Genomic DNA, 121323 nt, shown 5'->3' with positions numbered 1-121323 from the left:
TCCTGGTAAAGAGACAAGGGGTTACAGGAAGACCAGAGGGGCACAGGGAGACACATCCATCTACTCCCTCACTCCCCCAGGCCCTGAAGAGCACCTGTACTCTGCAAGCACACCCACAACCCCATGCCAAGGTCCAAAGTGACACACACAGCAATGTAACCTCAGCCTTCAAGGGTCTCATTAAGTAAGACCATGGGACCTGGACACTCTGAGTATTTATGGTCTGCCATTTGGGGGCAATATTTATCTTTAAAATGCAACCTTCCAAACGACGGCTTTGCTTCTAAGATTATTTAAGGTTAATAATTTCTTGGCGACTCTGTACAAATCTGGTCAGAGCCTCATTGTGAAGATTGGAAGAGAGACAGATGGAACAGTCAGCCAGAACGTCAGTGACAGAGACATCTATTCCCTGGAAAGGGAAAAAAGGGCAGAAAGACATTTTTGTTTATTTTTACAAAATTTGGAGAACAAGAGTCTCCCCCAGCTGTCTCCACAAGATCAAACCAGCTGCAAATGGGAATCGCTAGGTATCTGCCAACACTTGACCTCAAACTCCAATAGGCCCCATGGCCCTGCTTCTGTTTTTCCCTCCCTTTACGTTTCAGGATGACAATTCCCTTTGTTTCTTGATGCCACCTGTCCCTTCAATAAGCTCTCTGATTCATTTGCCAACTTCAAACTCCACTTCTAATCCAAGTCAGAACACAAGAGTCCACGACCCCTTCCCTTCTTCCTGGGCCATCTGGGCTCATTCAGAACACACACACACGTGGTCTTGGGGTGACAGCTTAATCACAGGTCCTCAAGTTCCTCATGAGGACGTGGCCACAACAGTACCAGTCGGGGACCGCCAAACTGCATGTAGACACACTCCCGCTTCTCTGGGGGTCCCCAGTTCTCCCTCCCCCTGCAGCTCCTGGGGCACTGGAAGCCTCCCAGGGAGGTGGCACCTATGACTTCAGTGTCAGGTTTGGACAGACCTCAGTGCAGACCAAATGGGCTTTTCTTAGGACCTGTGAGAAACCAGCAAGGACCACTGCTGGGTGCTGTCCACAAGTCACACCCTGCGGACTTCCATTGAACTAAAGCCACCGAATGGAAAATCTGCTTCCTTCCTCATTCACTAAAGAAAGACATCAAACAGAAGCATCCTGTTATGGGTAGTTCTCTCATCTTGTCCCCGACTTTCATTAGCTTTTCTAAGAAATATGGGCATAAGCAGCAGGTGCGAAAATTCCACACTGCTGGTTTACGTGGCCAGAGAAGGAGAGCTAAGGGGAGATGCCCCCTCTGGCCCATTTCCTCGTTCCTTATCACCCCAGGGGTACCACCAGGAGGGACTGTGTTTCCTCAGGCAGGAAGAACAGTTAACTCTTTCAATCTTGTAGAAAAAGAAAAAAAACAAAACAAAACAAAAAACACCCACACAGTGGGGAAATTGTTCCCCACTGTGTGGGCGGTGGGGCCCCAAGAGTTGTTATCTGCAAAGGGCACTTCTGGGGGTTACCCAGCTGTCACCACTGTGTGGATTCCACCTGAAAACCTCAAGCCAAACAGTGGGGAATGAGCATCAAGAGTCAATTTTCCACTCCGCGAAAATGACTTGACTTCACAAAAATAAATTTAAAAGGCAGGATAATAAATGGCGCACAGTGGGATCTGGTATGAAATTCATTGTCAGTCACGGCTGACGCTCTTCTTGCTTCCTGTGTTTATGCTGTCTGAATATGACCATGGTGGCCTCACTTCCAGACCCCTCAGCACCCTACCTACACCAGGTCTCAGGGTCTCAATGACACTCACACGATATCACCCCCCCACACACACACACCTCTCTCTCTCTCTCTCTCTCTCTCTCTCTCTCTCTCTCTCTCTCTCTCTCTCACACACACACACACACACACACACACACACACACTGCTGAACCAGGCAGACAGAACTGGAATAGCTGGTCTAGCTGGAGTTGCCGGTTTCTGGGGCAGAAGTGGGAGGAGGTATGTGTGCAAATGTGTGCAGGGGTTCCTACCCTGAACACTGTTCACTTTAACAAGGAAGATCGCACCCCTGCACATGCACAGGCATGCACAAGGCAGCCCTGGGGCTGCCACGCAAGGGCCCCTCTTGCTCTGGGGTAGCTCTGCCCCCACTCCACCCTACGTCTGTAGCAGCATGAGGGTGCTGCCTGCTCATCAAGATCAAGATCAAGATTCTGGAGACTCTTTCCCCTCCTGTCACACTCAGCTCCTTTAAGACCCCCAAATCCACTCCTCTGCAAAAGTTAGTTCTGTCATTCTAGAACCACATTTGCCTCCTCCCTTTTCCCCACCTCCACCTCCATCTATTCTAGAGGTCAATTGGGGTTGTCTCCATCATTACTCTTGCCCTGGCCCTTCAGTTAGAACTTTAGAAACAGATCTGGCGATTCAAACCCCAAGTCCCAAACCTGTCTTCCAGAAGTAACCTTCCTCACATGAAGAAGACCTAGGAAGCTCTCAATCTCAGCATCTGGACTCTGGGTAAACATGACAAGGAAATGGGAACCATTTCTCAATAGCAAGCATGAACCTTTGAGTGACCTGGAACTGCGTAAGCATGAGGCAAACGCCATTTTAAGAAGTAATCAAAAGGAAAACAGCGTGGCTACTCCTCAAAAGACTAAACTTAGAATTACCCTAGGATCCCGAATCCCACTCTGGTATCAGTGAAAAGAGGGACTCAAACAGGTATTCCCACACCCATGTTCACAGTGGCCAAATGGCAGGAATAACCCAAGCACCCACTGATGGATGAATGAGAAAACCAACACGGTACATACGTACAATGGAATTCACTCACCTTCAAAAGGAAGGAGATTCTCACACATGCTACGACACGGTCAGGTCTTGAAGACACTATGCTAACTGAAACAAGCTAACGAACTTGGACAAATACTTATGATTCCATCCATGTGAGGTGCCTAGGGTAGGTGAATTCACAGAGATAGAAAGTAGAATATGGTGGCAGGGAATGAGAAGACAGAGAAAAGGGAAAGGGGACATTTAGTTTTAGTTTGGTACGACAAAAAAAAATTCTGGAAATGAATAATGGTGTTGATTACACAAAAATGTGAATGTACTTTTTGCCACTGAAGTATAATACTTAAAAATGGTTAAAATTATGCTATGGTTTCAATGTGCCCCTTTCAAGATTTGGATGTTGAAACTTAATGGCCAATGTTAGTATTAAGAGGCAGGGTCTTTAAGAGGTGATTAGCCCATGAGGGTTCCTCCATATGAATGGAATAAAGGACCTTATTAAAATAAACTTGCACTAGTGTTGGGCTATCTTGTTCTTCCTCCTTCTGTGAGGACATCATGTTGTGAGGACACCATGTTGCTCTCTCCAGAGAATGTGCCATCTTGGAAGTCTGCCATCTTGGAAGTCCGCCATCTTGGAAGTAAGGAGCAGCCCTCACTACACTCTGAATCTGCCTGAACCTTAACCTTGGCTTCCCCAGAACTGTGGGAAATACTTTTCTCTTTATAAATTACCCTACCTATAGCATTTTGCTATAGCAGCATAAACAGACTAAGACAAATGTTAAGCTTATTTTGCGAAAAACAAACAAAAGGAGAGAAGTTTCAGTTACTACAAAAAAGTGAAGGAGACTTGAAAAGAAGGGACTTAACTAGAAACTCTCATCCTTCATCTTCTTCTTCCTGAATGAGGGGAGAAGTAGGTGGCAGGCTCACATCAGAGGGCCAGAAGAGCCACTACCAGGCAACAGTGGCCTGCAGGCTTCTGAGAGAAAAGGCTAATTCCTCCTATACCCACAAAGATGGGACAAAGGACATGGAGAAGGAAGGGCAGATGGCACAGGCCTGACCCACAGATGGCTCTTCAGGGACACCTCCACAAGTGACATCAATTCCTGGCAATTGAGGCGTTCCCAAAGGTGGGTTTCCTCCCCACCACAAACTCACAGATGCCTCAGGACTTCCTGGAGTTTTAAAATAAGAATTCTTTCTACTTCAGAAACAATTTTCGGAGAACACATCCTTTGGTAATGAATGCCCTCCATGTCTCCATAGTATTGAGGATGTTAGTTCTCAGACAGGTCAAGGGCTCAGTAGCCCTCCGCATCGTGGCTTGTGTGCGTCAGACAGCTTTGCTTTGACAGAAGCCCAGTCAAGCTCCAAAGTCATCTCTTAACTACTATAATCACTTTCTACTCATTTTTTTCTGTTCCCAAAGCCCTCCGACTTATGCAGGTGACACAGCTGCTCTAGGGCATGTCAGACCTTGGGCCACAGAGCACATGAGCATGACACAAGCTTAGTGACCAGGCAGTCACAGCGACAGGAGCAGGCTCCATGACTTTAGCCACAAGAGGAGCAATTCCAAAGCCCTAAGCTCTCTGAAAAATGGCTTATCAGCTGTCACCAGCTCCTTCACTATAAGGCAGAGGCTTGACATGGTGGGCCTCGGGGCCACTGTCCTCCCATGCCTGGCACTAAGATGGCCAACACTTTCAGAGTCATACCACCTGCACTCAGGCCTTCCGGGAGCCTGACACAGCCTCAGAGCTTTTTCTATAATATACACTTTCCACCACAGCCCCCAGGATAGGTACATCCAGGTAAGAAGTAAGAGAGGATCAGAGAGGGTAGGGAATTTGCCCAAGACAAACTGGAGAGCAGATTGTAGAGCCTAAGACGAGACAGACAGGCAAATGTCCAAAAACACTCGGCTGGTGAGAGGCAGAGCGCACGGGGTGAACCCGGGTGCTACCGACCCCCTTGACAGCCAGTGGCTATTGGCCAACTGATTTCTTGACAGAGTGTCATGAAGGAAATGCCTCAAACCAGGGAGGTTGACGCACACACCAGGGACCAACCTGAGGACTCAGAATTGAAATTTCCCTCCATGTTCCCAAGTCTGAAGTCTGAAGCAACATCAGGACCCGAAGGTTGGGCAGGGAAGTGCCCACAGGGCCCTGAGGGCTGCACACCTTCCCCTGCTCACAAGAGCCGACTCTTGGCTCCTGCAGGCCACGGCTCACAATGTCCACTTCTCTGCGCAGCCTTCTGACCACTGTCTCCCCACCACATTGCTCAATGAGGTCATGCTGCTCTGGGGAAAGAGGAACCAAAGCAGAAGGTCCATGACAACTTGGCAACCCCCGGGCAGCATGCTCCTTCCAGTACTCAGCAGCACCTCCAGCCCCAGGAGGAGGCAGAGGCAGCCACGCCCAGTGGAGGGCAAGGAGGCAGTCTCCCTTCCGAGGGAAGACCAGGTTCAGCCCAGGCAGGCGTCTCCACCACGCACAGGGAGCTGGTGGCAACATGAATGACTTCAGGCCTCCCCTCTGGGTTCTGGAGGGGAGACAAATCTCTGCCATCGGCCTAGTCGTGACAAGAGCAGGGACAAAGGTCCCAGGCAGCCTGCCCCTCTCCAGCTTTGCCCTGCTCTGCCATCTTACCCAATCCTAAACCGCAGGGACCAAAGACCTTCAGCCTGGCAAAGTGCGAACGAGAAGGCTTTATTCCCAACCCACCTATAGACTGAGTTTCCACACAGCCACGACTCTCCACAGAGCCACAGGAAAGCAACCCTAGGCATCTCGGGAAGGAGCCAGGTCTCGAGTGCCATCTTGGCTTTCTTAGAGGAGGGGCACCTTTGGCTCCTGCCTTGAAATGGGCTGCTCCCTTCCTTGACCTGCAGGACACAGGTGACAGAGAAAAACGGAGCCCAAGAAAAATCAGCCTCTCCTGCCCTCTCCCTCTCCCCACCCCCTCACCTTTCTCATTCTGGAGCAGTCCACATTTAGAACACTCTAGAAAAAGAGCCTCTTGACAGTTGCTGAGAGAACACTTCCAACCCCTCGCCCCAGAATGACACACCAGGTATCCCATCAGCTTTGGGGTCCTGCGTCCACGCCACATTTGCTCAGGCACCTTCTCCCCACAGCAGCCTGGCTATGTGACAGGGAATGGCAGGCCTCTGCAGGACAATGTGCTCCCACAGGTGCAGGGATCGTGCACACAGCAGACCTAGAAACACAGGTAACTGAGGGCGCCGGACACACTACCCTAAGAGGTGGCACCTTGGAGAAGATAACAGAAGAGGAAGGTCGCTCTCACGTTCCCACCCTTCCCCTGAAGCAGGTGGTAAAGCATCTTGGATGGGGCCCTGCTAGGACCTGGCAGAGCATCTGGATGTCTGAAGACACAGGAACAGGGAAGAAACTGAGCAAACAGAAAGCCAAGGTGCCCTGTTATTACCATCAGATCACACCCACTTTCCAACGTTGTCCCCACTTCCTTATGAAGGCTCCTGTGTCATCCATGAAGTAACCTGGTAGGCCCCCTCCCATTACCTGTCTGCCATTGTGTGGCTCAGCCATGAGCCTAGTGATGGGTAGGGGAAGACATTTCTTTGCCCCTGCACAATCATGAGCTTCTCTGAGGCAGCTTCTTCCTCAGGCCCTGGAAATGTCTGACATGAACACTTTTCCTCCCACGCACTCATCCCAGGAGTCCAAGGCCAGGCCGGCCCTCTGCCTTCTCATATCTGCACAGAGCCAGGGTCTGTCTCTCTGGGTCTCAGTGATTATCTGATTCCACATTTAAATTGAAACCATGCATACAGTTTGTTACAGGCATTTTAGGAGGTGAACTTGTAACCCTCTGGATTGTTTGTGGAGAGTTTGTGACAATGTCCCTTGAGCCCTAAGCCTTTACCCAAAGGTGATTCTTGGGGAGGCCATGTGCACAGTTTGTCAGCACTGCCTGTCGCCCTTCACTGGGGTTGGCTCTTACTTTAATTCAGTGTATAATACATGCTGATGCTTGCAAACAGGAAAGAGTTTATTCTAGAATGCCCGTTTGTGGTAGGAGAGTGCATTAGATAGTACAAGCATTTTCATAAACTTGATGCAGTTGAGACCAAAGTAGAAATCCTGCAGCAAGATGAAAATGGAGGCTTTTTGCCACTGCCAGACATGGCAAGACAAGAGGAAGAGGCCCCGTGGGGATGGGGCAGGGGCTCGCCTGGCCTGGCCTGGCCTGGCCTCACACGCAGGGCACCTCTGATTTTGGTTATTACTCTTAGGCAGGTGACATTACTCAGAAACCACTTCTGTGTCCCTGCTGTGGAGCTTCCCATTTTTGTGTTTTAACAGAAATGTTCCACCTACCACCAGTTTTGCATAGAGTCCTTATTCTTCTGAATAGCAATTTGCTCTTACCAATTAAGCACCTAGGACAATTTCATCGGTGCCATTAACAACATGGAAGAGCAGCCACCAAAAATAAACTCATAAACTCTAGGACTGGAACAAATTAAAAGCTCCAAACTAGTAAGCACATTTCTTTAAAAATAAATAAATAAATAAATAAATAAAGCTTTATCTGTGGCTATAGCGAATGGCGATGGTCAACCCAAGCTGTAATGAAGAAGAGAAAGCAGCATAAATTAGTTAATATTAAGGACAGGTTGATTCACAAGAAAATTAACTCAATACAGTCAGATATTTCTTAAAAGATTCCTAAAATGCTCTGTTGCTAATACTTCATAAGTAGCACATTTAATGATAGATCTTTAGTTTCGACTTTGCTTTTAAGTGATCGTTGTGTTTTGAAAAGGTCTTAAAGAAGCCTAAAATATTTCCTTATGGGTTAAAGAGAAAGTGTCCTTCATCAGGAAAGACGTCCCGAACGGGGCTCTTTCAGCTCTGCGTCAGCAGTGGAAGGACTGGAGGCAGCCTGTGGCTAACTGCAAGGTTTACATTGGGACAGCAAAGCCACCAGGGGACCCCTCACTGCCTCCTAGCCCCAGGAACATCAGTGGGGTCCAGGCCACCAAGGAGATGGGCCCCCTGGGAAAGGTCCAACTCAAGACCCAGCCCTGGGTGCAACAAAAAAACTGAGCCTGAAATGCTCAGGTGACGTCAAGAGCCCGTGCAGGCCACTGAAGAACACAGCAGCAACTGCAGGCTGAGGTGAAGCTGTGAATTCCTCTTTTCTCTGTAGGGAGGGTCATGGAAACCTCCTAAGCAAATGTGGAGGGTCAAATGCTAAAGCCTGGGCCACAGCTAGTTCACAGTGGACGGTAGATTCTGAGACTTTGAGCCTCAATTTCCCCATCGGTACAATGACCAAATAATTAACTTCTCACAAGAAATGTAAGCATGAAGCAACTTTTCTGCATTGGTGTGTGTGTGTGTGTATGTGTGTGTGTGTGTGTGTGTGTGCGCGCGCGCCAATCCCCAACAGATAAGGAAAACTACAAATATTTATTTAGCTATTGCTAGTAGCACAATATATAGGCAAAACTTTAATTATGAAATGCCGCAGTCCGGCTGCAGCAAAATAACCAGGGGGTGACAAACAACTTGTGTACGTTGATACAGCAGGAGTGGGAGCTGTTTATTGTAGGACAGGAGGGATATATATACATTCCACACAGCTTATCTTAATTAACATAAACTAGATACAGCAGTCAACCAATAAGGAATCTCCACACTTAATGGCTCGCTGGAGTTGCTTCACAAGCCACTCCCTCTGGCAAAATGCCAGGCGCCATCCTGACTTGTTTACAGACTCTGACAATGAAAATGTTTCAAAATTTAATTATTCCACTTGTTTTTAGAATTTTGAAAGTATTTCACCATGGAACAAGCGATCATCACTGCCCAACAAGCTTTATTCACATAGGAGCCGCACAGACCTGTCCAACTGTCGCACTAGGAACTTAAAGCTCATAGCAATTAAGAGCCCAAGGTTGTCTATAATATCATTTCTTTGCAAAAGGTCTAAGTTGCACCTTGAAATCCCCAAATATCATTTGTGGTGTCCTTGATATCCCCCTGTGTGGGGGGGGCCATGTTTATGGCACTGAATGATGCAAGATGTCAGGCGGGACCCCAGGCAGGGGGTGGCTGGGACAGGCAGGGCAGAGAGAAGGGGAGGGAGAACAAAGTAAAAGTTGAGGTAAGAAAGTCCAATGTTATGGTCCAGTGGGACAAACGGCAGAGTCCCCGGATGTTGTTGGGCTGGCTCAGCTCCATAAAGACTCCCCAAGTGTTACCACTGCAGGCACCCAAACGCAAGCACCAACCAAGGTGAGTCACCGAGAACCAAGGAAATCACACTTAAATTTACAAAAATAATGTGCAAAAGTGAAAGCCTGGAAGAACACATCCAGTTGATTTCATAGCACACTCGCCTGAATGTATTCCATTATCTATCTCAATTATGCAAGGAATCGGTTTTCTTTGAGATTTCAGCAAATAGAAGAGAAAGATGCCTCAGGGACTGAAGAAGAGGAGGAAATTACTTTGGGAAAGAAAGAAAAGCTGAAACTGTAGCCAGAGAGGTCAGGATGAGCAATTTGCAGATTTTACATGCTGCGTCACTTTACATTTCCTGCGGTTAGAAAGTTCTGGCTTACAGTTGGGCTAATTATAAGATAATTTTACTGACTGAATATTTTGATAAGCTTTGGAGTACAGTTTAAAGGGTGGCTTTTCCACAGTTGAAAGATAAGCCCGTGCTGGAGCAGGGAGAGGAAATGAGGGTGGGAGGGGAAGAATTAGAAAAGCAAAGAAAGTGATCCTGGGGCAGCTGAGCTGCAGAAAGGGGCTGGGAGGTTAGTCTTTGGCAAAGGTGAATTTCAATGAAGCGTTTTTATTCATCTTTTCCTGGCTTCTGAATCAAACGTATCTGATTTTATTGTTGCTTTTAAAAGAACGCCTTTATACGGACAGCACTGTGAATCATGGAAACTCCAGTGGACAGGGTCAGTTCACACCCAAGGCCAGACCAATCGAAGGCCTCTGAAGCCCTCGGTGTGTGCAGGCCGTGCTAGGGATCAGGACCGTGGGGCACAGGCAAAAGGCCCTGGGGCTACACTGGAAACAACTGGACGTGGGCCAGAACAGGAGATTTTAAATGGTCATTCTGAACATGGCTGAAATTACACATAGAAAGCACTGATCCAAGCAGACAGCCCTGAAAAGGGTTGGAACAGTACAGGAAAGTTCTTGTGGGTCTTGCTTTGAAATCACAGACCCAACAGGCTGATGAGGCAGTGCTGTCCTCTGAATGGTGAGAGGAGGAGCCTGAGCCTGCTGTCTCATTTCCACAGAGGAAAAGGAGAGGGGAGGTCTCTGAGCTCTGGACCTTGGCAAACCCAGGGGAAGGCAACTGTGAGACCTGCTGAGAGAGGAATCAGAGACGATGTTCCCACGGCATTCAGAACAGCATTCACCTCTCTGAGGCCCTTCACCCTGCTAAGATGCACCAGCAGCTCAGAAATACCCTGAAGTCTAGCGCACAAACTCACAGGCACGTTCACACACGTGTGCAACATCTGCTTGTAGACACTCGTGCGCAGGTGCACACTTACACATACACACCTCCATACTTGAACATGTGCACACTGTTGTAGTGCACATGTGCAACATGCTTGTTCATATGCATACACGTGCATGCATGTTCTTGCTCACATGGGCAGGTACCATCACACGGGGCACACAGGTTCACACATACACACTCACAGGATGTGCATTTACTTGCTTATGCATATGCCTCAATACTGTGGCATTCAGAGCTGCCCTTGCAGCCCCTCAGACAAAGGGAGGCCTCAGACAATTGACCCCTTTGTTGCTGGTCTCAGCAGGGACCCCGGAGAGGGGAGAGAGGCCGCGGTTGACCCCTGACCCCAGCCCAGCCAGGCTGAGGCCCAGGGACAGGAGGTCAGCGGAGTTGCTGCCCTCCCTGGGGAAGCCCCCTCAGGACCTATGCAAGTGTTGCCAGAACACACGTAACCAACAGCAACGCCGAGTTCTTTTTCAGATTTACACAATTTGTTAGTCACAAAATTAAATCACAGTTTAATGGCAAAGAAAGAGTAATTTAGCATTTCTCAAAATCTCCACCAGCTACAAAACCCCTTTTCCTGCTGCTTCAGGCTGAAAATGCTCCTTTTCTGGAACAGCTGGCCGAGGTAGCTGTTTTGTATCAAGTCGGAGGGTTTCCGTAAGGCCCAGGGAGCTCAGACAACAGGCAGCCCTTCCTGCATTAAAGGGTAATCTGAGAATAATTTGCCATAAAACACCCAGAAGTGCTCCAGCTGGGGCCAGATACTGAGAAAGCACCATGCAGACGATGCAGATCTTGTAAAATAATAATAATAATTTTTAGAAACACATTTTTGAAACATTATAAATTTTTCTTAAAGAAAGGAATGATTTAAAGGATCACAGAAAGCAGCCAGGAAATTCCCTTTCATGTCCATGGATGGCCACTGAGCACCTCTTCCACAACAACCGCTGGTCCCTGTGCAGCTGGGCACTGGCTGCATGCTCGAGATTCTCTCTCTCTCTGTTATACACACACACACACACACACACACACACACACACACACACACACACAGGCTGACCAGCCATCAGGTGAGGGAAGAGACTCTAGGAAGTGCCGGCCCCACAGTCACCCAGCTGCTAAGTGCAGCTCTGAGTCCAGAACTCCCCAGACCAGGGTGGCACACCGGGGCCCCAGGACCCATGCTGCAAGGGCTTCAGGGCTGTGACCAGAGCCAGGTCCTTCCTCAGCCACCAACCAGCCACTCTCCTCTGGCACTCCCGGTTCTTCAAGAAATGCTAGCAACCAGGGGGATTATTACAAAAACTCCCACATTTTAAACTACTTTGAATATTTTTCAAATACCATTTGAGCCAAACAAAACATGTCTGTGGGATTCAGCCAAGGGGGCCACCCGTCGGCAACCTTGCCGGGAGTCTCTGTGCAGCCATGCACCCCCGCCTCACCCCCAGGGTGTTCAGAGCCTCAATCCTGAACTCACTCGCTGGTGACAAATCTGGAAAGAGCCACCATGTTCCTTGTAGGGCTTTTCCCTTTCCTCCTTATGGGAGTTGTTTTTTTTTATACTTTTATTTTTTTCTTTTCAAGGGTCTAAATATTACAATATCCCAAAATAAACACAATAAGGAATTTTGTTATTTATTTTTTTCTGCACTTCTTAAACTGCTTCTTCCCTGCCTTTTACAGAAAACAAACATGAAGGGGAGGAGATGCAGCACGCACCCCAAACAGAGCCCCAGTGTGAGGAGAACGCCATGCACACACAGCCACCGTGTGGAAAGACACACAGACAGAGCATGGCACGAAGAGAAGACGGCACTCACTGTGGCCATAGCGTGGACAGAGCCTCATGGGAGCAGAGCCACAGCGGGGACAGTCTCCCATGCAGATCCACGGAGGAGCAGAGTCCCCTGCTCAGAGCCACATGGCAGACAGAATCTGACATGGATAGAGACACCGCGCAGAGAAAGTCCACACAGCCAGCACCTGGACATGTCAACCTCCAGGTCAGGTGGACAGGGAGAAAGCCCCACAGAGCAGAGGTCTTGAGCCCCTTCCTACTGTCCTTGCTTCGCCCTCCTGCTGAGCCAGGGCACCCCATGCCACCGGCACGGCACCCTCCAGAGCATCTTCCCCTCGCACCACCCCAGGTCTCCCTGACCCTCTGTGCCTGACTCAGAAGCCCCCTTATGCCCTCCAGAGCTCCCTCACCCCCAGCCTGGGGTCTTCCTTATGCTCTCATGGTTTCCACTGATAAGCTAACTCGCTAAGAGATGCTGGTGGCCAGCGTCCGGGAGCTGTGTGGTCAGGGCCCCTGACCTCCTGTACCTCTGCCTCCTCACTGTGGAATGAGCACGCCTCCCTCTCATGGGCCGATTCAGGCAGATGAACTCAGACCTCACACACGTGGACCAGCAGCCTTGGTCTCTGGGGAAAATGGTGAGAAGTGCAAGTTCCCCAGGCCCCATCCCCCAGACCCACTGAATCAGAAACTCTGGGGTCAGGCTTTCCTCCAGGCATCAGGTTTGAGAATCACCAGTGACATTTGGAAAAAGCTTAGCAGCATGCTGGGCACCACCCAAGCTGGTGTTAGCTGTCAGAAGTGGTGGAGGGGACGGTGGCACTCTTGAGACAGCTCAGAGGGAAGCACCCTGCATTTTTCACCCTCCTAATGGCTTTTCAGCAACCTGCACTCAGCCTGGGGATCTCTCAGGGGCATCGATCCTCAACAGTGAGGGGCCTCCTCACTGTCCCATGGTAGAAGAGGACACCCAGCTTCACAGAGGCCAAGGGCAGGCCTGGTAGCCCCAGTGGACTGCAGCCCCTTCTGTCATTCCCACCAAAAGAGGAAAAAGTCAGCAAGATGGGTCGAACAAGTGAAGTACCACACATTCTTCACTTACTGAGTTTATTTCACAACGTTACTCTTCCCTGGAAAAAAGCACATTTAAGTTCTTAAGTTTAGGAAAAGAAGGGGACACATTGTGTGCATGTGAGTGTGTGGGCACGCGTGTGTGTGTGTGGAATAAATAGGCTCTTCCCAGACTCTTCAGAAACCTAGTACTCCAGATCTGAAAGTTTTGAAGGCTAATGTGAAAGACAAGCTGCTGGACTAGTGGAAACAAACGTGGAGCCAACACTGAAACCAACGTGGTGCTTGTCCAACCAGCCTCGGGAAGCAGGCCTCAGGTCCTCAGGCCCAGGTGTCTGGAGACACCAGTCGTACTCTGCCTCACGCCTGTCTCCTAGGAACCTGAATCAGGCAACACCTTCTCCTCCAAAGCTCCTGCAGAGCTTGGAGGCAGGAGGCCAGGGCACCTTGACTCCGCCAAGACCAGGACAGGACCCACCCCAGAAGCAGATGTCATCAACACTGGGATGCACTGGCGCCAAACCAGGGAGCAGTGGGGTGTGAAGAGTTCAGCAAATAAAACATTATGAAAGACATAAGAGGAAAAGTCACTAAAAAAAGAATTCCAAGTACCAAACACGTGGGCACACCCTCAACCTCGCCAAAATAAACAAACAAAATGGACGTGTAAACAGCAAGAGGCAAGCTGGGGACAGCCTCGGGCAGCAAGGGCTCCCAGGAGTCTACCTAACCCCAGCCCAGCCCACCATTTCTTAGCCCCATAACCTGGGCCATGACACATTCTGTGCTTCGGTTCCCCTTCCCTCCCTGGGGACCGCAGTGTTCCTCACTCACAGACTTGATGGAAAGGCTGAGCCACCTGCGTGCAAAGCCCTCCGCACAATGTGAACGCTTGGTTGCTCTCAGCCACTGACATCTGCAGGGACCGGATGTAGGAAGAACAGCCCAGGGACAGTAGCAGGAGCAAGCAGCTACTCACACACCACAGGCAGCTTCATGAGTCAGCCAGCTCTTCTGGAGAGCAATTTGACAAAATGTCTGGAGGAGTCACGAAGGTCTTGATACCTTAGATTGTCCCTAAGGAAACACTCTAAAGGAAGGGGAATCTAAAGACGCACACTACAGCCCCGGAGGAGAGGCAGACTGCTAATTAATGGGAGAAGAATTCCATCAGTTACACATCACTCGATAGTTTGTTGCCAACATAAATTACAGTGAAGAAGATGGTACAGCAACACGAGAACTCGCTAGGAGGTAGTCTGAAGAAGCAAGAACATGAGGGACAGGCATTTCCACACTGAGGGACGACCTCATAAAAAGGAAGACGCGTCCCTCCCCCACCCACTATGCACAGCTCACGCCCCCAGCCCCTGGCTGGGGTCAGTGCATCCCTCCAGCTGAGCAGCTCTGGAGTGTCCTCTTCCCTCACAGGAAGGACAGCAGGAACTTCTAAAGGGACTGCCTCCCTCTAGCAGGAAGCCAGAGCTGAAAAGGCTTCTGGTCCTCTCTGTGGCCAGGAGATGAAGGCAGGCTCTAGAGCCACCTCCCTGACCCCGGCTCTCTCTGACCACCTGGCCGCTGACTCCATCGGCACACCACGTCACCCCGACCTCAAAGTGCAGAGCACTGTTCCACCCTGCACATGCATCTTGGCAGCCCTCAGGGACCTCCTTCACCTTTCAAAGTTCAATCACATAGAGCCCTAGATGCCACAGCCCCTGGGGGTCTCGCGCCCCACCCTGGCTTTCGTGCATCCCTCTCTGGCCACTTCTGCAGGGAACATGTCGGGGCTGCTGGCTACACACAGACCTCCTCCCACCGCCCTGAACACTCTTGGAGGATGGGAGTTCAACCCCGCATCTAGTCCAGGGCCAGACCCACAGTGGAGCTCTGTGAGTGTGTGTTGAAATCATGGAATTTGTATCACCTCCACTTCCATGTGGCACCCTAAGTCCCACGAAGTTTGCATCTGCCTCCTAGATGCTGAGAGCTGACAGGACAGCCATCTCTGGGGACTCCATGTTCTTGTGCTGCCCATGCAGCTTCCTCACCATGAATAGGAGCCCCATCTGCACAGAGCACCGGACTGCGCAGAAAGGTTTTCCAGTAGCTGGAGAAGAGATTACTGGTGCACTGCACAGCAAAGAGCCTAACTGCTTTTTAAAAGAGTCAAAACAGAAAAGAGCAAAATAAATTCCCCAAATCTCAGGCAAAAGCCTGGTATCTTCAAACTTGAACGTGACATGTCTCTAACATCAATATGGCCATCCCATGGCTACACTCCAGTGTTACCACCAACAAAATGGGAAGAGCGGTGTGTCTCTCTGTGGGAAAACACACCTTTCAATGCATCTGAAATATAAGGTTCAGGTTAGAATCTGAGCCAGGTGGGAAGTTGGAGTGAAATGTGCCCATGGGTGGTATGAAGGAGCATCTTCTGCCTGTCAAATATGATGCCATGTGCTGCAGAAATAGCACTTCATCTAATCCTGTCAACAACTTGGATCATGAACCATGCTATTCCCATTTTATGGATTGGGAGATAGAAGTTCAGCAAGTGTTCCCTGCCTGAGCTCACAAGCTAGAAGATGATTGAACATGCAGGGATGGCTGGGGTCAGACTATGGGGTTTTGTGGGAGCTTGACCCTGAGACAACAGAGAGGTGCTGAAGCTGTCTGAACAAGGAAGTGCTTCTGAAAGGTTCACCTTGGCCCTTGCCTAAGACACACAGGAGGGGAGAGAGGCAAAAAGAGAACTTCCTGTCCAAAAATGTCTGTCATCCCTTGCTGATAAATAACCAATTTGGAAACAGACAATTAAATAAAGTCACCCCGCTTTGTGGGAATTGCTGGGGCTATCACCGTCCTTTGGCATCAGCCTGGCCTAAGCCCTCTAAACCCAAGCTGAGTGTTCTGAAGAGATGCCAAGTCTGCTCATTGTCCAGTGTCGCTCCGTGCCTTCATGCTGCTGGGCACACCCAGGACCAGGGCCCCAGGAAGAGTGGAACAAGTGGACGGTCGGCACTGGAAAAACCACCTGGGGCTGAGAATGCTCCTGGGTTTTACTGTTCTTGCTGTCTTATGGTTTTCCCAGTTTTTCTCTTGAAAGCAGGCCATGGTTAAGGACCAGCACAGCATGGGTGGGTAAAACTCTGAGATTAAAACGGTTGTCTTTCTTGGAGGAACCCAGGGAATCAGCCAAGGCAACCACAGTCCCTGGAGCAAAAAGAGGAATCTTAAGAGAAGAAAGAGCAAGAGAGGGATATCCCAAGTCTGCGCCTGAACCCTGCCTGGGTCTCTGGCTGACCCCCAGACCATGTGCAAATTCAAAGCCATGCAGAAAAGCTCAAGGACTTGGACTGAGACTTGAACACAGAGAAGAAGGGATGAGGTTCAAGGTCAGGCCTTGAGTCTGGGTTAACTGCCTGCTGAAACAAACATTGACTTTCTTCAGAAAAATATAACATCACTCAAGAGTCCTCAAAACAAAATAATCACGATGTCCAGAACACAATCCAAAGTTACTCATTTACAAAGAACTGGGAAAATGTGACCCATTCCCAAGAGAAAAGACAGCTAGTAAATGCCTATTCTAAGATGATCCAGATGCTGGAATTACCAGATAAGATCTTTAAAGTACATATTGTTGCCATACTCCATGAGGCCAAAGAATGTATGATCTATTTAATATATATATATAAAAAAAAAACGCTCCACAGAGAAGTTGAAGATAAAAACAAGAAACATGGAAGAAAAACAGTATCTCTGAAAATAAAAGTTCCCTAGACAGGTTGCACAGTAGAACAGAGAGAATAAAGGAAAAAGTCAGTGAGCTTGAAGATAGATGAGTATGAACCATCTAAACGGGGGAGACAGATTTTTAAAAATGGAACAGAAGATGGTCTATAAAAGAAGAGGAAGCCTATTTATTAATTAGAAGATGCAGTGCCACTAAGGTTATCAATTCTTGTGATCACAATACAATCAAGCTATTTTATAGGTATAGATAAGCTGATTCTAAAATTTATAGGAAAAAGCAAAAGATCTAGAATAACCAAAACAATATTGAAGAACAATGAAGCTTAAAAAAAAACTCACACTATTTTATTCCAAAATTATAGCATGAAGACAACTTAGTCTTAAAGACAGTGTGGATACCCAGGTCAAGGCACACAACACAGGACCCAGAAATAGCCCCACACAGACCGAATCCACTGAGTTCTGACAGGGCAGAAAAGCAATTCAATCAGATGGGACAGTCTCCCTGGTAAAGGATGCCCCAGCACCTGGACATTCATATTCCCCCCCTCAAAAAAAAAGGAGGAGGAAGAGGAGGGGAAGGAGGAGGAAGAGGAGATGGAGGTCGAGGTCTTGGACTGTGGCTCAGTGGCAGAGCACTTCCCTTGCATGTGTGAGGCACTGGGTTCGATGCTCAGCATCACATAAAAATAAGTAAATAAAATAAAGGCACTGTGTCCAAATATATCTAAAAATTAATAAATATTTTTAAAAATAGGTTAAAAGAGCTGGGCACGGTGGCACATACCTGTAATCCTAGTGGCTTGGGAGGCTGAGGCAGGAGGATATCAAGTTCAAAGCCAGCCTCAGCAACAGTGAGGCACTAAGCAACTCAGTGAGACCCTGTCTCTAAATAAAATACCAAAAAAGGGGGCTAGGGATGTGGCTCAGTAGTGAAGTGCAATTCCCAGTACCAAAAAAAGAAAGAAAGAAAGAAAGAAAGAAAGAAAGAAAGAAAGAAAGAAAGAAAGAAAGAAAGAAAGAAAGAAAGAGGCTAAAAGATCTGAACAGTCACCAAAGAAAATACAAAGGGCAAAGGACCCTATGAAAAGATGCTGAGCATCATTTGCCATCAGAGAAATGCAAATTAAAATAACAATAAGATACTGCTACACACCTATCAGAAGGGGTACATCTATCTGACACCCAGAACAAAATCTTGCTCATTAATCATTGGTGAAAATACAAAAATGATAGAGTTGCTTTGAAAGACAGTTTGTTTCTTAGAAAGCTACTGATAGTTTACAGTATCACCCAACAATGGTGTTCTCACATCATGAAGAATCACATCCACACAAAAACCTGCACACAAATCTATGGCAGCTCTATTCATAATCACCCCAAACTAGAAACAACCAAGATATTCCTCAAAGGGTACCTGGTAAACAGCCTGGAGTACATCCACACCAAGAAAACCATTCAGCAACAGTAGAGAACCAGGAGGGATCATGAACACAGAGTGCCAGGTACAGGAAGACACTCGGAAAGGCCACTGGCTATATGATTCTACTTATGGGACATTCTGGAAGAGACAAAACCAGACAGATGGTAAATAGGTCAGGGGCTGGCAAGGTTTAGGGAAGCAGGAGGGCCCAACAGGTGAAGCACAGGGGATTGCTGGGGGTGGCAAAAGTGCATGGCACTGAAGTAGCAGATGCATCAAACTCTGCATCTGTCAAAACCCATAGAATTTAAGCATGAAGAGTGGAACGTAATGCAAGCCACTAAAACACATCACACGGCAGAATCCAGACTGAGATAAAAGAGCCTGACTGCAGAGCTGGGAGATCAAGGTGCTCAATGAAGTGATCTTGGAGCTGAACGTGGACTGAAGTGAGTGAGCTGCACATGAGCACTGGCCTGCACACGATTGTGTCACTTCTTGAGGGGTGAGTCCAGAGCCCTGGGGCCAGCAAGTGCATGTACTGCAGCTGACCAGCCAAGCACATGGACAGCAGGTGCCTGAGCCAGGCTTCTCACTGTAGGAGCAGCTACAATGACAGAAGGCTGGAGTGACCCGTGTGGTGGGTTAGTGTTTCACTGAACATAGATGCACACTAGTGCAAATGTACAGATACGGGTACCTTCCCTGCTCTGTGAACTGGGAAGGCCCAGAGGTAACAACATTCCAGTGGCCAAGAAAACTCACAGCACCCATATCTTGTCTTCCCAAAGCTTTCTTCAATAGAAGATACCAGGGCTCCTAGGACTGGGGCAGGAAAAGCACAAGATGAGCTGGAGCCCATTGGCAAGCCAGAAAGAAAGAAAGGGCTTCCTGCAAATTAGCTTTCTGCAAATTAACAGATAGGGAACTGCAAACAATTTAAACCACAAAATAAATGAAGTAATATTCGATTATAACCCAAAGTACAAATTACAAGTCCAAAAGTACATTTATTCTACATATAGAAAAGTAATTGAATAAATGAATAAAGGAGGGGGGAAGAATTCCAAATATATAATGTAGGTTTTTTACCCCTAAGGAGGGGCAGAGTAACTGCCCACATTCAAAGCCGGGGTGCTCATATGAAGGTGGGGGAGTAACTTGAGAAAGTTGGTAACAGTGAGGTTCCATCTCACTCTAGTCTGATGGCAGGCATCAAGAATACTCATAATAAATGCTAGAGAGAATGGGGAGAAACACTGTTGGTGGGACTGTAAATTAGCACAACACTATGGAAATCAGTATGGAGGCTCCTCAAAAGACTAGGTATGGAATCATCATGTGACCCAGCTACACCACTCATTGGTATTTATCCTGAAGAATTAAAGTCACCTTACTACAGTGACACGCGCATACCATGTTGATAGCAGCACGGTTCACAATAGCCAAAGTATAGAGCCTGCCTAAGTGCCATCAACAGATGAATGGATAAAGAAAATGTGGTATACATCCACAATGGAGCTTTATTCAGCCATAAGGAAAAATGAAATTATGTCATTTGTTGGAAAATGGATGAAACTAGAGGCCATTGTGTTAAGTGAAATAAGGTCAAACCCCGAAGGACAAGGGATGTATGTTTTCTCTCATGTGGAAGCTAGAGAGGAAAAAGGGAAAGAAAGGAGAGGGACAGTGATCGCATGAGAATCAAAGGGAGATCAGTAGAGGAACAGGACTAGGGGATGGGAGGTTGGCAGGGAGGGGAGAAGTGTTGGGGAGCCAATGATATTGTTCTATTTTGTGCATGTATGCATATGTCACAACAAATCCCACATGTACAACTGTAGTGCACAATAAAAATGTGGGGAAAATAATAAAAATAGATAACTAAATATAAAGAAAAGAAAGTCTACACACACACACACACACACACACACACACACACACACACACTAGCATGTCACGGGGAAATAAGAGCCAAATAAAAGAGCTCTCAATAGCTGAAGCTGAAACTATTTAAACAACAAAATAAATGAAGTAGTATTCGATTATAACCCAAAGTGCAAATTAAAAGTCCAAAAGTACATTTATACTACATATAAAGAAGTAATTGAATAAATGAATAAATGGGAGAAAGAATTCCAAATAGATAACGTAGGTTCTTCACCCTTAAGGAGGGGCAGGGTAATTGCTCACATTCAAAGCCGGGGTGCTCATACGAAGGTGAGGGAGTAACTTGAGAAAGTTGGTAACACAACCTTGGCCGTGTTAAGTCGGCAGCCACCTGACCTGGGGCAGTAAAGAGACGGACAGCGCCTGCCTGGCCCCAGAGGTCTTGGCAAAGGTCCCACTTAGCTCCAAGGGCATCAGAGTCTGAGCCACATCCAGGGGAGAGGTTCCTCTCCACCCAGGTGGGAGGTGGCATCTCGGGACCTGCAGCGTTGGGCAACCCATTCTCTGGTCGGAGCCCAGGCAACCTGGGTGAAGTCTTCATGCTCAAAGCTTCGAGATCCTCTGATCGCTGGCAACTTCATGATGAATAGAAACTCACACAAACAGGCAAGAAAGAGAAGGGGCAAAGATCTTAAATGTTCCTCCAGAGGGATTTCACCCCTGGGAATCCCCCACTTACACTCCCTCCACACTCAGGACAGAATGAAGAACTGAGGAAAGGCAGGACCGTCCCTGCACCTGACCAGGAGGCCAGGTGAAAGTCCACCTTTAATGGATTGCACTTCAAGTCACAGTTGGGTGAAATCCAGGTACGGCAGCCAGTCTTGCCATCCAGTTTTCCATACAGATGCCTCATATTTGTTGGGCACTGAGACACAGAGATGGACTGCCAATGTCACTCACTGGCAGTTGGTGTCCAATAGTGGTGGAAGGGGGAAAGTTTCCCTTGACCACAGTCTCCCTTCCTTTCACCCCCTCCCACCCTCATCTCCTGGGCTTACCCGAGTCATACCTTCCCCAGGAGATGTCACCTCACAGTGACACCCTGTCATTCTGTCGCCTAATTGGTGAATTTCCTAACCGGGGCTAACCCAACCATTCTATTTCCCTACCTCTGTGTTCAAACTACACCTCCACGTTGCAGGACCAAGCACCCCAGCTCCACTGGAGCCCACAGCCCTCTTCATGCCCACCTGCCCCCCCCACTCTGTTGCACTGAATGACTGTGGAGACTGGGCCCTGCTATTCCAAATGTCCCTCAAAGGCCATGTGTTGAGGCTTGGTTGCCAGCCTGTGATGCCACGGAGGTGGTGGTGGGGGTGTGTGGAACCTTCAGGAGGTAGAGTTAGTGGAAAGAAGTTAGGTCATTGGGGTGTGCCCTCAAGGAGGACATGGGGACTCTGGCCCCTTCTCCCTCTCTTTGCTTTCCTGCCACTATGAGGTGAGCAGTATACTTCCTCCATGATGTTCTGCCTTTCCACAGGCCCAGGCAAGACCACCAACTGACCATGGCCTGAAACCATGAGCCAAAATAAACCTTTCCTCCTTCAACTTGACCTTTGCAGGAAGCTTGTCACAGTGTGGTGATCCGGCTAACACGAGCCTCTTCTTCCTAAGCTTCCACACACACCCGGCTCCTGCTCCCCAGGCCTTGACTTGTCCCTCACTCCTGAGAGGACAGAACTCATCTCCTGGCCTGTCCTCACTTCTCTGAAGCTTTTTCTCTCTTCAGACTCTGCCTCTCGTGTCTCTGGTTCCAAGGCCAACCTTCCACCTGTGTTTCATATCATGTCCTGTGTCTCCCTGCGACACTCCTTTCTGGCAATCTCCCTCTCTCTGGCAGCATTGACCTCTCCCTGTTTCCTCATTTCCCTCTGGAATAAAACATGTCAGATCCTCCTCCTTCTAAAACACCCTGCCTCAGCCCCACAAGCATTCACACCCCTATCCCAGCGGTCTCCTTGGCTTGAAGATATGGACACAGGTAAGGGTTCAAATCTCAGGTCCACCTCTTACCAACTAGGTGACATCTGGAAATAACCAAGACCACACTAAAGTCTATGAGGGGGCTCTGTGGTAGGAACAAAGGACCCTACGACCATAATACAGAGGTTCAGAGAATCCCATCCACAGCCTCAGGAGATGGGGACACCACTTTTAGGTTTGAAGAAGAGGCACCTGGCACTTACAGTACCGTTTCACCTTTGGCCAGGCTGCAAAGAATCAACTTCAGGATTCACAAGGTCATGAAGGTGGGTCATGCAGAGGAAGGCCATACTTGAATCCTTCCCCCTGTTCTATGCTGCCTACTTTGAAAGTGGAACATAGGCACAGAGTAGGCTTTGTGTACTAAGCAGCCCTAGTGACGGGATGCTCAGATTCCTGCCACGGCTCTGACAAAGGTGTCCTCTGAGCTGAGGAGGTATGTCACACATTTGGCTGACAAGATCAGTTCTTTTTAAAGACAAGTTGGGAGCGTGGACTGCAGCAGAGCTTAGCTGAGATGGAAAACATAAGGAAGAGAGCACTGCGGTGAGCCAGCCCCTGAGCGCCTTCCACCATGACAGCTATTTATTCAAGCATGAAAACTGGGACACTGTTCTCACCACACTAATTAGACAAAGAAATGAGATATGCAAATATTTTTTAAAAAGTCTACCAGCTCCGATATTATCACCAGATGAATGTTAATAAAGAAAACATGACCCAGCAGGGTCACCCCAGAGCTCACATCCATCACCCTGACCACCCGACCTAGAAGATCCCTGGAAAGAACCACATTCCAGTCCCGACCATTCTTACAATCTTGGAGGTATGCAGGATGAAATCCTTGGAATGTCACATCGGGTGGGTCAACCTCAAGGTCAAAGGAAGCACCACTACCTAAGTAAAGAGCATGGAAGTTTCCAGAAACAAACCCAAAGCACTCTACTTGAGCCCCAGTATATCCTTTCTTCCTTTTCTAATGTAGCCTCAAAACAAAGGGTCATTGACAAGAGGAATTTTGTGGGGACCTGCCAGTCATTCGGGACAGGGATGGGCACAAATGCCCTACGTGAGGGGGTTGCCCCTGCCAAGCTGCCTCACTTCCAGGAGCCTCCATCTTCCCTCTGTGCAACAGGAAGCGTGGTGGGGCTGCAGTGGACACTGAGTGAGCGCCCAGAGCCTGGCCCATTGCAGACAGGATTAGCACAGGGCAGCTCCTGTGCTTCTCATGGACCTTTGCTCAAATTACAACAAAGATGCTTGGGATGGGCTGGGCACATGTTGACTTCAGTTCACAGATACCCACTGAGGGCCTCCCAGGTACTCGGTGCCAAGTGAGGTCCCTACATCCTGGAGCTGTTGGAGAAGCAGGCGGTTAACAGTTGGGAGGAGCCGGAAGCGACGAGAGCTCTTGCAGACAGGTAGAGCCGGGTGGGAGACTCCTGGGGATCAGTGTACAGACTTAGGACTGGGGGGACGACAGCGAGAAGCAGGCAGAGTCGCCGGCCAAAGGGCCAAGCTGTGCAGAGCCCAGAGGTGAGGACACGTGGCCCTGAGGAACTGCAACAGGGTCTGTGTTGCTGGAGTTTGAGATCAGTTTCCCTCGCCAGGAAGAATCCCCCTAGCCCAGCTCCTCCAAAGTTTGGGGCCAGGGCTGCTCTCTGAAGCTTTAAACCTATTACACAGCTGTCATTAGAGAACAGAGACCATTCCGGGACCTGTTCATCATTCGCCCAGAATAGCACTCCAGTCACACTGACAATGTCGTCAGACCCAGGAGGCTCAGCCATGAGCAATCTGCAAGGGCGGCCAAGGAGAAAGCAAGCACTGAGGAAATAAAAACAGAGTAGTTCCTGCCCATGCGCACGCCTGCCCAGACCGAAATCCCCTGATGTGCACGAGTCCCAAAGCTCTAAAACAAAGGTCTGGATGTACGTGTGAGAAATGGAAAATGTTTTCTTTTGTTCCTTTAAGAGATTCAGCTCAGGCTTCTAGGGCTCTTCATATATTTAAAATGCCACCAAATAAGAGCTGGGGATGTAGCCCAGTGGTAGAGCTCTTGCCCAGCAGGCACAGCCCCTGGATCCAGTCTTCAGCACTACAGAATGAATAAATGAATTAAAAGTCACCAAATGACCCACTCCCAATCCCCATAGCATTGTGATCTGGGCTGATTTATTCTCCACCAAGGAAATCTTCCCTTCGTCAGTATATATCCATCCACTCATCCATCTGTCCATCCATTTTTCCTTCCACTCATCCATCCGTTTGTTCACTATTTGCTCCCTGAGTGCTTACTGGGTGCCAGGACCTATTCTAGACCAGAGAGTCGACGGTGACCAAGAAGAGATATGAGGGGAAAATCAAGAGAGGCACTCTTATCATCTTGAAGTTCACATTCCCAATGACCAGCTTTGGAGGTGAGGTACCCCAAGCAAGACCTCCTTCCCCCTGAATCTGCTGAGCAGCAAATAAATGTGGCTCCTCAGAAGTTCTTGGAGCCCCCAGTCAGGGCCAACCTTGCAGGCAAGGAGTTCCTGTTCCTCAATTGACCTCCTTTTTCCCCAGCCACAACCCCTCCAAAGTGAGTCAAGCGTGATCCAGAGGGAATTCCCTACAGTGCAGTCAGGATTTCCACATGCTCAACTTACAGTGTATTCTCCAAGAGCAGCTAGAGGTGGGAGAGCTGTGCTCTTTATTTGGGACATGGTAATACATACATTTTGAATATGGGCAACACCCCCCCACCACCACCACATGACCTTTGGACAAATTGAGAAATAAAGTAAGGAATTGCAGACAGAGATTAAAACGTCACCTTTTTTAATTGACTCAAGTCAGACTGGAGGAAGTGGTGGAGGGTTTCTTAGAAGGGCTTGCTGACACTGCAGCCAGCCTTAGACACATGCCCACACATCCCTGGAGGTGACAGACAGAGAGGGAGGCATCCTCCTGGAAGGACCTTCACTGGTGCCCAAACCACTGGTGCATTCAGTACTTGCTCCCAGAGGGAGGAGGAAGAAGGGGAACTGAAAGAGGAAGAGGGACAGAACAGGTCTACAGAAGCCCAAATGAGTTGGGTATTTAAGGAAACACTGTCTCTAATGATGGGAGAGGAGGAGGTGTGACCCTTCCCAACTCCCTAGATCTGTTCAAGTCACACAGCCATCAGGCCAGACCTGCTATCACCCTTGACCCCTCACATCCAGTCACCCCACCTGCTCTCTCTGTTCTGGCCCCGCCCATGCATCATATCCTGTCCCCCTGCCCCTTCCACACTTTCTGCATATCCTCTCTTGCTTAGACTATCATCATAGTCCCAACTGTCCATCCTTCACCCCCTCCATCTTGTGAGTTCCTGTTAGGATAGTCAGTAGACCTCTGGTCCTTCCCCTGCAGGTGAGTCTTCCTCTCCGGGCCCTCCACAGATCATGAGTGCTTGTGCATTATGGCCCTGGCTCACCTGTCCCCTTAGTCTATCCCCACCACAGCCTCTTGAGCAGGCCATGCAAACTTGGGTCATGTTAAGCCCTCTGTTCACCCACAACTGGACCACACTGCTTCACCCTTCAGTGTCTTCATACATTTCCCTTTTCCTGGATTGTCTTTCCCTTTCTTTATTTCTGAAATAATTTATTTTTGTCCTTAAAAATGAAGAACATACTGTCTTTGGGGAACTCTTCTCTGAATGGCTTGAGTTAACCTTGGTGATTTTCTCAGGTCCTGCCCATAACTCCTTGAAAGCACTTACTTCATATTGATTGTATGTGCTATTTTCTAGTCCTTCGGCTTCCTAACCCTCTGCATGCCTCTAATTGACCCCAACTGACTCTAGAGGGACAGAAAGATAACTCAGGAAACAGAACTATGAAAAGCAATATCCAGTTGGTATCAGCAAAGAGATTACAGCACAATTGCACTTACAGAAGATAACATACTAATATAGAAAAAATAAATAAGAGGAAAAGCTCTTCAAGGTTAAACATAACTGTGCAAACAAACTATGCAATCAGAAAAATGTTCAGAATATAGAGTAACTCCTGTAGGAAAATATGAGGGGAAAATCAAGAGAGGCACTCAAGCTAAAAGTTCAACCTCCCAACAATTAGAGTTCTGAGAAAACAGAAAAATGGGATAAAAAAGAATTACTGAAGAACTACTAGAAGAAAAGTTTCCAGAAAAACAAGAGACAAACTTCCACACTGAGGCATCCTATTGAGAGTCAAGCAGGTAGGAAGAAAAGAAAACTTGTACATTGTTGGTGGGGCTGCAATACAACTACTCTGGAAAGCAGTGTGGAGATTCCTCAAAAAACTAGGGATGGAATCACCAGATCACTCAGTTATCCCACTCCTGGGTATTTTTCCAAAATATTTAAAATTGGCATACTAAAGTGCCATAGCCACATCAATGTTTATAGCAACACAATTCAAAATAAGTGAATTATGAAATCAACCCAGGTGCCTGTCAATAGATGAATGGATTAAGAAATTATGATATATACATTATATAATATAGATATGTAATATACACATATATTATGGCATTCACTGGTAAATGCATTGAAATAGAGAATCTCATGCTTAGTGAAATTAGCTGAACTCAAACTCAAAGGTTGAATGTTTTCTCTCATATGTGGAAGTTAGAGTAAAATAAAGAGGGAGGGAAGGATTAGATAACATACAGAACCAATCAAATACAAATTAGTAGATGACTGAAAGGACGTCTAGGTAGAGAAAGAGAATGGGAGACAGGAGGGAGAACAGGAGGGAAAAGGAGGAGGGAAAGGGGGGGATCATGAACAGAAATCCATTTCCATGCAAGTATGAGTTTGTTGGGATGAACCCCACTACTATGTGTAACCATAAAGCTATAATAATAATAATAATAACAATAATAATAATAAATTGTGATAAGCAAAAAGTGAGACGTGGGAACATCATTGAAAAAATTCAAACAGTCAAAAGACATAGGCTAGTAGAATGGATTAAAAAAAAGATCCAACAATATGCTGCCTACAGGAGAAACATCTGATAGGAAAAGACATACACAGACTGAAGGTGAAAGGTTGCAAAAAATTATATCACTCATACGGACCCCAGAAGCAAGCAGGGGTGTCCATACTCATATCAAATAAAATAGACTTCAAGCCAAAGTTAATCAAAAGGGATAAACAAGGACACTACATACTGCTCAAGGGAACCATACACCAACAAGACTTGACGATCATTAATATATATGCCCCAAACAATGGTGCAGCTACGTTCATCAAACAAACTCTTCTCAAGTTCAAGAGTCAAGTAGACCACAACACAATAATCATGGGAGATTTTTTTTTATTGTTGGTTGTTCAAAACATTACATAGTTCTTGATATATCATATTTCACACTTTGATTCAAGTGGGTTATGAACTCCCATTTTTACCCCGTATACAGACTGCAGAATCACATCAGTTATACTTCCATTGATTTACATATTGCCATACTAGTGTCTGTTGTGTTCTGCTGCCTTTGTTATCCTCTACTATCCTCCCTCCCCTGCCCCCCTCCCCTCTTCTCTCTCTATCCCCTCTACTGTAATTCATTTCTCCCCCTTGTATTATTTTTCCCTTTCCCATCACTTCCTCTTGTATGTAATTTTGTATAACCCTGAGGGTCTCCTTCAATTTCTATGCAATTTCCCTTCTCTCTCCCTGTCCCTCCCACCTCTCATCCCTGTTTAATGTTAATCTTCTTCTCATGCTCTTTGTCCCTACTCTGTTCTTAGTTACTCTCCTTATATCAAAGAAGACATTTGGCATTTGTTTTTTAGGGATTGGCTGGCTTCACTTAGCATAATCTGCTCTAATGCCATCCATTTCCCTCCAAATTCTATGGTTTTGTCATTTTTTAATGCAGAGTAATACTCCATTGTGTAAAAATGCCACATTTTTTTTTTACCCATTGTCTATTGAAGGGCATCTAGGTTGGTTCCACAGTCTTGCTATTGTGAATTGTGCTGCTATGAACATCGATGTAGCAGTGTCCCTGTAGCATGCTCTTTTAAGGTCTTTAGGGAATAGACTGAGAAGGGGAATAGCTGGGTCAAATTGTGGTTCCATTCCCAGCTTTCCAAGAAATCTCCATACTGCTTTCCAAATTGGCCTCACCAATTTGCAGTCCCACCAACAATGAACAAGTGTACCCTTTTCCCCACATCCTCGCCAGCACTTGTTGTTGTTTGACTTCAGAATGGCTGCCAATCTTACTGGAGTGAGATGGTATCTTAGGGTGGTTTTGATTTGCAATTCTCTGACTGCTAGAGATGGTGAGCATTTTTTCATGTACTTGTTGATTGATTGTATGTCCTCCTCTGAGAAGTGTCTGTTCAGGTCCTTGGCCCATTTGTTGATTGGGTTATTTGTTATCTTATTGTCTAATTTTTTGAGTTCTTTGTATACTCTGGATATTAGGGCTCTATCTGAAGTGTGAGGAGTAAAGATTTGTTCCCAGGATGTAGGCTCCCTATTTATCTCTCTTATTGTTTCTTTTGCTGAGAAAAAACTTTTTAGTTTGAATAAGTCTCATTTGTTGATTCTAGTTATTAACTCTTGTGCTATGGGTGTCCTATTGAGGAATTTGGAGCCCGACCCCACAGTATATAGATCGTAGCCAACTTTTTCTTCTATCAGACACAGTGTCTCTGATTTGATATCAAGCTCCTCGATCCAATTTGAGTTAACTTTTGTGCATGGCGAGAAAAAGGGATTCAGTTTCATTTTGATGCATATGGATTTCCAGTTTTCCCAGCACCATTTGTTGAAGATGCTATCCTTCCTCCATTGCATGCTTTTAGCCCCTTTATCAAATATAAGATAGTTGTAGTTTTGTGGATTGGTTTCTGTGTCCTCTATTCTGTACCATTGGTCCACCCACCTGTTTTGGTACCAGTACCATGCTGTTTTTGTTACTATTTCTCTGTAGTATAGTTTGAAGTCTGGTATTGCTATACCACCTGATTCACATTTCCTGCTTAGCATTGTTTTTGCTATTCTGGGTCTTTTATTTTTCCATATGAATTTCATGATTGCTTTCTCTATTTCTACAAGAAATGCCATTGGGATTTTGATTGGCATTGCATTAAACCTATAGAGAACTTTTGGTAATATCGCCATTTTGATGATGTTAGTTCTGTCTATCCAATCATGGGAGATTTTAACACACCTCTCTCACCACTGGACAGATCTTCCAAACAAAAGTTGAATAAAGAAATTATAGAGCTCTATAATACAATTAATAATTTAGACTTAATTGATATATACAGAGTATACCACCCAACATCAAGTGGATACACTTTCTTTTCAGCAGCACATGGATCCTTCTCAAAAATAGACCATATATTATGTTACAGGGCAAATCTTAGCAATTACAAAGGAGTTGAGATACTACCATGCATTTTATCTGATCATAATAAAATGAAATTGGAAATCAATAATAAAATGAGAAAGGAAAAATCCTACATCACATGGAGATTAAACAATATGCTACTGAATGAACAAAGGGTTACAGAAGACATCAAAAAGGAAATTAAAAAATTCTTAGAGGTAAATGAAAACTCAGACACAACATATCGAAATCTCTAGGACACTATGAAAGCAGTACTAAGAGGAAAATTCATTTCATGGAGTTCATTCCTTAAAAGAAGGAAAAGCCAACAAATAAATGACCTCACACTACACCTCTAAGCCTTAGAAAAAGAAGAACAAATCAGCAGCAAATACAGTAGAAGGCAAAAAATAATTAAAATTAGAGCTGAAATAAATGAAATCAAAACAAAAGAAACAATAAAAAAAATAATAAAACTAAAAGTTGGTTCTTTGAAAAAATAAATAAGATTGATAGACCACTAGCCACGCTAACAAAGAGAAGAAGAGAGAGAACCCAAATTACTAGCTTACGGGATGAAAAAGGCAACATCACAACAGACAATTCAGAAATACAGAAGATAATTAGAAATTATTTTGAAACCCTATACTCTAATAAAATAGAAGATAGTGAAGGCATTGATAATTTTCTTAAGACATGTGAACTACCCAGATTGAGTCAGGAAGATATAAACAACCTAAACAGACCAATACCAAGTGAGGAAATAGAAGAAGCCATCAAAAAACTAGCAACCAAGAAAAGTCCAGGACCGGATGGGATATACAGCAGAGTTTTACAAGAACTTTAACAAAGAACTAATACCAATACTCCACAATCTATTTCAGGAGATAGAAAAAGAGGGAGAACTTCCAAATTCATTCTATGAGGCCAATATCACCCTGATCCCCAAACCAGATAAAGACACCTCAAAGAAAGAAAACTACAGACCAATATCCCTAATGAATTTAGATGCAAAAATCCTCAATAAAATTCTGGCAAATCGTATACAAAAACATATCAAAAAGATCGTGCATGGGCTGGGGATGTGGCTCAAGCGGTAGCGCGCTCGTCTGGCATGCGTGCGGCCCGGGTTCGATCCTCAGCACCACATACCAACAAAGATGTTGTGTCCGCCGAGAACTAAAAAATAAATATTAAAAATTTTCTCTCTCTCTCTCTCTCTCTCTCTCTCTCTCTCTCTCTCTCTCTCTCTCTCGTCTCTCACTCTCTCTTTAAAAAAAAAAAAAAAAAAGATCGTGCATCATGATCAAGTAGGATTCATCCCTGGGATGCAAGGCTGGTTCAATATACAGAAATCAATAAATGTTTTTCACCACATCAATAGACTTAAAGATAAGAACCATATGATCATCTCGATAGATGCAGAAAAAGCATTCAACAAAGTACAGCATTCCTTTATGTTCAAAACATTAGAAAAACTAGGGATAACAGGAACTTACCTCAACATTATAAAAGCTATATATGCTAAGGCTCAGGCTAGCATCATTCTAAATGGAGAAAAACTGAAGGTATTCCCTCTAAAATCTGGAACAAGACAGGGATGCCCTCTATCACCACTTCTATTCAACATAGTTCTCGAAATACTGGCCAGAGCAATTAGACAGACAAAAGAAATTAAAGCATTAAGATAGGAAAAGAAGAACTTAAATTATCACTATTTGCGGATGATATGATCCTATACCTAGAAGACACAAAAGGGTCTACAAAGAAACTACTAGAGTTAATAAATTAATTCAGCAAAGTGGCAGGATATAAAATCAACATGCATAAATCAAAGGCATTCCTGTATATCAGCGACAAATCTTCTGAACTGGAAATGAGGAAAACCACCCCATTCACAATATCCTCAAAAAAAAAAAACTTGGGAATCAACCTAACAAAAGAGGTGAAAGATTTATACAATGAAAACTACATAACCCTAAAGAGAGAAATAGAAGATCTTAGAAGATGGAAAAATATACCCTGTTCATGGATAGGCAGAACTAACATCATCAAAATGGCGATATTACCAAAAGTTCTCTATAGGTTTAATGCAATGCCAATTAAAATCCCAATGGCATATGGTATAGAAATAGATAAAGCAATTATGAAATTCATATGGAAAAATAAAAGACCCAGAATAGCAAAAGCAATTCTAAGCAGGAAGTGTGAATCAGGAGGTGTAGCAACACCAGATTTCAAACTATACTACAGAGCAATAGTAACAAAAACAGCATGGTACTGGTACCAAAACAGGCAGGTGGACCAATGGTATAGAATAGAGGACACAGAAACCAATCCACAAAATTACAACTATCTTATATTCGATAAAGGGGCTAAAAGCATGCAATGAAGGAAGGATAGCATCTTCAACAAATGGTGCTGGGAAAACTGGAAATCCATATGCATCAAAATGAAACTGAATCCCTTTTTCTCGCCATGCACAAAAGTTAACTCAAATTGGATCGAGGAGCTTGATATCAAATCAGAGACACTGTGTCTGATAGAAGAAAAAGTTGGCTACGATCTATATACTGTGGGGTCGGGCTCCAAATTCCTCAATAGGACACCCATAGCACAAGAGTTAATAACTAGAATCAACAAATGAGACTTATTCAAACTAAAAAGTTTTTTCTCAGCAAAAGAAACAATAAGAGAGATAAATAGGGAGCCTACATCCTGGGAACAAATCTTTACTCCTCACACTTCAGATAGAGCCCTAATATCCAGAGTATACAAAGAACTCAAAAAATTAGACAATAAGATAACAAATAACCCAATCAACAAATGGGCCAAGGACCTGAACAGACACTTCTCAGAGGAGGACATACAATCAATCAACAAGTACATGAAAAAATGCTCACCATCTCTAGCAGTCAGAGAAATGCAAATCAAAACCACCCTAAGATACCATCTCACTCCAGTAAGATTGGCAGCCATTCTGAAGTCAAACAACAACAAGTGCTGGCGAGGATGTGGGGAAAAGGGTACACTTGTTCATTGTTGGTGGGACTGCAAATTGGTGAGGCCAATTTGGAAAGCAGTATGGAGATTCCTGGGAAAGCTGGGAATGGAACCACCATTTGACACAGCTATTGCCCTTCTCCGACTATTCCCTGAAGAACTTAAAAGAGCGTACTACAGGGATACTGCCACATCCATGTTCATAGCAGCACAATTCACAATAGCTAAACTGTGGAACCAACCCAGATGCCCTTCAATAGATGAATGGATAAAAAAAAAAAATGTGGCATTTATACAGAATGGAGTACTACGCAGCACTAAAAAATGACAAAATCATGGAATTTGCAGGGAAATGGATGGCACTAGAGCAGATTATGTTAAGTGAAGCTAGCCAGTCCCTAAAAAACAAATGCCAAATGTCTTCTTTGATATAATGAGAGCAACTAAGAACAGAGCAGGGAGGAAGAGCAGGAGGAAAAGATTAACATTAAACAGAGACATGAGATAGGAGGGAAAGGGAGAGAAAAGGGAAATTGCATGGAAATGGAAGGAGACCCTCAATGTTATATAAAATTACATATAAGAGGTTGTGAGGGGAATGGGGAAAAATAATACAAGGAGAGAAATGAATTACAGTAGATGGGGTAGAGAGAGAAGATGTGAGGGAAGGGGAGGGGGGATAGTAGAGGATAGGAAAGGTAGCAGAATACAACAGTTACTAAAATGGCATTATGTAAAAATGTGGATGTATAACCAATGTGATTCTGCAATCTTTGTAATGTTTTGAACAACCAATAAAATAAAATAAAGAAAGAAAGAAAAAAAAAGAAAAATTCATACAAATAGTTTGCAGAGATAACTTTCAGGTAACAACAGAGGAAAACAGGATTTTCCGTGAGTGGATCTAATGCAAGAAGATAATGGAGCAACACCCTGAAAGAAAATTATTTTCAAGTTAAAAGTCTCAGCTAAAATGTCAATCAAATGTGAAGGCAAAATGCAGAACATTTCAGACATACAAGGAATCAAAACATTATCATCCACACACCCTTCCATAAGATATTACTTCTATACATATCACAATAAAACCAGAGAAAACCCAACCAAAAAGATAATAGAGGATTTGGAAAAGTTTTTTTACTTCAAAAAATCTTGCAAAAAAAATACTTAGATGATGATTGCTATAGATCACATCAGATATAATTAGTCAAGATTAAAATTAAAAAATCAGTGGGCATCATTAGATCTTCAATGAGAATAATGGATGGATTCTATGTAACAGGCAAAAAGAATCAGAAGCTAGAAGACACTATTGTTATGGTGTTGAAGACATATATTTTTTTCTCCTAACAAGAAAAAAGAAAGGCAATTTAAAATTCCAGGAGAAATCAAAAACAAAAATACAATTACAAAATACAATTATCTAAATATCAAGCAAACAAAAACATGACAGGATTTTCAGTAATTCGCAGAGTATGAGAAAAGTGATTCCATTTGACCTAGAAGCTAGGAATAGTGTTGTTCTTCAAAACTGTAACAGTGTTTTGACACTTGGTATATAGAGTAGAAATATGAGCCTCACAGACTACATGGAACCGTGAACAAGACTGGCCTTAATAATATAATCAAAGGTCCAAAAGCTAGATGATGGTCCTAGAAAATATTTTTAAATGCTTCAGTCTTGACAGCATACAAATGAATGGTTCAGCAGACAGAAGTGGAGAGGGAAGGAGTCAAGATATGAAGTGGTTAGGATGGGAAATGGAGGTCCAGGATATTTATAACTAACCCATTAGTTCTTGGGAGAATTAAAATTAATAATGTAAACATCAAAAATTGTGAAGGGGAAAAAAGTGAAACAAGAGGTAAAGGCAGGATGTTGTGTGACTAGATTCTCATCTGTCACAGCAGAGAGGCAGAAATGTCTAAAGTTAATAAATCAAGAAATGTAGAACACATACTTAACAACCAACCATTTGCTTCTCAGAGAATATAAGGGCTTTGTGGACGTAAATTTAAATGGACCACTTTACTTCTTAAAATTTATCTAAGCAAGTACAGACTTTGTTTGCCTTATTAAATTTCATTGTAGTAGGCAGAGATGTTCAAAATCATTCCATTGACTTGAGCCAAAAAATAAAATAAAATAAAATTCCCCTGGCTACAATAAACGTCCATCATAATGGTCTTTTTCCCATAAAGAACATCAATATGAAGGCTGGAACAACCCGCCTCCCCCCATCCTGCTGCCAGCCCAGAGATGCTCAGGGCCACAGGGACCGAGAGCTGCCAGGCAAAGTTGGCAGTGCCACTAAAAACTAAATCAGGTCCCAGGTCCCAGTGGGGAAGGAGGCCTGGATTCCAGCCCGGCCACTCACCATTTGGCTTCTGCCAAATCCCAGTTTGGGTGGAATCTCCATGTTTTCCAGTGTGGACACCACGTTTTTTAAATTTTGGGTTTGATTCGGTTAACCAAAGCAAATACTAGGCGGTCTAGGAGCACCAGGGATCAGGACTGGCACAGGACCCTCAAAGACCTCCTGCTTGAGGACCACAGAAGCCATCCTGGTGTTGGGCATGGGCCGGGCCCCAGAGCCAGACTGCTGGAGTGTGAGCCCTGCAGATCTGCGCCAACTGTTATATCTTCCTATGTCTCTGCTTCCTCATCTACAAAGTGGGAGTCAAGAAAGCACCCATCTCACAGGACCACTGAGGCCATCAAATGGGTAATTATGTGTGAAATGCTCAGACCATGGTCCCTGAATAGGAAGCACTCAATACAAATGAGTGGATCCCTTTATGTGATCTACTAAAGGAAGGGACAAAGGAATGGAGTGAAGGAGAGGGACGGTGATCTTCACCAGGACACATCCTCTGTGGAAAATCAAATTTCAGGCAGGAAAGCTGCTGAGGATGACGATGGGCCAGCCATCAACCATCCAAGCTGACCTTGCAGACCATGATCCCCAGAGGCAGCTCTTGGGCCTCCAAAGGGCAGTGAAGCTCCTCTGAGCTGCAGCCCGGGCCCCTTTCTACCCGTTCCAGGCGAGCCAGCTGCTAGAGCCCAGGAAGGCCGGCCCCCTACTAAGAAGGACACACGGGGCACTCAGAGGCAGCTGCACAACCTCCCTCCCAGCTGCCCTGCCTACAACCCGGGCCTCAGGACGCTGGGGTCCCAATGCCTCTGCTGACTCAGTCAAAGGGAGCGGCGTTCCTTGAAACGTTGCCACAGTCACAAGCATCTAACGTTCTCAGGCCACATCAAACAAGGAGGAATGCCCAAGGACTTTCCTTTCCTTCAGCACAGAAAACCCTACCCACCCTGTGCTCCCAGGCTGTCCCTCTGTGAATGTGACCCAGATACCCTACTCAGTAGGAACAGGGTGGATGCCAACTCTAGGCTGCCCTGCAGAGCCCCACCGACCTCACTTAGAACTCTTTCTGTAAGACACACAGTGGGGCTGCGGTGAGCTTAGTGGTAGAGCATGCGCCTTGCAAGTGTGAGGCCCTGGGTTCCATCCCCTAGCCTCCCCCACAAAAAAAAGACATGCTCTGGACCCTGATCTCTGAAGTCCCTTCCAACCAAGAAATATTGCCCGCTATCTCTCTATGACGTCTCTCCGTGTGGGGTGTCCTCCCTACCCCCCACCCTGTCTCCTCCTGCAGGTGTGATCCTGGAGCCCTCCCCACTTAGCTGTGGCTTCCTCTTACCTGGATCCACCTAGCTGTGGTTTCCTGTTACCTGGATCCGTCCCTGTCTCTGGAGGACACACCCCTGTTCCAGGTCACCCACTTCCACAGTGCTAAGAGGAAGACAGTCAACATGCACTCAGAATTGAAACAAATCCAAAATGGAAGCCTTCCAAGCATCTATTTCAAATCCTCATGCCATGTGCTGCTTATCTCTGGTTGTACTCATCTCTGCTCCTTGGTCTTTGGGGGACAGGGCAGTAGATAAATCTTTTAAAGAGACAAATGTTTAAATTTCAGTTGTTACAAACGTAAACAGCTTCCATAGAAACACCACAAAAATATTTAACCATTTTCATATCCACCCAAAATGCTGCAAGCTTATGTTTTTTTAAGAGACATTTATGAGTCAAATTCTGTCCTGAAGAGTCATCAAAATAACTCCACATCTTATTTACCATCTTGGTCTTGAGCCTAACAATTACTCAGCTGGTGAGCCTCGTTCTTTCATTGTCCACTTTTTAAAAAGCAGCACTTGTAACTGATAAGGAGCTAAATAAACTGGCAACAGCAAAATCCCAGCAGCTTCTGTCACACGGAAAGTAAATACAAAAATGTCAAAAGACGTGGGCAGCAGGTTGGTATTTGCCGCCCCCTGGTGGTCAGTTCTGGGAAGTTTCCACAACAGAGAAGGAAACTCCATACTCCCAGCGGCCAAGGAGGGAGCCTCATTCCATCCAGCTTTCCAACAGCTGAGCAAGTCTGGATCTTCTGCTCCCCACATTTGTTTGTGTGAGGACGCTGAAGGGGCAGCAGCGGCCTGAGCAGAAGGAGATGAACAGAGCGGCCCTGCCTCAAAGCATACTCAGCGTGACGGAGACAGGCCTGAGCTCCACTCTCCAACATAGCTCTGTGAAGACACATGCCAGGGACCCGCCAGGCCAACAGTGCCAAGCAAATGAGTGCCACTGAACTCTGCCCTGGCAACTTCAGCCAAACTCACACCGGGTGTAGGAGCATGCCTTTTCTGAACTGTGCACTAGGAACCCATGGCCTCCCCACTCTGTGCTCCATCATGCCAAGCCACACACGCTCATGGTTGGAAAGTTTCCACTCCTGCTGGCCCGCTGGAGGCCGTCCCTGCACTGAGCCCTCCTGTGTGCAAGACCTCAGAGATGCTGCTTAATCTGCCCTTTACTACTGGAAGAGACCAGGCTCTGGTGGATGGGGCTTGTCTCTGGCCTGTCCCACATACAGGCCTGATGGGTGGAGGTGTCTAAACTGTGGTGTCTGTAGGTAACTACTCTTTTCTAATATGTTCCACAGCTTCCTCCATTAACTACTAACTCATATGTTAATTGATCTTTGTGTTCAGAGTCTTTGTAGTGGAATGGGTGGGTAGATGGAGGCATGGATGAGTGGATGGCTGTGTGGATGGATGGGTAAGTGGATGAAAAGGTAGATGGATGAATGGGTGAGTGGATGAATGGATGGATGGATGCATGGATGGGTGCATGGATGGATGAATGCATGGATGGGCGGGTGGGTGGGTGGATGGATGGATGGATGAAGGCATGGATGGGTGGGTGGGTAGAAGAGGGAGTAAAAAGACTTCCACAGCATGCTCTAAGAGACCCTGCCCTGAGGCTGAATAAAAAGATACAATCCTTGCCCCACTGAATATCCTGTTAGTAATGGTAAGAATGAGATCAATTTAAGTTACAAGAAGAAATGAACACAAAGTGATTCCAGGAAAAATAGAAGTAGATGGCCTCACAGCAAGAAGAAAACATACAAAACCCTGAAAGTTTTGTAATGGTGGTCATAAAAACTGTAAGTACTAATTTGAGGGAGCTGAGTGCTCCTTGGCTCAGGGGAACATATCACAGCACCTGATTCACAGCCATCAGGACAGATGGGATGCCACACTCTGATACCAGCTGACCAGCTTCATCCCTGGCTGGTGACTGCAGCACACAGCACTGTGGCCAGCAGTCAGACACTACAGTGAGAACATCGGCACTGGGACATCCTGGAATGGCATCAGCGCCTGCTGTGCCTGCCAGTGCGACACAAACCGAGTGATTGCTCCAGTGCTCTCCTGGGGGTTGCAAGGCCCTCCCTGGCCTGAGACTAACCACCTCAGGCTCAGGAGCCCTGCACACCTGACCACCTTTCGGTTCTGATCCACTATGAACTAGCATCCAGTCAAACAGTCTTGGCAAAGTCATTCCAGAGTACTGTCAAATCCCTACCCAGAGAGGCCAGAGACCCCCTGAAAGAGTGGACTTTGCACTTTCCCCGGACCCTGCACTCATGCCCAGCAGTGCTCAGGACAGGCTGTACACCTGTGGCACATTCCAAGAGGTCCCAAGAGTCCCTCCTGAAACCAGTCTTCCCTCTGCGCTCCCGTCAGCTCCAGGAGGCTGCAGAAACACCGCCATCTTGCATACGGCAACCTTGTATGACTTGAAGATTGCCATCAGTCTCTCCACCCTTCTCTAAGACACATGCCCTTCACAGAACCCCAGGAGGATGGCCAAGTGGTGTGGGCCCTGCGGTCCCCAGCCCCCACTCAGGGCCAACACTGCTCACCCACGGCTGCTGCCCCACATCCTGCTCAGCCTCATAACTCACCTCAGCTCTAGGCAGCTTCTGCCAAGGGGTGAGCCTGAGTTACAAATCCTATTTGTCACCCTCAGAACCTCGGAGGTGATTTTAGCCAGCGGTCTGCCTGAGCTTGAGTAGGTAGGCTTCTGCAGGCCTTGTGATCCCAGCAGGGCAGGCGTCAAGGGCTTGGTGCCCGCAGACCCTCCTGCAAACCCTTCACATGACGTCCCTGCAGTCTAACAGCAGCTCTATTTCCAGAGAAGTGGAGATGCTCTTGGAGGTCGCACAGAGGCAGGTGCAAGCCCAGGGAGGCTGGCGCTCTGTGGCCTCCCAATGGCGTCTGGAGGGGGTAGGACTTGCCAGCTATTTCCATGCAGGCCAACTCCACTCCACTGGACTCAGCTGACAGCTTTACTGGGCACTCCTCTGCCTGGCTCAGCCCTGGGCTCTGGAATGAGGTGAGAAAGAGGACCCCAGCTCCACTGGCTGCTGTCTTGAACGCCCCCTGGGAGTCTTTCCTAACCTGGTTTATACTGGCGGTTCGGGACTTTTTGCAGTATGTCATTCTGTCCAGCGGCCATCCAGACCAAGTGTTCAAAACGCAGAAATTCATTTTCTCACAGTTCTGGAGGTTAGAGACCCAAGGTCAAGGTGCCAGCAGGTTAGTTTCTGACGAGGTCTCTCTTCCAGGCGTTTAGAGGACCACCTTCTCACTTTGTCCTCGTGTGGCCTTTCCTCTGGGTGCATGGGGACTGAGATCTCTGGTGTCTCCTCTTCACAGACACCATGCAAGTCTTATCAAATCAGGACCCTACCCCTATTCATTGCATCTTAGTTACCTCTCTATATACACAGTCTCCAAATACAGTCACATGAGGGTGGCCAAGTGTTATGGACTGCACTGTGACATGCCCCGCCCCAATTCATGGGGACGCCCTAATCCTCAAGGTGACTTTAACAAACACCAGCTGGTTGTAACTGAAGTAAAGGTTGCAAGAGGTTTGTGACGCCTTGGGCACAGGTGACACAGGGACCACATGCAGGCTGTGGCCTTTAAGAAGAGACAGCAGGAGCTCTGAAATGTATTTGAAAATGAGCAGCTCGTGCCATGCCCACCTGTGGAGGAAGCAGGGAACAGCAGGAGGGAAGGTCAGTGGGGAGAGGGGGCTGGTGGGGGAGAGCTTGGACTTGATCCTAGGGACGAGGTGGCTGGGATGGTGCCGGACACTTACGACTGCACCCATTTGTTGTGTGCAGAGTTCTCGGTGAACACGAGTCCAAGGAAACGGGGATGATTGCTGGGGAGGGGAGGGGCTCGGGAGGACTCCGCAGTCGCAGTCGAGGGGGAGTCTGGAGGCCTTTCCCAGGGACGGGTGGGCAGGACCCCTCCACAGCTTCAATGGCACCTGGGAACCTGCTAGAAACGCAGATTCTCTAGCCCCACCCCGGAGCTGCCAAGTCAGACACTCCCAGGATGGGACCCAGCTCCTAAGGGCATCCCTTAGAGAAACTCCTTTACAAGTGGGGACCAGCTCAAGATGAGCCAAAGTGCTGTCTCCGTGCAGAACCAATCCAAAGGGACAGACCTGGGTTCCACTTCCCACTCCCCCTTCTTCCCACCCCGCCCACTCACCCAGCACCAGCTCCCTCCCCCCCCAGCCCCTCCCTCCCGGCAATCATCTCCATTTCCCTGGCCTCCTGTCCTCACTAATCATTTAATCTGGCCTGGCATTTTGGACACATATTAGAGGACGGGGATTACAGTGAGCCTTTGAGGGAAAATCCAAGAGGACGGAGGCCTGCCGTGGCGGTGAGAGACAATCGTGGAAAAGAAGACATCTGGGCAAGGCCTGAAAGGCAGGGCATGCTTGACCTTGAGCGAATGTCACTGTGGAGAGCCACGGTGACAGTTTTCTAATACATCAAGAATGAATGTAGGACAGAGGGATCTGTTTTTCCACTCATTAGCAAGAGCAGACCCAGCAGGACCATCTTAGGTTTCAGCTGGGAAAACATCTGGGACCTGTTTGAGCCACAGGAGGAGGAGTTGCCGCCAAGGAGGCCTCTGAGCCCTTCCTCAATGGAGACTTGCATGGTGACATCACAGCCGCCAGGGCTGCTGTCCAGCCAGACGACATGGCAGGGCCTGGAACACACGGGGTCTGATCCCTGCCAGTCTCTGGGCAGGTTCCCCCTTACCCCAATGCTGTGGTCTGGATCTTATACAGCCTACAAAGGCCCACATATCAAAGGCTTGGTCACCAGCCTGTGACACTTCTGGTGGGTGGGGCCTAGTAGAAGGAAGTTAAGCCATTGTGGGCATGTCCTTGACAGGGATATTGGGACCCCTTCCCCTTCCTGTCTCTCTCTTTACACCCTGGCTGACAAAAGTTGATCAGTCTCCTCTGACTCTTCTCCACCCACAATGTGCTGTCTTTCCACAAGTCCAAAAGCAATAGGCCAACTGACCATGAACTGAAAGCTCTGAAACTGTGAGCCAGAATAAACCTTTTTTCTTCATAAGTTGATTATCTTGGGTATTTTGTTACTGTAACAGAAAGTTGACTAACACACTAAGCAATTCCTTTGAGTGGAAAGGTTGATATGGGCAGAGAAGGTGCCAATTCTGAGTTACCGTGTTCTGCTTTAGATACCCAGGAATCAAAGGGATTCTTCTCTCCTTCCCTCCTTCTGGGCATCTTTGCAAAACATTTCAGAATGCCTTACCAAGGCCAGGATTGAAGGTATGTGTTTCATGGGAAAGCCATTTATTCCTTTCCCACTGCCAATGCCTACCTTCCCAACAGCAGCAGCAGGAGCAACAACAACCAACGTGTCTCCATCAGCTCCAAGCTGTGGAGCATGCGTATGCATCCCTTTGTCCTGCCTCACCATCTTCCCAAGGCCCGCCTGAAGACAAGGACAGTGAGACTCAGAGAGGACCACTGACCTGCCCACAGCCCTGCTGCTGGTCACACGCGGGACGAGGCTGGAGCCCAGGGATCTCTGACTTCAGAGACTACGATTGTGATCATGACCATCCATTGCCAGGAAAAAAGCACGCACGTCAAATACCCAACGAGGAATCAGTCTGCACATGGCTCTTGGGGTGGACAGGTGCTGACCCCTGATTATGTCCAGAGGAACAGAGAACAAGAACCTCACCTGCCTGTGATCTCAATGACTTAAGGCTGAGGCAGAAGGATGGCAAGTTCCAGGCCAGCGTGGGCAACTTAGTGAGACTTTGTCTTAAAATAAAAAATAAAAAAAGGGGCTGGGGCTGAGGCTCAGAGGTAGAGCGCTCGCCTAGCATGTGTGAGGTACTGGGTTTGGTCCTCAGCAACACATAAGAATAAAATAAAGATACTGTGTCCACCTATAACTAAAAAACAAATATTTAAAAAAATTAAAAAGGACTGGGGATGTAACTCAGCAATAGAGCACCTCTGGGTTTAATCCCCAGGACCACAAAAATAAAACACAGAATCACCCCTTGGTCTCCTCTCCCGGAGCTATCCCCGTCGCACTGCGCCAGATCTGATGACATAGAGAACCAAGACTCTCCTGGAAGGTCGCCCCCTGCCTTGCCCTCACTGCCCACACCATAGGCCACGTGACCCCACACGGAGCTCAGGGAACCACCAGGCTTCTGGCAGCAGGAGCACCCTCACACCGTCACCCACTCCACACCTGTGGGGCACAGGGTCTCCCAGCAGCCTCTGCGGCCACCACCAGCATGCATCTGTCCTGTGTCCGTACTCTCCTCAGGATGCTCAGGGTGTGCTCTGAGGGCTGCAGGGGTGCTGGGGACAACTTCAGAAAGCCCGGGTCAGGCTCTTCCTCCGTCTCCTCTTTGATGCCACCCTGGACTCCTCTGCCTTCTCTCCTTCCCTCTTTCCTGAGCATGGCTGAAAGCATTTCTATTACTTTCTATTACAGACCTGAAGAACCAGTTTCCCTTGGCTCTTGGACGCCTCCTCATGAGGCTTTCCCAGGGCCTCGTTTGTCCGATGGTTCCTGACAGGGGACTTTAGAACACCCAACTGAGCCCACTGCAAGAGCCACTGCAAAACAAGCACAGGAATGGGCGCCACGGGAGGGGGCCACAGGAGGGCGCCGGGCTGCGGGCCGTCCTAGCATGTGCGCTTCCACCATTCAATGGCAGGAGGAGCACTGCTTGGGAAGCTGGGGCGGGGCAGGCGAAGGAGAAGTGAATTAAGAGAGATTGTCTGCTGTTCAGACATGTGTGACTGAAGTCAGGCCTGGAATTACAGGAATGTCACTCCTCTGGAGGGAAAGCTGGATTTAAGACACAAAGGCATATTCCTGCAGAATCTGTCTTCCTTGCAGCTTCACTAGGCTCAGGGGAGGTCATAGCGGGCTTTCCCTCACGCGAAGACGGAAGGGCCTGGAGAACACAGAAGTGTAGGCCCATGCGGAGGAGAGAAAGAACCTTCCAGAACTTTTCTCTCCTGCTGCTCTCTCCAAACCAAGACATAGGAAGAGACGGGAGGAGAGGCAGAGATGGCTTCTGGAGATCTGGCCTTATGGACTCCAACACATGACAGGGAATGTCCCCAAGAGCCCCTGAGATCCACACGCCCCATGAACTCAGCTAAGACACCCTGACCTTCACCTGCAGGAAACTGAAACAGGTGAGTTCGTCCTGAACAACCCAGTCTCCTTGGGTCAGCTTCTGTGGCTCTGTGGCCACACTGCCCAGGCTCCATCCACCATGATTAGCAGCTCAGGATGGATGGGACACTGTCTTGAGAAGGACACAAAAACGTGACCTGTGTGGCCAACTGACTCCCTCTAGAGTGTGACCAGTCATCCCGGCTACATGACACCACTGGGGCTCAGGAAGCTCCGCTCCTGACACTGTTACGCATCCCCCAGAATAAGCAGAGAATGAACAGTGAGGTCCATTAAAAAGAATCAACTACCTTCATGGTGCTCAGAGCTTGGAAAGTCACTGCCAATCTCGAAGGGGTCAGCGCGGCCAACATGGCATTGAATCTCGCACTCTTGTTCTTAATAGGTGAGTGGTACTGCCCATCTGGGGCCACGGAACCAAACCTGTGGGAAGGAGGAGAGCAGAATGGACAAGAAAGGTGGGTTAACAAAAGAAGAAGGCTTGGCAGCTCTAGAGGTGCAGTTGGGTGGCTCCCTTATGCCCAGGAAGTGCACCGATTTGCATGAGAACTTCCCTCATGAGAACAAGAGCAGAGTAAGCTTCGGGTGGGGGGGGCGGGCCTTCTCAGGAGGTTCGTGAAAGGCTGGACTCATGGGACAATCATGCATAATAGCCCCAAAGTGGAAACAACCCAAGTGTCCATCAGCTGCTGAAAGGACAAGCAAAATATGATGTAGACATACCACTAAATATTTGGGGTCATAAAAAGAAATTGAGCACTGACACGCGCTACAATATAGGTGAAGCTTGAAAAAATCCAGACACAAAGACCCCACATTATATGAGTCCATCTGTGTGAATCCCCACCGCTGAGGGACTCTCAGGAGAGTCTGAGAAAGGCTGACCATGGAGACAAGGGCAGGTTTTCAGCCACCACCAACCTGCAGCCCAGCAATGGCCCCTGAGAAAAAGAGGCATGATACCACCATTATTTAACGATACCAGAGACTGCGTGTACAACCTGGCCCACTTTTTTAAGAGATATAATTCACACCCCATAAAATTCATTCCTTTAAAGTGTTCAACAGAGTATTCACAAAGCTGTACAACCGGCACTACTATCCAGTTCCAAAACATTTTATCCCCAGAAAAGAAACATCATACCAATAGCAGTCAGTCTCCAAACTCTCCACCTTTCAGTCCCTGGTATCCCTTAATCGACTTTATATCTCTCTGGAGTTGCTTATTCTCAAGATTTCACATAAACAGACTCATATAACATGCGGTTTCTGTGTCTGGCTTCTTAGCATGTTTCCAAGGTTCATCTATGTTGTAGCATGTATCAGCCCTTCATTGTTTTTTATGGCTGCACAATATTTCATTGTGAGCATTTATCAGATTTGGTTTATCCATTCAGAAATTGATGGATATTTGGGTTATTTCCACTTTGGGGCTATTATGAATAATGATGTTATGAATGTTTGTGTACACATCTATTTTTTTAGTATCATGCTAACAATGTTTTTATACATATGTAAGGATAGAACTGCTGGGTCATCTGATAACTGTGAAACTACTGAGGAGCTGCCAAATGATTTTTCCAAACCTATGACAACACATTACATCACTGCCAGTCAGGCATGATGGTTTTGCTTCCCCGAATCCTCACCAACACTTAGTGTCATCTCTCTTTTACCATAGCCATCCCAGTGCTGTGGATGGTATTTCATCATGATTTTGATTCACATTCTTCTGATGACAATGATGTTGAGCATTTTTCCATTATTAGTACTTTACATGCATTTTTTGGAGAAATGTCTTTTCAGATGTTTGCATGCTTTTTAATTGGGTTATTTGTCATTCTATTATTTAATTATAATAGTTATTTTTATATTCTGTATACTATGTCCTAATGAAATATTTTACAAATATTCTCCCCTATTCTCTAGATTGTTTTCTGCTTTCTTCATAGTGCACTTTGATATACAAGAGTCTTTTTTTAAATTTTAATGAAGTCTAATTTATTTTTTAATTTTTAATAAATTTATTTACTTATTGTTTGGTGAGCTATCCTTCCAGTGTCATTCCCCTGAACCAAGGTCACAAAAATTCACACCTGTGATCTCTTTTAAGAGTTGTGTAGTTTTAACTCTTACATTTAGGTATGTGACCATTTTGAGTCAACTTCTGGATATGGTGTGAGGTAGGGCTTCAACTCATGCATTTGCATCTGGTATCCAGTTGTACCAGTACCAGTTGCTGAAGACTTTTCTCTCCTCATTAAATGGTTTTGGTACCCTACGTGAATATTAATTGGCCATAAATGTGAGGACATATTTTAAGACTCTTTCTTCCATTGTTCAAAATACCAGTCTTGATGACAATGGCACTGTACTGTTTTCCCATCATAAGTGAGTCCTCCTATTTTTGACTGATCAAGATTGTTTTGACTATTCTGGACTTCTTATATTTTCTTACAAATTTTAGAATCAATTTTTCAATTCCTGCAAAACAAATCTGGGATTTTGATAGGGATTGTACTGATTCCATACATCTATTTACTGGCCCACTTTTTATCAAGTGATAAACCAAGAACCCAAATGTGGGTCTCCTCCTCAAAACTCAAACTCTTGCCACACGCTGTCCTACAGCATTTAGGGGCATTTTAAATACCTATAAAATTATGTTAAATTCAAATATTGCTTATCAAAGAAAGACTATAAATCCTCATATCTTCTACAAATACTGTAGCTCATGATCATTTTTCTTTCTTATGAAGTTAGCCTTTCTGATTTCTAAGGCACTGCCTGGCCTTTGGAGGATGGGCCAAGCCACCAAGATCTCATCAGAGTGGTGGGACACAGGGATCTTCCCTCCTCCCCATCCTCCAATGTGGGGTGGTGCTGACAGGGGCCTGGAGATGTACAGACACCTCCTGGGGATGCTGGTGGTCCTTAGACCTGCTGTCATGGGCACTGGTGGCCCCTGAGAGGATCTGGGGTCTTAGGTATCCACCAGTATAACTGCAATGATTCTTTAGTTGTCTCCATTCTATTTCCTCCCAGTTCATGGCAGAGAACAAACAAAATTTGCTTCTTCTAAGTTTGTTTCCCACACAATTTTCTTAAACTTTTGCCATCTATACCATATTTATCTGCTGACAAGAACTAGCAGGCAGCAAAAAGGAGTAAAGTGTTCAAGGAAAATCCACAGGCAGCCAGGGAGACAGCTGCTTATCCACACACCGACTGTTGGCTTTGTCAGAGACCCAAATATGAGGGTGGCTCAGGACTTTCATAGGATAAGGAAAATTCTGCTGAGAAAGTTAAAAGTAATTGGTGCTTCCAGCCTCTGGGGGTGGGGGAAGCATCATTAACCAACCCCTGAACCTTCATCCCTAGAATGCACCTGAAAAAGCAGCCTTCAGCTCACTGTTGAATTCACCTTGACCTCACTGTGAGGTACTGGGAAGTGAGCACCTTGAACTCATCCCTCCAGGAAGCAGTGGACTTAACAGCCTCCCAAGCGGAAGGACCGTGCCTGAACGCTCACAACCCACAAAGGATGGGACAGCAACAATCAGTGCACGAAGGGGGGAATGGAACAATCTAAGTGCCCAACAATAAGGGATTCGATGACAAAACTTACAGACCATTTATTTAACAGACTGCATAGTGTTGTTAAAAATGATAATGCCTAAGTGTGTTTATTGTTACATTAAAATATTTGTAAAATAATGTTAAATGGAAACTATAAGTCTTAAAAAAAGACAGCATCCTCATTTGGTAAAAATTTCATTTGGTAAAATCTGACATATCTCTCTAGATTTGTTGACGTGTTAGAAAGTCCAGAGAGACACATTGGAGTGGGACAATCATTGTATCTGGGCAACGGCAAGTTGGATCATTTTCATTTATTTCTATTTGTTTCTTTGCCTTTTCCAGTGAGTGATCGATAGCTTGTCAGGGAGGCTGGGGGAAGACGGGCCTCGCTTGGGAGAAAAGCAAGCATCTGCAGAGTTGCTGAGAAGAAAACCACTCACTTATCCAGCAGGTTCTCCCTGGGTACCCGGACCTTGTTGAAGATTAAGATCCCGTTATCCACACCGTGCAGACCTGGAGAACAGAAATGAACGCAGCTGCAGGGAATCCAGGCATCAGCCATGTTGGCCCTGCCCTTTCCCAAGCCTTTGCTCTAGAACTGTTGATGCTCTGGGTTGGGGCTGAGGGGTGAGGATGTGGTCTGTCTGTCTGTCTCCTGAGCCCACTCAGCCCACTCCCCCACAAGTACAGAGGACAGTGAGTGTGCTTTTCCTTCTGCACAGCCTTCCAGCTCCAAGGCTTAGGCTGCGGGCAGGTCCCCACCAGAACCTTCCAGAAGTAACAGTGGTTCTCAAAGGGAGAGTTCTAGGCAAGGAAAGGACAGTAAGGCACGATGGCGGGCCAGCTTGCTCTCCCAGGAGAGCAGAACCACAGGGCTCCTGCCTCCAGGGCCTCATCTTCAGCATGCAGGGGGAACTGATGAAAGCAAATGCCACAAGACAAGGAAAATGGCCACAAGGACACGGGAGGGGGGCAGTGTCCTACAGTCTGCCAGACCTACTTCCCAATGGCACCTGTGGTCAGACGCTAGGGTCTATGTGTTGCTCAAAAAAATCTTAGGGAGATTTAATCCAGAGGCAAAAATGCCTTCTTTCATAAAAGATCTTATTCGAACCTCACCCCTTGACAAGGACATTTTGGAGCTTACAAGGAAACCAGGCCGACCTTCCGCAGTTGCCAGTGTTTTCAATGTCTGGAGAGACCTTTTAAGAGCTCGGCCCACTCTCTGTTCTCAGCAACACATGATGCACAAGGTCCTTTCCAGGGGCCAGGGCCAGCCAGGGCCCGGTCACCCAGCAAACCCAACCTAGCAAACCCACCTGCAGCCCAGCCCTGCCTCTGTGGGAATGGTTAGTTTTGCTCCCTTGAAGATGAAACTCTGTCCTTCCCCCAGGGATGACCTTCTCCCTCTTCTCTCCCCACTCTCTTCTCTTGTTTTTTTTTTTTTCACTCTCATACTCCTTTCTTTTTTTAAATTTTTTAGTTGTAGGTGAACACAATACTTTTACTTTATTAGTTCATTTTTACATGGTGCCGATATTGAACCAGTGTCTCACACGTGCTAGGCAAGCACTCTACCACTGAGCCACAACCAAGCCCCTCACACTTCTTTCTTTGGCTTTGGCTGGTCCTTGGCCAAAGATGGCCACGGTCGCAGTGTGGTCTCACTGAGTGTTAAGGTTGAACTGTGCTCCCCCATCCATATTATGAAGCCCTAAGCCCTATAAACGTGACCTTAGTGGAGAGAGTTCATACAGAGGCAACCAGGTTAAAAAGAGGTCAACAGGGTGGTCCTAATGTAAACAGTGGTGTCCTTATAAGAAGGGGAAATTCGGAGACAGGCACATGCACAGGGATGTTAGCATGAAGATGATCATTTCCCAGCCAAGGAGAATCCTGGGTCAGACCCTTCCCTCACTGCCCTTGATCTTAGGCCTCCGGTCTCTAGGACCGTGAGATGCTAAATTGCTGGCGCTGAAGCCCCTGCTTAGCCTTAGCAGACTAATGCTCTGTGCCAGTCTCAGACGTCATCAAGGGCCTGTGGGCATGAACACCACAGTGGGCTAAGGGGGAGAGAGAGAGAGCACAGAGCCTGCCCTCCGAGTGCCCAAGTCTAAAAGGGACAGAGAAGATGGACAGTGTCCAGTAGCTGCCTTGCTACTAGGAAATTCAAGAAGCTGGGAGGGATGAGGCTGGTTTGGTCTGCCTTCTCTGGGACTCACCTTCCTTGTGCATCATATCAATAGCTGTCACTCCTGGGTACAAGCCTCCATTCTCATCCCGGATGGGAACGATGAAACAGTGGGGCCCTGAGGGAGGCAACAGAGACCCTTAGGAAACTCCCAAAAGACGTGAGTAAAGTTTGACACACTTCCTGGGATGGAGTGAAATTCTTTTGATCCCAGAATTCCTTCAGTTCTGCACTGTGCACTGCATGCAGAAGGGAATAACATCAGAACCTAAGGATAAATTCATCATCATTTCCACTCAGGAGATGATGTTGGTCCTGAAGATAGAAACAGCCCTGCAAAGTGGTGTTCCATGTAAAGTACTCACTGGGAAAGAGAGACAGTACAGCAAATCCTCTGGCTCCCATGTCAGTGACAAACCTTGTGAACTTCCCTTGATGATGAGCTGGGCAAAGATGGCTGCGTAGTTCCCACCCATGGCGTTCCCAATGTACATCTTCTGGGCGTTTTCACACGGTGTGTGGATTACGAACTCCTGCAGAGAGAGAGGAGGAAGCCACAGAGTGTTCCCTCCTTAGCTCCTGGGCTCAACACAGAGAACACTATGACAACAGACCCACTCGGACACTTCCACCTGGTGAAGCCAAGGCCATCAGCTGTGCCAGCGCTCAGACTCAGCAAGGTGAGTTTTCAGGGCATGACCCCACCAGCACAGCAAGTGCCCAGGTTTTATCCCTCACCCTTCCTGATCTCTCTTTCTGATACCATCAAGCCGAGCCTGCCTAGTTTTAAAGTATGGTTCATCCTTCCTCAGTGATCAGCGTCTCTCTCTCTCTAGACTACTTCCTACTGAGGTTTTAACTTTTGAATAAAATAATCCAACACCCCACCTGGGAGGTCCCCCGATCATCCAAAGATCGGGGCCCTGGATGGGTTGTTCCAAGCCCTACATCCGCGTGTTTCATCTTGTCCTATCCCTTTTGGGCAAGGCTCTTGGTTCTCTGCCCTCTACTGTTCACAGGCCTGGGCTGTCTCTGCATCCCTGGCATGGGCCTTTGTTTGAACAGCACCAAACCAGCTAACCGGAGGCCAACACTGTGCCTGGGTGCAGACCAGATACACTGGCAACCTTGACCTGGTCCCTCCATTGCTTAGAATAGCAGCCTGAACAATTTTATTTTTATGAAAAAGAAATCATTAAAACCTTTGGATAGATGGGTCCAGAACCTGCTCAGCCATTTTTCTGGCCTATGAATAACATAAGCAAATGTTGCCCAAAAGCTTCTCACACCCAAGACCTTAAACCAGAAGCACCCATCAACGGGTCTCTCTCCACATCATGAGGAAAAGGATCTTAGAACGTGCCACGCAGTCTGCCACCATGACCTGGCCACGATTCCAGCACCAGTGTCACTGGGACGAGGCAGGGAGGAAACGCAGGCATTTTGTTTTCAACTTCTGCACAGAACTCAGTCTTCTGTTTCCAACTCTGGAAGCCTGAACAGGGATCCCCGTGGAAATGCCGCCCTTCGCCCCTGGCCTTCCCCAGCCTTGCTCGCCACATGGGTCACCTTCCAATCTCTCTCCAAGGAGAGGGCCACACTGTCAGCTTTGGGCACAGAGCTCCTGCGATGGGTCAGGGAGCCCAGGGGAAGTGACAGAGGGGGAAACTGCACATATAATTGGAGCTGACAATACTGAAGAGGACTGAACTAAACTGACAAGCTATTGATCACGCAAAGATGATCTCAGATTTCAGATTATTAAGTATATAGACTGCACTTTGCCTCAGGCCAAGAAACACAGTCTTGAGGCCTAAGAAAACACTCTCTGACATCGGTTTGTACGGGGAAACTTCTAACATGTGCAAGAGCTTTTCAGAAACATAAATGGACAAGCTGAGTCTTTTCAAGAAAAGTCTCTGGAGACTGCCCTTGTCTTATCTGGCCAGCCAGGAGTCCTCACAAAGAAGAGGTGCAAGGCCGGGTGCAGTGGGAAGATCGGCAAAGCAACCTGTGTGGTGGGGGTACCTGCCCGTGGGGGAGTAAGGGAAGGAGCAGAGGAAACCCTGGCCTGGCAGAGAAGGTCTGGTGGGACGGGGAAGAGGGCAGGAGGCCACCATCCCCATAAACATCTGGCACACCCCGGGAAAGAGGTTTGTCACTTCTGGCAAGATGCTTGATGTGGAAAATTTACATCAGCCAAAATGCTGGCATTAAAACTGGGTCTAAATAACACACACCATGTGTGCCGGTTGCTAGTGTAACTATTTGTTGAAGGCCATCAAAATGGCCAAGCACTAAAAATATTAAAAATAAAAAATAAATAACTGCTTTGGGCAAAGAGCTCATAACCTCATTTATTTTTGCCAGTGAACACAGAGTAATATAAAAATAAAATTCTCTCTTACCTCTTAACTGTCCATACCACTAGCCCATCCACACACACCCCCAAAAACTAAATAAATAAATAAACAAACAGAAGAACAAACTCATAGGAGTGAGTCACCAGAACCTGAGAGCTTCCCCGGTCCTGGAGGGAGGGTGGCTCCTGGCGTGGCCTGGCATTTCAGAAGGGAAACAAAGGAGGAACGAGACCCAACGAAGGGCGAAAGCCACCCTCTGCCACACCAGCTGCCAGTGGGGTGCGTCTGAGATGGGCTGTTCTCATCTCATGGAGATGAGCGCACACCAGAATCTCCACGTCATAACTGCGACTCCAAAATTCCCCTGTCACAAAGTGGCAGCTGCTGAAGTCACCAGGTAGCAAGGTCATTTATGCTGCGTTGGGAAAATGGGACCAATGCAGGAAATTTTTTTTTGGGGGGGGAATAATTGTAAAGAGAAACAAATAAATAACAATTGTGGGTGGTTTTCCTCCCCCATTAATGACAGCAAGGTGACCTGGATACTGCTGCTTGGGGAAGGAAGAAATTGGCCAAAACCAAAAAGATGTAGGTCAGTGAGCCCTCACCAGCAGAAGCCACACTGTGAAGCGCAGTCCAGCCAGCATCTGAGACTCTCTTGTTAACTGCATGACCCTAGTCAGTTCCTGAAGCCCCCTGAGCCTCAGTTTCCCCATCTGTGAGACAGGGACAACACTACCTTTCTATATGATTGTAGGACATTCGACACAATGAGACACAGAGTGCTTAGAGTCACCTTAGCACATGCATGCTCCATGGACAGGAGCCTCTGAACGTCATGACTGAGGGACGGGTGCTGGACAGAACACAGAGCACCCTGCAGAGGTAGCTGGACACAGCACTGCAAAGCCAGGTGCTCTCTGAATAGCAGCACTCGCTCCTGCTCTTCCCATGACCTTGGACATCACTGGCTACTGCAAAGAATGAACATCAGGGGGAGGGAAAGCAGAGCACCCTCCATACAGCTATCGCCTGGATGTCATCCTACATGGTGGCCACTTCCAAGCAGCACTTGTGGGCCAGGCACTGTGGTGCACACCTGTCATCTCAGGGGCTTGGGAGGCTGAGGCAGGAGGATCACAAGTTCATGGCCAGCCTCAGCAACTTAGCAAGGCCCTAAGCAACTTAGTGAGACCCTGTCCCTAAATAAGAAATAAAACAGGCTGTGGATGTTCAATCCCCAGCACCAAACCAAAACAAAAGAGAAGAACCAAGCAGCATTTGTGGTCAAGAAAACTCTGTAGACAAAAGTCCAGGTTCAGAAAGACATGCTTAGGGAAAAAAGGAACAGGCTGAGAGATGGACACCTGTGCCAAGCCCACACTGTGCTCACACACAGGCCTACACACGCAGGTTTACAAAGGCTCACTTGTAGAAAGAACTTCAAGATGTAATGCTCCCTTCAAGTAGTCCTTCAGGATACCCCATATCAAATAAGAAACTATAAAAATGGGTGAAATAAGTAAATAGTTGTTTTCTTTATTCAGGGGGAGCAGTTGCTAAAGAGGGGGCCTCTACAAAGTTGGGACTCACACTGCAGGCTGTGACCCAGGATGGAGAGACAGATTGATATAGAGAGTCTTCACCAAAATATTCATTTCACTATTAAGAAGAAAAGGGAAAGACAGAATAACAACAAAAAAAAAAACAAGAAAGGGAGAGGAGAAACAAGCAGAAGGGAAAATATCAGAGTTCTTCACGTTCAGTAAAAGTAGAGAAAGACTGTTTTGTGCAGCCTCCTGTGGCCACAGGTGACCGTGAGAACATTGCTTGATACAGTTGGCCCTCCAAATCCTTGGGTTCTACCGACTCTGGCTTGAAAATATTTTTAATTGTGTCTATTCTGAACATCCATGGACATTTTTCTTACTACTGTTCCCTAAGCAATGCATTTTAGCAACTCTGCACAACATTTGCATGGTATTAGGTATCATGAGTACCCTAGGGATGACTCAAACTACACAGGAACATGTGCATGGGTTCTCTGCAATACCATTTCTCTAAGGGACTCGAGCATCCATGGATTTGGGCATCCACTGGGGTTCCTGGACCCCTCACAGGCACTGAGAACCACTGTGCCATCCTGGAGGACTTGACTCCTGGTAAGGAAGCCCGGCACTGAGGATGCTCCAGCATTAGAGAGTAGCAAACACACACGGCTCTGAGCGTCCTCCACCTGAAGCTGCTGGGAAGGGCAGAGCAGCTGTACGGCTGTCCCTGTGGAGCTGTTCCACCGGGTAGCCGGTGAGTGCGAGCGAGGTGCGTGGTGTCGCATGGCATCAGGCTCAGGGAGGCTGAGCTTGTGTCTACCTCCACCTAAACACATAGATGCTTGTTCTGAATCCGAGTTCCTCAGCCACAGAGCAGGGTCCCAAGTGTGACGAGTCTCCATGCCCTTCCCTTAGCTACCTGGCAAGCTCTCTGTGCAAGGTCTGTCTCCTGCAGAGGCCCCCCAACTCCACAGACTCAGTCCTGTGTCCTCAGGCCTGCCCAGTTCACCCATCCGACGACTCTGCAGAACTAGTCTCTTCACACCATAAAGTTGGGCTCAGGAAGAAGGACAGTCTGGTCTGTACAGGTCACCTGCTGCCCTGAACCATGGAATATGGTACAGACTCCTCACCTGAGCCGCAAGGTCAAAGGTGGCCTCCGTCTGGATCTCTCTCACGTTGCTCCCGTGGCCCCTCTCGGTCATTGCAAACATCCCGGTGTATTGTTGCTCCTGCAGTTCAGCAGATGTGAGAAGGTGACTAGCTGGTCAGAGCCTCAGCTGCAGACCTCAGACCATCAGAATGTTGGTGACAAAGGGAGAGGTAATAACACCTAACGTGAGCTTACCAAGATGGCAGAATCAGCACAGTATTTAAGAGTGCAGGGGTGGTAACACAGAGGCAAAGCACTTGCCTAACGTGTAAGGCACTGGGTTCAATCCTCAGCATTGCATATAAATAAATAAAATAAAGGTCTATTGACAACTAAAAATTTATTTTTTAAAAAAGAAGATACTCTTGAAATTCCCATTTGGAACAAGAATTTTGCTGACCCAAATGTTCTTTTATTTTCTTTTTCTTAAGACACTCACACATATCTAACTACTATAGATATTGGAGGCTCTTCATAGAAGAAGCTCCCTGCTCAGGTGCACGCCATACCTTGAGTGGCTGCAGCCATTGAGTGACATGTCTGGGGCTTCCAAGATTCCTCACACCACCACCAAATAGCCAATAAATGATTCCACACTAGAAACAAGGAAAATTCAAAGCATTGTTAGCAAGGGTAGGCAGTTTAATGACAATCAAACCCACTAGGCAAACTCCATCCCAGGAACCTTGAACTTGACCTAGATCCCACAGGTCAGTAGTCTCCGTGCCCTTCCCCTTCACTGCCTGGCAAGCTCCAGTGGCTCTCTGCCTGTGGGTCCCTCTCTCAGAAAGGCTGCCTGCTGCAGTCTGGCTGGGCACAAAATCATGAGCCACTCAAGCAGGAACAAACTTTATTTTTTGAAACTGCCACTAATGCCCCATATGCGCCCGGGAAGATTGCCGATCCACTTGCTCTGTGTTCTCCCAGAACCCCAGAGGAAGTTCCTCCCCCGGAATTCCCTCCTACTGCACTTCCCCAACCAATGGGAACTCTCCAGGAGTCTCGTAGCAGGCCCAGGTGAACAGCAGGAGTCCAATATCCATATGAATGCAAATCTTAACATAATCATATCATCTCAATGGCTAGCTGGGTCACCTTTTAACCAAAAATGCCATGCATCATATCACTTGGCTGTGGCTCTTAGCAGCTTCCCCCCAACTCTACAGAGACTCAATTCTCCTTCTCAGGGCAGCCTGGTTCACCCCATCAGAAGGTGGTCACCCTTCTGAAGGTGTTTCCTGGGAAAGCAGCATCTGGTATGTAGAAAAGTATCTGGAGCAATGACGCCAGATGTTGACCACCATCTGCAGAGGTGAGCCCTGCCACAAGATGTCAGCAAACAGGCTGATGGGAGAGCGAGTCAGAGCAAGTCAACAGCTTGGGACAAGTCAGCCTGGGCTCTGCTCCAGTTTAGTACTCAGTGCTGTGAAATCTAGATGAGTGATGTGGAGCCTGATGTGACAAATGGAGCTCACACACGCAAGCTCCCTGAGGCTCACAACACTGTGACAGACACATCCCCATGCCCACCTCACAGAGGAGGATGCAGAGGGTCAGAGCGGGAAGCTGCAGTTCAAATGGAAGCCGCCTAATGCCTAGTAGGGCTTCATAATGTCGCCATGACCTGGCCTCAGCACTGTCATAAGGAGTGCCTTCAGTGACAGCCAATGCCAGGCACCTGGCCCAGTCTTCATGAGCCCTGGAAAAGTGCCGCTGATGAGGAAGAGGAGGGGGAGAAAGGAGGGGGAAGAAGAGGCTTGTGCAGCAGGACCACTTGGAGGGAGCTGGCCGCTGACTGCAAGGACAGAGGACTCATGGGCACAGATGCTGGCTGGCCCGCGGGCCAGCATTCTGGCCCCTCCTAGGCACATGCCCCAGTGATTCTCTAGGGGGCCCTTCTCCCCTGGAATAAATCCAAATGGTTTGTGGGTGATGCTGACCCCGTCCCCAGCTTTAGGAAGAGTCTGTAGCTCAGGACTGGCTGATGGTGGATCATGCCCCTGGCAATAAGGATGGCCTCAGGGATGGCCCTATGACCTGGATGGGTCCATCCAAGGTTCCTCCGGGGGAAAGGAGCTGTTACCTGGAGGGACAGAGTCCTGGTGCTGCTGGTGGCCAGGTTGCCGTGAGCTGGCCAACACACAGGGGATGAGGAGAGGGAGGAGGTGGCCCAGAGGTCCTGCGCACCCCGCCTGAAGCCAGCTGCCCCCAGGGCCCAGCAAGGCCCTCTTTGTTCAGGCAAGTCTAGAGTGGGTGTTAGTCTGGGATTCTTGGCACCTGGATGAGCTGCCTGCAGCCCACACACATGGGCAGCCTGGATGAACACCATCAGCTCTATGACAATGACACTAATCTCAGCTCTATGGGATGTGACTTCATCAACTCTAAGCCAACACCAGCTAAAACACTCTTGACACTGGGACAGCAAACTTCACAAATCCCATTCGATGTAGAAAGTGCCCTTCATCTGGAGAACCCCAGTGTCCTGGGAAGAGGCTTACTGCCCTGGCCGCTCAACACACTTCCCTACAGGATCACGGAGGGCACTCGGCATGACCCTGCTGTTGCCAGCTTAGGGAAATGACATCAAGGGTTGCATGTATTTTTCCCTAAGCCATCTTAGAAGTAAAGTTTTACAAAATATATTTTACTCAAACAACAAGAAGTTTAATCTTCCACCCCTAAATCTGGATGGTAGCTGACACAGTTTTCACAGTGTTATTCCTCTTCTAGGTTTAATCCTTCCTCGTCTTGAGGAAGGAGAATCACAGTGTTGCCGCTGCATGTTGAAAGCTTCCATTCTCTAGCTATAGGAGGAGCCCCGGCTGTCAGTTTTCAGAGAACAACACCAGTAAACAGAGGAGGCATCTGAGAGACCCCATCCACACTATGGATCCGAGTGTGGGGTTCTCCTTCACAAAAGGTACATTCTGTGAATGGCGGGCAACCAGACCAAGCTTGGATCCCCTGGTGGGGTCTAAAAGGTGATTCCTGCCTCCCAGCCTCCCGCAGGAGCTGTGGGGGAGGGGAGGGGCATGGCCAGCCAGCTGAGCCAGTAAGAAGGTGGCAGGGGGTCCCTAGGGAGAGAACCAGAGGGATCAGGACAGACACAGGAGACAAAGCTGAGGGCAGTGTTTGGTGGGAATAGGAAAGACAGGACTCTGGGAGATCTCTGGTCTTAAGCCAGAGTCACCAGGGGGTGGAGGCCCACCAACTGCAGTGGGCGGCTTAGAGGAGGAGCCTGGAGGAGCTGGGAGGAGATTTTGAGGCCAGCATCCATCCAAAGTGCCCCTAAGTGGAAGTGTGTTCGCGCTGCCATCACCGCCTGGTGTCCTGCCCCAGCAGACCTCAAGGGACAGGATGCTGAGAGGTGCATCTCCTCTGAGAGAGACTGGGGCAAGCAATAGCAAGGAGATTAAGAGGTGCCTAACGAAGGCCCTAGTCCCCACATGTGCCCAGAGGGCCTGTTCAGAATGCTCCCACTCGGTCCTCTCAAACCTGGAGAAGGAAAGGACTCTGCATCTGGTGCCGGGGGTTGGGTGATGACCACAGAGTGTCCAGCAAGGGTTGGCAGGAGCCTCTGAAGGACACAGTGGAGCCACCTAAGCACTGAGAGCTGCAGGAGGACACGACCAAGAGGCCAAGGGGTGGGCCTAGCAGGCCTCTGACCCCCAGGTGGGGACCAGAAGGAAACTGGGACCAGTCAGAGCAGAGACACGTGTGGGTTCCTCCTCAGTCCAATCACAGAGTTCCTCCCAGGACCACTGCTGGGGAGGCTGCCAGCCACATCTCAGGGGTCACAGTCCCCACCACTCATCAAGCTCCTGTGACAGGCCAGCCTGGTAGCATTATTGATTTAGATTTGTACAAAGCCTGTGGATGGGCCACAGTGGCACCATCTTTACAGAAGGACAGCTAAGGTACATGCACAGTAGGAAGGCCTGGACCATGACCAGCAAGTCCTAGACACAGGGCGTGCACCCTTGTTGTCTGGCTGCTCTCTTGCCACAGGGAGCCCTGGAGGTCCATCATATGCTCAGGAAGCTTGCCGTGCCAGGGCTGTGACAGGCCAGGCCCCTTCTACCCAGCATCATGACAGTGGGTCTCCTGGAGGGCCTCTGGAGCCTTCGGGGACTTTTCGTCTCATGTGGGATGCACTGAAGCACAGAAAATAGCTTTTGAGACAACAGTGACCCCAGAAAGGATAGTGTTTGGACCAAATTATGTGCCCCCAAATTCCTATTTTGGATCGTTGCCCCCAGTGCTATGGTACTTGGGGCCTTAGTGATAGACAAAGTCTAACCCTCTCGGGGGCTAGTGCCCATGTGAGAAGAGGAAGAGAGACCAGAGCCTGTCTCCTCATCATGCACACACAGAAGGAGGAGGGCACCCTGCGCACCACAAGAGCCCTCACCAGGACACGCCATGCAGCAGCCTGGTCTTGGGCTTTCCAAAAATGTGGAAAAACATGTCTTGTGGCTTAAGCCCTGGTTCATGGCACCTTGTTAGGGCAGCCCAGCAGACTGATAGAGAGCTCGGCGATGGAGAGTAGAGAGCAGAGGAGAGCTGACGTGCAGCCAGGGAGGAAGCATTAGGCTCCTTCGGGCCTCGGAGGCCCCGGGTACATCCACGTGTTTGGTGGAGGGCCATGGAGTGGCTCCTGAGCTGGCACGGGGAATGCAGAGCCCCCCGTGAAGACAGCCATTGGCCCTGGCACCTCTCTGGCCTTCCTAGCCCTTTGCTCTGGGTGGCTCTGAGCCAGCCCCAGCCCTGCCAGCACTGGGATGCGTGAGCAGAACTGTGTTTGTCCAGAGCGCTCAGGGCAACACAGAGCCTCTGCAGGAACACAGACTGGGCGAGGCCCAGCTCCAGGAGTGCAGATGACTTTTGTGAGTTGATGGTGACACCAGGTTGACAGCCAGCTCGTATGAAAAGCAAGGGCTGCCAGCTGCTCTTGGGCTGGTGGGAACCCCTGATCCACCCAGAGCTCACGAAAGCTGTTCCCAGCCCAGTACAGGCCCTCCTGGGCAAGCTCTCTGCCACCTGCAGGAACAGAACAGAGCCTCTGCTTCCAGGCCAGACTCAGGGCAGGGTGCACAGGTTTCTCCCACTATCTAGGACTCCAAGTTCAGGAAGCGATCTCCCACAGTGACTGATGTGTGGGGAATCAGTGGAGTTGATAGTAACTATTGCTAACTAAGTCATCTTTATGGTGATAAAATACTGTAAAGCTTTTAGCCACTTTTAGTGTACAGTTCAGTGACATTGAGTCCCTTCGCAATGCTGTGCAACCATTACATTTCCAGAACTTCTCATCATCCCAGGAGGAAACTCTGGACCCAAACAGCAGTAACTCCCCAGCTTCGAGGTCCATGTCACTTCATCTCCCTCCACCATGGCCTTCCCTTCCCACACCCAGGATTATGGGGAAGTTTATCCTATCATTTCATCACTAAATGTTTTTATGCATCTGTAAAAGATAAACACTTTTTAAAAACAGCTCTAAAACCATTATCCCTCCTAAAAATATCACACAGGTCCTCTGACATCACCTGAAGTGCACTCCTCAAACTTTCCCAGCTGACGTGTGCTATTCCTTTGCAGTTTGCCGCTTGAGCCAGGATCTAAGCAGTGGCCACAGGCAGCCCTTTGTTGCAAGGTCTCAGGTCTGACCCCTGCTCATTCCAATAATCCCTGTACAACTCTGTCCCTGAGCTCACTGCAAGACCATAAAGGGGTCGGGAGGGGTAGTGGGGTTGGTAGCACAGGAACCCCCAGGATGGGACAATGAGCCTGGACTGGGATCCTCAGCATTTTTGAGAGGAGGAGCTGTTTGTTGTCTCTTGGTCGACTGCCCTTCTCTCTGAAAGCCACAGCCTTTCCATCCAGGAGGGAAGAATCACAGGGAGGCCAGCCTCTCCCCAAAAGGGCTGATGGTGGACCCCTCCCCACAGATCAGCATGCACAGATTTCTTTGTTTTCCATTCTCACCCCTAGAAAATGCCCATGTGGAACTGAAATAACCGCCATCTTGGACTCACCACCAAGCAACCTGGCTTCCTGCCCCATCATCTATCTTCAGGTTCTTTGTCAGGAGACAAATCTTTCCCCTGGAGACAAAAGGACCAGGTGTCTGGACAAGGGAATTTGTTTTCAGACCCAACAGTGGCCATAGGGGAAAGGTGGGGCCATGGGATTAAGCCTGGAATTAAGCCTCTGTTGGGATTCAGGGAGCCACGCAGGGCTACGGAGGTCCCTCTACCTGAGCTAGTCCATTCACCACCCTTGGTGAGCTCCTCACAAAGCAGTGAGATGTCATTTTTTGGCCATGGGATTGGCAAAAAAGGAGAAGCCTGAGGATTCCAGGTGTGGAGAGGATGTGGACCCTGGGATTGGAGTGTATGCTCTTGACAGGCCTGAGTTGATGCAATAATACTGACATGGCCTCTAGTGTCAGGCATTCCTCTAACTAGCAAGTCCAAGCCTAGTTAAATAGCTAAAGGAAGCCTGTGCCAATGTTCAACGCCAGACATGCACAAGAGTATTCACAGTGGCATTTTTCACATTAGCAAATTCCTGCAAGCAACATGAGAAAGTGAATGGATAAGTGCTATGATATATTCATGCAAAGGAATATTATGTAGCAGTAAAAATGAACAAACTACCCTCTCTATGTCATTCACCCAGTGATTAAACTAAAAGATGGAGAACAGATTTGTTGTGGCTAAAGGTCAGCGGGGAGGTAGGGGATGGATACAGCTACGAAGGGGTAGCACCACCAAGATTCTTTGTAATGATGAGAAAGCTCTATAGATTGATTGCAGAGTGGTTACAGAATCTATTTATGGTGTCAAGTTGCATAGAACTACACACAAGGTTGAGTTGATGCAATAATACTGACATGGCCTCTAGTGTCAGGCATTCCTGACACTAGTGGTTACTGAATCTATTTATGGTGTCAAGTTGCATAGAACTACACACACACACACACACACACACACACAGACTTACACACACACAAATGTGTATGTGAAAACTAAGGTCTGTATCCTCATTAAACAGAATTGTACCAATGTCAATTTACCAGTTTTATGTTTGTATTATGGCTAACCAGATGTCACCATTGGGGGAGACGGGTTTCACATGATCTACTAATTTTATGACTTTCTATAAATATTATAATTTCAAAATACAGTTTTAATTTTCAAAATAAAATATTTAAATTTTTTTTTTTACTTAAGAAGAACAGTGAGTTGCAACATTGGGATGGACCTTAGCGATGATACCCAAGTGAAGAGAGAAAATCACAAAAGGTGATGAGACTGTTTTCATAAAATTAAGATCCATGAAAATAACTCATTGCTACAACCAGGATAAAGCGATAGGAAAAGAAAAGCAGAGGAAACCAGATTGGGTGCGCTGGCTAAAGGGGAAGGCAGGCTGCTGGGCCTGAGAGCTCACCTTCACACTGGTGGCCAGGTCGGCTGTGGAGAGCACCTCCCCGATGACGAGGTCCCGACTGACAAAATTCTTCGTCTTCTCTGCCTGCAAACATGATAGAACCAATGTCAAGGTTTCCTTGTAGTTTGACCTTGAAATCCCCATTATTATAATATGTGCATGTTACATTGGGGGAGGGGGTGCGTTCTGGGGATTGAACTCGGGGGCCCTCCATCACTGAGACACATCCCCAGCCCAATTCTGTGTTTTGTTTAGAGGCAGAGTCTCACTGAGTTGCTTAGCATCTTGCTGTTGCTGAGGCTGGCTTTGAACTCAGGCTCTTCCTGCCTCCACCTCCCAAGGCTCTGGGACTACTGGCCTGTGCCACCGCACCTGGCCTGCATGTTACTTTTGCAATAAAACACAATAAAAGTCATTGTTTAAGAAGCAACCCCACACTCCACTGCAGCAAACGTTTTCCTCTTGTTTCCATGGAGCCATTAGTTTCTGAGAACAAGTATGTAGGGCTCACACACTCTTTTCTTTCATAGAAGCAAGTCCACCACGCCTGCACTGGTAACAGACACTCCTTACTTGGGCTTTGCTTGGGCTTTGCTTGGCCTTAGCCAGGCTCAGCCCTGGCCTGGCCTGCCAGAGTTCCCTCAGCAGAGCAGGCACCCCAGGATGCACACCCAGGTGACTATGTCCATATGGAAACAGAGGACTGAAAAGGCTGGGGAACATTCTGGACTTAGGTAAAGCAATATTCTTTGCTTTCCTAACCAGAGGCCATTTCTGGGCTTTGAGGCATTAAAACCATGAGGTCCTGGTCCCGCTTCACTGCCCTCTTCTCTTGCACAGTGGGTGAGCTTGCTCCTCTGCCAGCAGGAAATGAGAGGGGCCAAGCCCCCATTGCTGGTACATTTTAACAATTCAGAGGCAACCAGCACTTCCTGAGAAGGGGGAGACGCCATGAATGGACAAACTCTAACTGCCCATTGTTGGAATGAATGCCCTTTGTCCTCATTGACTAGTCCCTCTGAGACCCAGCCACAACACCATACCTGTGTGTATGTACGTCTACTATAGTCATGCACATGTGTGCATACACATATGTTGTGCATCCACATTTACATAAGCATGCATGCCTACCTGTGCGTGCGTTGTAAACATGTACACCTATGTATGTGTGTGCCTGTGGAGACAACTGTGAATGTGTGTGTCTGTTCCTGGGTGTGCACACGTGCCTGTGTGCACAGTGACTCTCTACTATCAGGATAACAGCCAGCCTCCCTGGATGGCTTTGTCTCCACATTGGCATAAGCTCTCTCCCTAAATGCACTCTATATTTCCCCTCCCGTTGGTTTTTATGTTTCTCTCAAGCGTTATTAATTTTATCAAACAGCAACTGTCAAGATTTATGACTCTTATCATGGCTCTGACCCAATGCATCTTGTATTGATTATTTCCTAAAATAACTCCAGGCTGCAGCATATACCACTGCACGATTCCAGCTCGGGCTCACACTGGAGATTCGGTTACTAGTAAATAATACAAAATAACCATTGCAGATATCTGCAGATTTCTCAGAGGGCCCAAGTATCCTTTGTTGCACAGATCCTTATGGAAGTCCTAACCCCAGGTAGGAGATGGAAAAGGTCAGGCTCAAGGAAGCAAGTGACTTGTCTAACCAGTGGCACCTGGCAGGTGACAGAGCCAGGATCAGAAACCAGACTGACCAGGTTTCTCATCCAGATTCCTCCCCACCCCTCACTGTCCTCATCATTAAGTACTCCAGGTGGCTGGGCCTCCTCACAAATCAACTCCAATTTTGCACCACCAACCCTGTACCCAGAGAGCACCTAAGGTCAACCTGCTGGGTGTCCTAAATAACTTCCTGAGAGTCGTCCTCTGCAGCGGACTTTCCTTTGCCTTAAGCCACCTACTCTGCTCAAACTTAAACCCTCAGGAGTGTCTAAGTCTCTCAGAATTGACTGTCTAAGTCTCTCAGAATCGCCAACAGTTCACAGTTTTCTTTATATTTCATTCTCCTAATGTATACTGTCAATTGTCGAAGTATAATTTTGTCATCAGTGGTATTCAAAACTGTGGTCATTTTTACTCACCAGTATGAAATAAATTGCAAACACATTTGCTGAAGAATCAGCCCAAACTTGGCCATCTTTGAGCATCATAAATTGTTTATGCTGATTACTTCCCTTCCCCGGTCTCCACACGAGATGGCCACCTGTGCTATTAGACCTGATGGGAAATGCCAACAGGAGTTGACTGTTAATTCTGTGATGTTGACCTAAGCGTGCATTTGGACTGGTCCATTTTCAAGAAGTCAAACCAGAGTTCCAAACCCGAGACTAGGCTTCATTTGACAGACTGCCTGACTGGTATAGATTTTTTAAATCTTCTCCATACATAATTTCTCTCTTTTCTTCTTTCATTTCTGATTGGCTAGTTGTTCATAATTAAAGAATGTTCAATATTGACAAGTTTCTCTCTCATTGAACTGGCACCACTAACTGAATTACTTATACTTGTCATAATCAATCAATAATCAACGTGTTTTTGTCTGCATCCATTCTTGCAGCATTTCTTTTGTATCAATGCTGCCTTCATTTACACTTGCTACATTCAGTCCAAACCAATCTCCATGTCATCGTGTAAATTGGTAGCAATTTTAAATGATAATAATTCTATAAATATATGGGTAGACTACTCAAGCTTATATTTCATCCAAAATTACAGCCCATGCTATTTATACTTTTGCTTAATAAATTCAGACTCGAACAGAAGGAAGATCAAGTTTTTCCTTAAGTACTGCTCTTCAGAGCACTCAATGTAGCAGAACTCTGTGATTTAGTATTCTGTTACAAAATCTGCAAAAATTTTGGTTTTCTAAACCCCCAGAGTCCCTAAAAGACATATATACTTCCTCAGTGAAAACCAATGTGATTCGGAACTGGTTGGGTGTGGTGATCTGAGCTGCCTTCCTCTGATGTCAGAAGTCCCCGTGGATCCCTTTGCACTGGGTGGGCAGCCTGGGTTAAGTGCCCAGCCAAGAGTCCTGAGCAGAGTTTTCTTATCTTCATTTTCTAATATGAGTCTCCAAACTGGCGTACTTGCTTCTCCTAATTTCTGTTTCAATTTTTAGTTATAGCTTTAGTCTTACTGAATCTATGTCCTTTGTGAGAATGATCCTCAAATGATTTTATAAAGAGGAAAAAGAGTAAAATGCACAGATTAGTGGGTTTCAGGATTCAGGGGAGGCTCTTGCTTTCTGAACTCATCATCTCTAACCCTCCACAAGATTCTAAGCCTCCTCTCCCCATGGCCATCTTGTGCCTGGACTATTATAACAGCCTCCCAGCTGGACTCTACCCCCACCCTGCCCCAAATATCAGGCACTAGGATCTTTCATTATTGTTGTTGTTGTTGTTATTGTAAAATTTTCATCTAGATACAAGCCTTGCTAAATAAATAAACTGCTGATATTTTTCCTATATTGCAGTTGTCTTTTTATTTCTTTAATGATTTCTTTTGATGGGTATCAGCTTTTAATTCTTAATGAAAGTCAATTTGTTACTTTTTGGCTTGTGCATATTTGATGTTTTTCACAGAAGGATTCTTCTCTAATGGACCTAGCCTGTCCTAAAGTCACAATGACATTTTCCTTTGTTCTTCTACAAATATTGTAATTTTGGAATTTGTGCTTAGGCAGATAATACACCCCAAGTACTATTGTGTATAGTGTGAGGAAGGGATAAAGGGTATCTTTCTGCTACATTTTTTCTATATGCTTAACTAGTTGTTCCAATACCATTTATTACAAAGACATTTCTTACCCCATAGAGACATTAGTTACCCCATAAACTAATCATAAATATTTGAGTTACTTTCAAGGACTCTCCATGTCTGTTCCCTTGATCTCTTTGTCTATCCAAATCAATACCATATACTTTTGAGTCTCTTTGTATTAGGTTTTGAAATCATGTAATGAGAGTCTTCCAACTTTGTCCTGTGTCAGAATTAGTTCAAAGATCCTAGGTCCTTTGCATTTCCACAGGTTGTTGGAAAAATTTGTAAATTCTGATGATGGCATTATAGTCATTTTAAAATCAGCATCATGGTGTGTCTCTTTCCTCCCTCCATCCTCCATGATGAAAATCTCCACTGACCTCATTTGCCATTGCAAGAAATCTAAGCCTGTCAGCATGGCCTCCACATCTGGCCCTTGTCCCCTGGTGGATTCTGGGCATCACAGGTAGAGTGTCTCCATGCACAGAGTTCTGGGAGCATTTGGAAGCAAAGGCAGTAGCCATGTTCTTCTCCTGAGGGGCTTGTGACTATTCCAGGAAAACCCAGTACAAGACTAGTAAGAGGTGGCGTTCCTGTGGCTCTGTCTAAGGGTCCTTTTCATTTTGTAACAACATTTGGAAAATGCTATATGTCAGCATTCTGACATATAGCATTTTCCAAATTCTCATCTCAAATTTAATATCTCTTTTCTTAGCAACATATGCTTCCTACCAAATACCTAACTACTTGGGAAACTTTTCTAATTATTAGTGTAATCACAGGATTGATTTGAAAAGCATATAAAGTCATTATTATATTGACAGCATCTAATAGTGAATATATCCTATTGACATGACCAGTTTGATGTGTGAGTTTAGTTTTCTGTTAGTGTGAAACCTACAGCATTTTCCATTAATTTTAATGCCATGAGAAAATGTTGTCCCAGTTATTATTTCCCTTTGTGAAATATGAATTATGGCTATTTAAGAACTGTTTGGTCAGGCGATGTCACCGGGAGTCACCCAGCACTCATATGTGCCCAAGCACAGTCTGAACATTCACTTGTGACATGCCTTCATGCCTCTCCTCAGCACTTCAAGGTAAATGCTGTCAGCCTCCACAATTCACAGAGGAAGAAACTGAGAACTGGAGAAGTGAGAAATGTGCCTCAGGCCACAGCCTCTCAGTGAAGGAGCCAGACATGAGCCCTTGTCCAACTGATTCCCAAATCAGAAACCTGAAACCATCACAAAATGGTGAGAAAATTATTCTGTGACCACTCCATTTGGGTGAGAAAACAGATTGCATATGCAATCCTGCTACCAGTTACATTTGGGGTGTGTGTGTGTGTGTGTGTGTGTGTGTGTGTGTGTGTGTGTGTGCCTATATGTAGTTTTGACTTTCCTATAGTGAACATGTATCACCTTGATAATGAGGAATTTTTCAGCATTTCTCCCAGTGAGGGTTTGCTAAACTTGGTATTGTGTCCATCTGTAACTGACACTTCTCCAAATCTCATGGCATCAGTGGGAGGCAGAGAAACAGACTTGGTAACAGGTAAGAACCAAGCTGGTTCCATTGCCAGGAACTGGGGGAAATAGCACTGAAGTGCTTCAGGGCCGGAGGCCCAGGACTCGTACCTGATTCTCTATGCCTGATTCTCCCTGCCTGTTCAGTGGCCCTGGTGGGAGGTTCTCAGGTCAGGAGCCCGTGCCCAAGCTTTATCCTTTGGCAGGGAGGGAGCCACTGGGAACCACCAATGGTATCCACATGCCATGTTTGGATGGCCATAAATGACAACACCTTGTCCTCACCCTTGAAGTCAGACTGGCCTCTCCCCAGGTACCATGATTAGGGCAACCTCCTCCATCACACACATGAGGTCGCCACTGAGCTCTGAGCAGCCTGCTGTGCTCAGTGTCCACCTGACTGGCCTCGCTAGGCTGTCTTTGTATCTTCCTTGGCCATCACCCTGTGGCTGATTTGTACCAGCCCTGGCATAGCAAATCCTAGACCCTTGGAAACAGGGATGGTCTCCTATTTACCTCAAGTTGGAGGCCTCTGCTCTTTCTGCACCTCAACAGAAGGCCAGGCAGGGTAGATCTTGGCCACCCAGGTCTGCGCAGATCTGGTTTGAATCCTGCCCTGCTCCCTTGCTCTTTAGCTCTTGCTCTTGAGCTACTTCTCTCTCTAGGCATTACCTGGGCCTGGAAACTGGAGGGTCACATTTACTTGTGGATTTACCAGGGGATTTAGTGGGATACTGGGTGCCAAATGCCTGCCAGCCCTGTTTTACTTCTCTGGCTCCTTCCCAGTCTCCTCTCTGGTCCTTCTCACCACCAGACAAGCTCAGTCCTTGAGCCTCCTCTCCTCCATTACCACACACGCCTTGGGGACCCACCCAGCCTCACAGCTCTAACTCACCTCTATGCCCTTGACCTCCCACGCTCCTCAAGCTGTTTGTTGGTCACATCCCAGGGCTAACTCCTGACTTAACCTCAGATCTGCTTGGATGGCTGCCGTAGTCTGGCTGGGCACAAATAACCGGGAGGTCACGAGCCACTTGTAGGTTCAAACAGGAACTAACTTTATTCGAGAGCTCAACGGGAACTCAACGGGGATTCCATGAGAACTCAATGGGAACTCTGCGAGAACTCAAAAGTAGCGGGCACCCCAGGTAGCAGGAGCTGCCTTATTGCCGGACAGCAGAGGTTTATATACACAACTGAATACACAGCTTGTTTCAATTTAGCATCATCAGTTACAGCAATCAATCGTTATCTTAATAATTATACACAGCTTAACTTAATTATCATCATCTTAATGGTTCGCTGGCGCTACCCCTCAACCACTCCTTCTGGCAAAATGCCAGGCACCATCTTGACTTGGTTGTGGCTCTCAACAGATGGCCCCACTTTGGTGGACAATACCCTGTCCTTCTAGTTGCTCAGACAAAACACCATGGAACCAATGTGCCGTTCTTCTCTCCCACTCTCTCACATCCATCACTCAACAGATCCCGCTGCTTTTCCTTCAGCAGCCTCTAACTCAGCCACGTCCATCACCCTGACTGGCCAGTCTGGTCCCAGCCAGTACCACCTTGGTCCTAGGTGACTGAAAAACCCTCTCAACTCATCTTTGTGTGCAGACCTGCTCTCATAGAGTCAGCAGAAGCCAGGGGATCCTGGAGAAATGTCAAATCATATCCTGCTCCACCGGGTCCCTCCAAGCCTCCCATTTCAGCCACTTCAAAGAAACCTCTTATAAAGCACCTCAAGTTCCAGCTCCCCACCACCTCCCAGGTCCATCACCCCCTACTCTGCTCCCACCACAGTGCCCTGTTGCTCCATTAACAAGCCCAGGACCCTCCCGCCTGCCCTCAGGCCCTCGTATCTGTTGTTCCCTCCGCCTGGATGCTATTCCCATGACACCCACCTAGTTCACTCCCCATCCCCTTAGGCATCTTCACCTAACCATGGAGCACCTCCATCTCTCCAACTCTCCCAGCACCCCTAGATTCTTGATTTTTAAAAAATGTTTTCAACATATACATAACATAAAATTTATTATTTCCATCTATTGTTTTCAATTCCAGGAATTAAACCCAGAAGAGACAGAATTCTACCACTGAGCTACGACCCCAGCCCTTTTTTTTTTTTTTTAAAGACAGGGTCTTGCTAAGTTGTTGAGACTGGCCTTCAACATGCAATCCTCCTGCCTTAGCCTCCTGAGTAGTTGGGATTACAGGTGTGTACCACACTCCACTTATTTCAACCATTTTGAGCATACAGTTCTGTGGTGCTAAGTACACCATGAACTTTTTCATCTTCCCACACTGAAACTCTGCACCCATTAAACAATAACTCTCCATTCTCATTTCCCCTCAGAACCTGGAAATGGCCTCTCTGCTTTCTATCCCATGAATTTGACGACTGTAGATATTTCAAACAGATAGAATCCTACAGCATTCATCCTCTTGTGACTAGCTTATTGCCCTTAGTATAAGGTCTTCAAGATTCATCCATGTTGTAGCAGGCATCAAATTTTTCTTCTTCTTAAGGCCAAACAATGTCCACTGTAGGTCTGTATATACACCATATTCAGTTCATCCACTGTTGATAGACAATTCTGTTGTTTCCATCTTTGGGCCATTGTGAATAATGCTACTGTTAACATGGTAATACAAATATCTGTTTGAGTCCCTAATTTTATTCTTTGGGATATGTACCAATAAATGGAATGTCTAGGTCATCAGCAATTCTGCGTTCAATTGTTTAAGGAAATGCCACATTGTCTTGCCCAGAGGCTACACTGTTTATAGTTCCACCAAGGCACTGGCAATGTGCCAGGGTCCCAGTTAGCCACATCCTCTCCAACCCTTGCTGGCCGCTGCTGCTGCTGCTATTGCTTCCTTACACTGCCGTCATAATGGGTGTGGGTGGTATCTCCTCGTGGTCATAATTTCTATTTCCCTAATGATCTGTGATGTTGAGCACTGTTTCGTGTGTTTATTGGTCGTTTGTACATCTGCCCTGCAGGAATCTCTCTTCAAGTCCTTTGACTGTTTTTAAATCTGGTTATTTATTGTTGTTGCCCTTGTTGAGTTGTAGGGGTTCTTCAATATACTCCAGACATCAATCCTTTATGGGATGTCTGATTTGCAAACATTGTCTTTTCACTCTGTTAGACTGTTTTGTGTGGCTATCACACAATACCGGAGCCTGGGTAATTCATTAAGAACAGAGACTTATTACAGTTATTACAGTACTGGAGACTGGGAGGCCCAAAGTTCAAGGGTTCACATCAAGAAAACATCTTCTTGCTGTATCATCCCATGGTGGAAGGTGGAAGACAGAAGGACAAAAGAGCATGTGGGATGTGGAGGTAGCCAAACTCATTTTATCCGGAACCCACTGACTGCCTTAACCCACTTAAGCATTATGCTGGGGCTTAAGTTTCCAACACATGAACTTTGAGGATACATTCAAACCACGGCCCCTTTGACACACAAGTTTCTAACTATGATGTAGTCCAATTCATGTTTTAGACAAATTTTTATTAATTTTTTTTCTAAAATTGTTTAAAATAAGTTTATCTTTAAAAACATGTTTTTGTTTCTATCAAAGAAACCACTGCCACACCCAATGGGTTTTTTGTAATAGTTTATTAGCTTTAGTCTAACATTTAAGTCTTTAATATATTATTTTTTTGTTTTGGTTGTCAATGGACCTTTATTTTTATTTATTTATATGTGATGTTGAGAATCGAACCCAGTGCCTCACACATGCTAGGCAAGTGCGCTACCACTGAACCACAACCTTAGCCCACATAATCTATTTTTTAAATATTTACTTTTTAGTTATAGGTGAACACAATATCTTTATTTTTATTCTATGTGGTGCTGAAGATCAAACCCAGTGCCTCACGAATGCTAGGCAAGCATCTCTGAGCCCCAGCCCCAGCCCAAATCTTTAATCTATTTTAAGTTAATTTTTGTATATGGAGCATACACCATTACAATTGTCCCAGCACCATTTGTTGATAATATTTCCTTTCTTTATTGAATGGTCTTGGCACCCTTCTCAGAAGTGATCAACCACATATGTAAGGCTTTCTTTCTGGTGTTCTTTAACTATTCCATTGTTCTATATTTTTGTGTTTATGTCAGTACCTTATTGTTTCAATTACTATAGCTTTGTAGTAAGTTTTGGAGGTTCCACTATTTGAAGTGTGGAACCTCTAAATTGTTTTCTTTTTGAGGACTGTTTTGTTTCTTCAGGGTCCCTTAAGATTCCAGAAGAATTTTAGAATTTAGGATGGATTTTTCTATTTCTGGAAAAAAAAATATTGCACTTACTCTGTTGTTTACAGACATCTTAACAATAGTATCTTCTAATCTATGAACATGGGATGCCTCTCTATTTGTTTGTGTCTTGTTCAATTACTTCACCAATATTTTATAGTTCTCAATATATAAGGCTTTCTTCTCATTTGTTAAGTTTGTCCCTCGGTATTTTATTCTTTTTGAGCTACTATAAATATAATTGTTTTCAGTTTCCTTTCAATAGTTCATCATTATTACATAGAAATTCAAATTATTTCTGTATGTTGATTTTTATCCTGCGCATTTCATGAATTCATTTATTAGTTCTAGAAGGGTCTTTTTTTGAATTATTGGGCTCTTCTATATATAAGAACATATATCATCTGACAACAGAGAAAACTTACTTTATTCTTTCTAATTTATTATATTTGATTTTTATCCACAGTATCTAACACTGATATGCCATAAATGTATTGTTTATTAGTTTATTGTCTGTCTCTTCCCCCACAAAAATGTAAGTTCCACAAGGACAGGTATTTTTGCCTGCATTTTTCAATGTCCTTTGAACATTGCCTGACTCATGTAAGAGCTCAATAAATATTTGTAAAATTAATGAATCTCTTCACCTGGCACATAGAAAGGACATAGAGGATGATAAGCAAATGATATTATTGACATAATATTTCACTGCAAGAGTGATAATTAAGCCTTAAAAATAAAATATTTAATTGTGCAGAATAATTGCAGTGTCAAAGAATAAATAACACCACGATTCCAGCTGCACTGGAGTCCTTGGGAAGGTCCTAAATCACTCCTCACTCCTTGGTGTGCCCTTTTAAGTAATCTCTTTGGCCATCACAGATGACAACACAGTTTGGTTGCCAATCTACACAGAGGGACTTCTATAAACAGGCCACTCCATCCTGTCATCTCCACTCAAATCCTTCAAGTATCCCATGGGGACAGGGCTGGCCTGGCCAGAGTCATGGCCAAGTGGCCGATGTCCAAGTTTTTAGAGCTGGAGCTGGGACAGAGACTCCTGCCAAAGGCAGCAAATAGGACCAAGATCTAGGGAAGCCTGTCACAGCCCACTAGGAAAAGTCTGGGTTCCAGGACAAACAGAAGCCAGAGGGCCAAGGAGAAAGCCAAGGCCAGTGCGACAGAGCCAAGAGCTGAGTAAGCAGGTCAAGACCAGAACGGGGCTCGGGTTGGGAGGAGGTGTGCATGGCCAGGTCTGCAGGGTCAGCGGGGGCTAGCGCTGGTATCTGTGAGCAATAGGGTGGGGACTGGTGGGACAGGCTGCCATGAATGACCAGTGACAGACAGTGTCCTCAGACTCGTGGCATGTTTCCTGATCAGCTAAGTTTCTGCAATACAACGAAAGCTCAAATTTAAATGGTTCCTGGGAAAAGTTATTTCTTTTCTCAGAGATTAATCAGGAAAGCTTTTGGTGGTAAGCTGACCTTAGAATATTATTCCACCTTTGATCTGATCACCTACCTGATGCCTCTTTAAATATCTAAGTATTAAAAAAAATTCTGAGATTATCTAAAATTCTGTTCAAATATAGATAATTACAATAAGTATAATACACACACACACACACACACACACACACCAATCTTCTGCTAATTCCCCTCCAAGTTGTTGAGACTGAACTTCCTGAGGAAAATGCAGATGATTTAGATCAACAGTGCTCACATTTTATGGTCCTTGGATCCCTTTACACTTAAAAACTACTGAAAATTCCAATGGGACTTTTTTTTTGCAGATTATATTTAGCAATTTACCAAATTAGTAATTAAAACTGAGAATTTTTAACTTATTTATTAATTTTTAAACTAACAATAAATCAATCATATGTTAATATAAATGGCATAATTTTTATAAAAAATAACCATAATTTCAAAAAAGACTCAATGAAAGGATGGTAGCATTTTACATTTTTTGCTAATTTTTTAAAGATCCAACCCAAAAGAAGATAGCTAGACTCTCGTATCTGCTTTTGCACTCAGTTTCTTGTGATATGTTGCTTTGTTTGAAGTTTATGATAAAAATACAGTGTCACATACGTATACCGTATTTGGACATCTACTTTCCTTTCTTTCTTTCTTTCTTTTTTTTTTCTTTGGCACTGGGAATTTAACCCAGGAAAACTTTACCACTGAGCTATATCCACAGTCCTTTTTATTTTTTATTTTGTTCAAGTTGGCTTCAAACTTACTATCCTCCTCCCTCAGCCTCCAGAGTCTCTTGGATTACAGGCATGCACCATGCCCAGCTAGACATCTACTTTTCAAGAAAGGACACCCAGGGCCCTCAGACTATACTTTGAGAATCACTGGTTTAGGTAACGATATCATGCCCCCAGCCATGTGGCTCATGGGTGTGTGGAAGATCAGCACTCAGAAAAGGAGAGGAGATGGTTGTGGGGGTGGGGACTTCATTGCTCACATATCTCTTCCTAACTCTTTCTACACTTTGCCAAGAACAAGCTGACCTCAACTGGGTCCCTTGACTGGAAAGAAATGTTGACATGTCCTCCAAAAGCTCCTGTGTGAGACTATGCAGGAATGTTCAGAGGTGAAATGATTAGATCATGAGACTGGTGATCTAATCGATGGATTAATGGATTATTGGGTGGTGACTATAGGCAGACAGGTTGTGACTGGAGGAAGTAGGTCAATGGGGGCATGACCTTGGGGATTATATTATCCCTGGACCTTTGCACTAAAAGCTCTTTCTATGTCCTGCCTGTCTCAAACTGAGTGACTTTCCTCTACCACAACCTTCTGCCAACCTTCCCACCTCAACCCAAAGGTATGGAGTCAGCCTACCATGGACTGAATCTCTAAAACCATGAGCCAAAAGGATCTTTTCCTCCTCTCAATTTTTCATGTCAGGTATGTTAGTCTTAGCAGCACAAAGCTGACAAACAGAAACAAAGCACAGCAGTACTCAACCCCCAATACATACTGGATCATCTGGCAGATGAAAATGCTGATTTGATTGGCCTGAGCAAAAGCCTATATACAACAAGATATGCAAAAGCTCCCCACGGGGCTCCAACACACAGCCAGGGGTGAACTCCACCAGACAGAAGCTGGCTCAGAAAGCAGACTACCTGGGCTTGAACCTGGGCTCTATTAGTTACATATACAACCCACTAGTTATATAACCAAGCTTGGGCCAGCCGTTCAGCTCTGGTTACCTACCTGTAAAACAGGAATACTATGAGGGATGTGGTGTAGTCACAGAAATCATCCCTTTAAAGCTCTTAGCACTGCGACTGGCACAATGTAGGTGCTCAGTAAGCTTCAGGATGATGGTTACAGTGATGACTGAGGTAGATCTCAGCCTCTTTCAGCTTCCAGGGACAGGTATTCCTGGGAATACTGCCCACACAAGGCTCTCCAGGCAGGAGTCCCAGCTCCTGCCCCAGCACTGTCACACAAAGCGGACAACCAACCTAGTCTATCTCCTTATCTGGACACCGGGAATCACAACTCTGCCCCCTTCCCGCCCCCAAGACCCAATCCTGGAATCCTGAGGGGAACGAGAGAGCTCTTGGCTGATGTGCACAAAGGTGAGGTCACTACAAACAGGTGCAGGAGGAGCCGGATGGAGTGCACCGGCTGTTCACGCTGCGTGCGTGTCGTGCATACGTGTCTGAGTGCGCACGTGTTTTTCTCTTTATGTTTATTGGAACATCCCAAATCCATTACAGATGGTCAGAGGGGAGAACACAGAGTGGAAATATTTTAATGGCTTATTCTTGGCCTGTGAACTGTCCATAGAGACCTGGAACAAATGAAGCTCCCTCCTCATCTGTGCCTGAGAACGTCATCCTCCTACATCACACGGCGCCTCCGCCTCGGAGCGCATCGGCTCACCCACAAAAATTAATTTGAAACGGGGGCCAGGGAGAGAGGGGAGGGCCTGGCTCTCTCTCTGGACAGCTATGACTCCATGGTTTTATTAAGAGGCGGGATGAATCATGGAACACTTCTAGAATTACTGGACGTGGACAGCTCCTCCAGCTGTTAATGGGGTGGAATTTGAGAGCCTTCGAACACAGATGTGCTGCTGAGTCCTGTGACATCCTCAGGAGCCTGCCATGCTGACGGCCGGTGGAGTTCCTTCGGGTTCACTGGCTCTTGAGAATTCGCATGGAGAAAGGTGCCAAATCTGCGAGGTAACTAACAGAAGGGGACCGGAGGGCCACCTAGAGCCCATCCTGCGCCTGCTCAAGGAACTGTGCCCAATCGCTGAGGACAGAAATGATCCAGGCCGCTTAGACCACTAGGGGAGCCATGAAAACAGGAGGATAATTGGCTTCAGGGCTCAACACCACGCTTCAGGGGCAGGATTACAAAAGCTAATCTTCCATATTCGGCAGGTCAGGCTTGCAGCAATTAGCAAGCCTCATTAAGGGGTCCCGGCTCTGAGCGCTGACATGAACTTGAGCCACGGACATGTAGGGCTGGTTAAAGAAGCAGGAGCCTGGCCTTGTGCCAAGAGCTCACCCACCAGCCCGGCTCCCAACGCCTGGGCAGGCTGGACTCAGAGAACATGCTGGAAGCAGAGAGGGCCGGATTTTTCCTTCTAGTCTCGGTTTCATTCACAGCTACATGTGTACATTCCTGCAAGAGGTGATTAGGTGGCTTGAAAATCTTTGCCAATCTGCTTGGTGTGAAAGGATATTTTAGGCTCTGCAAGCTTGCCTTACTCTTGTCATGTGGGGGGCTCTTCTGCCAGGTGGACGTCCTTGTAGGCTCCTCTGGGGTGATGCCATAGTCCCCTGCCAGCCTCAAGGTGGCTAGGACATTTCAAGAGCAGGCTCATCAGGGGGTCTATTCTCAGGTGGATCCCAGACACCCCCCTCCCCCGCCCAACTCTGATCTACACTCCACAAAGAAGGGTCTCCTGGGATCACCAGAATGGGGAGGAGCCACCCTTGATCCTCTGACTCTCCCTCCACCTGGCATGAAGGGGCCTGGGTCACTGATGGATGGCGGTGGCTCCGGGACATCATCTATGCCACAGTCCACCCTCATTCTGGCCCCTCCCAATGAGACGCTGCCCCAGGAGCTTCAGTACTTTCTCCTTATGAAAAGGGGTATGTGGAGGAAGCCGCAAAACGGAATAAAATGGAAATGGACTTAAAACCTCACTAAAATAGATGGCTCCTACAGCCTCATAAAGGAAACCTTCAATCAGCATCTTCTTTCCTTCTTTCTTTATCCTGAGGCTAAAATTAGCTAAAATAATATCACTGAATTTAGAATGCAATTTTTAGACAAACTTTGGACACTTCCAATTAAAAGCCTCTAAAATGATTATTTCTATTTATCAGCTATTTAGACTTTATGCCTAAAATGACATGGATTTTGTGAACAAATATTTCATTACTTCTGCTGATTCTCCTGTTCCCCAGCCTGTGAGCTTAAAGAAGTGGACATGGGGACCTAGGGAAGGGGTAAGTGAGGTTCATAGGGAGCAGGGAAGAGAAGGGGTCTGAAGAAGTTGCCCCCTACCCAGTGGCCTGGTCTGTCAGCATGCCCCAGAACAAGGTAAATGAGCTTGCATACATCGCAAAAGCAAACCAAATGAAATCTCTCTCTTTCACACACACACACACACACACACACACACACACACAAGCGTGCACGCCACACCACCACATAAAATTAACAAGGACACTCACCTGTTCCTGAAATGCACGTTTTATCAGTGGATGACCCAGGATAAACTTCACTCTCTGAACTGTCAGAGCTCTCATCTCATCCAAACTCAAACCATACCTATGCAGAACAGAAACCACGTGGTTAGGACATGGCATTGCTGAGCAGAGCCTGCAGTATCCCCTGTTGGACGCTGTGTACACTGTGTGTGTGATGCAGACTGTAGAGTCAGCAAACGGCATCAACTGGAAAAGGAAAAGGGAGCATTTCCTGACACGACCATCTCAAAATAAGTCTGCAGCTCCTCCCCTCTGCAGGCCTTTAAAGATTTCAGACACATGATAAGTCTGTGATGGCCCAAGAGCAGCGTTTGTGGAGATGGGGATGTGGGTGACCTCCTGTGGTTGCCATAAGGAAAGTTGCTCAGGGCAGACTTAGAAAGACCCTCCTGGACCGCCACACCATGGAACTAACTCCATAGTACCCCTGAGGCTCCTCTTGTCTCCTGCTGCTCCCAGATGACCACGGGGCGATGCTCTCAGTCATCCACCTCTGCCCAGCAGGCAAGCCCTGCTCAGGACGCCCGCTGGTCCAGGGAGACCTCGTCATAACGGTGGTAAAGGCTTGGGCTGTGTTGTACTGAGGCTGTCCCAGCTCCACCTGGTCCCTGTCACTCCCTTCACAGCCACCACTCTGCTGTCTGCAACCTGGAGCCTCTCCCCACCCATCCAGTCCCTCCCCTTCACCCCTGACAAGTGTTTTCCCCCATAAGTCTCTCGCACACCTGGATGTCTACTTTTCAATGAACCTAAATTCACCAGGGAGGAGATGTCCCGTCTCTGCCATCTAAAATGTTTCCATCCAAAGCAGACTCCAAGCCTGGAAGAACCTCACTCCAGTGTGAGTACTGGCTCTGTCACTAATTGTGTGATACTCATACTGAGAATAATTAGACATTTGAATATTCTGACCAAGATTCTCAGACAACCATCTTTTTTTTTTATTGATTGTTCAAAACATTACAGAGCTCATGATATATCATCTTTCATACATTTGACTCAATTGGGTTTTGAACTCCCATTTTTACCTCAAATACAGATTGCAGAATCACCTCTGTTACATACTCACATTTTTACATAATGGCATATTAGTGACTGTTGTTTTCTGCTACCTTTCCTATCCCCTACTATCCCCCCTCCCCTCCCCTCTCCTCCCATCTTCCCTCTCTACCTCCTCTGCTGTTGTTCAATTCTCTCCCTTTTTTTCCCTCCCCCTTGCCCCTCATAACCTCTTATAATTTTGTGTATCATTGAAGGTCTCCTACCATTTCCATATGCTCCCTTTCTCTTCTCCCATTCGTCTTTGTTTACTGTTAGTCTTTTCCTCATGCTCTTCCTTCCTGTTCTGTTCTTAGTGGCTCTCTTTATATCAAAGAAGACATTTGGCATTTGTTTTTTTAGGGCTTGGCTAGCTTCACTTAGCATAATCTGCTCTAATGCCATCCATTTCCCTGCAAATTCCATGATTTTGTCATTTCTTAGTGCTGCATAATACTCCATTGTGTATAGATGCCACATTTTTTTTATCCATCATCTACTGAAGGGCATCTAGGTTGGTTCCACAGTCTAGCTATTGTGAATTGTGCCGCTATAATCATTGATGTGGCCGTATCCCTATAGTGCGCTCTTTTAAGGTCCTCAGGGAATAGTCCGAGAAGGGCGATAGCTAGGTCAAATGGTGGATCCATTCCCAGCTTTCCCAGGAATCTCCATACTGCTTTCCAAATTGGCCTCACCATTTTGCAGTCCCACCAGCAGTGTGCAAGTGTACCCTTTTCCCCACATCCTCGACAACACTTATTGTTGTTTGACTTCATAATGGCTGCCAATCTTACTGGAGTGAGATGGTATCTTAGGGTGGTTTTGATTTGCATTTCTCTGATTGCTAGAGATGGTGAGCATTTTTTCATGTATTTGTTGATTGATTGTATGTCCTCCTCTGAGAAGTGTCTGTTCAGGTCCTTGGCCCATTTGTTGATTGGGTTATTTGTTATCTTATTGTTTAATTTTTTGAGTTCTTTGTACATTCTGGATATTAGGGCTCTATCTGAGGTGTGGGGGGTAAAAATTTGTTCCCAGGATGTAGGCTCTCTATTTATCTCTTTTATTGTTTCTCTTGCTGAGAAAAAACTTTTTAGTTTAAGTAAGTCCCATTTGTTTATTCTTGTTATTAACTCTTAGGCTATGGGCATCCTATTAAGGAATTTGGAGCCCGACCCCACAATATGTAGATCATAGCCAACTTTTTCTTCTATCAGACACAGTGTCTCTGATTTGATATCTAGCTCCTTGATCCATTTTGAGTTAACTTTTGTGGATGGTGAGAGAAAGGGATTCAATTTCATTTTGTTGCATATGGATTTCCAGTTTTCCCAGCACCATTTGTTGAAGATGCTATCCTTCCTCCATTGCATGTTTTTAGCCCCTTTATCAAATATAAGATAGTTGTAACTTTGTGGATTAGTCTCTGTCAGACAACCATCTTAACAATGATTCAGTAAGCAATCACAAATCCCCTTGAAATAAATAGGAAAAAAAAATCACACCCTCCCCCAAAATATATATATATATATATATATATATATATGGCTGTCCCTCTGCTAGTAGTCCACATTCTCCCATAAATGTGTGTTCCCTGTTTTACCCCAGAAGCTTCACTCCCTTAAGTGTGCCCCTGCTCTCCTAAAAACAACAACAACAACAACAAAACTATATCTCTGGAAAAAAACACAGGTTATTTAAAAAGCACAAAATGGAAATTGTAACCCAAATTAAAAATTTCACTGATGAACTTAATAGTAGGGTGTAGGTAACAGAGAATAAACTATTAAACTTGTTAATAGGTTGTTCTGGTGTGAATATTTGTGTTCTCTCCAAATTCATTTGTTGAATCCTAATCACTAAGGTGATGATATTAGAAGGTAGGACTTTGGGGGAATGATTAGATCATAGGGTACAGCCTCCCTGAATGGCCCACATGCACTTTGGAAGGAAGCCCCAGAGAGCTGTCATGTAAGCACTTACTGAGAAGGGACTGTGAGGGACAGACCTCAGTAGGTATGAGGTCTGCCAGAACCTTGATCTTGGATTTCTAGCCTCCAGAACTATGAGAAAGAAATTTCTGTCTTTTACAAGCTTACCATTCTAAAACATTTTGTTACAGCAGTCTGAAGAGACTAAGATGCGGATCAGTAGAATTTATCTTATTTGAGCAACAAAGAGAATATGGACTAAAAAATAAGACAAATATTTCTCAAAAACAACAGAGCCAATATCTATCTGTATTTTCAAGATTTCAAAAAGAGAAAAAAAAAGTGAGTCTGGGGCTGTAGCTTAGTGCAGAGCTCTTGCCTAGCATGTGTGAGGCACTGGTTTCGATCCTTAGCACCAAATAAAAATAAACTAATTAAAATATGTAACTACAACTACAGAGAGAGAGAGAGAGAGAGAGAGAGAGAGAGAGAGAGAGAGAGAGAGAGAGAAGTGAGGGTAGGACTGGAAAAGTATTATAAAATATAATGCAAAAACACTTCCAAGTAGGGCTGGGGTTGTGGCTCAGTGGTAGAGCACTTGCCTAGCATGTGTGAGGTACTAGGTTCTATTCTCAGCATTGCATATAAATAAATAAGTAAAATAAAGGCTCATCAACAACTAAAAATATATTTTTAAAAAATACTTCCAAGTGCAGAAGAAAATATTATGAATCTACAGATTCTGGAAACTGGATAAATAAATAATTGCATACATTTGCAAGAAACCCATGCCAAGACATACCACAACCAAATTGTGAAAACTAACACAAAAAAAATAGATCTTGAAGGCAGCTGAAGAGAAATGATACATTACCTGCAGAAAATACCAACTGAAATGACAGTGGACTTCTCATTGGAAAACATGGAAGACTAAAGGAAGTGGCATGACCCTTTTCTAGTACTGGAGCAAAAAATCTGCCAAGAGCACTGGTTTATCCAGCAAGAATATCTTTCAGGAATGACAAAGCATAATAAAGACATTCTCAGACCAATGAAAATCATTTCACTAGCAATTTTTCTAGCAAAACTTACCCTTAAAAATTATGAAAGATAGTTCTCTAAACAAAAAGGAAATGTAACAGTGCCACAGTCTGGCTGGGCACAAAAATAACCCGGAGGTCACGAGCCACTTGTAGGTGCAAACAGGAACTCCTTTATTGCCCGAACCCCATGGGAACTCTCTAGAACTCCCCCAAAACTCTGTGAGAACCAACGGGAACTCTGCGAGAACTCAAAAGTAGCAGGCACCCGAGGTAGCAGGAGCCGCCTTATTGCCAGACAGCAGAGGTTTATATACACAACTGAATACACAGCTTGTTTCAATTTAGCATCATCCAGTTACAGCAATCAGTCATTATCTTAATAATTATACACAGCTTAACTTAATTATCATCATCCCAATGGCTTGCTGGTGTCACCTCCCAACCACTCCTTCTGGCAAAATGCCAGGCACCATCTTGACTTGGTTGTGGCTCTCAACAGAAGAAGGCTGGGACCTTCAGAAAGGAAAAAATACAAGAATTGGTAAAAATAAAGGCAAATATAGTAGATAAGAATTCTCATGGGGCTGGGGCTGTGGCTCAGCGGTAGAGCCTTCACCTTGCAAGTGAGAGGCCCTGGGTTCCATCCTCAGCACCACATAAATAAATAAAATAGAGATATTGTGTTCAATTACAACTAAAATAAATATTTAAAGAAAAAAGAATTCTCATGATGTTTTTAAAAATAGACTTTTTAGTCACAGCAAAGGTGAGCAGAAAAGACAGAGATATTTCCCACATATTCCCTACGCTCACATATACATACCCTCACCCATTACCACTCTCCTGCACCAGAGTGGTACATTTGTTACAAGGAGGAATACACATCGACACATCATTGTCAACCAAAATTCAGGATTTATATTAGAGTTTATTCTTATGCATTCTAGAGGTTTGGAAACATTTCTATTGACCTGCATCCCCATTATGATGTCATGAGAATTATTTTGAAAGGGTTGGAACCCCCCTAAAAAACAGAAGCCTTGAGGTTAAAGGAGTGAAACCTCTCAGGAGAAAATGAGAGAGCCTTGGTGTTATAGGGTTAACCAGAAAATCAAGAGTTAATAATAAATAAAAAAAATGAACCGGTCTTCAAAGCCATGTAATTAAGATAACACACCTGGAGGTGATAGGTTGGAATGCCTGCTCAGCCTGCAAAGACCACGTGGTCAGCAGAGATCCCAAGAGGCCAGAGCCATGGAAAACAAAGTCGTTAAACTTTAAATCCACTGATACAGGACAATAGTGTATATGCCTTCTGAAAAAGACACTAGGGACTCTCCTAGAGGATAAGAGGCAGGTTCTAGGTGGTATGAACAAACACACACAAACCGGAGTCACTGTTCTAGCCTGCAGTCACCTTTACAGTATTGGCACAGTACTAATCACACCCTCAGGTGGAGACTTAAGATGGTAACAAGACACCTGCAGCGTAAAGAGGAAGAGCGCAGATGCACTAAGAGCCCACCTGTACATGTGATGACATCAGGAGGCAACATCCTGCCCACCTTTGTCCTCTGTTTGAGGAAGCCTGGGATTTCCATCCGCCATGGGCTGCCGACCTTATGCTCAAGCATAAGAATAAAGAATCTTGTTCCCATCTGCTGCTCTTCTATCAGATTCTTCTAATGGAAACTATGAGAACCACAAAACCAGAAATTGTTTCACCCTAAAAATTGCCTGTGCTCAGCCTGTTCTACCCTCCCTTTCCCTCGTCCCCAGTGCTTTCCCTTGATCCTGCCCTTGGACACTGTAGTTCTTATACAATAGGCACAGTCTATGTCCCCAGCCCTTGAATCTGCACTTGGACTTGTAACTTTTTTGGGTGACAAAAATATGGGTAGACTTGAAAGAAGCAAAAGCTTGAAAAAGTGCTTGTATATTTCTGTTTCTCTCTAGCTCCTGCTCAATACTCAGGAAAATATGTTTAAGATGATCTAAGAACATGCCCAGGCTAGCCTGGGGGGACAGGGGTGGGGTCATAAGTACAAAACACATGAGAAGAGCTGACTTGTCCCAGTCAAGGTGATCTAGACCAGCCTGCCTATCATTAGGCAGCCCTAACCATGAGAAAGAGTCCAGCAAGGTCAACGAAGCTGCCCATGCAACCTGCAGTTGACTGCCACGCGTGAGTGAGCCCAGTAAAAACCAGCAGATCCTCCCAGTCACCCACACATGCGTAACTGATGTAAGAAAAAAACAAACAGCAGTTGTTTTGAGCCTCTAAATTTTGCATCTTGGCTTACTGATCTAATATGCTTGTATACCCAGAATCCCCCTAAACAACCAACTAAACCCCACTACAGACAAGAAGGGCTGGCAGGATACACAATCAACCAGAGAAACCAACAGCATTCATTTAGATATCTAAGCAAGCAGTTAGAAAAATACAGGAAAGAAAAGACCCCACTTCCCAAAGTAATAAAACAAAAGAATACATACCTAGGAATAAAAATAAAACTTACAGAACTTACATAAAGAAAACTTTCAAATCATGCTGAAGGACACAAGAGAAAACTAAAACAAATAGGAATGCGCACCACTTTTTTTTAAACAATAACATAAAAAAAATTCTCCCTAAGTCACTCTATACATTGAAGATGATCCAAATTAAGATGCCAATAAGGAATTTTAAATTATATTTAAAAAAGAAACAAAAATAATCAAGAAAACTCCAAAACCAAGGAGTTATGATTTCTATCAGATAATAAGACATGTGGTAAGTTCTCAGAAATTCATATGGTGAAGAAATAGGTAGATAGACCAATGGAATATGATTAAAAGGTTGAGAAACAGAAGTAAAAATATATGAAACTTAATATGTGCAAGACAAATCTGGTAAATCAAATCATGGACAAACAGAACATTATTGAGATGTTTCATTTGAGTAGCCAACTGGAAAAAGAAAGAAAGTCAGATTCCTATTTCACATCAAATGTCAGAATAAATTCCAAATAGATTAATGACTTACCTGGGAGAAAACAAAACCACTAAGTGTTAAAATACAACATGAAAAATTATTTTATAACTTAATCCAAAAGTCCTTTCTAAATGTGGCACAATATTTGTAAGCCACAAAGAAAAGATGGTTAAGTTTGACTAATAACAGAAATTTTATGAATGACAAACATACCAGAAGAACAGTTAAGACAAATGACAAACTGAGAAAAAAAAAAAAAAAGATACTGATGTCATCGTAAAGGGGCCCATTTTTCTAATCAAAGACTTCCTATGATTCATTAAAAACAGCACTAAGTGAACAAATGATTTGAACAGAGGATCCACAAAATAGAAAACACAACCTGTATGTGTGTGTGTGTGTATACACACACACACACACACACACACACACACACACACACACACACACATATATAAATCCCTGCTCTTTTATGCAATAAGAGAAGCACAATTTACAACTGTACCAAGCTGTTAATTTTCACGTGTCACATCAACAAAATGCAGACAGTCTGCTAACATACCGTGTCACCAGGATGTGAGGAGGGACTGCCCTCTTGTGCCAACCTGGGGAGGGAGGGGCGGGGTGAGAGTATAGAGCGGCACCGGTCCTGTGTGTATGGCAACTAGACAATACTGTCATCCAAGTTACAGAAGAACCTGCCTTTGACTCAGCAATTCCTCCTCCAGGAACTTACCCTCCAAAGTGGCCTCACACATGTGAGGAGCTTGTGTAAGCTGTAGAATTACAACTGAACCGAGCTATAGAATAACAGAAGCTGGAGCCTTTTCACATATGCAATCTGCACTCCTTGTTACCTGTGCATTCTGTAAGCAACAAGAGGAATGAGAATCAAGAGAAATGCCAGCCTGTGAGGACTAGAGAGAAGAGCCTCTAGGACCTGTGTCATAGGCAAGATTCTGAAATATAAATCCTTAGTTACATCCTCTGCATTTCCCAGTCAGTAGCTCTAATGTGGCATGGTGTTATTCACCTGTTTTAAAACACCAAATTCACATCTATTCTCACATTGTTAAGCTTCCTGCTCATAATAAAACCAAACTTTTCATACGGGTCAAATTCTAGTAATAATTCTGTTAAGCTATGAAGAAAAGTAAGACATAAGGTCTGACCATTAATGTGCAGATTTACACACACTGGCCAAGGGATCCAAAAATCATATTGAAAAGTATTAAAAACTACATTTGTATTATTTTAAAATTCAAACAAAATATTTTAAAACTGTAAGATAAACAGATCTCAAGAAAACTACATTGTTACTAAACATTTCTCCACCACTCACAGCCAAGTTCTGTACATTAAATGAGTTTCTCATCAGAGATATGTGAGGCACTTTAATTACAGACCTATCCTTCCCACCCCCACTCCCAAATGCTGTCCTAAAGATGAGCATAATGTTATTTGGATATAAATAGTTATTTGCAATAGCACAACACGTGAATGTTTAAAAGTCCATTAATATAGTAGTGAATTCATAAAATGTAAAAAATCCCTGCAATGATAAATATAAAAATCCCTGCAATGGTAAGTAAAAAGAAAAAAATCTCTTTACATACCAATATGAGAAAATTGCCAAGACGAGTGTTTATAAATGAAAACAAAGGTAAAAACAATTAAATATATTATTTTTTTACTGGTATACTATATGTCCAAAAAAGTAGATAAATATATTTACTTACTTACTTATGAATAATGGTATTTGCCTTTTGTGTACATGGAATGGAGGTGAGGAAATCGGGCAGATGGGGAAAAGTACTCTGCCTTTTTACACTTCTAACTTTGAACCCTGTTAAAATAATACCTATTCAATAAAATGATGCTTGAAATGTACTTAAAATTGTACGGTTCAAATCAACCACTAGAGGGGAATTGTTCTTCATTTGAACAGACACCGGGACCAAGAAAAGTCTCTCAGAAACTCTTCCTGAAAACTTGAACATTTCTAAATTTCTAAATATCTAAAGTTCTAATATTTTTCAAGGAATAAAGATATCAAAAAATCTCTGCAGTGGAAAAAATCAGAGTTTCAGCAAAACTCCCAAGAGCTCTGAATGACTAAGCAACAAGTATAGTTGATTATATAATTTCTGTCTTTAAATATGAACCTCCACACCCAGCAACCTTGGGTGATTATTTTAGATACTATTTGTATAATAATGACATACAAATAATACTTAATAATTTGGGTATTTCACATCTATAATCTCTCTTTCCTTGAGAGAGAAGATTGTAGAAGACGGAAATATGGTAAATACCATCCCCACGCCTCAGTTTACAGAGGACCCACAGAATCATGTGACAACTTGTGAAGTCCCAGGATTAATGATATTAGTTCCAGGATCAGGTGTCCAGGCTTCCATGCCAGAGGACATCTTTGGCACAACTATGGGGACATGGTGAAGCACAGGAGGGCCCAGGGCTACCCACAGCAGATCCACCACCACTGACTTAGCCACTGCTGTTCTGTTCAGGATTCTTCTTGACAAAAACAATCTCATTACTAAGAACAAGTTTGAGGGTCTCTGCACTAAAGCAAGACACCGGCAAGCACTGAAACCAAAGTACCAGTTTTGCCTTTCCTCAGAGAGGTGTGAGCAATGGGCATCTAGCATAAGAGACACCAGGTGACCTGACTCCCTGAACCAGGGCCATGCCACACGGCACCATGTTAAAAAGGAGTCCAATCATACATGCCACTTAAAGTGGCCAAGAGAAAAATGCCACGCCAAGCATTAATGAGGATGCAAGCAACAGGATCTCTCATTTGCTGATGGTGGGAACGTAATATGCTACAGTCACTCAGAAAAATTTGACAGTTTCCTATGAAGTTCACCTTACACTTTTCATACAAGCCAATGCCCTCACTCAAGAGAAATGAAACATTTTGTTTCCAACAGAAAATGAAAGAAAAGAAACCTAAACACAAATATTTACAGCAGCTTTATTTGCAGTCATCCCAGAACTGAAAACAATCCAGATATCCTGTAAGCCAGAATGAACCCACACACTGTGGTACCTCAGACAATGCAGCACAAAGAAATAAACTAGTGACTCATGGATGACCCTCAAGAGCATCATGCTGAGTGTAAAAAATCCTACCACAAAAGAATTACATACGATATGATTGCAACTTTATAACATTCTCACAATGACAAAATTATAGTAATGGAGAACATATCAGTGGCTGTCAGGGGGTGACTGTGGAGGGGTCTAACTCTGCAGGAGAAGCACAAGGAAGATTCTCCATGGTGCCATTGACCCTGATCATGGTGATTATGCAAAACTACACAGGGGATAAAATTCCACAGAACTACACACATACCCAGGGTGGGGTAGTGGGGCGTGCTCCAAAAGATTTGAAGAGATGCTTCACAAAAAAGAGCATACAAATGGCCGCCAAGCACACAAGAAAGTACTGAACACAACCAGGCATCATGGAAATGCAAGTTAAAGCCACCATGAGGTACCAGCACACACCCACCCTGAATGGAAAAACTTATTTTTAAAAAGTGACAACATCAAATTTTGGCACGGATGTGGAACACTGAGAACTCTCTTACCTTGTCAAGAAAATGTAAAATGGCGCAACCACTTTGAAAAGAAATCCAACAGATTTCATAACACTACTCTGTGATCCAACAATTACAATCCTAGGTATTTACCTAAGAGAGGGTTATAAAAAATCTTATAGAAGGATGCTTATATCCACTTTATCTTAAAAAGTTCCAGGGGCTGGGGTTGTGGCTCAGCAGTAGAGTGCTGGCCTCACACGTGCAAGGCCCTAGGTTCAATCCTCAGCACCACATAAAAATAAATAAAATGTATTTTTTTAAAAAACATACTTTAAAAAAAAAAAAAGTTCCAAACTGGAAACCGCTTAGGTGTCCACCAGCAGGAGAACAAGATCGCGATCATCAATAAACTGCAGTCTATTCACCAAACAGATTTAGCAACAATGTGCTCAGACACACGGGTACCCTATATTAAACTAGAAAACATTATTCAGAGCTTTCTTGGGTCACTTACTAGAAGAAGCCAGTTGCCATGATGTGAGGACACTCAAGCAGGCTCGTGAAGAAGGCCCATGGGGAGGAACCGAGGACTCCAGCCAACAGCCATGTTACCAGAGGATCTTCCAGTCCTAAATGCAACCTGTGCCAGAGCTACCCAGATGCTGGAATTCCTGACCCACACACTGTGTTAGGCAGTATGTGTTGCTTCTTGGGCTCCTAAATCCTGAAGTAATCTGTTATATGGCAATAGATAAATAATGCACGCTTCACTGTCATGCACACATACAAAATTGATGAGCAGGAGCTACTATCTTATTTTTAAAACTTCTTTAATAAAATATGATCCATCAAGAATGAAGGCATGAGTTATAAAGCTCCAGCCCAGGGAATTACCACAAAGCAGACCCACTGTGACCCCCAACCATGCCAATGAAGGGCCTTTCCAGCACCAACCAGCCCAGCTCTTAGATCTCGCAGCCTCTATGGTCTTCCCCAGTACTGACCACTGTCCTTGGTTTGCAACTCCATAAATTATTTTTTACTTCTTTCGAATATTAAAAATAGGATTACCCACTATGTGTTATTTTGTGGATGGCTTCTTTCACAACATATGACCCATGAGAGTCATCTCTATCATCTGTACTGCATTCATTTTCAATGCTGTTTAGGGTCAAATTGAATTAATATGTCACAAAAAACACATCAAGTGAACTAACTGTGTGTGATTCCAGTTACTGCAAAACTCAAAACAGACAAAACTAACCTATGGTGGTGGAACAAAAACACAACCAGGGTGGGTGCCCCAGGGGGCTAGAGGCGGGGATGCACTGGGAAGGGCATGAGGGAACTTTCTAGGTGATGGTAGTGGGCCTATTTTCATATGTATTTAGATTCCATACATCTGCACTTGTCAAAAATCTGAAAATGAGATTTTTTTCATTTCATTATATGAAATTTCACAACAAATAAAAAGACATGAATGCATATTGAAGTCTCATAAAAGATATACATGCTGAATTGTCTAGGAAGAAGTGTACATGTGTGACAGGTCTAGTAGAGTAGCATGTTGGTGGCAGAACCTCAGTCGGATATGTGGATGTTGAATGTCAGTCTTGCAATTTAACGGTATGTTTAAAATGTTTTAATATAAAGCACTGGGGAAAAGTAGATGACCAGAAGGGGAATTACGGCAGGGCCATTATTTTGTTATGTAAGGGACGCCTCTGCATCCAGATCTTGGTTTCTAAATGCAATTTCCAACTAAAAGGAACCAGGGGTTCCTTGGAGAAATGACCGATTCTTTGGCAGGGACAGGACAACGCAATCTAGGTCTGGAGTACCTGACATTTCCAGAAAGTGAGGAATGTTCAACTAATGACCAAACGTGGCACATCAAGGGACACAGAGCCAGTTGAGGGAGGGTGACGTCTCCCACCCATCCTCTTGTCATACTTAGTGACCTGCTTCCTGCTATGGTTTGCATGTATCCCCAGAATTCATGTGCTGTAAACTTAATCCCCAAAGTTATATGTTGATGGCATTTGGAAGTAATTAGGATTAGATGAGGTAAAAAGAGAGGGACCCTCATGATTGCATTAGGGACTTTATAAATATAATATACTTCCAAGCTAGCAAGTATATTAGTCAGGTTTTTTTTCACTATAATGAAACACCTGAGGCTACCTATTTATGAAGAAAAAAAAGTTTATTTGGCTCACAGTTTTGGGGGCTCAAATTCCAGCCAGCATAGCATAGACTCTGACACCTACCCACCTCCTGCTTTCCCCTCCATGGGTCATCTCATGGCAGACTGCAGGGGTGGCAGCAAGCAATCACATCTGGAACGAGATGTACTGGCTGGGTGGGGCCAGACTCAGGCCTTACAACAAACCTCTCTGGAGAACTAACAAGAGGTTGCATGAGGACCTTCTTAATCCCATTGTGAGGGCAGCAAGTGACCTAAGAACTTCCCACTAAGCCGCACACCTTCTGTGTTCTACAGCAGCTCCCAATATCACCAACCTGGGGACCTGGCCTCTAACACATGGACCCAGGAGTCACTCGGGCCATATCCAAACCACAGCAGCACAGCTACTCTGTGTCTCCCGTCAGTGTTCTGAGACTCCATAGAGTCCCCACCAAGAGATGCAGCCCCTCCATCCTGGACCTCCCAACCTCCAAACATGAGAAATGGATTTATTTTTTGTATAAATATCCCAGTCCACAGCACTAATAGCAACATAAAATAGACTAAGAGCCTCCTGAAGGGGGTTGTAATTTTACAATGGAGAAACCTGACAAGCACCACCATAGCCCAGTGGCCCAGGTTAACTTCACAGCTGACCAGCCAGGTGATAGACCATGGGGGACCAGAGGACACTTCCCCTCTTGGTCTTCTTCCCAAACTCATAATTCCAGTCTTAGACATGAGGAAAACACAAGCAACCCAAATGAGGGACAGCCAAGAAAATACTTGACCTTCAGAAGAATCAAGTCGTGAAGAGCATGAGAAGAGTGACGAGCTGTCACAAACCAGAGGACCAAAGGGGAGGTGACAACAGCACAGCTGATGTTCTGAGTGGGATCCTGGACAGGAAGAGGGAAACCCATAAAGTCTGGAGGTTGATTAGTAGTATCGGATCAGTTCTGCACTCTTACTTCTGACGAATGGTCTGGGGCTTATGTAAGATGTTAAGGAAAGGAGAGAGGTACATGGAAACTCCCAGAACTATCTTTGCAACTTTCCCATAAATTAAAAACTAAAAAAAGTCCATTTTAGAAGACACAACAGCAACAACAAAAAGAACTTTGTGCATTAAAATAAAATAAAAAAAAAACTAGAAACCCTTAAAAACCGTGTTCATTTGGTTTCTAAAAATCTAAGCAAAAAAAATCAATTTTGGACTAGTGGAAAACAAACCTTCAGGCACCAACTTTAAATGCTCTTGTGACAAGGAACACCCTTGGTGCCTAGCCCTTGGCCACCTGTGATTCCAGACATCAAGTCGCTCTAAAGTTCTGAAGTGAAACATTAGCAAAAACTCCCAGATTAACCTGATTCCTGGCACAACCTTGCTCTAAGAATCTGCCCCTTTTGCCTGGTACCTTTTGCAATTTTGCTTCAGGTGATTCCTCCAAATCAGCCCATGATAACTCCCACATCAATCTCTTCTTATTGACAACAGCAAGATGTTCCAGGGCTGGGAGTGTAGCTCAGTGGTGGAGCACATGCTGTGCAGAGGCCCTGGGTCCAAACCAGCACCAAACAGTGGGAAAAGTCTCCATCACAAAGTGAGGTGCAAATTAAAGGTGGCTATGAAGAACGATTCCCCAAAAGCAGAGAGCAAAGAAGTCATCTGCCTTCTAGTAACACCACAGCCACCACCAGAACTCAACCTCCTGTCCCAGAGCCTCCTACCCGGCCCCAGCCCACCCGGTGAGCCACAGGCACAGGCCCAGAGAACTGAGAACAGAAACAGAAACTGCTGAATCACCTTGTGGTGACTGTCAAAGACAACAAGGGTGGCTGAGAAAACGCGAAGGAGGGTTTCTAAGGCCTGTGGTTTAATTTCAGTTGTGAAAAGACTCAACCAGGGAGCTGTATACTTGTTAACTGCCAAAGTCTACAAGAGCAGCAGGAGAAGAGACCAGAGAGAGAGCAAGAAAGGAAAGAAAAGAGGACTACCGGGGAAGGATCCTGACAGGAGGCACTTCCAGCCCACAGCCCTGTGCCCAGAGCTCCTGGCCCTCGGGAGCACATGGAAAAAGGGAGGTCCCCTCCCAGCCTTCCTTGCTGGACCCGTCCTGTTCTCTTGTGCCATCCTTGAGCTCTCACTAAGCCCCTGCACCATGCTGAGCACTAGGAACTCAAGTTGGGCTATTTCTGTCCTCAGAGGGCTCGGACGTTGCATGGGAGTCAGAGGAGTGAGAGGTGGGTGCCCATTCAGTGTGACATAGAGAAAATTTTACACACTCTCAGTAAGTCATCAGTGACCAGGGCTGTGGCTGCCTCTGGGGGAGGGCAAGGTTGATTTCTGTGGTTTCTAAGCCTTTGGTCTAGCAACTACTTTTACCTGGTTCTGTCAGGATGAGCTGCAGGGGTAGACAGAGAGCAGAGTGAGAATCAAAGCACTCAGCCCAATGACATTCTAAGAAGTGAAGTTCTGGCCTGCTGCGGTGGCCCTGCCTGCAACACCTATGATCTCAGCTACTCAAGGCTGAGGCAGGGGGCTCACAAGGTCCAGGCAGCCAGTACAACTTCATGAGATGCTGCCCCAAACAAAATTTTAAAAGGGCTGGAAATGTAGCTCCGTGGTTCAAGACTCACCTAGCCCACAGGAGGCACTGGGTTCAATCCTCCATAATGAAAAAAAGAAAACACAAAAATGAGGTGTCATGGGCAGAAAGAGGAAGTCCCCTGGATGGAGGAATGGGGTGTGGGGAAATGATAGAAAAGATTGGAAGGGAGCAGGCAGGAAGCACAGGGAAAAATATGACCAAATCAGCAGAAACTACATACGACACAATCTTCTACAACAAAAATACAAACTGTCAACAGTGCAAAAAATATTTCTTCAGTGGGAAGAGATCTGTTACTGCCCATGCTGCTGGGGACACTTGCTCCCGTGACATGATGATATGGCTTTACTGCCAGCCGCAGGGGCAGCTCCTGATCAGTCCAGGGCATCACACAGGTCCTCACCTCCAGGGCAATGTTGGATTCAGAAAGGAGGCTGATCCTTGAAACAGGAGAGGGGTTTTTGTTTGGTTTTGCTTTGTTTTGTATTTTAATTTTTGCTTGGTTTTGTTTTAGGATGCCTTTAGGAAGCATTGAGGCTGGAATGGCAGTAAGGGGTTAGTTGTGAAAACAAGAGGAAGCCAGATGTGGGGTGCACACCTGCAATCCCAGCAACTCAAGAGGCTGCAGCAGGAGGTTCACAAGTTCAAGGCCAGTGTCCACAACTTAGTGAGACATTGCCTCAAAATAAAATAGAGAGGTCTGGGATGGAGATCAGTGGTGAAACACCCCTGGGTGCAATCCCCTGTACCAAAAAATAAACAAAAACAGCCAGAAGTGGATGTGTGGCACACCAGTTAATGTGTTGAAGGGACACCTGGTCCTAGGGTCCATGGCTAGAGCCAGGCCTCAGCTCCTATCTGAGGCTCTGCTCTGCTCATGGGGAGGCTAAGTCTGCTGGTGAGTGCGCTCCCTGTTGCCGGTTGTACTGTAAATGTGACAGTTACTCAAAGGACGTCTTGATGGAATAGGACTATACACAATTCTGCTGCTGTCCACGGCGCAAACTCATTGCTGTGGTTCAGACATATCCCCCAAAGTTTCTGTGTTGGAAACTTAATCCCCAAAAACATATGTCATAATTTTCCATAAAGGCATTTGGAGGGAAGAACTTTGGGATTAGAGAAGGTCAGGTGGGGGCCGGGTGGCATTCGTAGCTTTGTGAGGAGAGGAGAGAGACCGTAGCTTCACACTTGTCCCACCTCCCAGTGTTATAACACAGTGAAAAAGCCCCCGCTAGATGCTGGCTCCATGCCCTTGAAACTCCCAGGATCCAGACTGTGAGCCAAATAAAATTCTGTTCTTCATAAATTACCTCATCTCATGGATTCTGTTATGGCAACAGAAAATAGACAAAGAAACTCATCATCTTCAACAACCAATCCACTCACATGAGGTAGGCAACGTGCTCAGGAGCCAGGGCCCCCTGCTGGAACTTCAGAGTCACTTGTCCACTTACTTCTCCATTTACAGTTATGTGGGAGGTAGGAAGATGGACACAGCAATCACCTCAAGAGCCAGCTACAACCTGGACGTCATGGCCTGGGATCTCTGAAGGGCCACAAAGAGGTTAAGCCAAGTATTCCCTCATGGCTCCCAGGAGGGAGTGGGATAGCAAGCTGAGACCTGGGGTCTCTCCAGTGACGCCTGCCACACCAAGTCCACAGACAGTGTCAGGATGCAGATTTGCACCTGTTCCCTAAAGGCACTGTTAGGAAGGGATGCTGATCTCTCTCCGCTGCCTGGCAAAGCAGTCGCCATTTGCTTGCAGCCATCGTCGTGTTCGGGACCCTTCTCCACGACTGGAATGAAAGCACTGCAAAACCCCAGGTGCGCAGAGAGGAAAGAGGGGACACGCTGTCAGTCTGATGCTATAATGAAAAGAATGCAAAGAAGAGGCCCTGAAGAGAGCTTAACAGAGCAAAGCTCCACGTAGCAGTCAACAAAAGACACACTGAGGGGAGGTGCAGGAGAGTCCCACCTGTCTAGCAGGGAGAGAAGGGGACAGACAGTTGCCCTCCTCTGGCTGAACAGCAGGTACCCAGGAGAAGCTCTGAGTTTTATGATCTCAACATGGTTAGACTAGTGTCAACTGAAAATGGTCTCACCTCCCTCCCAATTGCAGCCATCCTTGAGGAATGGGTGTCAGTGGCTTCTAGTCTCTTTACCAAGACCCTGGTCCCTTAAACAGGTAAAATTTTCTTTTTAAAACCAGTCAGAGAGTCTCCACCAAAAGGAGCAAATATATTGCCATTGTCAACCTAAATACAAACAGAGAGAGCCTGTCTAAGGTGTACTGAGTTTATTTGGGAGTAGCAGAGGATTGTGGGTTAAGACAAGAGGGAGCTTTTAAAGGCAAAAAGAAACAGTGCATTGTTGCTACATAATTTATTTTGAAACAAAGACACTTGCCACAGGAGCTTATCACAGGGGTTGAGGACAGTCCCTCCTAGCGGCATGTGTCAGGCAAGCATTCTTGAGCATCTGGCTACCTGTTCCTCAAGCTGTTCTTGCAACTTGTGCAGCAAGCTGCTGTTTGGAAAGTCCTTGGCAAAAGTTTTTATAACAGGCATATGTGGGCAAAAGCCCTTCGGGGGTCTTTGCAATAGTTATCCTCAAAGGTGTGTGTGCCGAGGGCCCTCCCTTCTCAGCTGCCTGCTTCCTTTACTCATTTTGTGTTTGACACAAGGACTCCACTGTGACTCTCACAACTTTCAGGCTCTCTTCAGATCAAAGTCACAGCAAGGGAAGGTGGCAGAACTGGCCCAACTTTCTAGTGAAGGCAGAATTGCAAATGTCCCAGATTCTCCTGTGACATAATTTTAATGACTACAATGATCTGGAGACGAGGGGGAAAGCATTGGTCTGTCTGGCATCCTTGGTCCCTGCTCTGAGTTATGGCACTCCAGTTTTCTTTAGCAGGCACCCCTTCCTCTCCCGATACCACGAGGTTCGGATTGGTGACCCCCACTCCTTCCAGGGTGCACAGTCCTTGCAGTTGTCTGCAGTGACCACGTCAATGAAAGGCATCAGCCAGCTGGCTGGACACCCAGAGGGTCGCTCCCTTCCTGCCTGGCTGTGGAGCTGTTGGGCAGGTGCCTGCATCCCAGAGCCGGGGATTCCTGACAGTGCCACCAAAGCAGATGGCCTCCAGCCTCCAGACCTGAAGCCAAAGTGAGCTGTATTTCTGACTCTGCCCCAAGAGCCATGACTTATGCCACTGTAGGGGGCAAGCAAAGGAAAACCACCTTATAGTCACCTTCACTGTCAAGGGTACTTGCTTCCTCACATAACTGGGGAGGCCAAACTTGGGGTAGGCTTCGGGGAAGGCTTGAGTCTGTGGCTCAAGGGTGTCCTCAAAACTTAGTGTGTTATGTTCGAATTCAGGACCCCCAAAAGACCACCAGAGACCAAGATCGATGTAAGCAGCAAAGAGGTGTTTATTGAGAGCTAGCTCGGTCCTCCACCCGCACACAGCAACTGGTGACGCTGAGAGGCCCCAAGCCCAGGGTTTGCAGCAGTTTTATGCACTCTTTGGGGAAGGCAGGGACTTCACATACATCATAGCATCTCTTAGCAAATCATTACACAACACAGGAAAATCATAAAACAACTCTAAAACATGATTAGCACATTCACTGGAGGGAACAAGTTGAGTAGGGGTGCTTGGTTACTATAAGAGGGAGGTTTATTTGAACTGATTGGTTTAAGCCATGAGGGGTGTACGTGCTGAACTACATGGTTTCCCAACATGTTATCAACCACCATAAACTATTGGGAGGGTCATCTGGCATCCAAGGTATTTCCCTGTCTCATGCTGATGGGTGGCTGCTAGGGGGTTACTATGGGTCTCCACCTAGCCTGACTGGGTCAGGGACACCTGGCACAGCAGATCTCTCCTATTATTTGTAGATAAACCACTTAGCAGGGTGGGAATGTGCCTAGGAGTGCTCTGTGGGTCTTTCCAAGTCAAAGGTGATGTCCCTTCCTTGGACAGGCTTTGCTCTGAGGTAGAGGCTGGTTTTCCAAGTGTCCCTGGGTCACTTCCTCCTAAAGCTGGTTCCCCTCATGGTGACAGAATGGCGGCACCAAAGCTAATTTCACATTCAAACTCCACCCTGCCCCAAATGATAGATCTCTCCAATAAGCAAGGAAGCCCCTTTCCCAGGAGCAGTCATAAAACCTCTCCTCATAATTCATTGGTCAAAATCAGGTCAAATGACTATTCTTAAACCATCTCCTGTGGCCAGTGGGTAGCCATGCTCACTGTGGCTTCTGGGCTGGGGGACAGTGGGCAGAGCTCCCTATGACAAGGCAGGTGAGATGACTGGCTGCCTTTCAAATCGTACAACCTGTGAGAGAATGGCGAGTGGCCAAATGAAAACCTAGAATGTTGGGAGGGGGCGGACGTGAAGACGGATGCTGAGTTAACTAGCACCTCGCCTCGTGGGAAGGAAAAGGGTTAGGACTGTCTTGAAGGGAGTTTTCACATTAAGTCAGAACATAATTTATAATAATTTTATAGTAAACATGTATCAAGTCCTGCAGATCCCACCTCTCAGCCATCTGTCCTCTCTCTGGGTTTCTTTTTTTTACCACAATGATTCTCCTTTATCACTATCTTTAATAAATAAATTTTTAAAATCATGCCCCCACCTCCATGCCTTGGGCTAGAGCCCCATGAAGGTGCAGTGCCTTTCACAGGCAAGTGATCAAGCTGGCTCTCCCCTCCCTCCCTCCCCACCTGCCAGGGTGCTTTGGCTGCAGGCTGGGGGGGTGGAGGAGGCAAGGCCTAGGGGTGGAACATTCTCTACTGCAGGGTCGGCCTCTGAGAAGTCCTGCAGCCCCATAGCCTCCACCTCAGAAACTCATCCAGTGGAAGAGAGTCCCTAACAGGATCAAGAGGATACCTGGTGGCAGGCCAGGAAGTGTCCTTGTGCTGGCCGGTCAGCTGGCTGGATCTCACTGATGGGAGCAGAGGAAGAACAGGTGGGAGAAAAGAGGGGGACTTTCACATCACATTCATACAGAATGGCCACACTTCCTTCTCACCCCTCAAAGTCCTGGTTCTTCAGAGGAACAAAGGACTTGTCCTGACCTGTTTTCTCCCTAGAGGATCACACTCTCCCATAGGAACTAGACTCTCACCCGGTCACCCCCTGGGCCTTCTGGGCCCTTCCAAGGTGTCCAGTGTTCTAGCTATGTGCTCATTCCACGTGTTTCAAAGAACACTCTCACGTCTCCCAACTAAGAGAACAACGGACATTATTCTCTCTCAGTTGAGTGACCAGAAGCCATTCCACTCTCACAGTACACTGAGAGCTCTTCGGGGCAGGTACCGCACATACTCACTGGTGGCTCACAGTCATAAGAGGAAAGTCCAAAGCTTGGGCATCCGAAAGCCACAACAGCACCAGCACACGCCACGGGCTCACCTCCCCCGTCCTCGCAGGCCCACAAAGGGGCACTTGGAGAATGAATCCTCCACGGGGTGATGTGGCTGCTGCCAAAGCCACCAGGGAGAGCCGGTGAGGGGCTTCTCAGGGTGACACCCAGAGAGCAGAGAGCTGAGAGAAATTCCTCAAGCTTGGGTGAGGACACAGGGGCCTTGGGTGACCTGAAGAGAAGGGTACCAAGTTCTTACTTGCCCTTCAGCCCTACCTCCGTCCCTTGGAATTAACCTTGGATTCCAGTGACCCAGAGGCCCAGAGGCACCCCAGTGTCCCCGTGCAGCCCTCCTGACCCTCAACTTGGGCTGTTTTCAAATCCTTGACTCTCATGGCGTAATGTAACTTATGGAAAATTAGTAAATTCAGGGAAAATAAATCAGAACAGTTGTTGTGACTGTTTTTTAAGAAGGAATATACTAGAAGAAATAGTAGGGATCAGGTAGCCAAAAGGCCCAGACCCACTGACCCTCCCCACGTGACCTGGGACAGAACAAACCAGACGGGATTGCAGGACTTTGGGGAGAAACACAAAGGTGTGTTTTTAAAGTTAGGAAATTATCTGCAATATCATTCAACCATAAAAGAAAGGAAGCACTGATGTGACACAGTTGGGACGGTTGGAGGGCCTCTACCCTAAATGGACCTCACAGACATTATGCCAGGAAAAGAAGCCAGACACAATCACGACCCTACTGTGACCTTTTACAGACAAAGCCCCAGAGACAGGAAGGAGCAGCTCCTGTGGGCAGAGTGAATAAGGAACAGAGAGTGGCTATCTACAGTCACAGGACGTTTCTTGGGGTGATAAAACTATTTTGGAATGAGCGAGAAGTGATGGTTGCACGACACTGTGAGTACACTAAGTGCCACTCAACTGCACGCGTTAAAATAGTTGTCATGTTCTACGTGAGTTTCAGCTCTTCCCAGAAAGAGAGAAGGAAAACAGAAATCAGAGAGAAGGGGGCAGAGGGAGGAGGCAGGGGACCATCTCCCTGAGAACCTACTGCTGGTATGTCATCTGCGGGTTCCCCATACACAGGCTGGGCACACCCACATTTCTCAGTGGGCCTGCTGGTATTTGGAGCACGACTGTTCTCATGGAGTGACCACTGAATACCCCAAAAAGCCGTAACTTCCAGCAACATCTTCACCTGTATGGCTCCCTTCCTTCACCTGCAGACCTGGAAAAGGCCAGCTTCTTAGAGGTGTCAGAAGAACAAATCAGTTAATACCCTAAAAAGAATGTCTGGCACAGACTAGATGCTTGATACATTTTTTAATTCACATAAAAAATGGTATATATTTATGGTATGCAATAGGATGTTTTAATTTATGTACACATTATGAAATGGCCAAATTGAGCTGATGAACACATCATTCCCCACATACTTATTACTTTTTTATAGTGAGAGCATTTAAATTTGCTCCTTTTGCAATTTATTGTAAACAACACACAACTGTATACAATAAACTATATATGGTCTATAATTCTTTAATATAGTCCCTCTGTTGTACAATAGACTTCCTGAACTATTTATGCAGTCTAACTGAGCTTTTGTATCCTTTGATTAACATCTCCCCAATCCTTGGCCCATAACTGCCGCAGTCTGGCTGGGCACAAAATCATGAGCCACTCAAGCTCCTGCTTTATTTCCAAACTTTATTTTCAAACTTTATTTCCAATTCCAAAACTCCCGCGAATGCCACGCACGAGGCCTTCTCCTGGGATACACCACACCAACTGGAAATTCCTCCTCTGGAAATCCCTCCTCTCACACTTCCCCAACCAAGGGGAACTCTCCAGGAAGGTGGACAGCAGGGGTCTAATATCCAATTGAATACACATCTTAACATAACCATTATCATCTCAATAGCTTGCTGGTGGCACCTCTCAACCAAAAATGCCATGCGTCATTCCTACTAGGCTATGGCTCTCAGCACACCACCACCCAAGCTATTGGTACACCACTCTGCTCTCTGCTTCCCATGAGGCTAACTTTATTTAGATTCCACTGTAAGTGAGATCATGAACTATTTGTCCTTTTGTACCTGTTTATTATCGATGTCCTCCAAGGTCAGCCATGTCATTATGAACAACAGATTTCCCTCTATTTAAAGGCTTAATAGTATTTCAGTGTATATGTGTGTGTGTGTAAATAGACAAACATTTTCTTTATCCATTCATCCATCAATGTCTCTTCCGTTGATTCCACATCTTGACTATTATGAATAATGTTGCAATGAACGTGGAAGTGCAGATATTTCTGGAACATACTGATTTCATTTTCTTTGGCTATATGCCCAGAAGTGAAATTGCTGGTAGTTCTATATTGAATGTATTGAGAAACCCCCATACTGTTTGCACAGCCATTATATTCCACCAAACGTGTGGCGGAGAGATTTCAATCAACACTTTTGTCTGTTTTGCAATAGCCCTTCTAGCAGGTGTGAGATTAAATTTCATTATGGTTTTAATTTGCATGTCTCTGATTTTTAATGAAGTTGAGCAACATTTTCAAGACTGCTTGCCATTTGTGGGTCTTCTTTTGAGAAATACCTGGTCAGGATCTTTGTCTCTGCTTGAACTGGGTTGTCTGTTTTCTTACAATTGAGTTATTTGAGTTTCTTACACAATTTCAGTACTAACCCCCTTCCCAGGAGTGTGGTTCACAGTTAGTTTGAAGCAATTCCAAGTGTTTATTCTTGGGTTTGCTGCCTGTGTTTTGGGGATTGTACTAAAAAACCAACATGAAGAAATCTTTTCCCTGCATTCTTCTAGTAGTTACAATTTCAAGCCTTACACATGAATTCCAATCCATTTTTTTGAGTGGATCTTTGTATGTGTTATTCTTACTGAGAGGATGGGGAAGCTCCAAGCTTCAATATGATACAAAAGAAAACTAGGAGCTTTCCCCATGACCTGTCTTCTTTCCTTCTCAATGCCCACATTCTAGAAGTGGATGGAGTAAGAAGGCCTTCCAGGAGCTCTGCCACTAAGGAACATCAGGTCCAAAGACATTGAGGGGCGTGGGGACTTTCTCCTCCTCCAGCAGACCTAGAACTTCTGGTCCAGGAGGAGGGGAGGCAAAGAAAATGGTCTATTTGCATAGTTAGCAACACTTTTTCTAGCAAGCAATTATTTTAAGGTTGAAGGTAGAGGTATAAGAGGCTGGCAGTGCTCTTCAGTAAGTCACGTGGTGAAGAAAGCATACAGCAGTCCTGTGACTGTTTGTACCTGGACTAGGGAGGAGGTGCTTCCAGATATTTGAAGAGCCAAATGGAATTTCCCATATCAAAAACATGCTTTGTTCTTGTGTGACTTCTTTTTAACCTATGTATCATCATTTTAGTGGATGGATATACACCCTAGAGAAGACAGAAGCAGCTGTTCCCAATCCTCAGACCCTCTCCTCGCCCCACCCCCTGTACTGTTTCCTTCCAGGATCAAAAGTCCAGCTAAGCAGGGTGTGGTGGTGTACACCTGTAATCCCAGTGGCTCAGGAGGCAGAGGTAGGAGGATGGTGAGTTCAAAGCCAGCCTCAGAAACTTAGCCAGGCCCTAAGCAACTCAGTGAGACCCTGTCTCTAAAAAAAAAAAAAAAAAATACAAAATAGGGCTGGGGATGTGGCTCAGTGGCCGAGTGCCCCTGAGTCAATCCCAGGTACCAAAAATAAGAAGAAGAAGGAGAAGGAGAAGGAGAAGAAGCCAATGTATCTCTGATACACAGGCAGGAGTCACAGAGTCTGAGAAGGACCTGGAAAAACACTGTCCTTTGCAGGCTCATGAAATGAACTAACAAGAAAGTGTTCAGGAATCCTTGTGCGCCCTCCTTTCTTACCCCTGGTAGCAGAGCGTGGAATACCCCCAGCCCCCTACGCCCTCACCATGCTTCAGGGCACTGCACACAGCAGCATAGAGGGAGATCTATAGAGGGATCTATGTGAGGCTGGTGTGAGGTGGCTCCTTAGGCATCCCTTCTGGCCCCAGCCCTACTCACTGACTCAACAGGCATTCTTTGAAACCCTGTTTGATGGCAGCCAGGACTAGGCTGGGGATCCAGCATTTCTAAAGAAATGGCTTTCCAGTTGAGGTCAAAGGTAAGGGGTTTCTACTTAAATTTATAAAACTGCATTTTACCCAAACAGACAGACAGACAGACAGACACACACACACACACACACACAAGTTCTTGTTCTTTGTCTGCAATACTTACCACCTGTTATGGGTTTGAGTGTGTCCCATGCCCCAAGTTCATATGCTGTGAGGCCCGAGCCCCTGGTCCCTCAGGACATGACTGGATCTGGAGACAGTCTTTACAGAAGTAAACAAGTTGAAGTGAGTTCATTAGGGTGAGCCCCAACTCAATGTGACTGTATCCTTCTAGAAAGGGAGATGTGAGAACACATAGGCACAAAGGAAGATGTCATGAAGACACAGGGGTAGGGGACAGGGTGATGGCCATCTACAAGCCAGAGAAAGGCATGGAGTAGATGCTTCCCACACAGCCCAGAAAAGAAACCCAGTGTCTCAAGAAAGGAGCACGGTTTTCTGACCAGCCTGAAGTCATGAATGGAGGAGCCTACACACTATCCTTTCCCTTGCTCATCTCCAAGATCCCAGGCTCCAGGATTAGGGCTTGTCCCTTGTCATCTACTCACAGTCTCTCAGGAGACCAGTGGATTCACCTCTGGAGAAATTAGCCCTGTCCAAAAGAAAGCACTAATCCTGATCCACCAAATGAGGTTTCTCTGGGTCAAGAAAGTCTGTGGTCAGCAGTCAGCATTGGATTCATTTTATTCATGTTTCTCAAGTCATGAACAAATATTCAATGTTGACTAGACATTCAATGAAAGCCCCAACAAAAAAAAAGAGGGGAAAACAACAATAGGGAAAAGGAACTCAAAGGAACCAGAGGCAAAGTGAAGAATAAGAGGGAAGACCTCAAAAATTAGCATTGAACATTCTATGGCCATGTGTTTTAAAAAAAAAAAGAACAAATTTAAAACATTATCATCAACTATTCTCAAAATAAAAAAAGATACTTTATAACCAGAAAACAAGAATAGATGCTATTTAAAAGGGGAACAAAGAACTTTAAAAACACTTTTGAAAATTAAAAATATGATAGCAGACACTAAAACATAAGAGTTGGAAGCCAGGCATGGTGCCACACACCGAGGCAGGAGGATCCTGAGTTCAAAGCCAGCCTCAGCAACAACAAGGTGCTAAGCAATTCAGTGAGACCCTGTCTCTAAATAAAGTACAAAATAGGGTAGGGGATGTGGCTCAGTGGTGGAGTGCCCCTGAGTTCAATCTCTAATACTAAGGGAAAAAAGAAAGAAGAAGAATAAGAAGAAAGAGGAGGAGGAGGAGGAGGAGGAGGAGGAGGAGGAGGAAGAAGAGGAGGAGGAGGAGGAGGAGTTGGAAGATACAGTTGAGAAAATCTCCCAGGAAGTAGAGTGAAAGATAAAGAGATGGACAATAAGTAAGAGGAGTTAAGAAAATTAGAGAACAAGCCCAGGGGTCCCAACCTTTGAGTAAAAGTAGCCCTAGATAAGAGAACAATGTAGACAGGTCAGGAACATGAGTTTTCTTATTAAAAGTTACCACAGCATGCTCAACACAATGAAGAGAGAAAGAGGGGTCAAACCATCTCCTCATGAAATTCCATAACACCATTGCTAAAAAGAAGCTTCCAGAAGGAAGAGGAAAAAAAGCATTTTATAGTTACAAGTCACAGACCAGGAGTCAGATTTTTTAATAGTAATTTTGGATACTAGAAAGCAATGGCATGATGCCTTTCAAATTCTGAAGGAAATTTTATTTCCAGACTAGAATCCTATACCCAGATAAACTTTCAGTTGATTGAATAGTAAACATTTTCAGACATAAAAATCTCAAAAGTCTCAAAAAAAATAATAATTCCTAGGTATACCTTTCTCCTTAAGTTAATTGATGAGAGTTGTTCTGGTTATTTTTGACTGTGTAGGAATGTACCTTAAAGCTTAATGGCTTAAAACAACAATGAGTTGTTATTTTAGTTTACTACTTTTCCTATGAGGAACCTGAACAGAAAATAAGAGGGGTTGGAGCAGATGGGAATGTTAGCATCTCTTTACCTCTCTCATGTGTCCTGTCTACAAGGACTAGTTTAGGCTTCCTCACAGTGTGGCAGCTCAGGGCCAACCTCTAGAGACAGGAAGTGAGAGATGAACCAGCTTGGGCTTCCTCACAGCATGATGGCTCAGGGACAGCCTCAAGAAACAGGAAATGAGAGGTATCTGAGCCTGGAAACTGGTGCACTCTCACTTTAGCTACATTCTGTTGGCAAAGACGTGACCTATTCAAGAAGAAGGGACAAATCACACCTCTCAAGAGTAGTAGTGTTAAAGAATCTGTAGACATCTCTAATCTTCCCCAAAGAGTAACTAGGAAAGAGAAAGCCTGGGGAAACAGAGGAAAGGCAAAGGCAGTTGGGAAGGCGATGTGAAAGACACAGAAACAGCCAGGCCAGACGGAAGGCCATGGAAGGGGGGCTCCAGGATGCATGAGTCCACAGGGGGCTGGAAGGAGCAGGACAGGGATTACCTGACAGGTCTGACCACACGGAGGGGAGTGCAATTGTGACAGATGTGTCTAGTGTGGGGGTCAGTAAGTGAGACATGTATAGAAAACTAAGCAAATGGGTAAAGGGCATGATGGCTATCTCCAGGGAAAGAAATGATAAAGTTATGACAGAAAGGAATGAAACATGGTGTACCAGGGCCTGGCTAGGAATAATATTTATATGGTCATAACAATCTAAGTCTGGGTATGATGTAAGTAAAAATAGCAGTACACTGATCTTCAGAGAATACGTTATAGTGAGAAATCTTCATTTTCTGTGACAGAAACACAGTTTATAATCAAAAAGAGGCAGGCACAGGGGTTTAGCTTAATAGTTGACTATGTGCTTAGTAGACTTGAGGCCCTGGGTTCAAGTCCTGGCACCAAAAATATTTTTTAAAGTGCCCATCCAAGCAATTACTTAGGAATATGGAATTAAAGAACATAGGAATAATAGGAAAGAATTAAAATGGTTACCCAAGAGGAAAGGAAATGAAATAGAGAGGGGTCTGGCAGGTGAAGGGTATTTTCATTACAAACTCAGTATAATTTATTAGGTATGTTCACACATTACATCAATGAAGAAAGGACACATAGTAAGACCCTGTTTAGTATAACAAAATAATGTCCACATGTGTATCAGAACTTATAGAAAAAGAAGTTAAAAAGTTCCTACAAATATGCAAATGGATTAGAAGTGGTTTGGGAACCAAATATCTACCAATAGATGAACACACAAGCAAAATGAGACATGTACACACAATGGAATATTATTTGGCCTCAAAGAGGGAGGATTTCTGACATGCTACAATATGGATGAAACTTGAGGACATTATGGAAAGTAAAGCAAACCTTCTACAAATGGACAAGTTCTGTATGATTCCTAGAGAGGAGGGACCTAGAATGGTCAGATTCAGAAAGAAAGAAAGTAATATTACAGTTGCCAGGGGCTGGGAAAGAGGCAACAGGAAGCCCTTGTTTCATGGTACAGAGCTTCCATTTGGGAAGTCCTGGAGATGGTGGTGATGGCTGCCCAGCACTATGAATGTACTTAATGCCACTGAACTGTGCCCTTAAAAATGGTGAAGATGGTAAATTTTAAGTTATGTGTATTTTACCATCACCACAAGAACAACAACAAAAAAAAGAGTTGGAGGAGGGAACATTTTAGGAAACTTTCAAATTTTCCCTGTTATTTGACTCTTCATAGTGAGAATGTGTTCATGAAACACTTGCATGGATAAATAAGACTAAAGGAATAAACTAAACAGGAAAAGTTAAAAGATAAGTTCAAATGCTCTTGGGAAGGAAAGAGAAGGGAATGAGGAGAAAGAAGGGGAGAGGGAGCTGCCAGGAGAAGGGGAGGGGAATCTTGAGGAAGGGCATGGAAAGATCTCAGGGAAGGGAAACATTAAAGGAGCTCTTTAAGTTGTTCCACTGAGGTATGTGTACCACTCCCATATATGAGCATGCCTGTACCCAAGCATGCCCATACCCGAGCATGCCCACTCACCAGCCTTATGAGAACTTCTGTTCAACAAAAAAGGTAAAAAATGTTTCAAAAAGCCAATCTTGTGATGTTGGCTTTCATATTCCCTACAAATCCTGATGGGAGCATTGTATCAGGCCATTTTCTGTTACTATAATGAAATCACTGAAGCTGGGAACTTTGTAAAAGAAAAGAGATTTGGCTCATAGTTCTGGAACTCAAGGCCTGGCATGGGCTTCTGCTCAGGTCTGGAGAAGATCTCATGGTGGATGGTGTCACAATGGGAGAAGAGATCCCATGGAAAGAAGGAAATCAGAGAATGGGAAGGGGCCAGTCTTGTGACCGCCCACTAGGTCCCCAAAGAGCTTTTAGTTGGTGTGTTATACCTATTGATATCTATCCCATTGAAAATCATAACAAAGTTTTTCAAGTATTCTTTAAGACCCCACCACCTCTCAGCTAGGAACTGAGCTTCCAATACATAAGTCCATGGGGAGAGAAACCACATCCATAGCAAGCCTTAAGTTATCCAAAATCCTCCTGTTGTTGGGGCAAATAGAACACTCTCACTGTATGCATTATAGGGTAGGATGGCCCTCAGCAAGCTGGGACAGTCCCAGAGTCTGGGGGACACGCTAACAGAAAAAAACTGAGGGTAAGCTAATCTTTGAGAAAGGGGAGAACAATCCCAAGAGGGGGGCCTGGGCTGTGATCACAGAGTTTCTGGGAGGAACCTAGGAACAAACCCTTGCTGGAAGGAAGGAGGGCAGGTATGCAAAAGAAATTTCACCACCTCTTTTCTTTGGGAAGGAAACTGTTTCCTGGGCTCTCATGTCCTGAGAGTGGCTGACCCTGTTCAAGATTTCCACTATATACACACCGCCACACCACACCCCAACACCCTCTTAACTTCAAAGGCCCGTTGGGGCATGGGGGGACTAACCACAGAAGGCCTTCCCTAGTCTTGGGAGTGGTCCAGTTTATTTCTGGCCTTCTGTGGACATTTACATTAGCAGGACGTTAATACATCCAGAGGTAAGATCACTATCTTCTAATCTGGAGAGGAACCTGAGGTACAATGTGAACTTTCAAACTTTCATGACAAAGTTTTTCTGATATCAAATAGATATCAGAATCTTTAACCATTTGGGGAAAAAAGAATATGAAATGTCTATGCTATTACTACAACTCTGAAATCATGAAGTAAGTAAACAAGACATAGAAAGAATGGCAAAGTGTTTGTTAAGGTAAAAGATGTCTTTTTCCTTTTTCCTTTTTTTCCCTTATCATATGCAGCCAGTGTGTCTCCTCAACAGTTCCTCGTCTACGCTCAAGACGACCTATCAAGACAGATACTCTCCTCATTCTGAGGTGCGGGGGAATGGAACCCTCTGTCTCCTGCAGGTTAGGCAAGTGCTCTACCACAGAGCCAAACCCAGCAGCCAAGCCCAGTGAGGGGGAGATCCCCCAGTGGCCAGTGGTAGTCACACAGGCTCAACAACCAGGCTCTGCATGCTGGGCTGGCTTTCTCTGGGTCCCTGCACTGAGGTGGTATAGGTCACTAGGAAGTGCCTTCTACTTGGCCAAAATCAGTATCTTGGATCTTTGACTTCTGTCCCATATTTTAAACTGCAGTTATTTAAATTGAAAGGGCAAAGAGGCAATAGCCCAGGAACACATTAAGGAGTGTAGAAGCAGATAGGCAGAGAGGGCTTTCACACCCTTCAAATTTAGTCCCCAAAGAGCTTCGAAATCATTACAAAGTTTTTCAAATATTTAAATCATTTGTAAGTAACAATAGGTCCATTAAGTGTGTCTGAAAATAACTATTTTCCAAAGCAAAACAAAAATAAGATATATTTCCCTTTAATGTCTGTCTTAACAGAGGCAGTTGGGGTCTCAGTCTCTGCTCCTGTGTTTAATTTGCTGGAAAACTATACATCATGTAGTCTCTGGAAGCTGCCACTGTACAATAGTTAAAGAATGAATCTGAAAAAAGCCAGTAACAAATGTAAAAATAACTTTGAATTTGGTGAACCTTCTTAAAGGGTCTTGTGTACCCGGTGGAAACTAGCAACGCACTTTGAGAACCATGACTTTAAAATCTATGTGTGGGGGGATTCCACCTCTTGGGTCCCCTTCTTCCTCCGGGAGAAGTCTTTTCTGCTGTCCTTTAATAAACTTCTAATTTCTACTCTGACCTTGCCTCGGCGTGCTTCTTTGGTGTTATTCTTCAACATCAGGGAAGCAAGGACTCGTCACCGGTCAACAGCAGTAACATATTGGAGGTCCCAGACCGAGATTCTACACCAAGGTAAGTGTACGCACCCCATGTCTGTTTGAGGTGCATCTTTCTCTTTCTTTCTGGAGGGTAAGGTGGGCACCCGACGGCTACTTAAACGCAACTAGTGCAGCCGCCACTCTTCAAGACTTGGGTGAGAGGTTTCTCGGCCTAGGCAGCTCTCAATCACCTGTTCAATACAGAGCAGGCATGTTGGGTTCTGCCAAAGCCGCTTCCAACTTTTCTGTCTGGGCCCGGAGAGCAATTGGTGTGAGTACACAGTGTCCTGAATCCCGGTCTGCCTCGGATGCGTGGAGGTGGAGGAAGGAGTTTGGAACAACCGCGGAATTCTGGTCTGGGCTACTCTCAGACGATTCTTAAGGTTCCTTTCTCTTGAGCCCCCTTCAGGCGGGGGCGCCTGAATCCTGTTTTCTTCTCACTCAGACGGGAGCTTCTCTCTCTCCAATATGCCAGGTGGACCACTAGCCTGCGTATTGAAAAATTGGGATAAATCTGAACCTCCGACGCTCAAGAAAAGGCGACTCATTTTCTTGGCCTGGCCTCAATACAAACTCTCTGATGGAGAAACCTGGCCACCAGAGGAAAATATCAATTTTAATACAATTTTACAGTTTGATAAAATTTACAAAAAAGGAAATGGTGTGAGGTGCTGTATGTTCAGATTTTCTTTGCTCTAAGGGAAAATCCTAAATTATGCCAACAGTGTAAAGTAGACTTAGCTATGATATCTGCCATAAAGAGAAAAAATCTTGGACTCACTCAGGAAAAAGAATCAAGAGAAAAATTTGGGCTGATCAAAGTACATACTCCCTTCCCCCTTCAAGACCTAAGGCAGATAAATGTTTTTACCCTAGTTAGTTTTGTTTTGTAGTTTTCTCATAAATGGCTTAAAGATTGCCTGTTAATGTTTTGCAGAGGTACTGATTTAAGAACACACAACCTGGGTTAATTTAAGATAATAAGTTATAATAAGTCATCACCTACAGGATAGAGAGATAGGTACTAAAGCACAGTACCCTTAATATAAGGCTGTTAACTTATTTGCTAGATGTTTAAGATTAAGTTTTAAAATTAAAGTTAAATCAAAAGGGCCAAGAAAACCAATATTTGGCTCTTGCCCTCTGAATCAGTCTGAATCAGAAAATAGGGGACTTCTCCAAAGAGCTCTGCAACTCTAGGCCACATAACCTCCTGATCAGGGAGATTAATGAGACCAGTGGAGGACAGAAAGCCAATCAGTGCATTTGCTGTGAAGAGGAGGGTCATCAAAGAAGGGAGACATCCCTGATGCTTCCGAGGGAAGCCACATGGTCAAGCAAGGCCTGGACCCATCCTAGTGCAAATGGCACTAGCAGAACTGAGAAGCTGCTGTGAAGTTCCCGAGGACTCCCAGGGTAACTCAGCTGACTGTTAACAATAGATGGAAACAAAAGTCAGTTTGACTTGCTTCATCTTAAACACTTAGCAAAGACAGTCAAAGCCAAAACACAGCTGTTCCTGTACATTTTAATAATAATAGTTAAATGTAACTTCCATAAATAAGTAAACTGGAGGCTACAAAAGAGATTCTCAGACAGGAATGCCTGATAATTATCAAAAGGAACTGCCAGAGTAGTTTTTAGCTTAAGGTCTTTATTTCTAACCAACACAGGTAGGCTTAATGTTTGCTAGTATGGTTATCCAGCCCTAAGTAACAGAATTAAAGATTTCTCTATTAGACACAGGTCATACTAGTAAAAGGATTTTGCAAGATCAGATGATATTAAATTATTAAACTGTACCTTAAGGGAAGGACATCTGTAACCCTAAAAGTTAAATGTTGTGTTTACATCCCTGACATTTCTGGCAATGTGACAAATATCCTTAAAGATTTACATGCTCAGATAGAAGCCATGTCCTCAGCAACCTTGTCATGGAAACAATATCTTAGCTCCTGGTTCTTGGTACTTCCTGGTGGTAAACATTGTTAGTCTTTGTCTTTGCCATCATACTCATTGGCATATTCCTGTGCTATGGGATTTATTGCTACATCAATATGGTTCCAGTACTAATGAATTCTTGTTTCTCTTATAGACCACCCATCACTCAAATGGCCCTCCAGCCTATCATGGACCACTCGATAGACCCGATTTTTAAAGGGGACTCCAAACTGCTTGCCCAACACATCGTCCCTTTTCAGCCTGAAGAAGCCAGAAAGATCTTCTTCGCCCCCCTTCCTTACAGCAGTAAGGAGTTCCCAAATTAGAGGGGGGAATGAAGCCAGATTTAAAGTTAGGTAGTCAGTGTAGTTAGGTAAATTGGGTCTAATACGGAGTGAAATCTAAAATGGAGGCCATGCTGAGAATGACTCAGGGAAAACAGGACAACTCATGGAATGTTAATGAAGTCCCAGAAAGGCCCTAGGCCAAAGTCCACCTCAAAGAAACGTTAATGAACAGCCCCCAACAGATTTGGAGATAGCCCATCCCAGAGAAGTGATAAGCCCATCCCAAAAGTCCTTCCTGCCCATTTGGCCCACCTGTGTCCTAACCCTTCCCACCTACATTCCATCACCAAAACTATAAAAAGGGGAAACAACTGCACTTCCATGGATTCCACCTCTGGGGTCCCCTTCTTCCTCAGGGAGAAGTCTTTTCTGCTGTCCTTTAATAAACTTCTAATTTCGACTCTGAAAAAAAAAAAAAACTATGTGTGGGGAGACCCTCAAGGACATACTCACCCCACACCTCCCACTTTCAACTCCCTGAAACTCCCACCTTCCTTCTGGGTGACCCTCATGCAGGAACACATATTCCTCTCCAGGGACATGTTGACTTGTACTGAAGCCATCTCCTTCCCTCTCAGCCCAGCACTTTCTAATGTAAGGATCCGGTGAATCGTTGGAGAAAGAGACCACAAGAGACCAGCTTCGTGCAATGGGCAGGAGGGAGTTTATTGAAGAGGATCCTAATTCAGCGCACTGAGGCTCAAGGCTCACTCAGGAAGGGAGAAGGGCCCAGAGCCCAGAGCAGAGGTCAAGCAGAGCTTAAGTATGCTTTTTGGGGATGGAAGGGGGGGTGGGGTGGGGCTGGGCTTTGCATACATCAGAACAAATCATCAAGAGGCCAGGATAATTGAGACGTGATTAGCACATTCATTGGCGGGAACAGGTGGGGGGGGTACTCCTAAGCAGGGTACACATTCAAACTGATTGGTTCCAGCCCTGTGACTAACTGCAAAGGGCCCTAGGCTAAATGGCCAGTAGGGTGTTGTTTTAACTATCTCAGGAATTTCAGGTTCTGGGTGTAACAGAGGAACTTAATAATACCTAATCTTTTACATTTTAATTCAAGCTTTCCAGCTTAGAAACTTTACCATTTCACTTAAGAGAGAAACTGTACATGGGCTAACTGGCCATGAGCCACTCAGCCAACACAGCGACCTGTCCAGTTTGGGTCAGTTAGAGCTGCCCAGTAGCGTGCATTTCACATATTCCTACGTGCGTGGAATATAATTCGCTCCATTTCCACCCCTAGTTTCACTCTTCACCCTCATAGTGCCATTTGTTATGCTAAAACTCTGAAATGGCTCTAGCTGGTCTTTTCAGACCCCTGAAAGGAGCCAGCCCCCTGCCCCATAGGACTCAGGAGAAAATAGAGCCCACAGGAGGCAGTGCAGAGTTCTGGTCCAGACCAGAACTTGCCAGTAACTGAGCCATTTTCTCCACCCAAAATGAATTGCACCAAACTTCCTGCCCACCTCTCGGGGCTGTGATGGCATCAAATGACATTGTAGAACCTAACCTTAAAACCAGAGTACACCTGCTGCTGTCCAGCTGCCCACTCTGCACACAGTACTCCAGGGGACACTGGGAGTCCTCAGCCCTTGACCCAAGGCATGCCCTGGCAGGGTCAGTCCATCCCTGCGGCCCACACCATCTCCTTTTCTTACCCCTTGTGCTCACCAGGGGTAGGACACGCGGGGTGGGGACTCAGAAGCAGGTTTAGAATCCTTTAGGCCAATCCTTCCCTCCACTCAGCGGAGCGCTGTGGCACGCGGCGCCCACCTTTCGCCCCCACTCTTCCCTGACACTTGGGGAAGGGAAGCCCCTCATCTGCAGAGGTGACGATCAGGTCTGTCTCTCCTCACAGGCACACTTCACGCGCCCTCGCGCGGAACTTCCCACTGGGACGCCCTGGGGACTGAGGGGACACGGCGCTGACAGGGGCTGCGATCACAGGGGCTGCGATCACGGGCAGTACCTGTGCCGGAAGAGCGGGCAGCCGCCCAGAAGCCTGCGCAGCTCGTTCTTGAGGCTCCAGAACTCGCCATCCAGGTAGCGGTGCAGAGAGGAGTCCCCGAGTCCCAGGTCCTGTGCCGGCTCCATCCCGCCCGCTGGCGTCTGGCTCTGGGCTTCCTAGGAGCTCCCGGGTGTGGGAACTGGAGGGCACGCCCTCTGCGTCTCACCTCACCATGCCCCTCTCCGCCCGTGCACTTGTCCTCCCGCTGCTCACCCGCATACCCGACGACTGCTCCCTCCCTCCCCTCATTGCCCTGCGCGGAGCCCCTCCTTGGGTGCAAAACAAAGAACTTTCCTAGGTGCTCCTGCATTGCTCTCTATCCCCTTGTGCTGGGCTGGTCAGTTGTCCCTCCAGGTTTGTAGGTCACAAGAAACAATATGTGAGTCTTAGGAGGGGTGCTGGTCTGAGCCATCTCCCCCAATGAATGGCTCCCAAGATCCATGGCTCTGGGCCCAGCTCAGCTGCACCATGGCTCCAATCCTTGCCACCACCAGCCGGGTATTATGTTTCCATGATTAGGAGGGGACCCAAGGCAACAGGACCACCATCCAGGAGCTGGGGGCTGCAACTGGAATGCTCACCTCCTCTCCCAGAAACCTCCCTTTCTGTCGTTGTCATGGCCAGTGACAAATAAGTTCTAACTTAAGTGGAAAACGTTCCTTCCTATCTTCTGACTCTCATATGCTTTATTGACTCTGCATTTAAATACACAGGAAACATTAGCTGTTCCCCTTCTTCTAAATACTAGTTTGCTGGCCAGATGACCACTGTGGGTGTGGTCTGCTGTCCTTAGGTTAGGGGATGCCATCTGTATGAGTTTGCTTTGGCTGCTTTAACAAATTACCACAAACCAATTTCCTTCAGACAACACAAGTATATTCTCTGGCAGTTCTGGAGGCCAGAAGTTCAAAATGGGTCTTCCAAGGCTATTCAAATCAAGGTGTTAGCAGGGCTGGTCACCCTCTGGGAGCTTCACAGGGAAATCAGTTTCCATGTCTTCTCCTGCTTCTAGAGGCTGTCTGCATTCTTGGCTCCAGGACCCTTCTTGTCTTTAATATGCATCACTTCAACCTTTGCCTGCATGGTCCATCTTCTTTTGACTCTGATCTTCCTGCCTCCCTCTGATAAGGACCCATTTACATTGGTCCCACCCAGGTAATCCAAGATAGCCTTCCTGTCTCAACGTCCTTAAGACCAGCAACATCACTTTTGCCATATAAACCAACACATTACCAGGTTCCAAAACACTGGCTTTGAACCTGGGATGGAAGGAGCTTCATATTATATTTGACATTTAACAAAACTGTCACCACTCATGGCTAAAGAGCTCATGGCTCCAGGAGACACTGAAAGCACAAGGTGAATATTGCCATTGGCTGTGTCTGACAAGGCATTATAAGCTTTGTCACCAGCTTAGAAGAGACATCGTCAGTTTGCAAGCAGGAATGGAAAGTGCAGGGATTTTCAGGATTGGAAGAGGCAACTGTTTCCCAACTACTAGCAACAAAGATTAAACCTCAGAAGCATATTTGTGGCAATAAAGACCAATTAAAACTCAAGACCCTGGGGCTGGGGTTGTGAGTTCAAGGATAGAGCTGCCTAGCATGTGTGAGGCCCTGGGTTGGATCCTCAGCACCATATAAAGAGAAGTAAATAAAGGTATTGTGTCCATCTACAACTAAAAAATATTAAAAAAAAAACACCTTAAGACTCTCAAACTCTACACACTTGCCCCTGTGGTAAGAATAGAATCAAATGTCTGACATCAACCCTTGTTGATGGACTTCAGGGATGCCCAGCAAGCCACCTCTTCACTCCCAGGCCCTGTCTATCTGAGAAACCCCCATCTAAAGGATCACAGGCTGCTACATCAAAGTACAAGAGAATGGGTCAGATCCCCCACTAGCTGATAAAGGGCACCCCGAAGCAAGAAGCTTATTCTGGCCTATCCAGAAGATACTAGAAGAATCAGTGTGTCCTAAGACTACCACCTGTCCTGTGAATGTTTTGTAATAATAATAGCAAGTAAAAGTGGTCAAATAAATGATTCAGTAGAAACCCTCAGGTTGCCTTGGCTTATCTAGTTCCCATGGCCACTGGGTTAGTTTTGTAGGGTTGCCATACAAATGAGCACAAACCAGTTGCGGTAAAAGGCAGAAATCTATTCTCTCACGGACATGGAGGCCAGAAGTCTGAAAAGAAAGTGTCAGCAGTGCTTTGATTCCAGGGAAGAACCTTCTCACCTCTGCCCAGATTCTGGTGGCTCCTGGCAATCTTGGCCATTCCTTGGCGTTAGCTCATCTCTCTGATCTCTCTCTCCATCTTTACAGGCCCTCGTCCCTGCGGTCTGTGTGTCTTTAAGTCTCCTTCTTCTAAGATGTACACCAGTCCAACTTCAAGTTAATCACATCTGTAAAACTGTATTTCCAAATTTTTAGGCCACATTCTGAAATTCCACGTTGACGTTAACTTTTTTCGGTAACACTATTCAACCTAGATTACCCACCTCAAATTAATCACTGACCAACAAGGGAAGAAAAAAAACCATAATTGGCTTAGAACTTGGGTTTGTTTCTGCATCAACCATGCATCAGAGTAGCCTGCAATTTTTTTTTAAATGCTCAGTAAGTGGCAAAACCCATATACCCCAACCAGTATATCTAATTTCTAGAGATAGGTCCTAGACATCTGAATTTTTTTAAAAGTTCTTCTTCATCCCCAGTGATTCTATTGGGTAGCCAGGGCTGAGACATTGGCTCAGACTCTGATTCTCAACCCTGCTGCATAGTGGAGTCCTACACTGTTAGAACAATTGGTGAAATTTAAACAAGATGGATTACATAATATCACTGAGCCAGTGTTGGTTTCTGATTTTGATCATTGTACTATGGGTCTTTAAATGAATGTTATTGTTTTTAGGAGCAAATTGAAGTGTTAAGGGGTAACAGGGTAAATTTCTCTAAAGGAGTCAGAAGAAAAGTGAGTGGGGGGATGCACATTTGTACACAAGTGTATATGGAGAGAGAGGAAAAATCAAATATGGCTTCTCTAAACTAACATATTAACCAGAACTTTCTCAGTTATAAAGCAATTTGAATTCTCTTCAGCAAGATGGAAATATATTGGCTCATAAAACTCCAGAAAAACTTGGACATCATACTTGGGGAAGGTCAGAAGGTCACACTGAGACCAGGAGCCTCAACTCTATCAGTCTCACTCTCTGTCTCTGGATCTCTCTCCCTCTCTTGTCCCCCCTCCCCTAAATCAGGCTGGTCTCTGGGGAGACCTAAGTCCCCAGCAGATAGATAATAGAGGCTCACAGTTTCCCAGCCCCACATTCCTCAGCTTTCGACATCAGAAATACTTTCGTTTCTTCCTCATCTCCAATTGTGATAATTTGACTTTGATTGACTCAGTGTGGGTCGGGTACTGCACTGATCAGCCAGCTGCTGGAGGAGAGGAGTGTCCCAAGCAACTATATGAGGACATGGCTACCCTGCTATGGCTGGTAAGTCTGGTGGGAAGTGTTGCCCACTCCACCACCCACCCAGCTGCTCTACACAGCAATATCCAAAAAAGCATTCTGCTAATAATTCTCCTTCTAGGCGGTCAGTAGCATAAGAGCGGTCAAAGGACAACAGGCAGATGGGCCTGCTTCCCTTGGCCAGGCTCCGAGATCCTCCATGAAAAATGCTGGGGAATACCTGGGGAGAAAGGTGGAAGTAAGAACCCCGGGAACAAAGGAAGTCAGTGGGCTTGTGCTGAGGATGGACTCCTCCACAGAGGCTGATATCTGGATGATATCCATAGGGGCTGCCTGATAGTACAAGCCCAAGGCCATAATGTTGCCTTGGGCTTTGCTCTTTGGTGCTTCTGGGCCCTGAGGCAAGGCAGGGCCCTCAGCTGGGCATTTACAGAGGAGCCTTCATGTAGCAGCTAAGTGGGTCTTGATGTGGATCTGGTGGGCAGGTTTCTTTTAAGCTGCACCCATAGATGAACGACCAGGAGTGCTGACTGACTTGCCCAAGGGCACACAGCTCTTGGTGGCCTCCCAAGCACCCTATCCAGGGCTCATGCAACTCAAAGTCATGCCCTATGTCACACTGCTCTAACCTGAGGGGCCTCAGTAAACGTTCTGGATGCTGCTCTTATGGAGGCTTAGGGCACAAACACTACACACTACCTTTAGGACTCAGGGTTCTGTGGTCAGAAGCAGCCTGTTTCCAGGGGCACTTCAGTATGATTTGTAGAGGTCATGGAGCCATAAAATGTTAAGAGTTGGGGGCTGGGGTTGTGGCTCAGTGGTATAGCACTCGCCTACCATGTGAGAGTGCTAGGTTTGATCATCAGCACCACATAAAAATAAATAAATAAAGATATTGTGTCCAACTACAACTAAAAAAATGTTAAGAGTTCCAACCCCTGGGGCTTGTCCAACTAGACCTTCTTTTCAGATGAGAGTGTGGCATCTTATGGGTCATCTGGCCACTGCACTGAGGTTTGAAGAGAGAAAAATGTGGATATCGTAATGTCTGCCTAATTCCCAGTACTGCCCAGCTAGAGTACTTCTGGGGTTCTAGTAAAGGTATTTTACTACTCAGATTTACCTGGCTCCTGCCTATGCAGAGCTTAGCCCCTGACCAAACCCTTCCATCCTTCTTCTCCAGGAACCTTGAGAGGCTTTTCCTATAGATCATGAGCACCTCTGCACCTCCCCACCCCACATGCAGCCCTGGGCTGGGATAGAAGGTACTGGGTGGGGAAAAGAACCAGGAAACACAGCTTTCCTTCATGTCATCACAAGGGACAACATTTGCAATGGGAAAACTGGTCTTCCCCAGTGTTTTTATGTAAGTAAGCCTTTTACTTACTGTTCTCACTTATGCCAAGTGCTAGACAGGAATTCCGGGAGAGGGAAGGGACAGATTCCTGAAACAGCCACCATGTTGTCCTCAGGAATGAGCTCGCCTCCAAACAGCCATGGCTTCATTATGAGATCACCCCTGATACAACAGCCTCTTCTTCTCCCCAGGATGAGAGCCTTCCCACAAGTGGACTCTGATGGACTCACTCTGGCCTCCATGAGGCCCACAGGCACAAGTGGCCTCCTGCTGGGAATACATGCTTTGCTCCTTAAAGTTCCCAGCAGGCAGGCTAGCATCAAGGGTTCCCAAGCACTCCGTTCTTGGAAACAATTAGGCTGTGAACTGTGATGGTTCTGGTCCTGACTCCACAGAGAAAGTCCAGCCAGTTCTGGATTTATCTTTAATTTGAGTTGGAAATAGTATGACTTCACTGTTTATTTTTCACTGACTTGCATGAGCTACTTCTGCTCATGAAAAAAATCCAGAAGCAATACCTACCCCACAGCAGTGAGCACCCAGCACCCAGATTCAGATCTCTAAATGCCATTCCCTACTAGGGGAACCAGAGCTCCTGGAGAAAGGCTGATTCCAGGGCAAGGCAGGAATGTCTGAGATGAAACTTCAGTGTCTCTGCAGTGCCATAAAGCAAGGATGTCATTCTGGAAGTTTTGTCAAAGGGACACAAGAGTCCTTCACCAGCCAAAATGCCCAATTTGAGCAACAAGAAAAACATAAGCAGCTTAAGAAAGGATTTAAATCACACACACACACACACACACACACACACACACTCACACACTCACACACACACGAAATTGAAAATAGCTTGCAAAATTCCTCAGCCCAGGGAAACATGAGGCCAGAGACCTGGGTCAACCAGATCATTCTGACACAGCAGAGCAGCCCTTTCCCATCTGTCACAATTCTCACCTGGAATATGTGATGTATATTTTATGAATATATTTCAGTAAATAAGTGTGAAAGAATAAAACTTTTGAAATCATTATCTGGCAATTTCCAGGAGATGATGGAGGTGGATAGGTAGTGGTCATCAGGGCTACTAACACTGGCTAATGACAGGTTGGCAAGTATGTGGTAACAGTCATATTAAACTGCTAACACCAAGCTCCCTAGCCATGACACAACCAGACACTCTGGCTCCTGTGGTGACACAATGGGAAGCACAGGACTCCACCTATTTAACTTTTCTGAGGGGAAAAAAGTTGAACACAAATCTAATCAAGCCTCTAGGTCAGGCAAATGATATATCAGAAATACAAGGGAGGGACCAGTGTTGTAGCTCAGCAGTAGAGCACTCACCTAGCATGTGAGAGGCCCTGGGTTCAATCCTCAGCACCACATAAGAACAAATAGATAAAATAAAGAGATTATGTCCAACTACAAATATATATATATATATATATATATATATATATATATATATATTAAGAAATACAAGGGAAAAAAAGACATGTTAAGAGATCCCATAAAGATGAACTTAGCTAAAAGCTAAAAATGCATAGCAAATGGTCAAGTATTTCAACAACAACAAAATGGGCATAAGGAAAAGGAAAGAGAATTTTTAAAAAATATTTTTAGTTGTAAATGGACACAAATCTTTATTTATTTATTTATTTTTATTCCAGGACACCTAGAAAATGAAAGGGCAGGTACCCGTAGCCTCCCTGTTTCTCACCTGCACCCCACCCCATGGTCACCAAGAGGATAGGAAGCTTCCCTCCTGCCATTTTAATCTGACAGTTCAATGGTACCATGGTCGAGGTATATGGTTGCAAATCTTGGTAGACTGCATTCACAACTCTTAATGCATCTAGAAAGAAAACATTTGGGGAAACTGCCCATGGTTCCAGTATAATTTTCTCAAAGAAAAAAAACCTATAAGTATCATTGAAAATATGTATGAATCAGGATAGAAACTTGGTCCTTTAGATAATGCTGGACACTCCAGGAAAACTGATTCGGTGCTAAATAATTTAGTCAGCTTCTTGAAGTCAGTCAAATGGATTTATAGGAGGGTCTCCTTGGGAAAGGCTGCCACAGATCTCCTTTGGAACAGAAAGGTCCAGAAAACTGAGAAAACACAAAATAAGTCCCTCCCAAAAGAGCTTTTTAATTTAAAAACAAAACAGAAAAGTCATAAAGAAATCTGGGTGTTAGGTTCTCGGGAGATTTGTTGACTTAATGATGGCCAAGTGATGGAACAGGGGCAAATGTTATATCAAGTTTTAATCCAAATAAAAGATACAAACACTTTTTTTAAAGTACTTTTTTGTAGTTGTAGATGGACACAATACCTTTATTTTATTTATTTATCTTTATGTGGTGCTGAGGATGAACCCAGGGCCTCACTTGTGCTAGGCAAGCGCTCTACCACTAGCCCCAGCCCCAGCCCCTGGCCTCAAACACTTTTCAAAGCTTACAAAATCTGTCTCTCTCCATGTTGCAACTCCTGTCCTACTTTAGCACCCTTACATAAGCAATAAGGCAAATAAGATTACATAAAAACTTTTTTAAAAAATGAGAGAGAATTCCAGAAAGAACTACACCCCAAATAACAAAAGAACAAGAGCAAGGGAGCCCAGGAGGAAGAGTCTCACCAGCACTTACAGGAGGCAGCAGGAGGGGATACGAAAGCAGACAATCAAACTGAACTACTCATTGGCCCCAGACCTGACGTAGGTGCCCTGCACAGTGCTGACTCCATCTTGTCATGTCTCCTCTCGGCATTTCTGTGCAGCTGATTTTTTAGGTAGATTTTAGTCCCTCCACCTAGGAAGGTCTGGAGTCCTTCAGACAAGAGTGTTCCAAGGCCAGGAGGCAATGAAGCCACTGAAGATCCTGTAGGCACATCTGAGCAGTGTAGCATGGGTTGGGGAGACAACTATTTTGGGTATCTGAACTGTCAATGGCAGCAGCCCCCCCCCACCACACACAGGGGTGTGATGCTACAAGAACAGCTGGGAAATACAGGAAGCATCGCAGCCAACCCCTGAAACCATATCACCAACACCTCCCCCCATCTGGGTAGAATGGTATCAGAGCACACAGTATGTCCTATGACCATATTGTGGTCAGAGTGAGCCATTTGCCACACCAGGCAAGTTAAAGGGCCCTTTTTCCCCAAGAGGGAACTTGCTCCACTGAAGAGATAGAGAATGCCCCTGGGAGAACCATGGACTCTACTCCAAGACATGAGGCTGAGGAACTGGTTGATTTTGCTGGGGAGATAGCAGACCCAGCCCAAAGAAAATCAAGCAGAGGCTTTCAAAAGGATGTGTGTCCAGGCCCCACTAGATCTGAGTTAAGGGAGCTCCTGAGGAGGCTGCCTACATTCACAGTTCATGGCTATGGCTGGAGTCAAGACACTTAAACTCCCTAAAGTTCTGCTTTCCTATCTTAAAAATTGAAGTGAGGGTCCCTCAAGCATGATGCTTCCAGGGTGGAAGAGGGGACATAATCCATCCCAGGTACCGCATGGATTCTTGGAGAGAGAGGCAAGGTGGTAGAGACAGACTCCTCGTGACAGATGAAGAGCTTTGACTTTGTTCTTGCCATCCAGCAGAGGCCGGATGCAGGGACCCTGTGATGGACCCAGCCCAGCTCTCAGA

The 121323-nt window shown here is 45.8% G+C and overlaps 1 protein-coding gene and 1 long non-coding RNA gene across 2 annotated transcripts; both read right to left on the bottom strand.

Annotated features, from left to right (window-relative positions):
* Window positions 1–7390: 7390 nt before the first annotated feature.
* On the bottom strand, window positions 7391–113050 carry LOC144372325 (acyl-coenzyme A oxidase-like protein). The gene is made up of 10 exons (XM_078035708.1): window positions 112791–113050; window positions 77305–77401; window positions 61985–62068; window positions 55033–55119; window positions 54504–54602; window positions 49876–49990; window positions 49489–49575; window positions 47707–47779; window positions 43975–44107; window positions 7391–7429 (listed from the first exon to the last, which is right to left on the bottom strand). Exons 1-10 carry the CDS (start codon window positions 112913–112915, stop codon window positions 7391–7393), a joined length of 939 nt encoding a protein of 312 aa, XP_077891834.1. The 5' UTR covers window positions 112916–113050.
* Window positions 113051–114970: 1920 nt separating this feature from the next.
* Window positions 114971–118046, bottom strand: LOC144372323 (uncharacterized). The gene is made up of 2 exons (XR_013432337.1): window positions 117701–118046; window positions 114971–115247 (listed from the first exon to the last, which is right to left on the bottom strand). It is a non-coding gene; the product is annotated as an uncharacterized LOC144372323 (long non-coding RNA).
* Window positions 118047–121323: the final 3277 nt, after the last annotated feature.

Source organism: Ictidomys tridecemlineatus (assembly GCF_052094955.1).
Source record: "Ictidomys tridecemlineatus isolate mIctTri1 chromosome 12 unlocalized genomic scaffold, mIctTri1.hap1 SUPER_12_unloc_4, whole genome shotgun sequence".
NCBI lineage: Eukaryota > Metazoa > Chordata > Mammalia > Rodentia > Sciuridae > Ictidomys > Ictidomys tridecemlineatus.
Note: the sequence above shows the minus strand (reverse complement) of the source record. Positions and strands in the feature narration are given on the sequence as shown.

What these genes read in the sequence shown, in the direction of transcription:
- LOC144372325 (XM_078035708.1), bottom strand. Translation starts at nt 112,915, where the DNA reads ATGGAGCCGGCACAGGACCTGGGACTCGGGGACTCCTCTCTGCACCGC. An exon ending in AATGGCTGCAGCCACTCAAG is followed by an intron (nt 54,603 to 55,032) that starts GTATGGCGTGCA and finishes GCTGAACTGCAG; the next exon opens with GAGCAACAATACACCGGGAT. An exon ending in CATCAAGGGAAGTTCACAAG is followed by an intron (nt 49,576 to 49,875) that starts GTTTGTCACTGA and finishes TGCCTCCCTCAG; the next exon opens with GGCCCCACTGTTTCATCGTT.